This window comes from Panicum virgatum, chromosome 1K, assembly GCF_016808335.1.
Source record: "Panicum virgatum strain AP13 chromosome 1K, P.virgatum_v5, whole genome shotgun sequence".
Taxonomy (NCBI): Eukaryota; Viridiplantae; Streptophyta; class Magnoliopsida; order Poales; family Poaceae; genus Panicum; species Panicum virgatum.
Window position 1 is genome coordinate 33,990,144 of NC_053136.1, and position 139,027 is coordinate 34,129,170.

Consider the following 139,027-nt stretch of genomic DNA (forward strand, 5'->3'; position numbering starts at 1 on the left):
GTGTGTTAATAAGGCTGCTGACTAATACTAATCTGTTGATGATAGCAGGCTGACGTGGAGGTGAGCTTCGAGGTGTCGAGCCTGGACAGGGCGGAGCCCTTCGACGCCGCGTACGCCAACGACGCGCAGAAGCTGTGCGGCGTCAAGGGCGCCGACGCCAAGGGCGGGGTGGGGCCCTTCGGCCTGTGGGTGCTGGCCTCTGCCGACCTGCAGGAGAAGACGGCCGTCTTCTTCAGAGTCTTCAAGGACGGATACGGCAAGCCCAAGGTGCTCATGTGCACCGACCCCACAAAGTATGGCCGGCCGACTCAACTGCTGCTCCCTCTCCTCGCTCACACCATCATGCATGCATGATGCATCCTTCCCCCTTCTCACAAGAAAACACACTGCCCATGTGGCCAAACAACATTCATTACAGAATTGAACATGCATGTTTTTCTTCAAAAAAAAAAGAATTGAACATGCATGTCCTGGGCAGCTTAGAATAGATCACCCATGGCATTTTAGGCATTTTCTACCCATGGCATTTTAGGCATTTTTTCTTCTTCTCAACTTTCTTAAGTACACAATTTACTGATGACGTAATTTTTTTCTTCCTTCCTTCTTCTCGTGCCGACGGAGCAGGTCGTCTCTTAGTCCAGATCTGTACAAGCCGACCTTTGCGGGCTTCGTCGACACCGACATTTCGAGCGGGAAGATCACTCTCAGGAGCTTGGTATGTCCATGATGCCCTTCCTAACAAGCAACCTCACCTTTGACCCTCGCGTGCTCATAGCTTTATTGACAAACGTACACATCTACATGCACAGTGTGTGTTGATCCATCTCTTGTTTCCTTGTGGTGATGCAGATCGACCGATCCGTGGTGGAGAGCTTCGGAGCAGGAGGCCGGACTTGCATCCTCTCAAGAGTCTACCCCTCCATCGCTGTCGGCAAAGACGCTCACCTTTACGTCTTCAACAATGGGGAGGCGGACATCAAGGTGTCGCACCTGACTGCCTGGGAGATGAAGAAACCGCTCATGAACGGCGCCTGAGAAGTCACTGATGGGAACGGCGTCTGGGAGATGAAGAAACTACTGGTGATGAACGGCGCCTAAGAAACCATTGATGACCTTATTCGTTTTCTTTGACACGGCTGCTTCGCAGTTGATTGTCGTTGTTGACGTCCTTCATTATTGATCAAGAAGTGACAGTTTGGGTCGTTACTTCTGATAGATTCTTCTTCTTCTTATTTGTGTATGTGTACACGTGGGGGGGTTTTTTCGTGCTCAGCTGTTGAGGGAAAGGGAGAAATTGATTATGCTTCTTCTTGTACTATATGAGTTATCAGATGATGAATAACTTGTATGATGAATAAAAGCTGCTAATTTTACAGCTGCTAATCTATAATCTTATTATTTGATGAACAAACGGAGCCTCCACATTCGCTCTAAAGGCTTAAAAATTTCCACTTTAATCAGAGAAAATAAAAGAAATCTAAATTACCCACCACTATCATTATAATAAAATTAGTCAAAAAACCTCTTATCTAGAAAATAAGAGAAATTTAAATTACCCGCCATTGCCATTATAATAAAATTAGTCAAAAAACCTCTTATCTAGAAAATAAGAGAAAATTAAATTACCCACCACTGTCATTATAATAAAGTTAGTAAAAAATGTCCCTTATCTTATTAGGCAGGCTCACCGCAACCAATGTACGTAACGTGCGGCACATGAATAGGTTAATCACATATCTAAAGTTCTAAACAGAATCTATGCGAGGAAAACATGTTGACGTCATCATCGCGTTTTCATAAATGAGACAGATTTACCTTTTTAAAAAATCTAAATAGAACTCATATGTGGAGAACATGTTGACTTCATAAAATCAATATGTAGGACCTACCGCTAGAGTTCCACAACGTGGCTCGCCTCTGTGCACACTACAAAAAATATGTTGATCCATGATGTTTGGATTTCGTCACAGATCACTGAAAAACCGTCATAAAACAGTATCTATGATGATCTCAAATAATGTCATGTACTGAGCATCACAGATCACACCTCGTGACGTTCCTTAAATTTTCGTCATAGATTGCTCGATCCATGACGTTTTGAAATCGTCATGGTATGTCTCCGGGCCCCCGGAAACCCAGCCCAAGCCCGTTTTCTATGACGAAAATTAACATCACGAACAGTATAATTTTCGTCACAGATTCAATTGCCATGTCACACATTGATGACATGGAGAATGACGTGGCTGCTGACATGGTGATGACATAGATGGCAGTGATAACATGTAAATTGACGTGGCTGCGCAAATGTTTTTATATAATATCTAGCCGCGCAAATGCGCGGGTAGCTGAAACGAACATGACACCATTTATGCCATTTCGAGTGATTTTGGTGATCGAATGACAACACAACACTTGGACTAATATGATTGTTAAGATGACCATTCTCAGGCTTTTAGGTTCAAGTGATGACAAAGAGAGAGAAGATAGGCGTAGCTAGGCTGAAGGGCCGCCCCTATGGGGGTTCCGTTACACGGTTAGCGGAAGGGGGTCGAGGGGGAGCCGCCCCTCGTGGGTCTCAGGGAAGCGCCCTGAAAGCTCTTCGGTCGGTAGCACCGGAAGAACCGACGCATGAAGCATCGGTGCATCCGATGGTTGTCGGAAGAACCGACGTCATGGCAGAAGGGAATCGAAGCCAAGTCAGCTTATGGGCACCGGATGAACCGACGGGTCAAAAAGGGGCATCGGTGCATTGGGCGTACTATGCTCCAGAGACGATGTCAAGAGCCCAGGAGAAGATTCTTCAGCACCGGTTGAACCCGTGAAGCATCGGTGCATACCATCGGTGTAATGACGTCAGCAGAAGAGTTGAGTGCTGTGAGTGACCGGATGAACCGACGCTAGCCCAGCCAGAGGCATCGGTTCATCCAATGATACGCAGATTTTCTGCTGACCGTTGGAGCAACGGCTACAAGACTTGGTGGCCTATATATATGTCTCACCACGGTCATTTGAAGTTTGCTGGAGTTGCTGGACATCCCACACACACCCAAGAACATCTCCAAGCCATACAAGAGCATCAAGATCATATCCTTAGCCCTTAGCACACTTAGAGAGTGTTGTGTAAAGGATTAGCTCTTAGTGAGTGTGATTGCAAGGCCTTGAGCCTTTGTGCTGTGGTTCTCTAGTGAACCAAAACAAGAGCTTGGTGCGCCGGCACATTGGAGCTTTGAAACTCGCTGGCAACGTCATCGTCCCTCCGACTTGGTGTGGAGCGGCGACGACACTTTGTGCGGGGGACGTGGAGACCCCCCCATCCTTTGTGGAGAAGCTCCTTAGTGGAACCGGGGCCAAGGTGACCGTGATTGTGTTCACGGAAGAGACTTGGTGGCCGAGTAGCAATATTCTTAGTGAGTGCTACAACAATGTGGATGTAGGTGTGCCTTCGTGGCTAACCGAACCACGGGATAAACACCCGCGTCAAGAGTTTGCTATCTCCTATCCCGCTCATTAAGCTTCCGCATTTCATACTAGCAATTTGTATGCCTTCATTTTCATAGAGTAGTTTCTTGATAGGAAAGGCTATATGTTGCTAAACTCTTTTGGGATAGGGGTTTCACACTAGAACAACCATAGTTGCACATCTAGATAGCTTGTTTTAGTTTAAGTTTTGTGCGAACTAGTTGGAGCCTTTGGTCTAAGTTTTTAGAGTGCCTAATTCACCCCCTCCCCCTCTTAGGCTAGAGCACCCGATCACTTTCAGTAGCCCCACCTAGTTTTATATTAGTCTCTGTGTGTGTGGATTATTGACGAGCTAAGCAATGTATATCTAATTTTTATATTTTCCAATCATTTCCAAGAGAAATTAACTAACATGAAGTTCCATTTCCTTTTGATGCATCATCTTGACCGAGTATCGATATTATAGTCCTGTTTGGCATGGCTTCAGCTTCTCCTAAAACGGCTGGTGAAGCTGAAGCTATTTAGGAAAACGTTTGACGAAATAGCTTATTCCCGTTCTTCATAAATGGACAGAAGAGGTGAAGCTAGTATTTTTTAGCTCCCTCCCGCATAGTGTAAGTTGTTTCCGGCTTCACGAGGTATATGGTAACAATTTTACAATGAATTAATTACCCTTCCTCTCTAGATTATTGACTGGTCTAATAGGGAGTTTACGCGCTAAAAGGGCGTCGATCATGCAGATGTAGTGACGCAAATGATGGCGGGGCGGATTCTGAGGGCAAAAAAAAAATCATGGGAGGTGGCTGTGTTGGTAGCTAGTGAGATGAACACGTCAACGTACACGGAGGACGCGGTGCCCTTTGTCACTTGTCATATATATATATATAATAATAATTAATATGCAGGGAGATCGATCTCTTTTGGTTCCCAGAACAAAAAGAAAAGAAAAATATTCGTACGTTGCTATCTCCAGGTGGGAGAGAGGTGGCCAAGCAATGGTTAACCAAGCAATGGGCGGGTGAGATGTGGCCACGTCGGCAGTTGTTCCACTGTTTCTCCGACCGTTGCATGGTACAAGCTCCATTATATATATCCATGATAAAGATTTGCCCACGTGGAAATTGATGGAGGTTGTACTTGTATATCGCCGGGAACGGCTAGGCTATGCTAGCTGCAAATGGAAATAAAGGAACGAAACATAGAGAATTATGGATCATTACCACTAGACATGGGAGAGAAAGGTGAAGGAGGAGAATGAATAAGGATAGGAGGAAAAAATGGGAGAGGAAAAGAAAAGGAGAGGGAAAAAAGAAAATATAAGAAAATATAAGAAAGAGTAATTTAGATATTTTACTACTTCAATCCAACAGGTAAAGCAGTTTTGCCAAATATTTTTCAAAAACTTCAGATCCACCAAAGAAGCCGCTCCACTAGAGGAGTCGGAGCTGGAGCCATTTTTGGAGGAGCCGGAACCCTGCCAAACAAGTCTTAAAGTTCTTCTAGCTAGGTAACATCCTTAGGCATTGAAAACTCAAAACTAGGAAGAACAAAGGAATGAAGTGCCTTACCTACATGGTACATAGGAAAACAACACAGAAGACAGATTAGAGCATGCGCACGTGTAGTTGAATTCTTAAAACATGGAGTTTCAGCTCATATTAAAGAGGGTGGTACTTATAGTAGGTATTAATAATTGTGTATAGCTCATAGTAGACCATACTCGATTATTAGGATGTGGCAAGAAGACATACACCTTTTCCCTTGTACCTTGCAAGTTGTACGAACAAGCTAGCTAGCCGTCGCGTGTTTTAGGTGGTTGGTGACCAGTAGTGCGCGGGGCACTAGTCTAATCGTGAAAAGGCTTATGCGGGCTTGGATGATCATGTACACACTCGTTCAGTTGATCGCGCGTGCCTACCAATAGCGTGTGCAGCAAACACGCATGGGCACAAAATCACGTCTCGAAACCGTACGTACGAGTGGGACCAGATATCTATTATTTGTCGTTTTCCTTCAGCTACTAAAAGGTGGATGAACAATATGGGGTACTCTCAACGTTTAAAAGTGTAGGTCATTTTTAGCTTTTTTAGATTCATAGTATTTGCTATGTACATAGATATAATATATGTCTAGATATATAGTAAAATTTATAAATTTAGAAAAACTAAAACGATCTACATTTTAAAACGAGGGAGTAGGTCACATATGGACCTGAAAATCCACCTTTTTCTCACACATCTGGAGAAAGAAAGATTAAAACGCTAAAAATCACATGTGTGTGCTTCTTGTGCAAATAACTAGGCACTAGGATTGCGGAGCTCGATCACCAATCTTGGTTCTGTCGCTATTCCACTCTGCACAGCAGCAAAGGAAGGGGCTTGGCTCACTGATTCTACTCACACTTTGGCGCTTATGGAACGAGCGCAATAACAGAATTTTTAGACACGAGGAGGTTCCGGTCACTCGCTGTATTGCGGCTATCAAGGAGGACTCTCGTTTGTGGGTGTTTGCCGGAGCAAAGGATCTCGGCTCTCTAGTTGATCCAACCTCGCGTAAGTAGTACTGTAGTAGCTGTATGTGTTGGACCTTTCCAGCAACCTGACTGGGAAGGAAGTTGTAACAGACGCCGCTGGCGCCTTGTAAACTCTGTATCTCTGCTTATTAATGAATGCTAGACAAGTTGTTCGGGTCTTTCGAAAAAAAAACTAGGCACTAGGAATCCAGCCCTGCTGGTTTATAGTTGGCACAGATCGAGCAGAGGATCGGAGGATGAGCAGTGAAGGGACAAGGAGGGTGTGGCTGAGTGGATGACAGCAATAGTTGAATTATTTGCTCCAATGAAACAAAGAAAGAGGAGTCTGGTCTGTGACTTCCAGGACCAGTTTCTCGCACTACAAGAAATATGAGGAATGTTGAGTACTCTATTCTACTTGTGATGAGTGAATTGTCAACCGTGCGGTGTGATCGTGCGCTTGGTCTTTGGATTGCAGGTACACGGGCGTCGAGTGTCGACGGGGAGCTGCCGTGGAGGTGCTGTGGCCGATGGACCGTGCGGTGGACGGCGGTGAAGGGCAGCCGGGACCGGAGCTCGGACCGGGCGGCAGCTGTGGCATCCACTACTGGATCGAGGGCGCAAGCGGCGACGGAAGGCGGGTTTCTTGGTTTGCGCCACAAAACCAAGGAGGCGGACGGCGGTTGAAGACGCCAAGTCGTGGAGGTGACGGGCGTCGGTCTCGGGACTGACGGAGGCGACGGGCGTCGACGGCGTCTAGGGCCTCGCTGCGGGCGAGGAGGTGACGGGCGTCGGGCGGCGTCTAGGGCCGTCAGAAGGCCAAGGCGGGAACGGCGTCTAGGGCCACGGCGTGGAGGCGGGAATCTTCCCGCGCGTGAGGTTTTGGCGGTTTTCTCAAAACCGGCCATCTACCCGGGTTTCGCGGACCCTCCAAAACCGCGGACCAGATCTCCGTCGACGTGGCGGCATCGCAGCAAAGACTTCGAGTCAAAGAAAGAAGCTCCGCCGTCGATCGAGGCTGTACAGCGGGGTGCTGCTGCCCGACCGGTCTGACCGGTCCCCTGGACCGGTCTGACCGGCCTGACCGCAGCAGTCGGGTATAAATACCCCAACCAGCCCATGGCTGGGTGAGGCTTTTGAGTCCTTTTCGGTTTTTTCTTTCCCCTTCCTCCTGCTCAGGTTAGGGCCAAGGTCTCCAACGCAAAGAGGGTCTAGATTATAGCTAGTCTCTTCGTTTTAGAGGGTGAATGATGGGTGGAAGGCTCTAGCTGTTGTATAGGTGAATTCCTCGTGATTTAATGAATGAAATTTGGTTAAGATTCACTTGTGTGTGCTGAGCATCTCGTCCTCCCTTCCTCCTTTGCGTTTTGGATTCAATTCTCCTCTTTTGGTGTGATTCTTGTTTGGAGGAGAACAATCCTTGTCTCCGTGGTTTAATGAACTCTTTGCAATGATTCTTATGCATCTAGCCTAGTGCTACACCCCCTGGAATCATGAGTTCTCACGGATTGGCGATTTCGTGTTCTTGAGAAAACCCAATCCTCTTCGATTCTCCCTCGATTTCTCACGATCTGTTGATCCTTCGGGAGAGATCTTTTGGGGACATGTTCATGGGGTAGTTACGACGCTTTCCTCCAAGTTTGATGAGATTTGGACTTCGTTTGCTCAAGATTTGCGATTTGGAGTTTTTGTTCGCGGGCTGTCTGGGAGCAACCGGTCTGACCGGTCTGTGAAACCGGTCTGACCGGTCGGCATTTTCAAATCCCAGCCCGACCGGTCTGACCGGATCGGGCAAGCGGTCAGACCGGTCTGACTCAGCAGAGCCGCAGTTTGAGAAGTTTTCTTGCTTTGCTTCCGTTTTGGAACTTGGGTCTTTTGGCTTTGAGATAGCTTGTCCATAACTATTTTCATTGACCTAGGTTCGAGGGTTTGCGGTGTATTGGGATATAGGCCGACAGGTTCAAATTTCGAAAAAATTTTGATCGGCTCCCATTCACCCCCCTCTGGTCGCCGGCTTCGGTCCCACAAAATATGGTGATCTATGACCAAAATTTTATAATACTGTAAAATAGCGTCACAATTGCACACAATCCATGACAATTTTTAGATTTTCATCATTAATTTGAAGGTATGGGCCTTAGGTCCAAAACTTAGTGACGTTTTATTGAATTTGTAATAAATGAGCCCACAAAACACGACGTTTTAACATTAATGTCATAGAAATCGTCATAGTTATTTTAACTATATGTTTTGACATTCATCATTTTTATTCAAGTTTTTGCTTCTCTTATTTGATGCTTACGTAGCAGCCTAGTCAGCTAATGTTTCATGTGAGTTTTGGTTGTATCAATATTTTTTGTAAATAATCCTTGCAAGTTATTGTGTTTTCGTTTATGCGTTCTAAACACTTTCTTTCAAAAGTTTCATATGTTTTCCAATTCCCTATTTTGCCAAACCTATATCCTACATCGGGAGGCCAACACTTTCTTTCGAAAGTTTCATATGTTTTCCAATTCCTTATTTTGCCAAACGTATAACCTACATCGAGAGGCCTCTCGATTTAAGCAAAATCAAGAGCCCCTCCCCGTTACAGTAGGGAAACAAAGTGAAAGGAGAAGAAGGTAACAAATGGGAAGAAGAAGGTAACAAGACCATCGCCGGCGGGTTGTGGACGAAGCGACCGGTGGCGGGGGCCGCCAAGCGCGGGTGGTGGCGGAGGTTGGCGGACGTAGGGTTAGAGTTTGGGAATAGAAGGTTTGGGAGTGCCATGGTCGGCCTTAGAGGGATGGCTGTGAGCGGTGGCCGGCCCGGCAAAGGAGGCGGGGTGTAGGCGGTGAGGCCGAGCGTCGATGGCGCCGCCAACCGGTGGGCGATGCCGGTAGCAGGGCGGAGGCGCACAAGCATAGGAGGAAAAGAGGAAGTGGAAAGGGAGGGGGTGGAGGTGCGCGGGTGGTGGTGGAGGAGGAGGGGGGAGGAGAGGAAGAAGGTCGGCGGGGGTGGTATGTGGGCAGAGTGGTGCGGCGGCAAGGTCGCCACCGGCGGCGGGCGTGGAGGTGGGGGGCAACCGGTTTGGAGGAGGCAAGGAAGACATGGAGAAGAGAGGTGCGGGGGAAGAAGAGGTGGGGGAGAAGAAGATAGAAGGGGCCCACACAAAAATATGTGGAGGAGAGAGGCTCTCCACCTAGCACTAAATGGAGAGGCCTCTCCATGTAGTTGCCTCCTTTGTCAAAAATCACATACTCTATTTCTACATGTTTTTTCTATTTCTGCACTTGCATTCCTTTGTTGCAAAAATGACTATAGAAATTTTAGGAAGTTATGAAGAAATTCCCATATATAATGTATGTTGGCTTTTATGCTCTTTTTTATTGTTAGTCATAAATAGTGTTCCGGACATCAACATGACCTTCAAAATGCAATGCAATGCTATAGTTACTGTTACAATACATATTATGAATATAGTAAATTATTATTATTAGATATTTTCCTGCAAACTGAGATTGGCCTCGGTTCGTTAAGTTTTTTGTGGTGTAATATACAGATCTGAGTCTTTGACGCAACAAGAGTGCTCATATATATGGGTACGGTGTTGTGAAGTGAAAGTGAGTGTACATACGTGTAAGTGGGCTTCTTATTAGTCCTGTATTCTAAATAAAAAAATAACTTTTTTGACTACAGAATCTCTACTCTCATTTACTTTTATACTCTTGCAACTCAATTGTTTTTTTAAAAAAAGAGCAATGACTAAAGGGGCGCAACGATAACCGGGCACATAGTGGTAGGTGGGATTAATTTTCTGGAAAAGGAAAGATCGTTTCGAGTGGGTCGAAGTCTCTGCCCAACTTGCAGCTGCCCAATGAATGAGACCGATCAGGACATCATCACTTCATCAGCCGCAAGACTCCCGTGACGGTGACGGTCGCCGATCACATGTACACATGTGGTCCGGCACTCAAGCAACTGGATCTTTTGTTTGACCTCGATGTAACTTGACTATTCCTTGCACGGCTGTCCTAGCTGGCTAGTTCCTATTGCAGGTACCCGTTGGAAAAACCCTTTTCGCAAAAAGTGATAAGACAAACCTCCCTGCTATCAAGTATAGGGATTAATTAAAGCAATTATTAGAATATATCATTCCAAAAAAAAATAAAAAGGTGGCCTGGTATCACAGGTCATTGTTAGGTGCAAAATCTTTTTCGTATCTTTTATTGCAAAATTAATAGTATATTTGCGCACGGTCCCTGGCCGTGTGCGTTATTTGACCCTAACGAATCAATCAAGCAGCGTGGCCATCTTTGCAGTTGACTCTAGGGATAGCTTATACCCGGAAATGAGCACAAGAATACAGGTCGTATCCGGCACGGTCAGAATTGTGTAAAGCCCTATCTGATTTATTTAATGTTTAGCACTGACACCTATCAAATTTTAAAAACAAAAAACTAAGAGATAGAAGCTCAAGATAACAACCAGCAGCACACCGACGCAACGCTCACATTCATATTTACATTATTTGTACAATGTGGCAAGCTGTAGCGTAGTCTGAACCCATTACTGTAGCACAGTAGTCTGAACAGAAAAGTGAGCACGTACTACTGTAGTATGTACGCTAGCCCATCAACTCTTAGTACGGGCTAATAATTTTAGTAGACGTATTAAGTGTTGGAAGTTTTTGTGTGGACAAATAAAAGGCCCACGGGTAATTAGAATCGATCATCTTTGCTATCTCTCTATCTAGCACAATACTCATACGTACCGACACTAGTTTGAAATCTTTATGTAAGCATATGGTAAACTTTGGTTATCAATAATTATTCTATATCTTTTCTATCCTAATTAACAGTGTTTTCCCTTTGCATCCAGCCTTAATGTTTGTTTAACATGTGTCTGTTAACGCTTTATTTTAATCTATGTGTTCTGCAAAAACCAATAACCTCGTCGCTTACTGCAAACATGTGTACACAGTCCGCATTGTGACGCATATCAAGCGTGTACTCCCTCCATCCTGTTATACCGAGTATTCTAGTAATTTTGAGATTGATTAAGAAAAATAACAAAAGAAGCATGTACCCTCCGTGAGATCTTCGTTTATCAGTTATCCCTAAGATTAAGCCAGTTATCTCTAAGATTAAGCAGGGGAGGAAGGAATAGAAAAGGTAAGTATGGAGCTAACAGCCAAGAAAAATTAAATGATTTCTTTAATTACTTATTCAAAAGTCCTGGGATGCTTTATATATATTTGAGTATAAATTTTGAACCATTCTATATATGTCTTACATTTTAGGACGGATGGGGTATACAAAGTTTGAGTTAGTTTCTTTTCTATATATGGATAATTCCAAACACACATAAAAATATTTTGAACACTATTTATAGTAATTTTTATATTTTTAATAATTATTAATGTTGGTAATTTGGGTGAAAATTGAAGGAGTTATTTTAAAATTATCTTTTATAATGGTATACATAGATAATTCAGCTATAAATTTATAGAGTTGCTTCAAATATGTTTTATAATAGTAGAAATGGTAATGGAAAATAGAATAAAATTGATGGGTGGAGATCTCTAATTATATGAGAATTTATCTCAATCTCATAAAAATTGTCACGAAGACATCTCGTCTACTAGCACATCGTCTATATATTATTGAAAGAGTATTGCATTCATTCATTGAATCAGCCTCTGAAGAAGAAACAACTGGATGTTTTACGCCACCTCTAATAATCTTCATCATTCCACAGCCTGTGGTCAATTTAAAATGAGATCCTCTGTTCCCCTTTTACCTTGAGAACGTATCAGGTGCAAACCAATCTCTTCGTACAAGAAACTTCAATCTGAGTCATTGGATCAACATTCAAGGGGTACGGTGGATTGGGATCATGGAATCCTCTAACCCATTGGTTCCGATCGACGACACGGCTGCCGGGCTTCCCGGGAACGTGTCATCCGTTTTGCTCACAGAATGTGCAAAAGGTCCTGACGACGATCTCGGTAATTTTCTAGTGCCATTTCCCTATCAAAGGCTCTGCCAGTCTTACCTTACGCATGCAGTTATCCGGAAGCCACCCATGCGTGCCACTTTGAGTTCTGAAAGGAACGTTACATAGGCCGACGACGACAGACGCCCACAGTTCAGAGAAGTCAGAAGGCATGGCATGTTCTTCAAGCGTGGCACTTGTGCGAGTGGCGACGCACCACCAAAAAGCTGAAGCAAACCCTAGCTTAGCTAGCTAGCGGCGTCCTAGAAACTGCAGCGCGTCGCCGTTCGCCGAACAGAACGTATGAGAAGAGACGAGACGAGCCCACAGCTGGATCGGGGGAGAACTTCATGGCGTGCTTAGCTGACAAAGAAGACGACAGGACGTACACAGACACACACCAACATTTCAGTTCAGATCGAAGACATGGACTGCCACTTCCATCTCTCGTAGACACAGCGTAGCGAGGCCCCTCTCGATGCCTCCTCCATCACCGGCTTTCGCTTTTCCGACCGGCGATTCGGCAGCCGGCGACAGCGTAGGCAAGCAGGCACTATGCCATGGAGATCACTGGTCGCCGGACCATGTGGCGGTGCCCAACTTCTCGAGATCGCAGAGGCGGTGGAACAGTAGTGGGGGCGGCTTGTGGCCGCTACCAGATCGATCGAGGAAGACAGGTCTCGAGGTTGCATTGGCGCGTGCAGGGATCGGTCGATGTGACGCCCCTCTCGGCCGGTGAGCCGACGGATCATAGGATCGAAGTGGAGCACATAATGTGGTGTTGCAAGGCAACAACGATACGGCGCCTTATCATGGAGGGAGGATAGCTAGCGCGGATGTGTAGGTGATGAGGCCTTTCTGCACTTTCTGTAGAATTCTTTTCGATTCTTTTGATGAGTCAGATTGATCACTGGAGCAGGTAATAACTGGATCTGCCGGCACTGCCAAACTCAAACGTAGGGTGTGTTTAGTTCCCGGAGTGTAAAGTTTTTCAAGTATACGGACACACATTTGAAGTATTAAACGTATACTAATAACAAAAGAAAACAAACTACAGATTTCGCCTGTAAACTGCAAGACGAATTTATTAAGCATAATTAATCCATCATTAGCAAATATTTACTGTAGCACCATATTGTCAGATTATGGCGCAATTAGGCTCAAAAGATTCGTCTCGCAATTTACACGCGAACTGTGTAATTAGTTTTTTTTTTAAATTTAATACTCCATGCATATGTCCAAATATTTCATGTGACGGTTTTGGTCAAAAATTTTTGGAACTAAACAAGACGGCAGCTGCCGGATTCTATAAAATAGAATTATAGCTTCTGCAACATGGCGGTAGAGGTAGACAACAGACAACACTGAAGTAAACAATATCAAGACTGAAACTAGACCATATTTGTTTCACCACCAGATTATGTGATCCAACTTAAAATCTGTATGCTGAAACAAAAAAAAAACTATTATATACAATATCTAGTATACTGTCCATGTTTTTCCACCAAAGATTGAGAGGTTCCCAAAAACTCGTAGAACCCGATCAGGAAACAAAGAACACAAACAATACAATCACTTCAGTCACCATCCTGTGTCCAACTGGAATCGTTTCGCAAAGTCAATCTGACCCACTGCACCAACAACTACAAAACAAGTACCATGCATTTCGAAATTAGTATTTTGAGCCAAGGGGCTCATCACTCCGTTTTAATCTAATGGGCAGCTCTCCTGTCGGTTCGGTTCACAACAAAATTAGTGTTATCGATAATTCTAATGTATGTGTACGTAGAGTATATATAAAATGGTCAAATTCCTCTGCTAAGGCGCAAGAGTAGATGTCACTAAACTCTGTATATCTCTTCTAGAAGAACCTTCTTACCTTCCAAACCTTGAACAGTTGTACTCTATGTGGACTCCCGTCGAGGCCCAATACAATATCTATCGCATGACACCAATTACCTCTACTTCACATATATATGTACTTCATATAGGTCAACCTTCACCGCATGCATGCTTTGCATCGCGTCCACTTATTACATAGATGTACTAACTAGCTCAGGGAAAAAGTCTTAGCTGGTGAGAACACGGTAGGTAATTAACATATGTGCCTAGCATAGGAGTTCCCCAAGCCTCAAACATGGATAAATCAGCTGTTTCTTTTCTATTAAATTGCGCCCGCTAGAACTCAACTTAAGATATCCGGTCTGATACCAAGCTGAGCTACTCTTTACTGGCCTACTCGCAAAAAAAAAAATAGATCAAGAAATGGCACAAATTCACTTCTCCTTTAATTAACACCTAACCCTAGTACATCCCACACGAGAGAGATTACGCAAACAAAACCATATATACAACGGTTAGAGACTAGCACAAGCAGGGGCGGATCCAAAGCCCCCTCCCCCCCTCCCGTCTAATGCCCATGGATCACCCTAAGCCCCCGAGCAAATTTTTTACATGAACAAAGCAGAAGAGAGAGGAGGAAGGAAGAAAGAGAGAGACTGAGGTGGTCAAGCCCCCCTCCCCCCCCCCCCCCCCCCCCCCCCCCCCCCCCCCCCCCCCCCCCCCCCCCCCCCCCCCCCCCCCCCCCCCCCCCCCCCCCCCCCCCCCCCCCCCCCCCCTAATTTTCTAGCTACTCCTCTCTTCTTCCACCTCAAGTCAATCAGCCATCCATGGCCGACCTCCCTCCATCGAACCCCGACCTCAGACGTACTGACAAGTTGCTTTCCCCAGCGGCACCCATGCAGCCATCATTGAGCCCGGCGGCCAGAGCTTAGTGAGGGTAGGTCCATCACCTTTCGTGCCTTCATGCTGGAGGGCGCATTTGCCGCCCTACTCCGACTTCCTATTATCGGTGCTGCAGCATCGTCCTCCCACACCTCACACCCAATTCCATCACCCAACTTTCCATCTTCGCCTACATGTCCGACAAGTTCATTGGCATCAAATCGTGCCTTGAGTTGTTTCGTGCATTCTACCTCTGGTGGATGTGATCAGCGCTGACCCCCGGACGATGCAAACCGCCTTGACAATTACCAATAGGGCTGTGGCTACAACCGGCGTCGTTCCTGATGCCGCCCTGTTGCTGACAACGGAGGTGAAGCGGCGTGCCATGTACGGCGGAAGAGTGGGGAAGCGAGCGGGCGGCGGCGGAGCAGCGAGGCCGCGAGCAGGCGACGGCGGAGGATCGGGACCGTGAGTCGTGGTCGCAGATCATGCAGCTCACCTCATAGCTTTACGAGACCTACCTAGGAGCTTGCTCGCTCGGCTGGTGGACGAGGAGCTCGAGCGCGAGAGATCCCGAGCACGATACTGGGTGCCACGTCATCTATGACCCGCACGTCCTAGTAGAAAAGCAGTCCAATTGTTCTTCCCCTTTCCATCAGGCCATCGGCCTTGTCATCAGGGGCAGATCCAGCCCCCCCCCCCCCCCCCCCCCCCCCCCCCACCCCCCCCCCCCAACCCCACCCCCCCCCCCCCCCCCCCCCCCCCCCCCCCCCCCCCCCCCCCCCCCCCCCCCCCCCCCCGGCCCGCCACTGAGCACAAGCAAATCTCATAACTCAAGCTGTCTCGCCCGCTTAAAGCATGACGCCCTAATTCGATTTTGATGATTAATGGTATTCATCATGGCTAACTTGTGTTTTACAGTGGCAATTTAGAATTAGGTCATAATGATGATGGGCTTATTAAGTACTTTGGCTCCATATTTGGTTTTCTCAGTATTGATCATATGCTCTTAACTAAGAGATGGGGATTTCCTTTAAGATATGAGAAGATCAATCTCAGTTGTGTGCCTAATAAACTTAAGAATCATGTCCTTTTATGATTGATAGATAGTATAAATCACATTTTGATCCAAGTTAAAATTTCAATGTTCTCTTCTAGTAGTGAGAAAGGAAAAGGTTCAAATAGTGAGATGTTCTTGACTTCTCATGTCCGTTTAGGTGATATTTCTGTTTTCAGTTGACCCTAGATGTTGGCACTGTCATGGTGATGAATTCCAGGTTATTTTGCTTTGTTTGTCAAGATGATGCTGTAGAGTCTGTTGAACCGTACAAGTCAGGAAAAAAAGTGTAAAACTGTGAACACTGGAATTCCTTTTCATCTTAGTCAGGATTGGACAGGCCATGCGTAATCCTAATTGGAGGCAGGACAAGTGATGAAAAATGGTTTGATTTTAAAACTCGAAAACACATATCTTTTCTTTGATAAGCCACCTTTTATCAATTCATTTAAACCCTGATATTTTTCAGAGTATTAATACAACTCGTTGATTTAAGTCCCCCTAGTGGATCAACATTTCAAGATGTCAATTTTATTTCAACATTCCTGCTTCCATGTTTAGATCAAAATTGATTTTTCATCCTGGGCAGGCGATGTGGATGGCGAGGTCTCCTTGAATAGTAGGGACTTGGGCTTCATCAACGACAACAGTCTTCATCTTGGAGGTTGGATACTGGTCCTCTCCTAGTGATCAAATTAAGGTCGAGAGGACTTCTGAATTCAATATGCTAGAGTGCTTCATGCCGTTGGGTTGATGAAATTGTTGAGTCAATATTAGCCTCTGTTCTGGTTGAATCTATTGGTAAGCTCAATTTATGGCTGTGCAACCTCTGCATTTCTGATGTAAATTTGGATACACTGGCAGGAAGTAATGTGGTTGTGCAACATCCGTATTTCTGATGTATATTTGGCTACGCTAGCAGGAAGTAATGCGGTTGTGCAAATAATCCTCGACGGCCTGTAGCCTCATGGGTAATCAACCTCATCAACACAGAATTGCCACTTCCTTTTTCACCAATTATCCTCTTAGCATACAATTCAACATGAAGAAAACCACTGACAAGGCAGCCAGGGGCATTTCAGGAGAATATTAACTGAAATCACTTTTGAATCTATTTATCGAGCCAACAAGCAAATAAATTATCAGAAGTGGGAGCTTCTGTAACTGTGTCTTGCTTCGTTGAATGGCACATACTTCGTCAACAAGGATTAAACAAAACATGTCCACGAGTAGACACCTCAAAACTTCAATACATGTTGCAAAACTTGCGCAGTATATGAGATGAAAACAGTCTAGAACTGCTACATCTGGAAACACCAGCCAATATACTTGAAATTACAGCCTCCTTCCCCTTCTGCCACCCTTTCTGCGTGTGCTGTCGGTTGGGACTGGGGTGACATCCTCTGACGAAACAAAAGAATTTGTAAGGTAATAAATATTACTAGCAATCACGGCAAATTTTGATTTGTCGCATACCTTTAAAAAAGACAAAACTATGCATCATACATTCTAATTACATATGATCTAAATGCAGGGGATGTATTCAATGGCAATCACACTTAGTTATGCCGCAAATGTAACTGGAAACATACTGCACCATGTACGCGTGCAACTTGCATTAAGAGTTACATATCTTCCTGGTTGTCTCAATGATGCCACAGCCAGTTCAAGGACTACAGAATACTAAATAGATAATGTATTTGTTCATTGTCAAAGCTCATGTTTTGCCACTGCCAAGCAAGATATGTAATGTTGCCAGTAGTCCCAAACTATCACTGGCTCAATAAGTATATAGCAGCGCCCAGATGAATGGAAGATGCAATAAAGGGGGGTACAACATAGGCCAGTCTGCTTACCAATACGACCAATCTTCATGCCAGATCGAGCGAGAGCTCTAAGGGCAGACTGAGCACCAGGACCTGGAGATTTGGTCTTGTTTCCACCAGTAGCACGGAGCTTAATGTGCAGAGCAGTAATCCCAAGCTCCTGCAAAAGGGAAATAAGAAACTGCGCACCAGCAGACAAACAGAAGAGGCTTTGCCACAGTAGAAAAATACCTTGCATCTTTGAGCAACATCCTGTGAGGCAAGCATAGCAGCATAAGGTGATGACTCATCACGGTCAGCTTTAACCTTCATGCCACCTAGACAATACAACATTTGACAAGTTATTGCTGAATAGAACACATGCAACTAGATGATGATTCCTGAGTACCTAGAAAAATACTTGCATCTATTAAGAAACCACTACATGTAATTTTATCCAACTCAAAAGGTTGTTACTTAAGTAATGGCTATTCAAAAGATCCTAACACAACAGGCTACACATAAAATTGCAGCCAATAGGCCATGGGAACACTATGTGGTCAAAAGCTACTCTTGAACATGCATAAATTTCAAATCAGAGATGCATTAATTTGAATGCTAGAAGGGCCAGCTCAATATAGATAAGTAAGATAGGCATAGGAAAGCTGTCAAAACAAAGATTCCACACTCCATACTGATAGCCTGTGTTTCCAGCTTGTACTTGATGTTTGGCTCCGCACACCATGTTAAAGGAGCCTAAAATAGCTAATAAAAAGTGAAACTGAACTACAACAATACAAAAGAAGATAAACGATCAAAGAGTCACGTTCATGTTCACTTCCGTAATATAGGAGCCTCCATTCAATTTAGCAAATGGACCCAGCAGGAATGACTCAGCACAATCAGCGCACGAAAACAACTGACTGGCACCAAGTATACACCACAGGGTACAACAATAGCAAGATGAAGACACCTAAAACCAAAAACAGGAAGAGAGAGGGTTCAAAGAAAAACTCTCTGAACCCTCATTATCAATCTTGCACAGCTATGACTCAAAACGCTCCCACTTGAATGAAAGGGAGGCGATCTTAAGGGCCGTGCTTGACAAATATAAAACTAATTATTTCAGCTAAACACTGAGCATAACCATCTAATATTTCTTCTATCATTAATAAAACTTGATGCTAAAAATTCATAATCAGGGGGGGAGGATACAATTGAAGCAACCAAACCAAGTGGATTGCCAAGCTCAACTAGCCAAACTACACAGTACATTCAGAAACTACATCAACATCTCTTTACACTGAATAGAATTAGTTAACAGCACAAACAGACATGCAAAACTACCAAAGTCACTGCAATCAAACATTAATCCCAATACCATAGGACTTGCGAGAGAAAAATGAGAAGGCTATATACCAGTGATGCGGACGAGCGTTTCCCTCCCAGACAGATCCGTCACATGCTGCGACACCGCATAAAAGCACACATGTAAACATCCACTTTTCACTCATTTCTCTAGATCCTTCGCTGAAATAAACGAATCGGATGGAAATGGATTCGGGGAGATCGCTACGTCTTACGATGAAGGTGTCGTTGAAGGAGGCGAAGATGTGGGCGACGCCGAAGACGTACTCCCCCTCGCGGACGGCGGGGCCGAGCGTCACGTTCTCCTCCTTGGGCTCCCGAGTCTTCTTCCTCCCGGACTGCACAGCACCGGCGGCAACAATAAATACTCCACCGTCAACGATAAGGCGAGATGAGATCTCGAAGAGAACGGAGAGGGGGAGGTGGCACAGATACACACCATGGCGTCGGCGGCGTGCGAGGAAGAGGAACGATTAGGGTTCGCTAGGGAGGACGACGGCGGCAAGGTGGTAACGGCGGCGGCAAACCCTAGCTCCCAAGCGGCTGCGGCGAGGTTTTTGGGTGCCCTTATAAGTAGCGCTCGGTCATGCGTGGCTGTGGGCCTCGCTTGGGCAGGCCGTGCTCGTTGGGCCGGGCCTCCTTCAATCTTGTGAAGCAGCCCAATACTTCCAATCTTTAATCCGTTTTTTTTCCCTTCTTTTTGCTGTTGGAGAGCAACCGATACAAACTTTGTACCCTGCTGGCAAGTGGCAACGAAACCTTTGGCAACTCGCAAGTTATATCACCCGAAGAAATTCGTGACGGTGAAATTGTAACCCTATGAACGAAAGATCATATGCAGCTATCGAGAAATTTGATAGCCAAAAGGCGATACAATCATGCAAGCAAGATTGCTTGGAGACAACGGGAAACTTTGCAGCCCGCAAGTTAAATACCAACCAATGAAATTCGTGACGGGGTAAAAAAAACAATGAAGACTAACGGAGATTTCGATCTGAACCATATGAACTTGAGCTCTTGTGCAGGTATTGAAAATTTTGATACCCAAAAAGTCATAGTAACCTGATTGTTAGGGGATAGCGCGAATTAAGAAGGTGCAGCAAATTTTAGAGAAAAAAAAAAAGATAAAAACAAGTGACAGCTGTGGGATTTGAACCCACGCCCTTTCGGACCAGAGCCTAAATCTGGCGCCTTAGACCACTCGGCCAAACTGTCATTTGTGGATATGTTTCGAGCAAATATGTATATACTATATAACCGTGTGCCAACAGAGGCTTAGCAACAAATACATCTCGAGTAGAGGCTCTGATCCGTACATTGAGCGGTCAAGTAACACATGACACAGTTGCGGGTGTCCGGTGCTGTATTATTTGTTTATATATGATCTGATAACATGAAATCTTGCACAAACAGAGTACTAAACAGAAAGGAAAACCGGTGTACTCGCCATTTGCTCAACACTAATCAAAGGGGTCTATCCGTGGATCATGCTCGCTTGCCATCGCCATTCCTGTGCACAAGCATGTCGGGCACATCACCTGGCAAACAAAAATCAAGACAGTTTATACTTTATGGAAGCAATCATGTTATTTCTAGAAGATGACATGAAGTGCCCTATCTGTTCTCTTCTGCGACCAGGAACATTTTCATGCAAAACTGAATTTAAGCACCAAGTATCTGTCTAATCTGCATTATAACCTTGCAATTTAACCTAAAGAGAAGTGCATCAAGAATAATAACTGTTCCATTGTATCCAACTCAATCTTCTACACAGCATCAACATGACTACGGTGAGACATAACGGTGATAGACAACATACCTTTCCAGCCCCTGAACAATTCTGACACCTTCCATTTGTTGACCACATATTATTCCCTGTTAGTGAAAAGGGCTTTGTGCTCAATAACATTCCGCTAGCAGAACAGCGAGCACATGGCAAGTATCCTACATTGCAGAAGCAAGATCAGACAAGCTAACACAGAGCAGAAAAACATCATTTCAGATATCTTGGTCCACTCAAAAGAAAAGGTTTGTATTTGGACAATGAATCATTTGTTAGGAGTGGCTGAGATTATTCTTGGATCAGATAGTTCAAAAGGAAATTGTTTGTACCAGTTCCATGGCAATATGTGCATCTTTTCTTCTCTTGTTGCCTGACGTTTCTCACTTCAACCAACATTAAAGCTGAGATAACACCGACCGCGCCACCTGAAAAGGATGCCACTATGGGGTCTACCTGACTGAACAGAAGCCAACAAAAATGTATCAAATCACTTTACTAAACACTGCAACAGAATTCACTATCGAGATATAGGTTCTTCAAAGCACCTCAATTGAAGAGGCAAGTGCAAGGTCCGTATAAAATCTTCATAAGATGTACCACCAAGCCCTAATTTCAGTTCAAGCTGCATCCAAAGAAAGATGATAACCTTCTATATCACTGCTCATAATGAAAAAGGTTCTTGTAAAAAGAAAAAAAACAGGGAGGACAAACATAAATAAAGCTGGCACTTACTACTGGGGCTATCAAGCCTCCAAAAATGATTATCCCAGAAATGACAGAGAATGATGTCATATACAGTTGCTTCATTGTCTTTGCTGACTGTTTTGGGCAAACAAAAGAAAAAAGATGATAGAACTTAGAACAATTTCAGATGGAAATGTGATCATTTTTCAGAAGTTTGTTGAGAGTTGTTGGTCACCGCATGAGGCATAAATGGAATAGTCGATGGAATCTCAGGCATCTCATTTTCTTCACTGCTGTCACCTTTGCTTTCAGCAGTTCGGATTCGCTGCTGCACTCGCAATCGTCTAACCTGATAACATTTTTCATTAACAAAGTAATGTGTTGATGAGCTTCACCATATGGACCACCAAAAACTTGGCCAACTGATACACATAAGGCACAAAACAGAAACCTCTTCCATTAGAAGGAAAATTTTGTTGCGGCGGCTGTTGATGTTGTCTTGAATCTCTTGGGATTGCATCTTTACAAAGTCCTCGATTGTTTCCGGACCTTCAATTATGCAAAAGCTGTAGAGAAGAAGCATGATTAGCACACTTCTTGTTGGACCAAATTTCCAAAGAAATATATCGACGGCGCTGATTACTCTACAGGTTTACTTAGAATTCATAGCTTTTGCTTACTTTACTTCAGATCTATCGATATGATCTGGCATATAAACATCTTTCTTATGACATATCTGGGTGAATCATTGATTTGATTTCCACTCTAAGGCAGTGTTACAGTTTAACATTAAACACTCTTTTTTTTTGAAAGATCCTAAACCGCTTGCAGTTCGGCGTGTATTAATAATAAGAACAGAATTGAACATTAAACACTCTAATAGGCATTTCTTGGAACAGACCTTGCTGTTACCTAACTGTACCCTGTTTGGTTTTTGCTACGCTAGAACTGTAGCAACTTTGACCAATAATTAGGGGTACTAAATAATGACAGTTTACAAAATTAACTTCAGAATCCCTGTGCTAGGAACCTTGAAGAATCTAATGAGACCTATGACCGCGTAATTTGATTATGGTTACTGTAGCATCAATGTAGCCAATTATCGATTAATTACCGTCATTAGATTCGTCGTGAAAAGTTACACTCATCCCTGAAGAGGTTTTGCAAATAGACTTCATTTAATACTCTATGCATGAAAAAAAATTCGTGCTAGGAACTAGCACAGAGAAACCAAACGGGGCCTAAGTACTATACTTATTTCCAAGCAGCTTCCGCAGAAACCTCGAATTACACGAGCGACTGCTACCACCACCAATCAAGGAACCATCGTTCGTACCCGACTACCCGTAGCTCAAAAACAACCCCATCCTGGGACAGTTCCCCAGCAAATGAAAACGGGAAATTGCAAGGATGAGATGAAGTTAAGTAAGCGAAGCAACCTGGAGGGGGCGCCATCCCCGGCCACCATGGACTCGCCGACTGGGGAGCACCGCCGCAGAACCAGCTGCCGCCGGCTGCACCGGGCTCCTCCCCACGCCGCCCCACGCGCCGCGCAGTGCATCATTCCCCGGCCCCGAGGACGGGCGCGCGAGGGCGCCGCCGCTACGAGCAGGAGCACAGCCCTCTCCGCGGGCGGGACCGCCGCCGGCGCGGCGAGGCAGGACATGGCCGGCCAAAGCCAAACCCCCGGGAGCTCCAAAGCCAGAGCCAGCCAGCCAAGCCAACCGCGCGGCGTGGCCGTTGGTGGCGGGCGGACGTACGGAAGCGGCTGGTGACAGATTCGGATAGGGGCTCGCGGGCGCCGGCCGTGGCGGGTCCGCCGGGTTCACGGGCCATTACCGCGGTAGAGGACAAGGGTGGAGAGCCGCAGCATCTCGCTACAGCGGCATCGGAATTTCCTTCGTGCTTTGTACCCGTGGCCGTGACGATGGTCTTGGCGTGTCTAGAAGAGCCTGGGGAATGACGGTGAAAAGTCTTTGCGGCACAAGCATCACCATTCGCAGCGACTCCTAGTTATTTTCAAATGGAATTCGAATTGGATTTGGTCTACAAGAGTTTTTATCCATCCATATTTAATTTTAAGTATTTAATATTCATCACCAATCTATATCCAAATACTAAAAAATTGTATTTTTATGATGTTAATATCCATTACAATATTAACCGACAAAAACTAACACTATCCGTATTCGACTCCGTATTCGAATAAAAATATAAAAACAAATATGATATCAATAATATCCGTTCGTATTCGATCTATTTACATCCTTAGTTCCCTTTCTCTGTCCCTCCAGTAGGTGGAGGAGCGGGACCTGTTCTCTTCATAGATATAATATGTTAGTTTTCTTCTAGATTTGGTTCTCCAGCGACATCGACTGGGTGGTGGCGATGATGGTGCTATGGAATAAGGTCTAGTCCGGCGCCAGCGAAAGGACAGTGATAATTGGTTCTGCGAGATCTGAAGGTTCTTTCCAAATCTTTGCAGGGTGTGTCAATCAGGAGATGTAGTTGGCTGTCTTATGTTGTATCAACTTCGAACTCTTCTTTCGATTTGTGCTGCGACAAGATTCGATTTATTCAATCCTCTATTTTGGTGGTGAAGGATTGCAAGTCTACGTTGCTCGGGGTATTCTCCCAGCCGATGTTCTTTCAACGGTTGCTAGATTGCTAGATCTCGTTATAAGCAACTAGTGATTTTTGCGGTCTTCGAAGCCTTGTGTGGCGATAGTGTTTGCAAGTGTCCCTTTCTGTTGCTGCTTTTTTCCGGTGCATTATTCAAGCTTCAATGGACGACGAATAATTGTTTCAAGAAGACGACAAGAGAACTTTTCAATGCAATATCTTTATATCATTTTGTGTCAATTTGTCCTTCTTTTGTAACACAAATTATTTTTCTTGATATGAATAAGATACCAGACATCTATCTAGCTAGTGTCTTTCTAAAAAAATGTCTTTCCTGCAGCCAGCGGGATCATCTATTTCTCGCACAGTGCCACTGGGATCCATCCCATAGCAGTTACACCCCCTTCTTCTTCTTCCTCCTCCATCCCGCCCTTTGCTCTTCCCGTCCTCCACCACTGCGATGCTAACCAAGCTCGCCGCCGCCTTCATCTCACCCCGGCCGCCGACCACTGCCCACCCGTTGTCCGGCCCCGCCCGACCAGCAGTGCTACCGCGCCGCCACGCCCTTCGCTGCCTTGGCCCCTCCTCTAAGGCCGGTGGCCATGGACCCACTCCTCGGCAACCCTGGAATCTAATATCCGCCGCCTCGACCGCCAACCTGGCCGCCGTGCAACCTTACTGACGGCCACTCCACCCACCTCCCACCCCTTCCGCCCACCCCTCCTCCTCCCAAGCTAGCCGGCAACTGCTCCCCCTCTCCTGTCGCGGAGCATCGCCTCTACGATGGGATGGATCCCAATCACACCGTTCGATGAAGTGGCCCATGGAGAGCGGTTGTGCGAGAAGACAAGAAACAAGGGTTTGGACACGGACTAGGGGTGCAAGTGGATAACTCTTAGATGCACATCTAACCCTCTTTAGTTCAAAATGTGCTCCTAAGGTTCTCCCATGGACACTCCTAACACAGACGATGAGTGATCACGTGCACTTCCCTTAGCTTCCTATTCCTCTTAATTATTTTGTATTAATTGAATTTTATGATGTTGTAGCAGCTTTTCATGCCCCGATCCGGGTTGCAACAGGTAAATTGCTATGTTGCAACTAGTGATTTAGGATGTTGCCATGTTTTATTTTTTTTTTGTAGCCAGAAGTGAAATGTTACAAATGATTGTTTGAAGAATGTTGGAAGGAATAATTTGTGACGTCACGAGGAATTAAATGATCGTGAGTTTTTTCTTCCTCTCCCAATGGTATATTGCAATTCTTGTTTGAAGATGTTGCAGATTTGATTTATGAAAGTTACAGTGTGATATTTGAGTGTTGGAGATTCTCTTTGTCAACGTTGCATGAAATAGCACGATATGTTTCTGTGGATTTTTTTTCTGTCAAAATTGGTTGGATGCACCAACTAGTTTAAAATTATTTTGATGTACATTTAGATGTGATGTTTCCATGGTATATTACTCAAATTGCGATGAATAATAATATAAAGAGTGCTGTCAGTGGACCTTCCATCCGGGCCCAACTAAGCCCAAAAACAAATTTAAGATTAAAGTAGGCACATCCGATGCTAAAATGAATACTACATTTAATCTACATATTTATCTCTATTATTATTGAAGCAAGCAAGGATTTCTTGGTCCATCAATCAAATATTGATCGGACGTTTCAGTTATAATCGAAGTGTGTCTTAGGCCAGTCCCAACGCTGCCGAGTAGGATAGTTTCCATGTTTGCCACGCAAGCGAAATGCTGATATGGCAAGAGATTTAGCCGTATTTGGTAAAGTGTCTTTTCAAGATTTCACAAAAAACGAACTTCGGCATGAAGTACTAAATGTAGTCTATTTGCAAAATCTTTTCAGAGACGGATGTAACTTTTCGAGACGAATCTAATGACGGTAATTAATTAATGATTTGCTATAGTGATGCTACATTAACTATTCTCTAATCACGCGGTCAAAGACCTCATTAGATTCGTCTCGCGATTTACACGGGGGGTATGGAGGTAGTTTTGTAATTAGACTTCGTTTACTACTCTAAATTTTTGGTCAAAGATAAAAAAAATTCGCGAAATTTTTTTTCCGACCAAACCAAACACGGCCTTATTGAGGAGAGGGAGGAGCTGACGAGGAAACCGTTTCTCCTGCACCAAACGGTGTCGACGCTCCAAAGCACAAAGAAACGACCCCGCGCGCGTTGGGGGACTCCATGGTTTCCTCCCCACGCGTTTTCTGGGACCCGCAGTGCCCACCACGTACACCGGCGCGCGTGGCCTCCGCCGCTCCCTGGCCTCGCCGCCGCCGAGAGCTCGGCGCCGCGTCGAAGCCCCGGCCACGGCCGCTGCTCCCCGTTCAAGCTCGCCGCCGCTGCCGGCATCCCGTCGCGGCCCCCACCAGTTCGCACGCAGCCACGCCGGAGCTCGGCACCGTGAAGCGCTTCGCCGGCCGCCGCTCCGGGCCGGCTGGCATCAGCCGTGCGCCCCGCTGCCTCCGTCCGCTCGCTACCACGCGCGCAGCAAGCCGTGGATGCCATGCCGTGGCGGAGCGGCGGAGGACGTCAGTACCGTGCTTCCGGCCGCCACAATTCGCACGCAGCCAAGCCGGAGCTCGGCGCCGCGTCCCAGTCCCAGGCCGCCGCTGCCTGCTCGAGCTCTTCGCTGTTGCCGGCGTCCCGTCGCGGCCGCCACCTACATCGCCGCCGCCGCCGCCTATGGGCTACGGCCCCATGGCAAGCTACGCGAGCTCGCCGTCGCGGCCGCCACCTATGTGAGCTTGCTGCGCCATCCGCGTAGTCCTCCTCCCACGCCGCCGCGTGCTGCGCCTGGGACGGCGTGGTCTCCGACGCCGCCGGCCGCGTCACGTCCCTGCGACTCCCCGCCCGCCCTGTGGCCTCGCCCTGCTGAGTGCGTCCGCCGCCATGGCGGTGAGCAGACCTCCCGCGCGGCTGGCGTCGAGGGAACACCCACGCACCACCCGCAGCGCGCCCCTGCGTCGGCTCGACGCGGGCAGAGGCGCTCGCACGCGGTGCGGCCTCGCGCAGCTGCCGACGCTCCTCCGCACGCGTGCCTCGCCGCTGTCCAGCGTGGCGCCGTGGCCACCCGCACCCGCCGTCGTTGCTTCCGCTCAACGGTGCCCGTCGCTTCCGCTCACCTCGAGCGCACCGGCAGCCGCGACGGAGAGAGAAGGGGAGGATGGAGAGGGAAGATGACGGGAGAGAGGAGAAAAGAAGAAACCATGCGTTGGGCAGCTCAGTTTCGCCGTGGAGTTTCTCGCTTATCTGGCTGCTGTAGAAACTAGTCTGTGGTGTCCGGGTTGGGACTGGTCTTATACCATGTGTTTGGTTGGAGGGTTGGGGCGAACCCGGATGGGTCGGACCCGTTTTTTGGCTGTTTGGTTGAGGGTTGAGTGAGGGATGAGTCGAACCCCTAGGGAATATACCCCTAATATGCGGGTTGGCTCCGTCCGCCATATTTCGAGGGACGGAGCGGCTCCCATGGGTTCCGTCACGCGGCGTCATTTCCGTCTCTTCGCGAACGCAACGCGGACTCCGGCAGCGGCGAGCCCGGTGGTGGGTGGAGCTCTGCGGCGGCGGGGCGGAGCAGGGCGGCGATTCCGTCTCCTCAGCATGCGGCGGCGGCGGGGCAGAGCAGGGCGACGTTTCCGTCTCCTCTGCTTGCGGCGGCGGCGGGGCGGAGCAGGGCGGCGGCGGCTCGCGCCCAGGGCCTCTCCGGCGGCGGAGCTCGCGCCGGCTGCCCTGCGGTGGCCCACGGTGGCGCGAGCGGGGGCGGCTTCGGCGGGGGCCGCACAGGAGGGCGAAGGAGGCGGGGCCGGCCACGGCGGCAGCGGGCGGAGGAGGCCGGGCCGGCCACAGCGGCGGGAGGAGGAGGAGGTGGGGCAGGCCGCGGCGACGGCGGATGGAGGAGGCCGAGGCGGGCGGAGGCCATGGCGGGCAGAGGAGGCCGGGGCCGGCGAGCGCCGCAGGGCAAGGCGGAGGAGGCCGCGGCCGGCGGCCGGATCTGGTGAAGGCGGAGGAGACCGGGGTGGAGGCTTCGGCGGCGGGGGGCCGGGCGCAGGTCGTCGGGGGCGGCGCAGCGTGGCCGGTGGCGGAAGGCCAGCGGCGGGGGGGCGGGCGCAGCCGGGGGGGCGACGAGCTGCGCGGCAGGCCCCCCCTCCCGTCGGGCTGAGGAAGAAGATAAGGGAGAGAAAAAATAAAAAGAAAAAGAAAAAAAGTGAGAGGTTGACAGGTGGGGTTCATTGATCGCAAGTGGGACCCTCGTTAACAGTGTTATCATGCCATCCAACTCGTATTCCCAATTCCTTCAACCAAATATATAATGGGTTCACTTCGTCCCAAAATCAGAAGTACAACCAAACAATGGATGGGTCGGCTCCGTCCCCAAAATCCGGATTGGATCCAACCCAACCTATTGATCCCGCAACCAAACGCACGGATAGTTTCACTACGCCAAATTGAGACTCACCTTGGTATGTGCTCCTGCTACCCGAGGTTACCTTGGTATGTACGTACGGAACCGGTGAGATAGAAATGTACTTCAAAGCTGGTATACGAGGGCAAGTACAACAGTGCAGACAACTATTATTTTTTTAGCACAAACAGACAGCTTAATAGATAGTTTGTACAATGAACCGTCTATTTAGCTGTCTGCAGAATAATTAATTCATCATTTGACACAAAAAATTATGGTGATTTAGTGCATACTTGATTTTTTAGTCTTTTTATTGTATACAAGAAAGAATATAAAATACATTCAAATAATTTGTATGACTCATACAAATATATTTTTCTCTTCCTTTCCCTTTTCTTTTTCTTCTCTCTTTTCTTCTCAGCTCCCTTTCTTTTCCCCTTCCGGCTAGGGCTGTTAAAAAAGTTAAGAGGATCTTCTTCTTCCTAAGGGCTAGTTTGGGAGAACGGGGATAACTCGCCCAGGGAAGGTAATCCCCAACGGGATTTTCCCTATAACTCCGATTCCCTGGGTGTCATTCCCACCAGGGTTTGCAAACCCCTGCTGCTATTTGGGGAATGAGAGGGGTGAAAACCCATAATATCAAAAATGGTCTTAAAAAAATCAGGAAAATCATGGAAAATTCAATAAAAATAATAAAATGAGAATTTCATTACCCAATAATAAAATATGCAAGATAATTTATTGCAGGATCATCCGTATATCCATACTCACACCAATAAATACAAATGTCAACCTCACGTCCCTCAGTTTTTAGATATTTTTTACAGAAAAACTCATCTTAGTTCACTCGGTACTTGCATTCAACCAAACGTTAATGCATCTCAAGCCTTCGCACTACAGCTTTGACACTGGAAGCTAGTTCAACAACTGAATTGTGTAGGATCTTGTTTGCCACCTCATCACCTCTCAGTAGATTCCTACTACCACAACTGGAAGGTCAGCAATGCGAGTCCAGGATTGGTCTTCGTATGTCCATCTGTCATTGGAAGAATGAACAGGTAAGTACAAGTTCTTATTGACTTGCCCAAACCTAAGCCACTGAATCACCTCACTTGTTCATGAATATACTCCTTTACGTAAAGTCCAATAAGTAGTCAAAATAAATTAACCTATTAATTCATCTTTTGAAAATAACCCATAGGTAGATGATGTAATTCAGGCGGTGTTTAGGTTTGTTATCCAAACTATTGCATACTGCTTTAGTTTAAGTTGACCCATTTCAATTTACTGAACAAACTATGCTAGTGAAGTATGCTCTTTCCATATGAAGTGAAACTGATAAATCATAAACTACTAAGCCGAATTGGATTACCCTATCAATTCGTCTGGTGATGCCAGCCTAAGAAAAATCAAGGATGTTGTTTGTAAGCACCATTTCAGGACCCCTGCCATCATAACCTCTGATCACTACTGTCATTGCCTGTGCAGAAATTCCATACCCGCTGCATATGAAATGCCATGTAAACCATTTAAATAAATACACCAATAGCAGCCACACAGAGTAGATATGAATCAGCTTCCACAAACTTAGTTCTGTTGTATTACTATCATAAACATAAGAAAACGTAGTCCTCTTGACTAACCTGCCCCAGTCATCTAGAACCGGCCCAGCACCTGCTACTCAGGCTTCCCTGCCATCACTGGTGAACCCATAAGCTATCGTCCTTGTCCTTGCGATCAGCATGCACCCGTGGAGCTTGCCCATGGTTCCACTTGCTAATGCTGCCACCGCGTCATTCTCGATAAACAGCTTGCCATGGCTTGGCAAAATCTCCGTGGAAAAAAATTGTCTGGTCAAATTCAGTATCAGGGTTACTACTGAAGCAACATTGCAGTTTTCAGCTGACAACTGACTGAATTAGCTTTGTTAGATTGGACATAAATGCTGGAGCTGGACTGATTTGAGCCAAGCAGACGGCGCACAAGTTTGATTGTCTTCGGCATGCCTTGAGCAGCGCCTACGACATCACTCTCTCCAGGGTCTCCCTTGCTCTGTCCTCTGACCAATCGAAACAAGAAAAAGCATGATACAACAGAAACTAAAAAAATCTGTTATCGACACGTACTACCCATACAAGGAGCCAATGTAAAATCCTCAGCAACCAGAAGAACAAGAGATTATATCTGGGCCAACAATGTCGAGTGAAGTGATCCGAAGGTTGTGAATCTTGGAGATAATAGCCAATCAGACGAGAAATCAAGAAGGTCTATACAAGATCTAGGAATCAGGAGAGAGGAGATCAAACCCTAGGCAATATAGGAGATGAGAGGAAGAACTCACATATGACGAGGAGGAAGATGAAGTGGAGGCACCGTGGTGGCTGTGGAGATGGCGCCCGAGGTGGTGGCGTCGTCGCAGATCGGACGCCGAGGGGTGCAGAGGCGGAGGGGCATCACCAACGGGGAGCTGCAGGGGTAACGTCTGGACGGGGCTGACGGGCGGGGGCGGAGCGGCAGCGCCGAGCCAAGTCGAGGAGCGGAGGTGGAGCGGCGGCGCAGGGAAGCGGAGTAGGTACTGCAGGTGGCGCGGCGGCGGAGCACTCGCCTCGCGTCGCTCGGGAGCGGGCGGGGACGACGCGCCCGGACGCAAGAGGTGGGGACGAGCCTCCCCGGGGCAGGGTTTTATTTCCCAACCGGAAACCGGTTACCGCCGCCCTCCGGTACCGGTTTACCGGACCGGTTAGGCCGGTAACCGGTTGAATTCAAATTTAAATTCAAATAAATTCAAATTTTCCCGTGCAACCGGTTCCGACCGGTTTACCGGCCGGTTTGACCGGTTTACCGGCCGGTTTTACCGGTTTACCGGTCGGTTTGACCGGTTTGAAATTCAAACGCTCCCGTGCAACCGGTTTACCGGCCGGTTTTACCGGTTTGATCGGTGGGCCTTCATGGGCCGGCCCATTTTTTTTATTTTTCTTTTTTGATTTAACTTTAAATTCTCACAAACTGTACTAAATGAATGAATTTTTGAGAAAATTTGACACCATTAGATTCATCACACCTTGAAGTATTTTTAGGAATTTTTCATTTTTTGAATTCAAATTTAAAATTTGAATTTTGGCCGGTTGGGTACCGGCCGGAACCGGAACCGGAACCGGACCGGTTTGACCGGTAACCGGTCAAACCGGACCGGTTCCCACCGGTTAGGTTAACCTTGCCCCGGGGAAACCGCGAGGGTCGGGTCGCCCATCCCCCTCGGTGTGGGCTTCTAAACAGCGGAAAAGTTTAGCCCAGGTCCACTTTCCACGTGGGCCTCCTGCCCAGGGAAAACCGTGGATCCTATACATCTTCCGGAAGATTTTTTCTTCTTCATCTTCCACTTTTTGAGATTCGTGCAACCAATCACATCCATCCATATCTTCCCTCAACCCTAACCAAGCACCCGCACGCCCTTCTCCTGCCCCTTGCGCCGCCGCCGACACCAGAGGCCCTCGCCGCCGGCCCAGCGTTGCTTGCCCCGCGCCACCGCCGCCGCCCGTGCCCACACGCACCGCCGCCACCCGCACGCGTCCTCCCGGCCCTTGTGCGCTGCCGCCGCCGTCACCCACGGGCCGCCGCCGGTGGCCAAGCGCTGCTCGCCCCGCCCCGTGCCGCCACCGCCGCCACCCGCGCGCCCTGCTGCTCTCCGTGCCGCTGCCTGCGTTGCCCTGCTGTTGTGCCGCCGCCGCCCGCCGTCGGCCGCCGGCGCCGGAGAAGACGAGGAGAAAATGTTGATTCAACATTTCCAAAGTATTGATTCACCATTTTCAAAATGCCGGTTCAACATTATTCTAGAAATATTTGGTTCAATATTTTTTCATTAAATGGGTTTTAGTGGGCTTTATAGATGACTTGCTTAATCATCTTCCACGAGATGTATAGGAGCCCCCCGGGAAAACACCGGGATCCCGACGGGAATTTGGGCTCCCAAACTAGCCCTAATAGCACGCCAGCACCACACCACACCACTTCCTCCTTTCACTCTCTGTTTTAATTTATATATCTATACTATAAAGATTTATGACAAATGAAATATTCCTTATTAAATTTAGCCTTTATATCCACCTCATAAACGTTTTCTTTGAGATTCACATGTAAGCAAGGACGAATTGTTTGACAGGACGCGGGCAAACCGAAAACGCCGCCCACCTCCGTTCAATCCGTCGGGCGCGCCCCCTCCGTCATTTTTTTTTCACCACGGCATTCTCTACCCACCTCTGCGTACCCGCGATTCTATTGGTCCTCGAGCGTGATTTGCTGACATATCGCCGCGCCTGCCTTCCGTGATGGCGTTGCTCCCCTTCCTTATCCTCCTCTTTGCCTCGCTGCGCCGGCCCTCCTCGCTCCTCCTCCCCCACCGCACACCCCTCTTTCCTCCCCTGCTCGGTCCCCTGCGCGGAGCAGTGGCGGGGCCGGCGCGGAGCGGCGGCAGGGCCGACGCGGGCATGGGACGGCGGCGGGGGCTCGCTCCCTCCTTCCCTCCTCCTCCTCTCTCTCTCTAACGGCGGCGACATCTGCCCTCGCCCCTCTCGCTCGCCTAGCGGCGGCGTGACGTGGGGCCACGCGACGGCGGCGCCCGCACCAACGCGGCGGCGGAGGACCCCATGGCCGCAGGCCGCCGGCGAGACCTCTCCCATCTCAGCTCGGGCGTGGCGAGGCTGAGGCGCAACGGCCGGGCCTCGAGCTCCTCTCTGCTCTCTGCTGTCCTAGGCCATGGAGGTCGTGGTGGTGGTGTGGGCAGGCCTTGCGCTCGCAGCCGGCCTCCTTCCCCATCACCTGAGAGCGCGGCAGTCGCATCCCTCATGGCGGGGCCATGGCGGCGCCCGCGTCCCTCGCGACGGGGCTGAAAGGATCGGGTGCTCTAGCCTAAGAGGGGGAGGGGGTGAATTAGGCACTCTAAAAACTTAGACCTATGTCTCCAACTAGTTTGCACAAAACTTAAACTAAAACAAGCTATCTAGATGTGCAACTATGGTTGTTCTAGTGTGAAATCCCTATCCCAAAAAAATTTAGCAACCTATAGCATTTCCTATTCAAGAAACTACTCTATGAAAGTAAAGGCATACAAATTGCTAGTATGAAATGCAGAAGCTTAAAGAGCGGGATAGGAGATAGCAAACTCTTGACGCGGGTGTTTATCCCGTGGTTCGGTTAGCCACAAAGGCACACCTACATCCATGTTGTTGTAGCACTCACTAAGAGTATTGCTACTCGGCCACTAAGTCTCTTCCGTGAACACAATCACGGTTACCTTGGGCCCGGGTTCCACTAAGGAGCTTCTCCACAAAGGATGGGGTCTCCACGCCCCCCGCACAAAGATGTCGTCGCCGCTCCACACCAAGTCGGAGGGTCGATGACGTTGTCGGTGAGCTTCACGCTCCAAGGTGCCGGCGCACCAAGCTCTTGTTTTGGTTCACTAGAGAACCACAGCACAAAGGCTCAAGGCCTTGCAATCACACTCACTAAAAGCTAACCTTTACGCAACACTCTCAAAGTGTGCTAAGGGCTAAGGATATAATCTTGATGCTTTTGTATGGCTTGGAGGTGTTCTTGGGTGTGTGTGGGATGTCCAGCAACTCCAGCAATCTTCAAATGGCCGAGGTGAGGTGTATATATAGGCCACCAAGTCTTGTAGCCGTTGCTCCAACGGTCAGCAGAAAATCTGCGTATCACCGGAAGAACCGATGCCTCTGGCTGAGGTAGCGTCGGTTCTTCCGGTCACTCATAACCAAAAGTAGCCGTTGAACTCCTGACAGCTGACGTAGTGATCACCGGTTGAACCGATGCTTTGTACCGATGCATCACCGGTTCATCCAGTGATTAAGAATCTTCTCCTGGGCGCTGACGTCATTGAACCGACACAATACTCCGATGCACCGTCGGTTGAACCGGTGCTGAAGAATCTTCTCCTGGGCTCTTGACATCGTCTCTGGAACATAGGACGCCTAATGCACTGATGCCCCTTTTTGACCCATCGGTTCAACCGATGCCTATATGCTGATTTGGCTTCGATTCCCTTCTGCACCAGAATTCCATAGCGTCGGTTCTTCCGACTACTATCGGGCGTCGGTGCATCCGATAGTAGTCGGTTCTTCGGTTCTTCCGGTGCTTCAGGCCGAAGAGCTTTCAGGGCAGGCCTTGCTATGCCTATCTTTTCTTTTTCTTTGTCATTAATTGAATCTAAAAGTCTAAGAATGATCATCTTAACAATCATATTAGTCAAAGTATTGTGTTGTCATTCGATCACCAAAATCACTTGAAATGGCATAAATGGTGCCAGTTGTAAGCCACGGCGGCGGGCCGGATCTCTCGCGGCGGCGGCTGCTCCGTACCCTTCCTCTCCATGGCGGAGACATGCGCGGCACACGCGACTCCGGACGCTGCGCCGCGACTACAGCCATCCTCGCCGCTCCCGACGGTCCGCGCGTGGGGAATCCACGGCGGAGATGACATCGGTCGTCACGGAGGGGGCCTGCTGCGGCAGCCGCCGTCCCCTCCGCGGATACCCCATGCGCGGCGCACGCGACTCCGGATGCTGCGGCGGCTGCCGTCTCCTCCGCGGATCCCCCATGCGCGGCGCACGCGACTACCGCCATCCCCGCCGCTCCCGATAGCCCGTGCGCGACTCGCGCGGCGAGGGGCACGGGAGCAGCAGCGCAGGGACGACGGTGGAGCCGCGGTGGCGCGCCCTTCCCCGCCGCCACCCTTCCCCGCTGCGGAGGCGCTGAACTACCCATCCCCTCCCTCGCCTCCCCTCCTTTTCCCCACCCTGCCTTCGGCGCGACAGGTCGCTGCGTCAGCGTCGAGCAGCGGCGGCAGTGAGCGCCACACTTCCCCTCTCACGCCAGGCTCTCCCGACGGAGGGGCCGCGGCGGCAGGGTGACGCAGATATGCGGCTAGCCGGGCAGTGGCGTGAGAGGGGCCGTGCGGATTACATCAGGTCTCCAGGTGCTCGACCTCTCCTACAACCGCTATTATTCTGAATGATTTCTTGTATCGCATTGAAGATGGGCGGGGACGAAGCTAGGGCTGGCGAATTCACATGGTATGAGCTGTCATTTTCTGTTGCATTTACCTGCTACACAGTGTGCCCCTCAAATGTTCGTCAAAATGCCAAAACAAACAAGGGCACTGGACACACTTTGTTTGGTAGAATGCTGATCACACCCTTCTTTCAGTGCGGAAGCAAATGAGAAAAGATGGAGTTGTGCAAGAGCTAGGAAGCAATTTCAGGTTGATAGTGGTGAAAGAGGGCAGCAACCTCAAGGTAGGCGGCCAAGCGGCGACTCGGTCTCCATCTCGGTTGGTCGCCATAATTTTTTGTTGATATCTCCTCTCCGTTATTATTCCCTGTCCATGCCTCCCACTGGTAGCTCAGATGGCAGCTACCAGCGACGGTGGTGAGCTTGCCGACGCTTCGTGCCTGCCGCCGATCAAGCCACAAATTGTTTCATGTGCCCATCCACCTGTTACCTTGAAAATTATGTTATCTCTATTGCCTCTCTAGGATACGGAAGGGTGATTGCTTCCATTTTACCTGCAAAAATAGTTAATCATTCATTATTTTTTTCTTGAGCTTTATTGGAGAACTTGACTGATTGGTGGTGTCCAATAAGAGTACTTTTTGCTCAGATTAATGAAGTAAATTCCATTCAATTGCTGATTGTTCCTGTTGATAGTCTGCTGGCTATATTAGCAACTAACTATTCCATTTTAGTGACTCGTGCTTAAAATTATATTTTAACGAACTCCAGCAGCAGATGTTGGATAGTTAGCTTTCTTTGCTAGAATTTTTCAATGCACTATTTTATTTTTACTTCATGGATTCATGGATGTGGACTTATCTTAATGTGATCTAATAAGGATCTTGTCTCTAGGCTAAGGAAACTAGACATGAACAAAAAGGGCAGGTACTTTTTGGCTAAAACAATATTTCAGAAATGTTCATGCTTTGCAGTTTGAAAATGATGGCAATTTTGTTGTAAGATATTTATGCTCTTGTTCATGTCATAATAGCATCCATTACAGTGCAGTGGCACCAAAATGCTTAGCATGGTAGAGTTTTGGAAGCAGTAACATTGATAGTTAAAAGGTTCGGAGATTATTTTAGGAATCACTAGCATTGCTATATTAGAAAATTTGAACATATGAAATATGGATTTACCTTTTGTACAAGGTTACATGCTAGACGAGGAAGTGTATTAAGTGGAACATCTTGAATGCAAGAACCTTGCTTTGCATATTTCGAGTAGATTTCAATAGCATAAATACTCAGGTTTCTTACTTATGAAAGATTGCAGTGGTCCAGTTACAATGCAATGCGATGAACTATTTGTGGTTTGTTCTTAACTCGCAGATTCTCAATGGTGCTCTTGCTGCCCATGAATTAAAGCTACGTATTTTGCAGAGCAAGTTGTGCATTGTTCTCCGTCAATCCATCAAATTGGATAGATCAAATAGTTCAGTCCAATTTGGCAGCTTATACTTTTAGTTGATTAATTAATGTTGAGGTAAAAATTTTTGAATTTTCCTAATGAACTGTGCATGTCTTTCAAAGAATGTGGTTGATGTATTCCTTCTTCTGCTCGACAGCTTGAGACTGAGATCTCAATCTCAGGTAAGAAAATATGCACCGGGACAGCTACAAAGTTAGAGAGCTTGTATGCATTTCTCTCATTAGCTCAAGGTTAAACAATGTTTTTCTTTCATTTTAATTTTACATCCTTAATTCACAAAATAATTCTTTTTACAAAGTTTTTGTTGCTTCTCATTGATGACTTGTGATGTAGAACCCTAGGCCGTTCAAACTTTATTCAGGAGGACTGGCATGGAAGAAGCACGGGGGAGGAAAGATCATTGAGGTTGATAAAGCTGATATCACATCCGTGACATGGATGAGAATTCCTAAATCCTATCAGCTTAGTGTTGGGACAAGGGAAGGGCTCTGTTACAGGTTCTTTGGCTTCTGTGAACAGGTCATTTTCTCTCAATTGGTTTATCCGACAGACCTACTTTCTATTGCTAACTTGAAAACATGCTGAAAAATAAATTTGGCTCTAGATTTCTTATCATACACCTTATATCAGTTCCGGTGCCTATTTTTGTTTCAGATAATTGAAGCCGATGTATATTTTGATTCCAGTTTTATTTCACTACTATGTAGGATGTTAGCGTCCTGACTAACTTCATACTAAAGATCATGGGAATCACTCCATTAGTGGGCATAATTGGGGTGGAATTGCAATAAATGGTTAGCCAAGTTTTCTGTGGCATTTTTTGTGCTACATTGCCTTTTTGCAACCGCTGTTTTGGTTTGATTCCTTGTGCTGTTCTTTCCATTTTAGGGAATATGCTTTGCTTTAATGTCGGTTCAAAGGAAGCATTTCAAGTCTCTCTAGCAGATGTGTCGGCAGAGTCAGATGCAAGGGAAAACAGATGTCATCCTAGATTTCCATGTCAATGATACTACTGGGAATAATGAGGTATGGTTTACCAGAAAATGTGTTTCTCTTTATCCTGTCACCTATAGTTTTGTTAAATTTTATTGTTTCCTTTTCTGGGAGTAAATCAAGAAGTGGATTATTTAATCATTGATGGATACCATAATTGCCATATTATTTTATTTCATAGCATCTCTTATTTGTTTACAAATGATTTTTCGCTAATTGATGTTTCAGTTCATTAATGTTTCCCATGCTTAGTCATTAGATAGACTTTTCAAGTATTTGAATCCATTGACTTGCAGATCCATTGACACAGGCTTTAATTGTTACCTTTACAGCTGCTCAAGTCCTCACATTGTGATGCCCTAAAAAAAAAGTCCTCACATTGTGATTCAGGTGTTGTACTACCAGTCAATTTTCAACACTAAATTGGATCAAATGTTCATTCAATAGAAAATTAATCTCCTAATTGTATGAACAGTTTGAGACAGAGACAGTGGTTGAATGGAGTGCATACGTTCAACTTACTTTTATTACTGGCTATCTAACTTGTGCAAGCCTGGGTCCCAGCCTAGGTTGGCCAAACCCTCTGGGTCTTGTTTACCACTGTGTGGATCCTTATGTTATTTTCATCTGTCCCTACACTCCAGGTTTTTAATATGCTTATCCCTTACACTGCTTGCATGTATGTACTCGGTGCCTTCGTTAATCTCTGTGGGTTGAAAGTGTCAATCTTCCAATGCCAACATATATCCTTCAATATGATGCACCATTGAGCTTATTTTATTCATTTCATCAGTTCTTTTGGATCCAAAATGTATTTGTGTATGGTACCTTATTTACACTGACCCATTTCCTGTAGCAATTTCTTATTTATATGATGTACAGTCTGTGATCACCAGATTCTACATATTTACTTGGTGCGCTGCCATTCTGTTATTTTGTGCAGGACTCCTCCGCTAGGAGCTGATCCACCAGCACCAAGATGTGGACCGATGCCGGCAAAAAGGATCCAGTGGAGCATGACCCTCTTCCATCAAGTACCTACAGGTATGTATGACTCTCGCCCATCTCAGTTCTTGGCTGGTTCATCAAAAGGATGTTCTTATAACCTATCTTATGGAAAAAAATGTGCTTAATTTTGTCATGTTCCCTCTGGTGCTGAATCGCTTGGCTTGATGAGTATCTGGTGTTTTCAGGATGGGAATGAGGTTGCTAAGAAGTCATTTGTTACACCACCAAGGTTCTTTAGTGTTGACAAGGCGAGGTACTTTTTTTTTGGTCCCTTTTGTCACCTAATTTTTTCGTATTTCATTTTTTACTGCTATTTGCTAATACTAGAGTTACTCTTTTGTATTCAATTTAATTATAGATTATTTTATTAAAATTTACCTTAAGAACTGATGAGCTCCTCATAACCCAGAGAACGCTTGCCTTCAGTGAAAAGGATCTCTGTAAATATTTCAATCCTGGAGACCATGTAAAGGTCGTATCCGGAGTTCAAGAAGGCGCAACAGGCATGGTTGTTAATGTGGAAGGGCGTATTTTGATCATTTTATCAGACACACACTACCAAAGGACATGTGAGATATTCTTGCGTCAGATGTAATAGTACTTGATTGCTGCAAATTCTTTTTTTCTAACCTTTTACTGTCTCTGTGTGACTACAGATCCGCATGTTTGCAGATTATGTTGTGGAGAGTTCTGAGGTCACCATAGGGATTACAAGAATAGGTTTGTCCTTGGCCTTCTGTACTGTCGCATTTGCAAATAATTTTGCAATCCGAAGCTCTGGATTGGATCGAACGGGATCAATCTTCTTCTTGAAATGCTTGCAGGTGGAGAGGCTGGCAACTGGCTTTGGTCCTATCTACCAGATGTTTTGGTGAGCGTCTCCAGGGGAGGGGATGAGGTCAGAAGACGATAGAGACGAACTGATTTTCACTGCAATGAGCTAGAGTCGGTCAGGCCAAAGAAAAACGAGAAGCTCAAGATAATGAACGGGTCCATGCGTGGAGTCACGGGGAAACTAATTGGAGTTGATGGGTCTGTTGGCATCGTGAGAGTGGAATGTAGCTTAGACGTGAAAATAGTAGACATGGTTATTCTGGGCAAAGTGGCTGCTTGAGGTGCTGTACAGTCGATATTCTTAGTTGAATACCCAATCTAACTTATCTACTTATCGTACTTTAGGCGAGCAGCGGTGCAGACGGGGGAGGCATGGCCAGCGAGCGGTGGAAAACCATGCGGCAAGCCAGACATCGCTTGTCGAAGCCCCAGGGAAGAAGGCAACTTCGCTTCCTACTTGGCGAGAGCTTTGGATAGGCCCTCAGGTTTGGATCCAAAACTGGAAAACAGGTATCGCAGATAGGCCCTCAGGTTTTTGCATGCAGGACCCTAGAATTAAATTAATCTTTGCAATGTCACCCCTGGGCGCACCAGCCATGGTGGAGGCCGAAATCCGGCGAGGGAGCTCCCCAACGGCGAGGGGAAGGAGGTGGGGGAGCAAGAGGGAGGCGAGTGCTACCCATTACTGGCTTCGGTTGGGGCAGAGGCGACCGGAGGAGGTGGTGCAGCGTGGAGCAGCAACTCCGGTGAGGTGCGGTCGGGATTCCGGTGAACTCTAGCGAGGTGGGTGGCAGGGGCTGGGTCTAGGAGCATCAGTGGGTCGAGGGGAACCGATTCAGAGTCTTGGATCGGGTGGAGGATGGCCGGGAAAGGGTGCTCCACGGCGAGCTCGGCTTGACGTCCTCCTCCCTTTGGTCCCTCTGCTCGACGGCGGTGACACCAGCAGCAGCTCCAGGCCTCCTCGAGCTGGAGGCAGCCTCGCGGAGAAGGTGTGAAATGCAAATGAAATCCCACTCCGCGCGCAATTGATCCGAGCCGCCGCTGTCTCTCCGCAGCGCATTCTACAACGGCCTCCGAGTCGTCTCTCCGACCTGGGAGCACGAGCTCGGCTCGTCGTCTCGTTCGTCGACGATGCTGCCTTAACTCAGGTCGTGCGGGGGGCATTCTGCAAAAATACCTTGCATGCGTGACCCGTTGTACGTGCCCTGAGTAGTGAATAGCAACTGTGTTTGGTGAAACAAGTAAACTTTGAGAACGGATATCCCATAATTTACGCATGTGATATTTGCTAGTCTTAATCAAATCAAAAGCTCTTAGGTCATTTTCAGTGGGAGTATCATCGACACAGATACCAAGACAGTAAACTAGTTAATTGAGTTGGAGGAGTGCCATAGTGATGCCACTCCTCTCACATTTTATGACATTTTACCTTCTTTCTCTTTATAATGTTGCCATGTCAACAAAATTAATGTACATAACACTTTTATAATACTCCCACTGAGATTAGATTTAAACGTACAAGTTACGATGAAACACATCATTATGTTTTGTGTCCTCCCACGTGCCAGCCAACCCCATTGGGTCCCGATGTGGTACTCAAACCATCTCCCATGTCCTGCAGCCCCTACCGTGCTGGGTGCAAATTTGTCCATGGGCCCGTTACTTCAATGAACTTGCGGGCCTGGTTGGGATGCCTTCCGATGGCGGTTTATAGGTCTGAATCTCAGCTGCATTTTTAATATAAATAGTAAGAGCCCTTTTACAATCTATACTATAAAAATTCGGGTAAAGTCCATTTTTGGACCCTATACTTGTCATGGTTGTCTAATTTACGACCTACAACTACAAAACCGGACAAATAACACCTCTAATTGTGCAAAACCGGACATAACACAACCCTGAGTGGTTTTGGGATGGTTTTCGCTGACGTGGCACTGTGGGACCCACATGTCAGCACTGACAGGTGGTCCCACCCCTCCTCTTCTCCCGGCCCCCTCTCTCTCAACTTTCTCTCGCCACCGCCGTCGCTCTCTTCCAATCGAGCGCCGCCTCCGCCTCCTCTGCACCTCCTACGCCGCCGCCGCACCAATGCCGGCCACGGAGGCCACCTCCTCCTCCTCCGCCGATGTGGCACCAATGCCGGGCACGGAGGCAGCCTCCTCTTCCACCTCCTCCTCCGCTACCCCGACGCCGGCCACGGAGGCCACCTCCTCCGCCGCCGCTGTGGCACCGATGCCGGGCACGGAGGCCGCCTCGTCTTCCTCCTCCTCCGCCGCTACCCCGACGCCGTCCCTGGAGGCCGCCTCCTCCATCGCCGTCGATGTGATGCCAGCCACGGAGGTCACGTCACTGCCAACTCCGCCACCCCGACACCAGCCATGGTGGCCGCGTCGCTGCCAACTCCACCGCCCCGCCGTCGGCCATGGAGGCCTCCTTGCCTCCTCCGCCGCGACGCCATCCACGGAGGCTGCACCGCCAGCCATGGAGGCCCCCCTGCCTCCTTCACCGCCTCCGCCGCGATGCCATCCACGGAGGCCGCGCCGCCGCCTCCTCTTCCTCTGCGCGCGCCGCGGGCCGTGGAGGCCGCGCCGCCGCCTCCTCTTCCTCCGCGGGCTGTGGAGGCCGCGCCGCCACCTGCTCTTCTTCCACGCCGCCGCGGGCCATGGAGGCCGCGCCGCCGCCTCGTCTTCCTCCGCGCGTGCCACCGCCTCGTCTATCTCCGCGGGCCATGGAGGCCGTGCTGCCTCCTGCTCTTCCTCCGCGCCACCGCAGGCCATGGAGGCTGCGTCACCGCAGGCCATGGAGGCCACGCTGCTGCCTCCTCTTCCTCCGCGCATGCCGCCGCCTCGTCTTCCTCCGCGTCGCCGTGGGCAATGGAGGCCGCGCCGCCGCCTCGTCTTTCTCCGCGCGTGCCGCCGCCTCGTCTATCTCCGCGCGCGCCGTGGGCCATGGAGGTCGCGCCGCCTCCTGCTCTTCCTCCGCCCCGCCGCGGGCCATGGAGGCCACGCCGCTGCCTCCTCATCCTCCGCGCGTGCCGCCGCCTCGTCTTCCTCCGCTCGTGCCGCGGGCCATGGAGGCCGCTCCACACCTGCTCTTCCTCTGCGTCGCCGCAGGCCATGGAGGCCGCGCCGCCGCCTCCTCTTCCTCCGCGCGCGCCGTGAGCCATGGAGGCCACGCCGCCGCCTTCTCTTCCTCCGTGCCACCGCGGGTCATGAAGGCCGCGCCGCCACCTCATCTTCCTCCGCATCGCCGCGGGGTATGGAGGCCACGCCGCCTCCTCCTCGTCCTTCGTGCCGCTGTGGGCCATGGAGATCGTGTAGTGCCGCGCCGTCGTCTCCTCTTCCTCCGTGCTACCGCCGACGATGAGAGAGACATAGGAAAGAAAGAGTGTAGAGTGAACGGCCGAGAGAGAGGAGAGAAGGCTGATGTGGCCAAAACCAGGGTCCACGTGGCTAGAAACCGGGTCCACGTGGCCAGAAATCGGTATCAAATGGGCGTATGGTTGAATTTTAAACGGTTTCAATAGTTCACGTATGTGTTTTGTCTGGTTTTGGTGTTTTAGGTTGCAAATTAGACACCCATGACAAGTATAGGGTCCAAATATGGACTTTACCCTAAAAATTCATAGAAATTGAAACTCTTTTTACCAAGATTAGCCTACCCATACCTCTCATGGCGCTTTTATAATCTATCTATCTACATTATAAGGATCCATAGAAATTGAAATATTTTTTATTAAGATTAGCCTATGCATACCTCTCACGGCATCCCCACATGTCAGGCATCAACCAGGGTGGACCCATGGTGGACCTATGAAAATTGATAGATGCAAAATGAATCTCTCAAAAATAAAAAGTTTTTATCACCAGCACCTAGGTTACCCACCCGCATGTACCCATCTTCGTTTAAAATTTGAATGAGCACGCGGCCGGCATTCACGTGACGGCAATCACGTTCACGTTTCCTTCTTTAGCCCATGTTTCCTTCTATAGTCCATGTGAACGTCGATTTCCATTATCGCGCCTAGGTGCCATTGATAGCTTCCGATCCCTTGCCATTTTTCCTCCCTGATCGTACGACGTCGCCGGCGCGCGTCTGCCTGGGACTGACGGACACGGCCGAGCAGCGACGCCGAGCTCGGCGTCGTCATCCGCGCCAAGGCAACGTCGCCGGCGATTTGGGTCGAGCCGCCGCGGCCGTCGCAACCGCGTGCAGGACGGCAGCCGTCGCCGGCGATCCGGGTCGACGCGGCATCGTCGTCCGCGCCAAGGCAACGTCGCCGGCGATCTGGGTCGAGATGCCGCGGCCGTCGCAACCGCGCGCAGGACGGCAGCCGTCGCCGGCGATCCGGGTCGACGCGGCGTCCCCATCCGCACCAAGCCGGCGTCTTCGTCCGCGCCAAGGCAACGTCGTCGGCGATCCGGGTCGATCCGCCGCGTCCGTCGCAAACGCGCGCAGGACCACAGCCGGCACCGGCAATCCGGGTCGACGCGGCGTCATTATCCGCGCCAAGCCGACGTCTTCGTCCGTGCCAAGGTAACGTCGCCGGCGATACGGGTCCACGCGCCGCGACCATCGCAACCGTGTGCAGGACAGAAGCGAGCACGACGACGTGGCCGTGCCGGTGGGAGACACTGCACCTTCTGGTGCTTCGCCGCCCCCGGGCCCCCCTCCGCCCCCTCGTCGCTACTTGCCCCGTCAATCCGCTACGGCGGCACTGCGCCAAGCCCTAGCGGTATAGCGTGCCAGAGCTGCCGCGTCCGAGAGGCCATTGATCGTGCATGGAGCCGTGGACCTTAGTGCTTCTCTGGCATCATAGATGGACACAGGGGGCCGCCGCGGTAGTAAGCGACCAAGGCTACGTGAAGATTGTTCATCCCAAACAGTGGTCCCTAGGTATGTATATTCATCTTGATGCTTTCTTATATAATGTGATGTATATATATCACATACACGATTGATTCTTGTCCACCGGCGAATTTTTGCAGTCCCATGGAGCTGCGTCGTCCACTTTCCGATGTCACAAACACGTTTGAATCTTCTGCTGCAAAGAGATCTAGGACAACAGCAACAAACTCATCTGATGCAGGTTGTATTTAGACTAGATTGATTTCCGTAATTTTTTCGTAAGCAAAGGTAGTGCTCAGTGAGTTTTTTGTATTCAGGGCTTTCAGCGTTGGATCTAAAACGACAAAGGGACAGAGAAAGGTATGCAAAATTGACAGATGAGCAAAAGGCGCAGAGGAATGCAAAAAGAAGGGAGAATTACGCCCGCAAGAAGACTAAGCAAGTTCGAGTTGCGCGGGGTGATCCCAAAGATGATGAGGTTCGTGCTGTTTGTAACAAAAAATTATTCAGTCCGACGAACATGTTTCCATTAATATGATAGATTTATAATGATTTATTTGTCTTTTCGACAGGTTTGACACAACTTTTTCCCATATATGTACCCATCCATGAAGTGTCCCGCATGGTAGATACCGTTATTGTCAATGGAAACCCATTGTTAGGTAAGTACACTTGTGTCAATCTTGACCCATTATTTTCTCTCAAACAATCTTTGGTGCTCACACCTGGTAATATGGGAAACAATCTTCTGGTTCAGTGAACTGTCATGAACAAACACCACAGGCAATCTGTACTTTCAAAAATTTGTTGGAGGTCACACATGAATCTGTGGGAAATAATTTGAAAATAGGTAAATATAGCCTGATTATTTGGCTTTTCAATAGTTGTGAATTTTATATGGCTTCGTACTAATTTAGGTTATTATTTTGCATAGTGAACTATGAAGAACAAACACCTCAAACTATCTGTGCTTCCAATAATTTGTTCGGGATCACACCTGAATTTGTAATAGGTAAGCTGAAAAAATGTACATATAGCATTATTTTATGGCTTTTCAATAATTGGGATTTTTATATAGTTTTGTACTAATTTAGGTTAGTTTTTGTTTAGTGAACTTTGTAGAACAAACACCTCAGGCTATCTGTGCTTCCAATAATTTGTTCGGGATCACACCTAAATATATGGGAGGTAATTTGAAAAAATGTACATATAGCCTGATTATATGGCTTTTCAATAGTTGTGAATTTTATATGGCTTCATAATAATTTAGGTTATTTTTTTGTTTAGTGAACTATGAAGAACAAACACCTCAGGCTATTTGTGCTTCCAATAATTTGTTCGGGATCACACCTGAATCTGTGGGAGGTAAATTGAAAAAAGGTACATATAGAATTATTTTATGGATTTTCAATAATTGAGATTTTTATGTGTAAAAATGGTTATATGGATTTTGTAGAAATTGACTGACCCGTACAAAATATGATTACAATTTTTATTTGGGTAATGGTTATATGGCTCTGTAGTAATTTTAGTTATTTTCTTGTTCAGTGATATGTGGAGAACAAACGCCTCTAACCATCACTCGCAGTAATTATGAGAGAAACTTGGATGAAAATACACCAGCAGAAATTATGAGAGAAAGAAAAAAGAAACTTTATGCTGCCATGTCCGCAGTTGATAAACAAGAAAGAATTTGTAAACAGAAAATCAGACATGAAATTAACAGGCAAAAGAAAGAGTATGTGTGCCAAATGAGGTTGCAGAACCCTTGCTCGCAAAATCACGAGGCCAGCATTTCTAAACACCCTATCACTAGGAGTGCTACAAGAGGTTATTATTATTATTATTATTATTATTATTATTATTATTATTATTATAACAATCTGGGTTAAGTCATTCTGATCGGTTTGTGCTTTTCATACCAGGTGTGAACGGTGGAAAACCAGTATTTGACTCTGGTATTTGGGAACAAGATGATGAGATGTTAGCCGCACAAAAAGGTATCCAGTAATTACTTTTATGCATGAGAACACATTTATTTGATTCAGACGTAAAAACAATATATATTTAAATAATAAAAGAGTTTTTTAAGGAGGAAGATCTGGACTGCAGAGCGCTAGATGATAGTGTTTTGACTGTGACTTTCTCGTAGATGATGAAGCAAGAGTCTACCATAATAATGGTTTGTGCTCATTATTATTTCGATCATTTAGTGTTCTACTGTGCATCAATGAAATCTAAGTACATAACTAATGTATTGATGCAGACGTTGATTTTGAGACTACTCGGGATCCAGATGTGGTAATCTTGGACAATGATCGTTACGATCGAGTATACAAAGATTTGCCCGCTCACCATCTTGTATTGAGGAAGGTTCTGATATGCGAGTATTGCGGTGCTATAAGGTTTCCAAGTGAGGGACCAGGTTTTTGTTGCAGGCAAGGAAAGGTTAATATAGTTAACACACCAATTCTCGATGAATTGCGCCGACTTTTTATTAGTCAAACAGATAGAGATGCGCTGTATTTCAGAAAAAATATACGGTACTTCAATTCACATTTCTCTTTCACTAGCTTTGGAGCTATTGTGGATCAACAGGTCGCTACTGCCGCTGGTGATTATTTCTTGCCAATATTCTATTCATGATTATGTACATTGTAATTTACGTAAATTGATGATTTTGCATATCTTAACTTACTAATATAGTTGGCACTTGTATCTACTGAAAATTACTTAAATAGATGATTTTAATAATTATATATTTTTATATGATTTTACGTAAGTACTGGTATCTATACTTTCAAAGTGCATGGACAGATTTATCACAGATTGGACCAGTTTAAACCGGGGAAAGATGGTCTGTGTCATATGTAGTTGTATTTCTATGACACAGTTTAGACCCTATCACACAGAAGCAAAAGATCACCTCATCTTGATTCAAACTTGATTCGGACGATTCTTCGAATCCTCGAGAACAACCCGTATGTTCGTGTCTTCAGGAGTGTTGGACAAATGCAAAATTTGGACGAGTTGAAAATTGAATTGAACACCAGTATTTCGGTTGATCAAAGAAGATATAACGCAACTGCTATGGATCAAGTTGCGGCTATCTAGTAGGATGGCTCTGATGAACAAAATAAATTTAAACGGAGTATTATGGTTTATCCAAATTCTGGTCATCCAGAATTTATACGGGTGTACCATGGTTGTTACGATCTGTTAGTTTACCCTATCCTGTATCCCGGTGGTGAGACTGGCTGGAAAGACAAGAGTATATTGCTGGAGGAAACACCGACAATACATTTTTCTCGAAGTAAAAGAAAGTATACAAAGCGCAAAACTGATGGTATGACATCTACATATCCTAACTCGATTATTACTTGTTGGTTAATTTATTTTAAACATTTCTTAAGTAGATGGCAATGTCCTAATATATAGTATAACCATATTAACAGATAGTCATATAGCTTCATCAAAAAGGGCAAGAAGATCAGGTGTCAAGCAGAATCATCTACAACCAATCAGTTAGACGACGCATTCATGTTGCAATATTTAATGATTTTTAGCATTTACAATAGCACTTATTATGGTCTTATAAATTTATAGCTCCTTATATTCGTGAGGATGAGGAGGAAGATGACGGTGACAACAACCTGACTGAGGATGGTGATGGAGGTAAAGTTCATATCGACATGTTGTTCAATGTAAAATATGAATTTTCGTTTAGCGTAAATACAATGGTTAATTTTTTAATAGTGCTCTCATTCTGTTCTTATTATTTTAAAAAACAGATGGTGGGGGTTCGCGTTTGCATGTCAGTGCGAGGGAGTATTACCGCTATATTATGCAGATCCGCAATGATGTTTTTAATATATTCTTTCATGGTGGAAGGATTTTCCAGCAATGGATAGTTGATATGTATGTGAAAATTGAAAGTATGCGACTAGATTGGTACTCCAATCCAGACCACCAGAAAATTATTAGGGCAGACCTCTATCAGGTATAATAACTTATGTTGTTAGCATTTACCATTACACTGCCGTTTTTTTAATGTGTTGATTGATTCAAGTTGATCTGTTTTCAATGACAAGGTATAATGGACACCTTTCTTGCCAGTGAGCATAGGGGTTTGAAGACTGGTAAATTGGTTGTTTTATCTAAAATTTTTTCCGGAAGTGATAGAGATGTGCAGTGTAGGTTCATGGATGCAATGTCATTAGTTGCTAAACATAGAATGCCAGATTACTTTTAAATCATGACTTGCAACCCCTACTGGCCAGAGATCACAGAACTCTTGTTGCCTAGTCAGACACCTCAAGATAGACTTGATATTGTGGCGAGGGTTGACTATGCCAAACTCATTGATTTTCATGATGTTGTGATTAAGAAGGGTCACTTTGGAAAGGTGGCAGCATGGGCACATGTTACCGATTTTCAGAAAAGAGGTTTGCCGCACGAACATTTCTTGCTTATAATGGAAAGCAGTTCAAAGTTTAGTGGGCCAGATGATTTTGACAAATATATTTCAGCAGAACTACCGGATGAAAAGAAATATCCTCTTCTCCATGAACTTGTATGCAAACACATGATGCATGGTCCTTGTGGTGTTCTAAATAAAAGGTGTGGTTGCATGCAAGATGGTGCATGTCGTTTCAGGTACCCTAAACAATTCAGTGAGACCACAAAATAGGGAAAAGATGCATATCCTATATACAGAAGAAGAAATGATGGTCACAAAGTTTTTGTGCGTAAGAAATGGTTGGATAATAGATGAGTTGTACCATATAATCCAACACTCCTGATGAGATATAATTGTCACATCAATGTTGAAGTTTCCAGCAGTATTAAGTGTTGCAAGTATCTATATAAGTATGTATACAAGGGCATGGATTGTGCATCATTCTCAGTTGCAAATCATGATCAGAATGGAGAGATAGAGATCAATGAGATTAAACAGTACAGGAAGACACGATGTATTACGTCTATTGAAGCAGTATACCGGCTCTATAGGTTCTCGATGTTTTCTATGTATCCTTCTGTTTTGCAGATGCAAGTTCATCTTCCTGGTATGCACATGGTCCCATTCAAAGATGACGACAACCTTGAAGATGTGCTGGAACGAGCTAGGAATCAGAGATCGATGCTAACAGAATTCTTTAGAATGAATAGTGAAGATCCAAATGCGCGGAGATACTTATACAGGGAATTTCCAGAACATCATACATGAACAAGTCCAAGAAAAGTTGGTCTCCTAGGAAAAGACAGTTCCAGATTGGAAGGTTGGTGTATGCGTACCCGTCTGAGGGAGAAAGATTTTATCTTCGAGTTCTTCTAAATCATGTTCGAGGTCCAACATCATTCATATCAATCAGAACAGTCTATGGTGTCGTGAGTCCTACACTTAGAGAATGTTGTGAGAAACTTGGACTTGTTGAAACAGATAGTTCACTTGACAATGCACTTAGCAAAGCCGTAAATTTTCAAATGTCATGTGCTCTTAGAAGAATGTTTGCCACTATTATGGTTTATTGCGAGTACACAAACATTCGTGCCCTCTGGGACAAGCATTTTGAATCAATGGCTGAGGACTATCATAATGTTCATGGAATTTCTTCAAGTGTTGAGCAGTTTATCCTTCGAGACATCGCAGATATTCTCTCCTCGATGGGTAAAGACATTAGAAATTACGGACTGCCACTCGTGCAACAATCTGGTAAGACATTTTAAATTTTTTATTTTGGTGCGTTATATTATGATTTAATGTTGCATTTTGTAGTAAATTCATTTTGTACTTAACTTTCACTAATAATAAAAATTATGTTCAAACAGGGGAGACGAACAGAGACTATTATAGAGAACTAACTGAGGAGAAGAAAATTATTATATCTGATGAAGACATTAAACTAGCTGAGTCACTTAATGCTGAGCAAATGGAAGGTTTCAATGAAATTTTTGATCATGTTATCAGGAACAGAGGGAAAGTATTTTTTGTAGATGGTCCTGGTGGCACCGGAAAGACATATCTTTACAGGGCTCTTTTGGCCAAAGTGAGATCGACAGACCGCATCGCAATAGCCACAGCAACATCTGGAATTGCAGCATCCATCATGCCTGGAGGTCGGACAGCTCATTCGAGGTTCAAAATTCCCATAAAACTTGAAGATAATTCTGTGTGCAACTTTACCAAACAAAGTGGTACTGCTGAACTATTGCGTGAGGCATCTTTAATTATATGTGATGAGGTTGCGATGACACGAAGGCAGGCTGTAGAGACACTCGACAGATCTTTATAGGATATTATAGGATGTGATTTACCGTTTGGTGGTAAAGTAATGGTATTTGGAGGAGATTTCAGACAAGTTCTACCTGTTGTTCGTAGAGGTACTAGAGCACAAATTTATGATACTACTTTGCTTCAATCCTATATATGGGATGATATCAAGATAATACGGTTGAAGCAGAACATGAGGGCCTAGAATGATGTATGGTTCTCGCGGTTTCTATTAAGAATTGGTGATGAAACAGAAAAGACCTTCCCAAATGACTATGTAGATCTACCGGATGACATTATGCTTGAGTATAACGATGATTAGTCTATTGATACTCTCATCGACCATGTATTTCCGGATCTAGCTAAGAACTGCACCTCCGTCAGTTACATGCGCGAGCGTGCTATCTTGTCAACAAGAAATGAGTATGTTGATAGCCTCAACGCAACGATGATTGGAAAGTTTCCTGGAGACGAAAAGGTTTACTATAGTCATGATTCTGTAGATGATGACTCAACTAATAACTATCCTCTTGATTTTCTGAACTCAATTACTCCAAATGGTCTTCCTCCGCATGAGCTTAAAATTAAGAAGAACTGTCCTGTCATACTCCTTCGAAATCTAGATCCTCATCATGGACTGTGCAATGTAACTCGTCTTATAGTGAAGGCTTTTGAGGACAATGCAATTGATTGTGAAATTATAAATGGACAGCATGCTGGAAATTGAGTTTTTATACCAAGGATTCCCTTGTCTCCATCAGAGAATATTTCACTACCTTTCAAGTTCAAGAGGAAACAATTTCCAATAAGACTCAGCTTTGCAATGACTATAAATAAAGCTCAGGGTCAAACTATACCAAATGTTGGGATCTATCTTCCATAGCATGTTTTCTCTCATGGACAGCTGTATGTTGCCTTATCAAGAGGTGTTTCCCGTTCAACTACATAGATGCTGGCTAAACCGAACAAAGACCTTGATCCCACCGGCAGAAGAACAAAAAATATTATTTTCAGAGATATTCTACAGTCTTCAAAATAGAGCCATTTTATATTTTAATTAAGGTATCTCATATGTTGTATACCTTTTTTGTCTCAATTCTGTTGGTTATCACTAATACAACCAATCTGATTTGTTTTTCTACTTTTATCAATCTTTAATTGCTTGAAGTGACACCAGACTCCATCATCAATGGGATATGAGTTGAAAATCAAATTCATGCGGCATGGTGTGAAGATTCTGCAACATTTAATTTATATAATATAATATGTATGATATTTGTCGCATGTGAATTATCTGTAAACAAAAGATGTGCCAATCTAATTTTTTTATGGTACTTTGATTGTTTGCAGTCACACGGGAGTCCATCATCAAAGGGATATTAGTTGAAAGCCAATTTATTGCGACACAGACTGAAGCTTCTGCATAAATTGGATGTTAGACAGACGTGTCATGTATAAGTGAATTTTCTTCAAAAAAATGATGTGCTACAAGCAAAATATGACCTATGCAAATTCTGTATCTTCTTCGTAGCTCTTATAATATTAATATGGTTTGGTGAAGCTTTATATTAGGTTGCTTATGCGCAAATATATCATTGGATGATAGTTTATTTATACAAACATCAAACTGTATGATATAGATATCAAGTCTATGGTATAAATTAAAACAAAATTAAAACTAGACAAAAATATTTGCCTTGGGGGCATGCGCAAATATATCATTGGATGCTTATGTTTTAGAAGGGCCGGTTGGAGCCTGGCCGAGTAAATTGAACATATATGTGTCGAGGAAAGAAACGTATAGATGGATTGGCATTGGCCTCCCTAGATAATCTGTTCGAGATCCTAAGTATGATCATAAGATTATTGAAGTTCACGTCCCCTATCGAATTGCTCTACAGCGGGGAGTCATGCAGTCGTTTAATCGTGGAATATCTTATGCCCAATCTCAAGAATGCAGATGAATACAATTGCTTCACCAAAGGGGATTGGAACAAAGTGATTCCTGATAATCTTGAGTTGATCATCAGAGAGCGCTGCAGTGATATTCCTATCGATTGTGCTTGCAGGTGTGATGTTTCAATTGAACTCACTATTCAATTTGTGTACTGCGAGGTCACAACATTGCTGCAAGGTTGCCTCAAGGCCAAGTCTGCATGCTCAATTTGCCTAGACGAGTTTATTCCAGGAGGAGACGTTCTATACCTCCCGGAGTGTACTCATCCGTTTCACATAAACTGTATCCTAAAGTGGTTTAGGACATCGGTGATATGCCCATTGTGCCGTCACGATTATTCCAAATTTATTTCTCAAGACTACATGCTCTTGCGTGAGAGAATGTTGTCAGCTAATCATGGGAACGACGATCAGTAGATGAAACAACTTATTGCCCAATTCTCATTGTTTTTTTAATACAATATTACAAATTCGAATATTTTGTCAACTTCGCGTTGCTTGTTTTCACCATATAGATATAAAACTTTCTTAAAAGTGCTTGTTCCAACTAAATTTTATTGTGAATCATATTTTTGACAACATCGTTCTTGAAACACGTGCATGCCGTACGTGCACCCTACTAGTAATTGTAAAGTACGAAAGGGTACTTTCAGGTACTATTCCCTTAAATTTTTTCTGACCATTGATCTATGGAAATTAAATTAAATCAGTACTTGGTCCCACTATTTTTAGTACTTGGTCCCACATTTCAGAAGTATCAGGTACTTTACCCTAGGTACTTCTGGGTACTTCCTACCTTCACCATCGTAGAATTTTATCAGATGGACGGCTCCTATTTTTTTCAACATTGTAAAATTTCTCAAATAGTATAGTATGCATGTATTGCTACGGCTACTAAATAAATTTTACCGAGATCTACATAAGATCTATATTTTTTTACTCTTTCTCATGTACAAATTGTGACGTGACCGCAAGAGGTATTGATTGTTTGGGTTTCGATTGAGCTTCGAATTGATTTGTCTATATTCTGATTAGGATTCCGATTGATCCGGATTCCGATTGACGGATCAAGAAATTATTGCTTGCTTTAGAAATAAGTAGGGATACAGAAGAGATAGAGACAGAGATTGGTCAATTTTGTATAACTTTGTATTGGATATGTACATATGTCTGTATGCTAATTTGTAGGGATCTACACGAGACCACCAATTTTATGTACAAACCGTGTTGTAACCTACATAAGGCAAATACGTGTGTGCGCTACGGACAAAGTTGGCATAAGTATCGGATATGTATACGTTAATTTATAAATCTTGTCCGACTCGTATATGGGATGGACTAAGGTCCACATATCAATATCACAAGATGGACTAAACTAAAAACTAAATTAAGGTAGAAATTTTATTCGCTTTAGTAATAGGTATAGGTATAGAGGGAACATATTAGGTGCAAACCAGCCCCTTCGTGCAAACTGCGCAAACTTTAATCTGGCCCACGGATCAACATTCAAGGGACACGTGGGATTGGATAATTTTATAATTAACCACCCGCCTCTAATTAATCACAATTTTACAAATTCCCCCTCCACTCTCCCTGCACACCTCCTTGGATGCTGATGCTCAGATTGAAGTTTGCATGGTTTGTACGAAGAGAATGGTTTGCACCTAATATATTTTCTAGATTGGCTGCCGTTTTCGGAGCACCCACAGTCCCTGCTGCTCATAAAAATAAAGGGGAATTTTTCAAAAGAAAAAATAATAAAGGGAAGGAACTGGGAAGCATGCAACAGACTCATGAGTTATGACTCATGAGTTGGCCAGCTGGGGCGCAAGCGCCCGTGGAGAGGCTGACGAGTTCATTGCTTGGTTGGTGCCTGGCGGCCGGTATCAAAACCTGAGAAACACCATACTCGTGGATGAGATGAGCAATGGAGGTTGGTTGGTGATCGAGCGAAAATACAAAGTTTCTTCACTCTTCAGGCTGTTTTTCAAAAAAAAAAGTTTCTTCGGGGTCAAAACAAATGGACAAAGATTTTGGAAGGCATAATAGCCATTTTGGCCCCTCAACTTTACTGTAAGGGTCAAATTCGTCCATCAACTTTCAAATTTACCAATATAGTCTCTCAACTTTCATGTTATGGTCATATCCATTCTTATGTTGATATTATACTCCGTAATAATATGAGATAAATATAAAAAGTAGTTTTACCCTTGGCTTATTCTTCCCCTCCTTAATTACACTCTTCATGTGCCCGCGGTAGAATGCGATGCATGGATAAATAAAAATCCATGTTCAAAATTTAGCATTTGTGATGTTCAGCTCCTAAATGTGTTGATGCTCATCATGCCACTACACTAATTTGCTTGCATTAGCTAAAATTTTTAGTAATAATAAATTGTTGAGGAATTTAGAAGGGTACGGAGACAAGGGTAAGAGATGATTTTTTTTTCATAAATCTCATATTATTATGGAGTATAATATAATACAAGGATAAGTTTGACCTAAAAATAAAAGTTGAGGGACTATATTAGCCTATCTGAAATTTGAGCGATGAACTTGATCCTCAGATGAAGATGAAGGTCGAGGGACCCATACGCCTATTTTGCCATTTTGAACATGGATGGACGTCGTAGAGCAGCTGAGTTGCGAACAAAATAACCAATGCAAGGATGATGTACTAGCCGGGGCCCCTCGTTTTTTTGTCAGAAGCCTCCCATGGCCGTGGATCGTAGCCACCCGGGCACCCGCATGTAATAACCTCCTCGTACTACAAATACACACGAGCGGCGCCCGCGATACATGAACAGAGCTCGCAGTGGACTGAGGAGCACACTGCACACACACAGGTGACTGTGACTGGACTGCACACCCAAGCATCCGTCTACCCGGGGCGGCAGCCGGCAGCACATGGCTCCTCGCCGCGTCCTCCCCGAGCTCGTCGGGGCCCTCCTCCTCGTTCTCGCCGCGCGCGGCGAGGCCGGGGCGCCCCGCCTCCGCGGCTCCGTCGCCTGCCTCGACTGCTCCGCGGGGCACGACCTCTCTGGTACGCTACGCTACGTTACGTTACGCACGCACGCACGCACCGTTGGAGGAGGCAGCCTGTGACATGCTTTTGCGTGCGTTTCGTGCTCCGCGCGTGTCGTGTCGTGCTGCCAGGTGTGGTGGTCGCGGTGAGATGCGCCGGCGGCGCGGGCCTCCTCCGCGCGGCGCAGACGGACGCCCGCGGCGCGTTCGACGTGGCCATGCCGGCGGCGGCGGCGGTGCCGCCGTCGTCATCCAGCTCGGCCACGCCGTGCGCGGCGAGGGTCCTCGGCGCCGCCACGGAGCAGCTCTGCGCGCCGCGGGGGCTCGCGGTGGCGCGCGTCGTCCCGGGCCCCTCCTACGCGCTGGGCTCCCCCCTCGCCTTCTTCACGGCGAGGTGCCGTCCAGCTAGCGCTAGCGGCGGCTCGGCTGTCGCGCCGACGACCACGGACGCCGCCCCTGACCAGCAGCGGCAGCGGGTGCCGCCGCCGGCACAGCCCGCGCTCCCGGAGATGCAGGCCCCGGTGGGCGCTCCCCCGCGCGCCGGTGGCGACACCAGCCCGCCGCCGTTCGGCGTTGGAGGAGGGCTGCCTCTCATCTTCTTCTTCCCGTTCATCCCCATCATCGGCATCCCCTGAATGAGTGAAGCACTACTACTACACCAAGATTGTATGTTACTACTCTACGCGCGCGTGTAACAGCAACAAATAATGCGAAGCGACCATCAGTTCCAGAATCAACGTCCCTCTCCGGTGCAAATTTACTACGCAACCGTGCCGTTCTATCTTCGTTCAGAAAATTCGTTACAACAGTGTATACTAATCTAACGGAAGCAACAGAGATGGCATCGAAAGATACTTCGGGTGGTGGAGGGGAAGTGAAATTTTTACATGGCAAATAAGGCAAAGTGGCATACATGAAATTCTATCTTCCAAATATAGACAGTCAACAAACTCCCGCTCGTGGTCCAGGTTCCGCCTGCTCAAACAACCACACGAGCAGAGCTTCACCAACAACCAGGGTAATGGAACAAACACGACACAACAGATGCAGTGATCCGCAACAAGCGCCAGCATGTCTTGCTTTTTAAACGGTTAAGGGTTTGTTTGGGAGAACTCAACTTCAGGCTTTTTTAGCTCCACTCAAAAAAAAATGTCCAAACATATCTAACTGCTCTACTCCAAAAAGTAGCTCCCCTCCAATTTTGAATGGAAAAAGTCTAAATTACTCCTCTCAACTATAGCCAAAGTCCGGATAACCCACTAAACTATAACTTGGTCTAATTTACCCCCTGAACTATGACATTTAGTTCATTCTACCCCATAATACAATTTCTTCTTTTTATTTCTCCATACACAAGTTGAATTTTAACCTCAAATTTTGCAGGGTGGTAGTGGACATTAGGATGCATATTTTAGAAAATTTTTATAATTTTTCAAATTTATTTTTGATATAATTTTGAAATCCAATGTTTATTTTTTGTTAAATATTCTAACATATCACAATAATGATAAAAAATTATGATTTATTTTTTTAACATGTGTTATGATGTGTACTATCAACTTGTAAAATTTCAACTTAAAACTCCACCAATACATGGAGAAATGAAAAAGATAAATTATGTTAGGTGGTAATTTGAACCAAAGAACATAATTTGGGGGTAAAATAAACCAAACGATAGTTTTTTTTAGAGAACAGGGAGACTCCCTGGCTTTTATAGAAAGGGTACATGGGTTTTAGGGGGATGCCAGTTTTACATAAACGAATAGAAGCACAAAAAGCAAAAGGGCTAAAGCCAACACCAAAACGGGAAAAAACAGCCGAGCTAGAGAAAGTCTTCGTCTGGTGGTCGGCCCCTTAGCTGCAATAGGAACTCCTCGGTCCAGCTTCTGACTTGCCCCTCCAAATTCGCCAGTTTGGCTTGGTCTTCATTTCGCAGTCGCACCCTCCACCGCTGCAAAAACGCGTGAATTTTGAACAAGACGTCAGTAGGCGAGCGAGGGAACTTTCCTTCGATCGCTCTTTTGTTGCGAGTTGTCCACAGCCCCCAGAGAACAGATGCAAATAGGAACAATTTTAGATTATAATCACGACACCCTAACAGAATCCAAGTGTCCAAGAAATCATTCAGACTTCTTGGCGCCCTATCCCAAGCAAGAGCTTCTGTAAAACAAGCCCACACAAATCGGGCAACGCAACAAGTGAAAAGGATGTGGTCTGTGGTTTCTGGGCATCCACAAATCCCACAAAGATGGCTGTCTTTCCACTTCCTCTTTTTCAGTTCCACCCCTGTTTGTAGTCTGTTGTTGAAGGTCAACCACATAAAAACTTTGATTCTCATTGGCAGTCTGCTGTCCCAGACTCTCCTCATCCTCTTGTTCACCACGCCCCTGTGAGTCATCCATCTGTACATGGACTTGGTCGAGTACTGGTTTGACTTTTCAAACATCCATTTCGGGGTATCCTCAGCCTCATTCAGTCGAATGTTGGCCACTAGCTGTAGCAGGTTCTCCCAATTTTGCATGTCTACTGTGTTTAAAGTTCTTCTAAAGCTCATCTTCAATTCACCTTCCTCCACGCATTCATGAACTAAGCATGATTTCTTCTCGGCCTTTTCATAGAGCCCAAGAAAGGCTAGCCTTAGGGGAATATCCAAAATCCACACATCTTGCCAAAATCTGACACTCCTCCCGTTGTTAACTGAGAAAGTAACCCCCCTCCCTGCAGAGCATTATTGGTTTCCTTTGCAGGTATTTCGCTCTGAGTAATTGGCAGCACTTGTCATCTCTTGAGTTTTGCAGGAGTCTCCACACCCATTTGAGTAATAGTGATTCATTCATCACCCACGTGTTAATGATTCCTAGCCCACCAAAATCTTTTGGCAGGCAGACATTTTCCCACTTGATCATGTGATATTTATCTCTATCACTGTCCCCCCTCCAAAAGAAAGAGCTCCTAATTGTGTCCATTGCTTTGTGAGTCCCCTCATGTAGCAGGTAGATACCCATCAGGTATGTAGGAATACTGCTCAGAGAGGAGTTAGTGAGTATAAAGCGCCCCCCAGAAGACATATGCTTGTCTTTCCATGGTTGAAGTTTTTTCCTCATCTTGTCCACCATAGGTTTGAAAGCTGACACCCCCAAATTTTTTGCACTGATTGGGAAGCCAAGATATTTCAGCGGCATCTGACCAATCTTGCAGTTTAATGCATTAGCAATGTCTTGTGTCCTCTCCTCCGACATCCCAAATGCAATCATCTCACTCTTCTGATAGTTTATCTTTAATCCAGACATCCATTCAAAGCAATACAAGAGGAATTTCAAATTTTTGATCGATTCTCGATCATTATTAACCAAAATAATTGTGTCATCTGCGTATTGCAGGTGAGTAATGCCCCCTGAGACCAAATGTGCACCAATCCTTTGATCAAGCCAGAGTTTTTTTTGCCTTTTCTAGGATGTGGTCTAAAGCATCAACTGCTAGGTTAAAGAGTAGAGAGGACAATGGGTCCCCTTGTCTCAGCCCTCTGTGTGTCTTAAAGTAGGGACCATTCTGTCCATTGATGTTGATGCAGACCCGCCCTCCTCTGACAGAGCTCATGATCCAATCTCTCAGTTTCTGGTAGAAGTCTTTGCTGGTCATCATTTCCTCTACAAAATCCCAAACCAAACAATAGTTTATGGGATTATCCAGACTTTGGCTATAGTTGAGGGTAGTAATTTAGACTTTTTTCATTTTGAATTACCCATCATGTCACGTTTCCACATTTCCTTCTATCGGTCAACTGTCGGTCTTTTCTCCTGCAACCCTGCGTAACCCTCATCACCCCCGCAGCCCATGGCTCAGCCGCCGCTTCTCCGCCACCCAGCGCACCTGCCCATCGTAACAGATGGCGCAGGCCAGGGAGCACGGGAGCTGCTCAGGCGCAAGGGGAGCTAGTCCCGTGGTGCGGACGCCCCACTCCAGCGGCGGGCGGGGCACAAAGAGAAGACAAGCCCATATGTCAGATGGGGGCGGAGTAATACTCTAGCCAAACAAGATGAGAAAAAAATGGAGTGAAACTGGAAGGTGGACTGGATTTCCTCAAGTGGAGCACTTTTTATTTTGAGTGCTTCCAAACAGCCCCTTAACAAGAACATTCAGCTTCGAACTGATACAATTTCAATTCAAATCAAGTAGCGAAGAAATATGGTTTCAAGTTCAGGTCTAGAGTACAAGGAGCATCATGTAAAACTTCGGGACAATCACTCGAAGCTAATATGCAGCCCGTCCTCAAAGTTCTTGTCACACTTCCAAGTAAAACTCCCAAGTAACAGAAGCTGAGAAGCAAGATTGCCTCTTACATGCTAGGAGATATGACACGATAGCAGCAATAGGCATGGTGTGAATTCACACAGCATCTGCGTTATGCCAGCCCTTGGTGCATGGAGGTATCTCCATAAATTCATCAAACTCCTTGACATGAACATTGCAACATTTCCACTGCATTAAAAGATATAGAATTTAAGCATGGCAGAAGTTGAGAAATTTACTTAGCACTCAACATAAGAACAGATACTTACCCCTCTCATCCTGTCATGGAAAACTGCAGGACCTGGATGGTAATCACACGCAGAATCATGGTTATCCTTCTCCTTGTAGGATTTACCGCATCCTTTATTTTTACATGTTCGCGGTTCATTTATATCGATCCTTTTCTTGGGAGGTGGAACCAAGGATTTTTCAACAGGTTCCTTGCTTGTATCATCGTTAGCAGCTGGTTTTTGTACCTTTGGCTGTGATCCTGGAAAGGTACAGATTGCAGACTCCATTCAGTGGACATTTTCAATTTTGCAGTCTATGTTCACCATGATTCACCAAGTTAGTGTTAAAAGCTGTTCTTTTACTGAAGATATGTGTATGGTGGCAACTGTTAACATCCATAAATAGAAAGTACTAAGCTAAATCTAAACAATGCTACTGTAAACACAAACTCACCATGGTCAGAACAAAAGAAACCCTGACGGCACCTTGCGCAGGCATCGGCTCCTACAGTCTGCTTAGAAGACTGGACTGGTGTTGCCTTTGGACGGTTTGCAGAAACAGCTTTTGTGACTGGTTTTTCAGTCGTGTGCTTCCCTGTTGTGCATCTGCACCACGATAGGGCATATGTTCAGTTGCTTTTGGTTCTACCAAAATATATCAGGTGATTGAAGATTATATATTGGTTAGAATGAGAAAAGGCCATGATTAAAACCAGAACGAATAGCTTAAAAATACAAGTTCCTTGTGGATACAACAACAACAACAACATAGCCTTTTTTCCCAAGCAAATTGGGGTAGGCTAGAGATGAAACCCGAAAGAAATAAGTTCAAGGTTCAGGCACATTGATAGCTAGTCTCCAAGCGCTCCTATCCAAAACTATCTCTTTAGAGATATTCCAATCCTTAAGGTCTCTCTTAACCGACTCATCCCACGTCAGTTTAGGTCTACCTCTACCCCTCTTTACATTATCGACCCGCTCAAGAACCCCATTACGCACCGGCGCCTCAGGAGGCCTTCGTTGGACATGTCCAAACCATCTCAGCCGATGCTGGGTAAGTTTCTCCTCAATTGGTGCCACCCCGACCCTATCCCGAATAACTTCGTTCCGGACTCTATCCCTCCTTGTGTGCCCGCAAAACCACCGCAACATCCGCATCTCTGCTACACTCAGTTGCTGGACATGTCGCCTTTTTGTAGGCCAACATTCAGCACCGTATAACATCGCCGGATGAATTGCTGTCCTATAGAATTTGCCTTTTAGCTTTTGTGGCACCCTCTTGTCACAAAGGATGCCAGAAGCTTGCCGCCATTTCAACTAGCCAGCTGAAATTCTATGCCTAACATCTTCATCAATGTCGTCATCCTTTTGTAGCACCGATCCTAAATACCGAAAAGTATCCTTCTGGACCACCACTTGCCCATCTAGACTAACGTCTCTCCCCTCATGCCTAGTCGCGCTGAAATCGCACATCATGTACTTGGTCTTGGTCCTACTAAGTCTGAACCCTTTCGACTCTAACGTGCGTCTCCACAGCTCTAACTTCCTATTAACCCCTGCCCTACTCTCGTCAACTAGCACCACATCATCAGCAAAGAGCATACACCAAGGGATCTCACCTTGTATATCCCTTGTGACCTCATCCATCACTAAAGCAAATAAATAAGGGCTCAATGCTGACCCCTGGTGTAGGCCTCCGCCTATGCTGACTGGAAGACTCTCTCTCTCTTGAGTCGTCTCAGCATAGCCGGTCCCAAGCCCGGGTAAAGGAGGAGGGTTGCGTTAGGTTTTGGCAAACCAGCATAAAAAATAGCCACTCTATTAGGATTTGAAATCCTTGTGGATAGCGGGAAAAAAAAATCAGATCAGGCTCATTCACCAGTAAACTGGAGCCTGCCCATATTAATGGATTTACATGAAGAGTAGAATAACTTATTGAGATAACTAGATCTAGTTTGTTGTCTGCCCTTATTTCTATTATGATATTCTGCAGCTTAACCATCTTAAGTATTTTTGGTCAACTGTTGGTAACTTAAGTCACTTTATAATCTACAATGAAATATAACCAGCTGAAGTCAAGCACTTCATAAATCAGCACTCACAAGTAAGCTGTACATATCAGGTACTGCCATTTAACCATCTTTAACACTAATAGTCTAATGTTGCCTAACTCTTACTTCTGTTGTTCTAACTCAACTCACAGAGCCAATGGTGCTACTTAACCATTAACTCGTACTTATACTCAACAATTGACAACACCCCTTGCTGTTATGCTAGTTCTGTCTTAGGTTAATGCAGCCGACTGCAGTTTACGTGTTCAAGTCAGACACCACAAATTAGATCTGAGTAGATAATCTTGATTCCAAAGCCTGACTGTATATTTACTAATAATATGGCTAATTCACAAATGCCAAACTATTAGATATTTTTTAGTGCACGTAGTGATCTGCCCATATTTTTATGTTGGGTTGGTCAAGTAGTCAAAGCACTAACAAAGAGAGTTTGTGTAAACTTAGCAAATTTGTCCTGTTAATGCTAAATTATATTCAGAAGCATGACTTCATCTCTCGAGTAGCAGAATGATACTGCATTGACCAAAACAGGCATAAAAAAGAACAACGGTCTCAATTTAACATGAAATCCACCAACACAGACTTCTTGTGAACCCAAACAACTGCAAATAGGTTTTGCGCTTTTTAGGCAGTACTGCCTTAGAGGGGGGGAAAGACAGCATGTACTTACTTCGCTATCGTGTAAGAAACTCCTAATTTCCAGAACTACAAAAGAAAATGAGCAAAACCTAATTTCCAGAACTACAAAAGAAAATGAGCAAAACCTGTAGGAACAGTTGCTGCTCATTGATCAAACTATGTTTGCATGTCATCATATAGCAAAAATAGCATGCAAATATAACTTGTGATGCATCAGGATGTTTAAGTAATACAGAGACAATAACATTTGCTGACATAACCATATTTTTCTCACTTGTTTGGTTTAAGACCCCACCGATCATCAAAGCAAATTTACGGGTGAGGCTTAGTATGGTAACCATAGCGTCATTTAGACTATGGCCAACTTGCAGGCACACCTAATTTGGCTGAGTGTATCAGCGAACAAGCGATCTGATCTCCCAAGGATTGCCCAAAAACAATGTCAGATATTTGTTGGAGTTATCAAATTAGTGTTAACAAATTATGGAGTCAGACCAAAACCACAAGCAAATTTCCCTTGGCATTACCAGCTTTCTGGTTTACAGTGGCAGTCAACCAGAAAACGTTACTAAACATTGCCATTATACATCATACACACTATAAGAATGAAGCGGCAATATTTACAGTGCATGCCAGGAGAGAAAGAAACGGATCCTACCCTGGTATCGCCAAAAATAAGCTAAAATCATGGCTTCGTTGCTTGCAGCAGCTCCACTCTTTCATGCCATCATGAAATAAAGGCTGAAATAACATAGCTTAAGAAAATGGATGATGATTTATTAAACATCAATAGCTCTCAAGCAAGGGTGGAACTTACTGCCTGCAAGAAAACAAAAGGATGGAGAAAGCTGTCAGAACACCAGTATTGAAAAATAAGAAAAAAAAATGTTTCAACTGCCAGCAAAAGTGGAAGGAACTATTGAGCTAGTAACTATACTCCTCGCAAATGTGCTTCATCAAAACCTAATAGCAGGGTTCAATTTTGTCAGGTCTGAAAAGCAGGATGCATGCATAACAGTATGAGTTCCCAAATATATGATTAGCTATTTGCACGAGTTTTAACTGTGCCAAAACCTTATTGTCACTATACTCCATAGACACCTTCAATTGCAGCAGAAAGCAGTGTGATGAATGTGTAAACATCACACAAATACAGTGCCTGTGGTTGTCTGGTTGAGTATTTTAATCTGAACGAAGCAAGAAGAGGCAGTTCCTGCAGGAACAGGTAGCTATTCTTTTCCCAATCTTTCAGTCTTTTTTATTTACTTCTAACAAAGTAGAGCTATGTACAATAAACATTACAGCAGCCGTAAAAAAGGTGTTGCTGCTCTTTTTGTTCCATTTGAACATTTTACACAACTGGTGTGCAGCATTGCAATTAACCACAAGAAGGAAAAACAGGGATCCTGGTCAGCAGAAAAACTAAACAGTATAGTGAAGAAATTCCCTTACCCCTTTTACTCTATAATCAACATGTGGCCAATCATCCCCACCCATGGGCAGGCACAATGCTAAGGGCCTCATCAACAGACAACAACATGTAACTTCCTAAGTACCGCACCTCAATCGTGAAAACAGTATTTCCCAGCACCGTGCTTCCAACTAGCAAAACTCTTGTTAAATCACATCGACGAACCATTATTCACTGGAAGCTTCCCAGTTCCGCAAATAGCTACCGAACTCTTATCCTGATTCGTCCCGCCACAACCTAAACCTTAGCACACGAATCCCCTGCTCCCTGAGGCAAGACCGAAGAACCTAGCCCAGGGTACGGAAACTGCAGGGCCGGCCGCACGAGATCGGGAAGGTGCCTACCTCCATCGATTTGAGGTTCGAAACAGTGGGATTTTTTTTGACGAGCTTACGGGGGTTTGGGGGCGACGAGGGGAGAGCAGATGAGGCAGTGCTTACGGAGGGGTGGTACTGGCAGGAGCCTTCGGGGTTGTTGTCGTCGGTGAACATGGCTTCGCAGCCGATCCGCTGGCACCGCACGGGCGCGGCGGCGGCGCTCTTCGCCGCCTCGGTCGTCGTCGACATCGCCGGTGCCCCCTCCGCCCTCCCCGGCTCCCTCTGTGCTCGCTCTGGAAAAGTCGAAAGATCTCGCAGTCTTGCTCGCTCTAGACCCCCTGCGGCAGCGCCCGGCCCACGGAAGGAATAAAACGAGGGCGGCCTAGCAGGGTCGTCGGCCCGCAAACGGATCTGAATAGAAATATAGAATAGGAATACGAATTCAACGCTACACGATTTTGTACGACTCGAATCTGAGGTCCTGTTTAGTTTTCAAAAAGTTTTCTATAGTATACTCGTGACATAGAATGTTTTGACAGATGCATGAAGTATTAAATGCAGTTAAAAAAATAACTAATTACACAGTCTAACCGATTAGCACGAGATGAATTTTTAAGCCTAATTAGTCCATGATTGAACATTATTTGTCAAGTAACAATGAAATGTGCTACAGTATCAAAACCAACAATTTTTCATCAACTAAACAGGGCCTTCAGTTTAGCTTTTTTTTTAAAAAAAAATCTGAATTCAATTTGACTGAAGGAGGTGTTTCCATGGATATACCAGTAATCCATAAAATTATTGACATCCATGCCGAAAAATTATTGCTGATATTTAATCTGCCGTTTCTATTTGTATATACTTCATTGTTCACAAAACTTTAAAGTCTAATTTAACCCAAGTTGGTCCAAAAGCTACAATTAAAATTTTTTGTGAGATTAATTTCGTAGAACAAATTTAAGAAAATATATGAGTAACCATCATGAGTCAAGGAATTGAATCTGATAGAGTTGAAGCAGTTTGCAAGTTTCATTACTTAAAAGTTCTTTTCTCAACCCATGCTAAAAATAGTTATTTCCTATAATGGTCATATAGATTAGTGCACAACTATTACGTTCCAACTAAATTATTAAAATTTCATATTTTGATGATTCTTTATATTGATTTTCTATTCTCAATTAATGCCATGGACATAAGATATATATGTATATAAAGAACTTTTTTTTGGTACACATCTACTCTAAGAATATTTTGAGCTGGTTCATGAACTCCTAAAATCTGTGGAGGGATTAATTAGTTGTGTTTTCTTTTAAATTTCGGATTAACATAGAAGTTAAATAAATTTTCATGTATCATACAAACTTTAAATCCTACATGAATCTTGAAGCTTAAGGTCCGCTAAACATAATGTTTTCTTTATGTGTCCGCCTTCAACTTGAGAGCATGTTTGTGTGCTAAAATTCCATCACAGAATTTGTGAGCAACTCCTTATTGTAATTCATGTGCCGAGGTCAATGTTACATCATTCATCACCTTGGTGCTAACTAGGTAGTCACTTTTGCACATCAGGTCGTGTAACTTAAAAAATTCCAATTTACTCGTTTAAACATTTGTGACGTGTACTCATTCATCATTCATGGATCTTATGATGTTGTAATTTTTATGCATCTAGGTCATAGACATAGAATTTAAGGATTGATCATTTTACTTACTCATCATGAACACATTTATATTGTGTGCTCCATCGAAATTTGGCATTTACTATTGGGAAGAAAATGTAATATTTGGTAACCATTTGTGGTAATAAATATGCCATGTTATACATAATCAATTTTTAAAATAATCTATTCTCTTTATTTTTCTCAATTCCAGGAAATCTTTTCTTCTTTATTCTCTACTCAGTTATCTCGTTAGCATTTCTCTAGTTTGTATTCTTCTAACCAATTTACCACATACTATAATCAATTTTTTCTTCTTTATTTTTCTCAATTCCAACAATCCTTTCTTCTTTATTCCCTGCTCAGTTATCTCGTTAGCATTTCTCTACTTTGTATTCTTCAAACCAATTTACCACATACTATATGGTCAAACCACTAGTGCCATTAGTCAACATTCAAGCATCGACATGACCATACCCACTAACTAATGATGGTGCCAACTGCCAACGAACAATAGAAAGAAATCACAACATTTTGCGAGAGTTGAAGAACACAATCTAATGATAAGATGGTAGATTTTTTTAGATTATGGATAAAAGTCCGTTCTCAGCTACAATGCTAGATGGTACATGGTTTAAGCTATCCTCAATGATAAATTTCATTCGCTATTTGAAATGGTGCCATATTATCTAGAGCATCATTATTTGATGAATGAGATAACCCCTCTCAATGCAAGGTTTCATTTTCATTATTTTGTTCATAGTATTTAATTCATGCATGCCACGAAATTATTTATTTGGATTCGAGATCGAATGAAAATAAACTCTAGATCTCAGTGGACATGTGGAAAAGTTCTAATTGTGTAAACCGTGTGAAATGGGTTTCATATACTTTCATCTAGATGAAACTTATATTCCCCTCTCGCTCTCTCCTCATAAGCTCTTTCCATGCCATCAATTTTAAATAAAATGAAATCCCACTGAGAAGAGCTTTAACTTTAATGATGGGAACACATTTGGACCTGGAATGAAAAACACAAGAAAAGAGGAAAACACAAAGAAATAGAATGCAGCGATGAAAAACTACATGATTTATTTGAAAAAAACATAAGAATGAAAGAAGTGTGTTGTTTGGATCAAAGGAAAAATGATACTAGAAATAATAGTACTTTATTTGCTCTGTCAGGACTAATAGGAGAGCAACACTGAGGAATTGTGTTATTGATAGGAGTAACTAAGAAAAAAATTATTTCCTTTAGCTTTCACTTGATGATTTTTCCCTTTGAAACAACTCTATTCTGCTGGCTGCTTCTCCAGCCAACCAACAATATTTTTCTTTCACACCAAACCAGCACCAGCCACCAGCCTCCAGCCAGTCAGTAGTAATTCTCTCTCACAATAAACCAGCACTAGCCACCAGCCGCAGCCAGCAGAATAGAGAAAGTCTTTCCTGAGGAATGGAAACAACTATTCCTTCAATCCAAACATCATCGTTGCAAAACTTTATATATGAGTCGAAAACTGTATTTTTTTAGTTTTCCTTTGATCAACAGGAACCTTTTTTTTTGTGGGTTGATCAACAGGAACCTTGAATAGTTTTAGGGTCACAAGAAGTTCAAAAGACGAAGAACGAATATTAAATTGACAGAAGAGTTAAGAAGCATCACTAAATTTTCCCCCTCTTCTAAAAAATTAAAACTTTTAAACTCAACTTGATGGAAATTTGGAATTTCCATTCGGTGGAAGCCAAAGCTTCTCTTACATCTTGCAGTGCAAGAAAGCAAGGGAGCCACACTGCCGCTGTGCATCACCACGTGCGAGAGGAGAGGGCCTGGAACACGAGAGAGCCACAAACACACGCAGGCACGCCGCCTTCTGGAGGCCGGTTGGAGTTCAGAGCTTCCAGACACAGAAACCTCCAACTCCAACCCCCCCTGCATCGCATCCAATCCATTCCAACCCTCCGGCCTCCCCGCGAATTCTTCCCTCCCCTCCCGCCGCGCCAATCCAACCGCCCCGCAAAACCCTAGGCCGATGCGGCCGATCCGGCTGCCCGAGCCGCCGGGCGTCGACGGCATGAAGACGCCCGAGATCTTCTCCGGCGGCTTCGGCGGCGCCGCCACCGTCGTCCGCCGCGCCGTCCTCATCGGCAACGGCTCCCCCGGCGCCGAGAACCAGTGCCTCGGCCTCGCCCGCGCCCTCGGCCTCGCCGACAACCTCACCCTCTACGTCAGTTCCCCTCCCGTCCCCTCTCGTTTACTCCTCTCCCAGTACCTACCATTTCCGCCCCGCGCATTTCTCTCTTCTGTTGTTGCAACATGTCTATGTTTCGATTGCTAGTGTAGCCGCGTTGGGCCGCTGCAAAATCTAGTACTTATTTTTTGTGTGTTAATTTTGCTCTTGGGGCTTGCTTGGCTTGCAGCGTGTCACGAGGCCGAGGGGAGGGATCAACGAGTGGCTGCACTTTCTCCCCATTTCCCTGCACAAGTTTGTAGACCAAGTGCTCAGGCAGTTCTTCCGCAACACGAGGTTCGCGATAGTGGTTCAGGGGAGGAAGCCCTATCGTGTCCCGAATGCCGGTTCAGTTGGCTTGTCCACTGTTCTGGAAGCTGACGTCAAGAAGATTGTGACCGTGGCTCGTGATACATATGAGAAGTAAGTCCCAATTGCTGTTGTATCTTTGGTCCATTACTTCCTTCTATGAACTTGTACTGCAGGCAGTCTATCTTCTTTAAACAGCTGCTCGCATTAAGGGTCACTGAAATAATTGACGAATTCATGAGTTTTTGCCCTATTGGAATTAGTATGATGACCAATTAGATGCTACAACAAACTGGAATCCCAGAAATTACCTTATTTGTTGCATTACAATGTCATTTTTGGCATATCGACTTATTTGTCGCTTTGGAGTTGCTGATGGATTGTGATCTTTGGTTCCTTGACATATATGTAATGCACACACGTTTTGTCCATAAATAAGTATGTGCATTTTGCTTCAAGAAAGGACATGCCATATGAGGAAATCTTGATTATGATCATTTTAATGACATTCATTTGGTTGATCAATTTTGTTGTCACAAACAACCTAATTGTATAACTCAATGTTCATATTCTCCATGGCTGGGACTCATATCCCTGGCAGTGTGAGCCCCATAGAAAATTTAAGTTCTTGCCTAAACATGTTCCTTGCTTGTGGGTCGGTTTGTCAAGTTTTGTAATGTTCTCAGAATTAGGCATTCCTACTGGCTTCCAAACATCATGATAAGATGTGAACATGACATTATGACAATTAATTCTTATTCCAGGGAAGGTCCAACATTAGTTGTTGCATGTGGCTGGGACACCATATCATATTCAAGCTTGATAAAGAAAGTAGCTTCAGATAATGTGTTTGTCATTCAGGTAGTATTCAAATCTAATAATCTGACTTTCACCGTTATATGTTAATTCAGTAGATCCACAGTATAAATCTAGTCTGTCTTGAAAATTTTGATCTAATTCTTGTATTATGCTGCTTCGGTATCAGATCCAGCACCCCAGATCTCGCCTTGATAGGTTCGATTTGGTGGTGACTCCTCGCCATGATTACTATGTTTTAACTGCTAGTGGACAACAACAAGTTCCACGTCTATTCCGGAGATGGATTACTCCGCAGGAACCACCCGGGAGCAATGTGGTATGCTGTTTTCTCCTTACTTGCAGGGCTAAAATAGCTTGCACATTGGTGGCGTGCTAATTCTGAACTTTGAATGTTCAGGTGCTTACTGTTGGTGCACTACACCAAGCTGATTCTGCTGCGCTACGGCTTGCTGCTATAGCCTGGCATAATGAACTTGCCCCTTTGCCTAAGCCTTTGCTTGTTGTCAACATCGGTGGACCCACAAGTAACACTCTGTCTCCTGCAAATGTTTTAACATAGATTAGTCCTGTTTTGACAGCTGCAGAGTAAATCTAGACGTGATGCCAGTTGTTGCACTCAAATAGTCAAATAGGGATACCGTTGGTTGTGGCCTGCCTAATGCATATCTGCATATTATGAGTGACTTTGTTATTTCCTTTACTTGTCAGAGGTCTTTTTCTTCATTTTGTGATCATATATGATACGGTTGTTCTGTATTCTGATGATCCTAATAAAGATTTGATCTCTTGACTCCTAGTGTAGTACTATGCTAAATGATTATTAGACTGGCAACAAATAAGGGTGCATATATGAAAGATGATCCTTTTGGGTTGCAACATTAATGTAATGTTAAGTTCATTGATTCAAATATTCCATACATTCATGCTACTGGACTTCATTTTACAAAAACTTGAAAGATTAATGTGACAAAGTTCATTGATTCAGATATTCCATACATTCATGTTACTGGACTTCATTTCACACAAAAAAAAATTTGAGATCCCACATGTTTGTTCTATATCCAATTCACTCAATAAACCCATTGCCCCTCATCCAAATAGTTCTTTTCCAGTGATAAAAGGGCTTAACAAGTTGCTCCAATTTGAGGTAGGTCAGTCTATTCACCGCATCTGATGGAATTAATAGCAGAAACAAGAATAGGGCTTTCACTAGCTGAAAGAAAATTTCTCTTAATATTGTTTCATTGATTACATAAACCATTACGGTTCAGGGTCTTCGCACACCACTTTTCCTCCCAGATTCCATAGCCAACTCAGGCCAATAAATCCAGGGCATAGTTTCCGCTGTAGTGAATCTGGCAGCTAGAATAGAAAATAATGCATTGCCATTTTCTGCGCATATGTCTATGTTGGAGGAGTTCAATGTCAACTATCTCGGAGGAGTTTTCCCTTTTCCAATTTGCATACCTATTGGCCTTCAACCATTTCATTTTTTTTCTCATCTAGTTCTTTGGATTTAGTTTCCAAATGATTTATTGGTTGCTTTTCATACTCAGATGCACGATAATCTTTTTAATGTGTTCTGTCTTTCAATGTTCAGGGAATTGCAAATATGGTGTAGACCTTGCCAAACAGCTCATAAGTTCTCTGTATAATGTGCTAGACAGCTGTGGGAGTGTCAGAATTTCATTCTCTAGGAGAACACCGTGGAAGGTAGGATATTTGGCAGTTTTTTTTGGATATCTGGCAGTTTTATTATAGTATAGGTGGGTAAGCTTGACACTTAAATTGTCTCCCGGCAGGTCACTGATATTGTATGTAAAGAATTTGCTGGACATCCGAAGGTGTATATTTGGGATGGTGAAGGTATACCCAGAAGACTAGCACTAAGCTGTTCAGCGTTTATACTTTTTGCTCAAATTGTTAAACTTGTGACTCTCTCTCACTCTCTTTGTGCAGAACCTAACCCTCACATGGGACATCTTGCATGGGCTGATGCTTTTGTTATAACAGCAGACTCGATAAGTATGTTAAGTGAGGCATGCAGCACAGGGTAAGCTGTCTATATATTTGAACAACTTGCAAGTTGTAACCCTTTTGTGAAGTTTCATGAGTGTGACAAGCTTCAAATCATAATTACTACAGGAAACCTGTTTATGTTATTGGGGCCGAGCATTGTAAATGGAAGTTTTCAGCATTTCACAAGACTCTGCGGGAGCGAGGGGTTGTCCGCCCATTCACTGGATTGGAAGATGTAAGTTTGTTAATATTGTTACAAATGAAAAATGATAATCTGTCTTGTGTGCCCACTTGATAATGTAAGTAGATTCTGTTTGATTATTACCATTTCTTTTACCAATTTCGATACCAACTACAAAATGCTGAACATTGTTTTGCACTTAATACATATGCCTAAATTGCATCTCAGCTATCTGCACAACATAGGTCCTGTTATGATTTCATCAAAATACATCAGAACTATCTAGAACTCTTTAGTCAGTGCATAAATTGTGCTGGACGGGAATTACGAATTCTACAGCACATTAGTACCTGTTTGTTTTTCATCCTGTAGCTTGCACCGCCATATAGAAGATCTTAGTAGATATACCTATGCTGGTAGAAAGATCAAATTCAACAAAAGCTATTCTGTTTTATGAAGTGCCAACCTGACTACCTATGACAGCTTGGAGTTCATTTATATTATTTAGTCTCGAAGCTCAAATGGTTGTACTTGCTCAGCTATATCACTGATCTTTTTCCCTTGCAGATTTCAAATAGCTGGAGCTACGCTCCCCTAAATGATGCCATTGAAGTAGCTACTCGTGTGCGTGAAGTGATTGCAGAACGAGGGTGGACAGTGTGATGATAGTGATCACAAGTAGCACTGTATTATTCTGTCAACTTCTCTTCAGCCTCTGGATATAGGGACCCTGGATATATATAGGGTAAATTATACAGTTTGGTTAACATCACATGGATTCGCTTTATGTCGTGGAGGAAGAATAATATAGCCAGGGAATGGCCTGTACAAAAGCTGACCTCTTTTGGTGGTATACCCCAATTTTTGGAAGAGTGCACAGCTTCCGGGAGATGTTTTTGGTTTGGCAACTGGCAACTGTTGCCTCATGTAAATCTGACGATGCTGGAAAGAATTGAAGTAGAGTTGGGAATGTGAAAACTTGAACTTGCCGCAGCGTGTTTGATTCTTATGACTTTGCCCTGTTTGGTTGATTTTATTTTAAGAGTAAAGTCTATTTTTGACCATCCAACTATCGACTGAGTCCGGATTTGGCAATGCAACTCTAAAACCGGACATCCGCAGCCATCCAACTCTTAAAACCGTTCATGTTTGGCCATCGAGCTGTTTTGCTGGGTAGTTTTGCTGAGTTGGACGCCACGTGGCGGTGGGACCCACCTGTCAGTCCTCCTCTCTCCTCTTTCTCTCTCCCTCTACCTCTCCTCTCTCCTGTCCCCGTCGGCACGCGCGCCATCCACGGCGACAGAGGCCCCTTCCCTCCCTTCCCCTTCCCCTGCTCCCCTCCACGGCGACGGAGGCCCCTTCCCCTCCTTCCCTCCCGCGGCGGTGCAGGGCGGAGCGGTGGCCGCCGGCCTCCCCTGCTCCCTCCGCGCCGGGCCGGCGGGCGAGGAGCTGCGGCGGCCTCCCCTGCACCAGGCCGAGGAGCTACGGCGGCTGGCGCGGCGAGGCTCCCTGGGGCCCTCCCCTCCCGCACCCCTCCGCCACGAGCTCCGGTGGCCTGCACGAGGCGGAGCCGGCGCGCGGCGGGATCGGCCAGGCATCCCGCGCGCGGGCGGACGGCGCGGCGCGGAGCCTCGCGCGGGTGGCGGCGACACCTTCATGCTCCAGCCGCCGCGGGAGGAAGGAGCTGCCGCGGAGCGCGCGCGGCCGGAGCAGGGGGCGGAGCGCCGGCGAGCAGGGCAGGGTGCGCGTGGCGGACGCGCCCTTGAGGCCGGCAAGCGTGCGGCGAACGCGCGCGGCATGGCGAGCAGGGCGGGGTGCGCGCGGCGGCCGCGTCCGCGACCCCTGCTCCCCATCCTCCTCTGGCGCCGGGCACCGCGGAGGCCAGCCCACGAAGGCGAGCAGGGCGGCGGCCCTCAAGGTCCGGAGCCGGCCGGATCCGGGAGCACCTCCTCCTCCTCCCTCCCATGGCAGATCGGGGCCGGACGGCGGCAAACGGGCCAGGGCACGCGCGGGCCTCCGGCGACGGCGGTGGCCCTGGCCGGCTCCCTCGACACGGTGGCGTCGGTCGGCGAGGCGAGCAGGGGCCGCCGGCGGCCGCGCCGTCTCCCGCCCTTGCTCCTTCCTCCTTCCTCTCCCTCTCTCCGGCTCCTCCTCCGCCGCCGCCTCAGGTCCTCCGCTTGTCTCGGCTCCGGTGTGCCCCGCCCCTCTCGCGCGCTCGCCGGCCTGGGCGGCGGAGCTCGAGCTCATGCGCGCGTGCCGACGGGGATGGCGGAGCTCCGGCCGCCTACCTGGCCGACGGGGATGGCGGAGCTCAGGCGCGCGTGCCGACGGGGACAGGAGAGAGGAGAGGTAGAGGGAGAGAGAAAGAGGAGAGAGGAGGACTGACAGGTGGGTCCCATCGCCACGTGGCATCCAACTCAGCAAAACTACCCAGCAAAACAGCCCGATGGCCCAACATGAACGGTTTTAAGAGTTGGATGGCTGCGGATGTCCGGTTTTAGAGTTGCATTGCCAAATCCGGACTCAGTCGATAGTTGGATGGTTAAAAATAGACTTTACTCTTATTTTAATCATGAAGCATGCAGACCCTGTACATGGCCCGGCTTACACGGTCTATGGGCAAAACCCAACCCAACCCGCAAGAGGCGCTGTGCAGCGGGTTGGTTTCCATAGGTTTCCTGGTTTCCACGGGTTCCGAGAAGCTATTGCTGCCGGCACCTTGCACGAGCGCTGAAAACAGAAGTGGAGGGCGCGAGAGATGAAGCTGGCGCGGTGCGGGCACGAAATTGAACGGCGCGAGAGATGAAGCTGGCGCGGTGTGGGCACGAAATTGAACTTGGAATTGATTTGGAGCATCGGAGTCCCAGGCAGGTTGCTGGACATCAATGGAGGCAGCATGCAACGACCGGCACGTCTTCCCCGGACCCAACACGGTTTGTGCTGATGACGAGGATGAGCTGACGGGTTGCGTGGTTTAGAACCGGATGAATCCAACCCGGGCCCGACTTGTCATCAGGTTAACCATTTCGTTTTTCGGTGAAATCCCGGTAGTTGCCGGAAACAAAATTTCGGCCGAAATTTCGCCGAATTTCGCTATTTCCGAACGGAGAGGGAATTTGAATTCAAAAAACAAAATTCCGATGTATACCGGAGAAATTTCGGTGATTTCGGCCGAAATTTGGTGTCCAGATGGCGAAATTCGCTGTTTGTGAGCCGGAAAATCTTGTTTTGAGAGGGAATAACAGAAAAAATTGAAAATTTTGACATGTTGCGCATACCACAGTTCAGAGTGCATATTATATGTTTCACACACAATATATCCAACACAAAACCATATAAGCATGTCCACATAGCATCCACAACACTCCAAAGGTGTTAAATAACTTTTAAACCGATGTAGGTATGCATATGAAATTGAATAGGTACCTCACCAACATCATGATAAACCAAAGTCTAGTTGAAGTCGAGGGGAGAAAACAAATTTTTGCATATGAAATGACGAGTCATTCAAATTACGGTTTCAAATGTTAATTTTAGCCTAGCAAATGATCTTAGATTTGAGTGTGTTCTAGTCCTATTTGCTTAGAAAAACACCTAGTTTTTTATCATATTTTTTTTCAATTTTTTAGAATTTTTTTTTTGAATTTTCCAAATTCAAAACGGAAAATACCGAAATATACCGAAATTTCTTTTCCCGGTAACTAGCGGAAACGAAAAATTTCCCGAAATATTCCGCTGGAGGAGGAATTGGCGCGGGTTGCCGATGAGCGGGACGCCCAGAAGGCGGCAGCGGAGCAGAAGGCCCGGGAGGCCGAGGCACAAGCTGCCGAGCTGCAACGCCTTCGGACGGCGCTCGAGGAGAGAGCTCGCGAGGCTGAGGTGCAGAGCGCTGAGCTGCAGCGCCTCAGCACAATGCTCGAGCAGCAGAAGGCCGAGCTCCTCCACAAAGAGGTGGCCGTGGTTGCGCTCACCGGGACCCTCCGGGAAAAGGGCGATGCCCTCGAGGGGAAGTAGGTGGCTCTCCAGAACATGGGGGCCGCCCTTAGGGAGAAGGAAGCCTCCTTGTCCTTGCTCGAAGAGGCCGCCCGGACCCAGAGGGAGGAGGCGCAGAAGAACATCACGGGTGAGTACCTTCGATTTTTCGTCGATTTGTTTCTTTTCGTAGCTGACGTTGATTTCCTTTGCTCAGAGCTGAGGCAGAAGCTGGCGGACGAGACCGCGGCGAAGGAAGCGGTCCACACCGCGCTCACGGCGGCACAGATGGAGTTTGCTGAGCTGGAGCAGACCGTCGTGAGCGTGTGTCAAGAGCTCGAGGGGGAGGGTGCCATCTCGGGCAGTTCGGTGATCAGCCGCCTGCGCACGCTAGGCGGCCGGATTGCCGAACACGTCAAGAGCACCTTCCGTCTCGGTGTCCCGCGGGCTCTCGCCGTGGCCTCGATGCATTACCTCATGGATCTCCAGAGGGTATCGTCGGCGTACGTCATTCCCGATGATGCTGATGCGGACGCCGCGTCGGCCATCATGGATGAAGCCGACGCAGCCGCGGAGGAGTTCGCCACCGTCCTTGCCAAGAAGCTCGAAGCAGACATCCCTCCCATCGCCGAATTCGATGTCCCTGAGGGCCCGCAAGGGGGGATGGTAGCCTGTAGGAGAACTGGGCCTCGAAACCCTATGTAATAGATTAGTGATTATTGTAGTCGCACGTTGCAATCGTACTTTTTGAGTATAAGAGATTTTATTTCGTTGAATTGACTGCGTGGCCCATCGAGGCCTTTGTGCGTTCGAGCCTATGTTTCTTTACTTTATTTCCGTGTTCTTCGTATGCGACTTAGATAAACATCTGCGGGGAAGTTCGCGTTCATAAGCAACGTAGGCGTAGGGTGGTGAGGGGGGTGCCGTATCCCGGAGGTGTAGGCGGCCCCACGACTCGGCCGGCCCCGTACTGTAGTTACTTATGCCTCGCGTCCATTTTTTCCAAGGATACGAGAAGTTTAGGGTCGAGACGGAAATATTTCGAAAAAACATTGACGATTTTTGGGACGTTCGGGGGTTCCCCCGTAGTAGCCCCCCGAGGGAGGCTTGGCTTTGCCGAGGGTAAGGCCAAGCGTACCTCAGTGTTCGTGTGCATCTGAGCCCTCGAGGATCCGGAAGGTTCCCAAAAATAAACAAGCAAAGCGTACTTCTTTATTATTTCGGGAAATTGAAAATGCGGGCACAAACAATGTACAAAAAGCTTGAAATTCTAGGGATAGAAGCGACGTAGCTGTTGTATGTTCCAAGCGTTGGTGAGGACTTCGCCTTTTTCGTTTGCCAGCTTGTACGTGCCGGGTTTGAGCACCTCGGCGATTATGTACGGTCCTTCCCATGGAGGTGAGAGCTTGCGGCGGCCCCTGTTGTCCTGTCGAAGCCTCAGCACCAAGTCCCCTTCGTTGAGGTCTCGGCGCCGGACCCTCTACGCTTGATACCTTCGCAAGGATTGCTGGTAGCGCGCAGAGTGTAGGAGTGCCACGTCTCGAGCCTCTTCTACTTGATCCAGCGAGTCTTCGCGAGCTCGCTGGTTTTGTTGTTCTTTGTATGCCTTGAGCCTTGGCGACCTGTACTCCAAGTCAGTGGGGAGAATGGCCTCGGCGCCATAGACGAGGAAGAACGGGCAAAAGCCCGTGGCTCTGCTTGGGGTCGTCCTCAGGCTCCAAATGACCGAGGGTAGCTCCGTGAGCCATCTTCGGCCAAACTTGTTCAGCTTGTTGAAGATTCTTGGCTTTAGTCCTTGGAGGATCATGCCATTGGCACGCTCCACTTGCCCGTTCGTTTGTGGGTGTGCCACAGCCGACCAGTCCACACGTATGTGGAAACTGTCGCAGAACGCCAAGAACTTCTTGCCTGTGAACTGGGTGCCGTTGTCGGTGATGATCGAGTTCGGGACCCCGAACCTGAAGACGATGTCGGTGAAGAATAGAACTGCTTGCTTGGATTTGATCTTGCCGATGGGTCGAGCCTCGATCCACTTGGAGAACTTGTCGACCGCCACCAGCAAGTGGGTGAAGCCCCTGGGCGCCTTCTTCAGCGGACCGATGGGGTCTAGTCCCCACACGGCGAACGGCCACGTGATGGGGATGGTCTGCAGAGCATGGGCCGGGAGATGTGTTTTTCGCGCATAAAACTGGCAACCCTCGCAGGTCCGCACAACGTCGGTGGCGTCGGCGACCGCGGTGGGCCAGTAAAAACCTTGCCGAAACGCGTTACCCACGAGGGTGCGCGGCGCGGCGTGATGGCCGCAGACGCCGGCATGGATGTCGCGGATCAGCTCCTTGCCCTCGGGGATGGGGATGCATTGTTGCAGGACACCCGAGGGACTGCGCTTGTGTAGCTCGTTGTCGATTAGAACGAAGGACTTGGCCCGCCTGGCGAGGCGTCGCGCCTGAGCACGGTTCGAGGGTAGGATCCCTCGAATCATCCAGTCGAGGTACTGGACGCGCCAATCTTGCGAAGTGGGGGCCTCGTCAACTTCCATTGCCTCGGCCTCGTCCGCGGAGGTGGTCCCGATGTCAATGTCCATGGGCTCGACCTCGTCCGCCAGGGGGTTCCCGCCGGAGGGCCCAGCGGACAAGGGGCCTGACTCCATCGGGTCCTTGAACTCGACGGAGGGCTTGGTGATGTCTCGAGCGAAGATGTTCGAGGGGACGGTGGTCCACCCCGACGCGATCTTGGCTAATTCGTCGGCGTCCTCGTTGTACTTGCGCGGGACATGATTGAGCTCTAGGCCGTCGAAATTGTCTTCGAGGCGGCGCACTGCATTGCAGTACGCCTCCATCTTCGGGTCGTGACAGCTAGACTCCTTCATTACTTGATCGACGACGAGTTGAGAATCACCGCGTACGTCAAGGCATTTGACGCCGAGCTCGATGGCGACGTGGAGGCCACTGAGGAGGGCCTCATACTCCGCCATGTTGTTTGACGCAGGGAAGTGTAGGCGTATCACGTATCGCATATGTTCTCCGAGGGGTGAGATGAAAAGGAGGCCGGCACCGGCGCCGGTTTTCATCACTGACCCGTCGAAGTACATAGTCCAGCATTCGCCCTGGATTTACGATGGGGTAGCTGAGTGTCCGTCCACTCAGCCACGAAGTCAGCCAAGATTTGGGACTTGATCGCCTTGCGGGAGGCGTAGGTGAGTGTCTCTCCCATCAGCTCCACAGACCATTTGGCAATTCTACCCTCGGCTTCCCGGTTGCGGGCTATCTCTCCCAAAGGAAAAGACGAGACCACGGTGACGGGATGGGCCTCGAAGTAGTGGCGCAGCTTGCGCCGAGCCAGAACCACTGCGTAGAGCAGCTTCTGAATCTGCGGATAGCGTGTCTTAGTTTCAGACAACACCTCGCTGATGTAGTACACCGGCCGCTGGACGGGCAATGCATGGCCCTCCTCTTGTCTTTCGACTACGATCACCGCGCTGACCACTTGGGTCGTCGCAGCTACGTATAGGAAGAGGGGCTCGCCGTCCATGGGTGGTGTGAGAATGGGGGCACGAGTGAGTGATGCCTTCAGCCTTTCGAGGGCTTCTTGAGCTTCGGGGGTCCACGTGAAGTGCTCGGTTTTTCTCAAGAGTCGATACAGGGGTAAGCCTTTCTCGCCGAGACACGAGATGAACCGGCTGAAGGACGCTAGGCATCCCATGACCCTCTGTACCCCCTTTAGGTCTCGGATCGGTCCCATCCGAGTGATGGCCGAGACTTTATCAGGGTTGGGTTCGATGCCCCGCTGGGAGACAATGAAGCCCAAGAGCATGCCTCGAGGCACCCCGAACACGCACTTCTCGGGGTTAAGTTTTACCCCTTTGGCCCGTAGGCAATCGAATGCGATCCTGAGATCAGCAACAAGGTCGTCCGCCTTCCTGGATTTTACAACGATGTCATCGACATATGCCTCTACGCTGCGCCCGAGATGGTCTCCGAAAACGTGGAGCATACACCGCTGGTATGTGGCTCCGGCGTTTCTGAGGCCAAAGGGCATCGTAACGTAGCAGTACATGCCGAAGGGTGTGATAAAAGAAGTCGCGAGCTGGTCAGACTCTTTCATCTTGATTTGGTGGTAACCGGAATAAGCATCAAGAAAGGATAGGAGTTCACATCCCGCAGTAGTATCTACAATCTGATCAATTCGTGGCAAAGGAAAGGGAACCTTCGGACATGTCTTATTTAAACTAGTGTAATCTACACACATCCTCCAGTTTCCACTCTTTTTCTTCACTAATACTGGATTAGCTAGCCACTCGGGATGGAATACCTCTTTGATGAATCCGGCCGCCAGAAGTTTCTGCAACTCCTCGCCGATCGCCCGGCGCTTGAGCTCGTCGAAGCGTCTTAGGCGCTGCTTCACCGGCTTGGAGTTGGGTCGGACATCAAGGGAGTGCTCGGCGACCTCCCTCGGTATGCCTGGCATGTCCGAGGGGCTCCACGCAAAGATGTTTGCGTTGGCGCGGAGGAAATCGACGAGCACCACTTCCTATTTGCCGTCGAGGTTGGCGCTGATCTGCAACGCCTTGTCGTTGGGGTGGCTCGGGTCAAGGGGCACCTTCTTGATACCCTCGGCGGGTTCGAAGCTCCCGGCGTGTCGGTGCGTGGAGTCCAAGGCCTCGCTTGCCATTTTGTCGAGGGTGGCTGCAAGGGCCTCGTCCTCCGCTTGAGCTTCCGCGTGCTCAACGCACTCAACATCGCACTCATAGGCGTGCTCGAACGAAGAGCCAATGGTGATGACGCCCTTTGGACCCGGCATTTTGAGCTTGAGGTAGGTGTAGTTGGGTACGGCCATGAACTTGGTGTAGCAAGGACGACCTAGGATGGCATGGTAGGATCCTCGAAACCCCACCACCTCAAAAGTGAGTACCTCCTTGTGGAAGTTAGCTGCCGTGCCGAAGTAGACAGGCAGATCGATCTGGCCGAGGGGTTGGACTCGCTTCCCCGGCGCAACGCCACAGAATGGCGACTTGCTGGGGCGGAGCTTGTCCAATCCGATCCCCATGAGCTCCAAGGTGTGGGCGTACATGATGTTGAGGCTGCTGCCTCCGCCATGAGCACCTTGGAGAAGCGTGTGTTGCCTACGATGGGATCGACAACGAGCGGATACCGTCCCGGATGCGGGACGTAGTCGGGGTGGTCCTCGCGGCCAAAGGAGATGGTATCCTTCGACCAATCGAGGTAGGATGGCGTGGCCTTGGTGACGGAGAAAACTTCCCGGCGCTCGCGCTTGCGCTGCCGAGAAGTCATGTTTGTCGTTGCTCCTCCAAAGATGAAGAAGGCATTCTCCACTGGGGGGAACTCGTCATCTCCACCTTTGTCGCCGGCATCCTTCTTCTTGTCTTCGTCGCGATGCGCGACGCGGTTTGTAGTATTTCTTGAGCATTTCGCACTGCTCGAGGGTATGATTGACCGGGCCCTTGTGGTAAGGGCACGACTTCTTAAGCATGTCGTCGAATTGGCCACCACCACCTCGAGGGGGGCCTCGAGGCCCTTTGCGGTCTGGGGCGGCAGCGAAGGCCTCCTCGGAGTCCTCTGCCTGCCCCGACCCACGCTGGTTCGATGGGACCGGCTTCTTTCCCTTCCTCCCCCGCTTCAGTTTCTTGGCGGGGGCATTGGACTTGACGTTGCTGCCCTCCGCGGGCGCATCGTCCTTGCGCTTGCTTGATTTGTCGTCGAAGATGGCACCAACAGCCTCCTCGCCGGCGGCGTAGTTGGTGGCAGCGTCGAACAACTCATTGGTGCTGACGGGTCGGCTTCTCGCGAGCTCATGCACCAGGTTTCTGCACGTCGTACCCTCGAGGAAAGCATTAATGACCTCGACGTGGGTGACGCTGGGGAGCTCGGTGCACTGCTTGGAGAAGCGTCGCACGTAGTCACGCAGGGACTCGCAGGGCTTCTGGCGACACCCTTTGAGGTCCCAGGAGTTCCCTGGGAGCACGTACGTGCCCTGGAAATTGCCCACGAAGATATGGACCAAGTCGGCCCAGTTGTGGATCTGATCCGCAGGCAGGTGCTCGAGCCACGTTCGTGTGGCGTCAGCGAGATGAAGAGGAAGGTTGCGGATGATGACCGCGTCCTCCGTCGCACCGCCTAGCTGGCACGCTAGGTGGTAGTCGTTGAGCCAGAGTGCAGGATCAGTCTCGCCCGAGTACTTGACGAGGGTGTTGGGTTGTCGAAAGCGCGGGGGAAAAGATGCTGTTCGAATCTCCCGGCTGAACACCCGGGTGCCCGGAGGCTCCGGTGACTCACCCCTGTCGTGCTCGGGGTCGAAGCGTCCACCCCGTCGAGGGGTGTACCTCCTGCCGTCGATGACGTTGCGGGCGTCGCCGTCGCCAGCGTGCCCGCGAGTGTCACGGATTCGCTCCCTTACGGGAACTCTTCCGATGCGCTCGTGCACCGAGGGTGCCTTCGCGCCGGGCGCTACGGCTGCCTTGCCCTTCCCTACTGGTGGTGTGTGCACAGAAACCTCGCGGTCCTGGTGCGCAGTCCCACCAGGCTGCTCCGGGGCCTTCGAGCGCATACGAGACGCAGAACTCTCGGCCTGCTGCACGGCAGCTTGCTCGATGAGCTCCTGTGCCTCACGGCGCAGGTTGCGGCCCGAAGGCGTCGATGGCTCGGGCATAGCTTGAAGTAGATAGGCCGCAGCGACGAGTTTTTCGCCGGCCTTTTGCAGTTCCGGAGATTTGTCGACGTTGTCGTCGGCCAGGATGCGCTCCCGGGCAACACGTCCCGCCGCCTGGGCGTGTGCCCCACGCGCGGTACGCTGCTGCTCGAGTGCGGCGCGCAGCTCCTGGGTTTGTTGACGCTGCTCGTCGAGCTTGGCTTGAAGCTCATTGAGCTGCGCCAGCTGAGCTTGTCGCGCCGCCGAGCTTGACGAGGAAGGGGCTGCAGGCGGGACCACCGGTTGCTTTGCCTGCGCGTCCGCCCCGCCATCCCCGTCGTTGCTTGGGGCGTTGTCGTTCTGCTCGTCCGCAAGGTCCGCCATGAAGCACTCCCGGGAAGGATCGAAATCCCCCTCGCTGGAGTCTTCGGAGCAGGTGAGGCAGTAAGCCGTCGCCAGCTGGAACGAGTGAAGAGCGTCGGGGTCGCGAACCCCGGAGTAGTCCTCGGCCTCCTCAGCCGTGAAGTTGTTCATGAAGAAGTTGACGTCATCGGCGATCGAGCTCGCCGTCTCGGGGTAGGATTCGTCAGGGGGACGACACGATGAGGCTGCGAATCGACAGGAGATGATGACCCGGCAGATCCTTATGCTCGATGAAGTTAGCGCTGGTTGACGAGGTGTGGGCGGCAGCGTTGCGCATCCCGAAGGGGAAGGGCGACGCCGAAGTCGAGCCCCCCCTGGGAGGCACTAGTACTGCTACAGGTGATGGTGCCGGCGCAGATGACGCCGAGGCACGTGATGACGAAACGGTGGCCCCGTTGGCCGTGATGCTGAGTTGCAACATGCCAGCCTCGACCCACGTGGGGGAGCTGTGGCGTGCCGCGCGACGCCGCTCTGCGCGTGCTTGTCGCGAGCGCTGACCCGAGCGCCTGTCGTGCCAGGCCGGTAAAGTCGGGTTGATGGGGTTGCGTCTGGGCGAGAGGAACCGCATGAGGTAACTATTGCCGGTCGCTCTGAACTCGAGACTCCCGAACCAGATCACAAATCCCGCTGGGAGCGGATCCGGAACACCCATAGGGTATGGGTTGGATCTGCTCGCCATCCCTCGAGATCAAATGGGAAGAAGAGAGAAAATGTCACGCAGCCGCCCCTACCTGGCGCGCCAACTGTCAGTGTCCCGACCCGGGGGGCCGGATCCCAACTAGTAAATGCTGCGTGTTTCCTCGTCCCAGATGATGATGCAAGAGGCAACACAGTAACACACGGTTTATCCTGGTTCTGGCCGCGGGGCCGTCCGTCCAGCAAAGGGGGTGTGCGAGGGCACTGTATTATCTTGCACCCGGAGTGCTTGTAGTAGGGGATACAAGCGAGGTGAGAGAGGGAGGGAAGCTCCCCAGTCTTTGCTAGAAGAGGGGTTGAACGTGGCGAATAGGGGTGCCGGAGCGTAAGTGATGACGGATCACGTCGGGAGGCGTCTGAGCGTCCTCAGAGTGAGAGAAAAACCAGACCGAGCTAAAGGAAGCCCGCCTCCTCCTTTTATAGTTACAAGGAGGGGCGGTGCACATGAGTGGGGACGTGGAAGTCGTCGTCCTCCCCTGAGTCGCGTGGGTACAGTGGTCGGACACTGTAGGAAGTACACTGTAGGAAGTACACTGTGGGAAGGCGGCGTGCATCGCAGTCGTCCTGGATATCGTCCTTGGTCCTGCGAAGATCGCGCCGGTCGTCCTGCAGTGTCCCTGCAGGCGGTGTGGTCGTGGCTGATGTATGATCTTCTATATACGGCACGGTGGCGTTCGGTGGGCCCTGCGGACTAGGGTCCTGCATGCACCAGCGGCAGTGGGGCGCGCGGCGGCCCCGGACCCCCTGGTCGGAGTGCGGGCGTGCACACTAGGAGGTCCGGGGGACGCGTGGAGGTCCGGGCCTCCGTCCGTGCGTGCTAAGCGCCCCTCTCGGAAGGACACGTGACGTCGCCGGACCCCTTCCCCAGTGGGAGGCGAGTCCGGATGGTTGGTGTCGGCAAAACAGTAACGAGAGCAGTGCCGAGCATGTCTTGTCCCGCATCGCATGTCCCACAGTGCTGCTACAGCCTCCGGGATGGCGGAGCGGTGACCGAAGTCAGCGGATGGGACCCCGGTCACATCCACTGTGGGAGTGGCGGCCTGACGCCGCCTGTCCTGGGCGCCGTGGCGGAGTGGCTGGCTTTTAATGCCTTCATACGGTGAGTGGTTGGGCGGCAGGGCTGTTTGTCCCTTGTGCCGAGGGGTGGCCTCGAGCGAGGCGGAGATTGTCCAGCGGGCCCGAGAGGGACCTTCGAGCGAGGCGGAGATCGTTCCGTGGGTTCGAGGGGGATGTGAATGGGCCGCACGCTGGGCTTCTTTGAGTCTTTTCCTTTCCTCCGAATGGGAAGCAGGCCGTGGGCCTTCGTGGGCCTGATTGCCTTAACATGCGTTTGCGTTTTAACGCGATCTTAGTACCCCGATTAGGGTGTCCCTAATCGTGGTACCCGACATTTAGCAAGCTATAGTCATGGCTGTCAACAATTGTAGTCAAAGTTTCCCTCTTTCTATATGTCTTTGGACCCCATCTGGCATGCTCCAATGTGCCCGAACCATAACAACAAGTTTTATACCAGTTGTCCTACAAAGCAGAGCATGTTCCTTAAGCTAGTTCATCCTAAAGATCTAATCAAACAACCTGATTTGTCTACTGCAGAAATGATGAAGTTGAAGAAATTTACCCAAATTGTTCCAGAGTTGTCGGGTCGCATCCCTCGTCGCTGCCGCAGCGCTGAGCAACCTGAGCCGCCATGGTTCCACCCGCCTCTGCCGCACCGAGCAGTCCGAGCCACGTCGGTCGCCTCCGCTCCGGTCCCCACCCGCCTCTGCGTCGGCCTGCCTCCGCTTCAATCCCCGCCTACCGCCGCGCCGGTCCTGGCTGGGCACCGCCTCGCCGAGCAGCCTGCCTCCGCACGAGTCACCGCCCGCCTGCGCCGCGCCGAGGGGCCCGAGCCGCCGCGCGCGCTCCCTGCCTGCCTCCGCAGCGCCGCACGACGCTGGGCCCGCCGGGCGCTGGGTCCGGCCGCCGTTCGCCGGCAGCCACTAGCACGACGCCGTCGGCCACCAGAAACCCTAGCGCTAGTGGGCGTTTGGGTCACGAACCAGAGGAGATTGGGGGATGGGAGCAATGTGTTTTGGATAAGAGTAGTATAGTCTTTTCCTCTTTTTTTCATTTTTGCAAAAAAAAATTTGGGCTAATTATTGAGGTCCAGCTAACAGTGTTGACAAAAAGGGGCAAACGGTGCCTTCGATTTTGAAAACCAGAGGCAAACTTGCAAAGTTTAAAAAATAAAGGCAATTGTGCAATGACAGCTAAAATAAGGGCAGTTATGCAATTGTTTCTTTTTTTTACCATGGGCTTGGTAGTGTGTATATGTTGCGAATAGTTTGATCTAATTTTTGGAGATACGCGACGCGAAGTGTCCCGTTTGAAATTTACGACGGTGCTTGAACAGTGCTAGGCCGACAGCTCTTTTTTTTTTGTTTGAGCAACTGACAGCTCAAATGCATGGCTCCAAGTCACAGGTCGCACAGACACAGGCGCACAGCAAGGCAAACTAGCTAGCGACAAGCGGGAGCGCGATGCATGGCGATTATCTGTGGCGGCGCAGCGATTATTTGTGGCGGCGCAGCGGCCCTTCGCGAAGGCGACGACGTGGCAGTGTGACGGGCCGAGAGAGAGCAAGGCAAATGATCATGCCCGTGCTTGTGCTACGTAGGAATATTTGTAGGGTGGATAAAACATATTTTTAGTCTTTTTAGTTGTATAGTTTCATTTTAGTTTTCTAGTTGTATAGTTGTTATCATGTATCTAGATATATATTATGTCTGGATGCACTACTAAAAAATATTTTTAGGCTAGATAAAACATATTTTTATTGGCGATGCGATATCCGTCTCTAGTTCTTGCAGTTAAAAATCGATTTGTAAGGACAGTAACATGCATGCCCCTACAAACGTCTCTACAAACTGAATTGTAGGGACGGCCGCCCCACAAACGTCCCTACAAATCGATCCCGCCTCTATAAATTGTTTTCCAAACATGAGAATTTTTTTTAAAAAAAACTCAAAAACAGCAAAAGGAAAATTAAAAAATATCACTGCTAACCGCCCTCCCATCGAGGTACAATTCTTTTGACAAGATATGCACACTTGCTTAAACCGGGATTCGAGCCTCCAGCATACCTTTCTTACCACCACACTACACAATCACTTGTGTCTCTATATGGTATGCTATTATTTTATATTAATTGTAAAATTGATTTGCTGGGGCATCACCCGCCCCTACAAATCCATTTGTAGGCACGAGCAATGCCACCACCCGCCCCTAAAAATATTTTCTATTTTGTCCAAAAGTTCACTATGGTTATTGTGTACTATACAAACAACAAGATATGCCAAGTATATTTTAGTGTATATAAAGGTTAAAATTATGGAGACCTCAAAGTATGACTTGAGTTATATATATGGGATACTTGGGATACTATATAGTTATAGCTATTAGAGAAATTATAATATTTTTTGCACCATTAAATGATCTTAAATAAAAAAGTTATCAACTACAAAATTTTACGTCTCATCATTCTCTATAATTTTGATATAAAGTTTGACTTCATCCGAGATTATATGAAAAAAATTATAACTTTTGTTTGCATGAGACCATTTGCATGGGCGGGCCATGCCATCACCAGCCCGTAAAAATGAATTTTTAGGGATAGGTGAGGCTATCATCCGCCCCTGAAAATGCCAATATTTTTAGGGGCGGGTGGGTTCATTTGTAGGGGCGGGTGATGTTGTCACCTACACCTAGAAATGTATTTTTAGAGGTGGATTAAAAATTACAATAACTCCGCTCCATTTGTAGCAACGGGTTACATTTTGACCCACCTATGAAAAAATTGGAACGTTGCTACAAATCGTTTTTTAGTAGAGGTGCATAATAAAATTATGTATCTAGAAAAGTTAAAAGCGACTAATAATTCGGACGGGGAGTAGTATAGTACTGAGGACGTCGGCAATTAGTAGCTAATTACAACAATTATATATTGAGGACGTCGGCAACCACATGCTCAGCTAGTCCCATCATAGCAGCAGACTGGTTCCAATTTAAAAAGTATGAAAAAGAGCTTAAAACGACGCTTAAATAGAAAGCTACCTTAGAGATAGGTTAAAAGAATGGGGGCGGTTGAAAAACAGCAAGCATCATTGTGCCCACATCACATTGACAAAGTTGCAGCTTGACTTCAGAGTAGGTGCTTATGTGAGTGTCATCCGCTCGATGATTGAGCTACTGTCCCTGTCACTATGATGTGCGAAATGGTGAGACAGCATGATGGACGGCTGCTGCCGCCCGAGCTTATTCTGACATCAGTGATAGCCCTTATCTAACTAGCACCCCTGCCGCCCCATCTCCTTTCTTATGTCATTCTTGTTCTTACATGTCCCCTAAGGTTTGGCTTCAAGTGCTGATCTCGATCTGACTTTAGATTGACGGATATCATCACCGTATACGAAGTTGGATACGGCACTACACTGATTATACGTACGTCATGGTTAGTATTTGTTATACAAAATTACAAACACATGGAGGCGAACACGAAGGGTCAAAGGTCGTCACCAGCTAACGAGAAAAAGCTTACGAACTCCATAGGCCAGAAGCCCAGAAATGCTAATTCCATGACTGCCTGGCTACAAGCAGTGTGAAGCACAGAGTAGGTGAGCTCGTGTGTATGTGGATCACATTCAGCGACGCAATCTTCATTCTCATAAATTGGGATGAAGAGGAAAACATTATTATCATAAAGGGAGAAAGAAAAACAATGGGACTGTCTCAATCTTTTGACCACAACAATTGCAGTACCTGTTACAATAAGCTCCTTAAAAAAACCGTTTGGTTTCTGTTCTTAAATTAATAATGTATCCTTTGGGCAATAGAAAACACAATCACTACGTAGTTTAGTTGACTAGATTCATAATTTCAAATAAGTGAGTGAGTATGCGTGTGTATGTAAAACGCCTCTGCATCTGTGTTGTACATGTTTTGAAAATAAAATCGCGATAATGGTTGACGGCTTGACGTTTGTAGTACCAGTAAAAAACTGCGCAGGCTACTGACCATCTCGAACGCCGTGGGATGCTGGGATATCACTTACTTAGTACTTCTTGTTGACTCATCAGGGCACGGGCAGCGAACGTGTGATTCAGGAATCAGGATTGGCTGACCGATCTTATTCTTCCTTCCTGCCACGGATGGTCATCTGTCAGACATCAGGGTTGAAGTGTGGGTGTGGCACCGTGAAGTGACTTTCAGGTCTCAAACTTATTTTCAGATTTTAAGGCACCCTCTTTGGAACAAATATTGATCGAGATTTCATAGGAATTTTACAGAAATCTCACAGGAATCAATTTAGTTCCGTGAGAGTCATGTGTCTTTCTCTCTCTTTTTCTTCACTTAAAAATTTCCCATATAAAACTCTAAAAAATTTCCCATACATGTATCATGTATGACTTACTTTAGTGCCTAGTACTAAATTATAGCCAAATGGAAAGAAAATGAACTCTTGCACTATACTCTCCCAGATGTATGCAGCATGTACATCTTAAGGACTCGTCGATGCTGATCGATGAGATGATGATGGATCGGCCGGAACAGGGGCTCTACGACTACCGGAGCACGACGGCGGCGATGAAGCTGAGAACGGCGACGGCGCTGACGGCGGAGCAGCAGAGGTCGACGAGCACCTCCTTCCTGGCCTTGGACTCCTTCCTGCCCCTCTTGCTCCTCACGAACTCCTCGTACCCCCGCTTGGCCGCCTCCTCCTGGTCCTCCCCTCCCTTCCTGGGCCCCGCCATCGCCGCCGCGAGGAGCCGCAGGGCGCCCTCGCCGCTGAGGGCCGCGCCGTCGGCGTCCTCGGCCGCCAGGCTGATCTCCCTGATGCTCCCGGCGTCCTCGGCGCAGGTGACGGTGGCCTCGAGCTTGCAGCCGCCAAGCACCACCGCGTAGCGCACCAGCGCCTCGCCCGTGTACCAGTGCCTGTCGACGGCCACGGGGCGGCGGCTGGACACGTTGACCGCGCGGCCGGCGCGGGGGTCGACCACGACCCAGCTGAGCTCGAGCTCCGCGGGGGGCACGCCGCGGGCGCCGCCGGCGGGCGCGGCGGGGCTCCTCCCGCACTCCACGGCGTCGACGCGGAACGGCGAGCTGAGGAACCAGGACGACGACGCGGGGGTCTCCACGGCGCGGGAGAGCAGCGCCGCGCCGCGGTGGTAGACGTCCACGGCCGAGACGAGCTCGGCGGGGAGCCGCCGCTGGAGCGCGTCACCAGGCGCCTCGGCTCCCGCGAGGTTGTCCGCCAGTAGGGAGGGGAACGGGAAGGCGTCGGCGAAGAGGCGCTGCGAGTCGAGGAGGAGGCCGAGGCGGGCTTGCAGCTGCAGCAGGGAGGACCAGCGCGCGAGGCAGAGCGCGCGCCACGTGTCCGGGTCGGCGGCGAGCGCCCGGAGCCCCGCGGTGGCGCAGCTGGCGGCGGCCAGGGAGCGGCCGTCGAGGCGGCGCAGCGCGCAGGCCAGCACGTCGGCGGGGAGGTCCTCCAAGGTGGTGGTGGCGGCGGCGGCGGCGGCGGCGGTCGTCATCGCCATGCCCGGGCCTGCGCTAGCTTAATTCTACGGTGGACGGCTCGGCGACGGGGTCGAGCGCTCGAGTGGCTCCAAGGCACAACAAGGTCAGCAGGCAACGCGCCGAGCTAGTGACAAGCTTGGGACGGGATGATGGCGATGTGGCAGCGGGGCGACAGCTTCCTCCGTCCTCTTATAGGCGGCCGCGGGCCGCGGGGGCGCATGGCGTCTGGCCTCTGGCGTATGGCAGGCTACCGCGCGGCAGCGTCGCGCCGTGCCGTGCCGTTCCTATCGCGGGGCGTGCGAAGGCGACGGCGTGTGACAGCCTGAGGACGCGCGCCGGGTCCGCCCGCCCAGCGTGAGGCAGGCGCGCGGATAGAAAATTAGCAGCAGCAGCAGCAGCACAAGGCTCGCCAAATGGAGTTCGCCTCGTGTCGGGGCGGGGCCGGCCGGGGAACGCTGGCAGTGGCAGCTAGCGCGCGTTGAGAGGAAACGGCAGTCGGCAGGGTTGTGATCGAGTCCTCGTGCCCGCGTGGGTACGAGGCGCCGTGCGCGTCGAGTAGGGCCGGCTCGCGTGCGCCCGGCTCTCGCGGCGCGCCGGGCCATGCCGCCGCTCCCACGTTTTCTGCCTGATCTCGCAATTGCGACGCCCCCGGCCGGGACGGAAACGACCGGCAACGTAGCGGCAGCGCGCGCACCGGGCTGTTTCGGGACTGCGCCATGTTCTTTGGTCAACTGCTTAGAGTAATTATCGCACGTCGCCACGTTCCAGAACACAAACATCATATATATATATATATATATATATATATATATATATATATATATATATATATATATATATATATATCAAGAAGGAAAATATCGCTTCCTCGATCGAGCACAAAGATCGTGCACGCGGTTGTCTCGTCCCCGGCTGTATTCTCGAGTATTTTACACTCCATACGACGAAATACAGCTGCATTATTGGTCAAATTGCAGACGCATCCATCTTCTTGTTTGGTTTTTTAAGTTGCTATCACATCACATATTCGGAAATCAATTCGAATATTCAGATGCCAATTTAATATAAAACCAATTGCATAAGTTGCAATTAGGTCTCTAGACGAATCTATTAAATATAATTAATGCAAGATTAGTAAATAGTTATTGTAGCAATTAGTGGTCAAATTATGAACTAATTAGGTTTATTATATTTTTTGTGATTAAGTCACGACTTATGAACTTAGTTTTGTAATAAGTCTATATTTAGTACTTCTAATTGGTGTATAAACGCGCGATGTGGCGAGATTTATGACTTACATTGAAAAAAAATCAAACGGGACCTAAAATAGCAACAGCTCCTGCAAGCTAATTAAGCCTGCAGGGCCGTGTCACGTCATGAGCTGATCGGTCGATCGATCGACAGCGGAACCGATCCATTAGTCCAACTCGCGATCGGGATTGATTAGTTGCACAGATTAATTAACTGGGCATGGCCTCGCCTCGCTCGCTGCATCAATAAAGTAAGTGTATATCCAGTGGGGTTGGTTTCTGCTGACGCGCGCGCGGGGTGGCCGGGACAGGCGACGGCGACGTGCCTATCTTATCTAGTCGAGCTAACTCGGCCGCCGCTCACCTGAGATGTATGGTCCCTGGGGCCTTTGCCGGCAACCTCCTGCGATCCTGTCCGAGGCCTGAGGGGGGAGTGGGCGCCGAACCCTTACGTGAGCGCATGTGGCCTGGTACCTGGTGGCATTCCGGTCGGACCCATCCTCTCCCGGCCGGGCTTTTTTTTCCACGATCTTTGCATAGTTTTAGATCGCGGCCAGGGCTTTGTCATCTTGCCGTCGGCTGCACATTTCTTTAGTTGCGATCAAACGTCTTGTCTTACTCAGGTTCAGTGACCGATCGAATGGAAGCTCGTGCATGCATCCAACACCGGACCAGGAGCGTCCGATCACCAAGTGCATGCACGCACGCACGCGGATGCATGGGGCTGCGTCTTTTCTCGGACCCGCGCGAGCAATTATGTTGCTGTTTAATTTAGGACATACCACGACTACAGTGTGAGATTCGGTTTGGATCGTCATCTGGAACTAGAACTAAAAGTTAAATGACTAAGTTTTAGTCAATACCTATTTGGATCCATGGTTAGGTGGAACATATATAAAAATATATAAAAATATTTTTCACCTTGGGTATACCGTTGTTGTTCGTACATGCGTATGGTTAGGGATAGTTTGGTCTTTTCGCAGTTTGCAGGTTGATTTAGTCCAAATTAGATGGATTTTTAAGAACCAACTAGTGGAGATATACATGTCACAGTCATATATTTAATTTTCTTTCCATCAAGGATAGATGTCATTTATTTTCTTTTTAAAAATAATACACGCCTTTTTTTTCTTTCATAAAATAATGATGTCAAATATTATCCTTCCAATTAAAATAATAATGTGAATTATAGGTCTTTTCATAAAACAATGATGTCAATTATTATGGGTGAATAATGCACATGCAAGAAAAGTAAAGCATGTGCCAAAAGGAAAGTAATATGTGGATACAAGAGGTGGGTAGATGAATGCTTGATGTAAAAAGAATTAGGATTTTGGTAGAAATATTTTTCTTCTATTAATTTCGTGGGTTACATCCATTTTCTTCAGATATTTGGCTTGACAAGTGGAACCTTCGTGAGGAGTACGGTGGGCCTAATATTGGTGAAAAAAGTTTCAATTGTTTTCACTTTTATTTATAGTATAGATAGATAGATAGATAGACATACAGACTAAACTCTGGTTAGGGTGGAACTAAACTTTAGTCTATCCGGCTATTTGAATAACCTAATCAACTAAATTTTAGACTTAAAGTTTAGTTCATGGATCCAAACAAAATCTTATTAGCGTGCTGATGATCACGGTACGCGTGTATACTTTCTACAGTACGTACTCGCAAGGAGACACGTACGTACTAATGGAGACGTCGGCAGCCTCGTGTGGTCGCGCGTGTACGTTGGCCTTGGCATTCCAAATTCTCAATTAGTGTTGGTATCTTTGCTTCTTAGATGTCCAGATAGGGAACATGAACAATAAGAAAGATGATAATGTAATTAGGCGTCGAACTCTCCAATAATGATTAGAAAATTCAACCCTTTACACTGTGGAGAGGGGGGCTATTTATACCCCTAGCCCTTGGCCAGATTTTCCTAAATTGCCCCCTCCCAACTCATTTACAGCTCACTCTTAGCCGGCTCCGGGGTAAAATTACAACGTGAGAGGTTTACAAATCCGACCTTCTCACGTATTCGAAAGGTGTACAAATCCGATCTTCTCACATATTCACGTTTTACTCATATGTCTACAAACGACGAATGTTACAACAACCTTCGGGGACCTCCGGGAGTTAGAGCCATGAAGATTCCATCAACGAGCAATCAGCTGCCACTTTCGTTCCCGAGGTTGATCACCTGACCCGAAGGTCCTGGTCTTCGGACTTGTGCATCTGTGCAACTCTTCGTTACTTTCGGCACGACGGAAGTGGTATCCTTCGTACCGAGGGTTTTTGTGTTTGTGCTTGCGCTTCTGGGCAGCCATCCGTTACCTTCGGCCTGCAGAAGATGATATCCTTCGGTTCGAATGTCATGGTCTTTAAGCTTGCGTTTCTTAGTGTTCATCCGATACCTTTGTGTATACTTGGCTCCATCTCGTTGTGACCCTGCAAACAGATTAGGGAGCATTTCTGAGGGTGTGGGACTGACCCGAAGGTCCAGTCCCCAACAATTAGAAATGCCGACGCCGAGTTTTCAAATAAACAAATAATGGGCGCAGTTGGTACTAGCTAATAATAACAGGCTACGAAACATATGTCAGCGGCACGAATCACGCTGATAGATACAGGGGCTGATTGATTGCTGGCACTCATCGGCCGCCCAGGTTTGCTGAATCCAGGTTCATCCTGTTTGGCTACCTGCTTGGGCACCATAGCCAGGCTCCGCGGATGCAGAAAGGTGCTGCTGCTGCTGCTACCTCATGCGGAACGAAACAACAACTGAGGAATGAGCAGTATTCACTACTGGCTATGATAAGTGGATTGTCAATCGTGCGATGTGATTGTGTGATTGGTCTTTAGTTGTAGGTACACAGGCATCGAGTGTCGACAATGAGCTATCGTGGAGGTGCTGTGACCGATGGACCGTGCAGTGGACGGCGGTGAAGGGCAGCCGGGACCGGAGCTCGGGCCGGGCGGCAGTTGTGGCATCTACTCCTGGATCGAGGGCGCAAGTACCGGTGGATGACGGGTTTCTTGATTTGCGCCACAAAGCCAAGCTGGCGGACGGCGGTTGAAGACGCAAAGTCATGGAGGCACGGGCGTCGGTCTCGGGACTGGTGGAGGTGACGGGCGTCGACGGCGTCTAGGGCCTCGCTGCGGACGAGGAGGTGACGGGCGTCGGACGGCGTATAGGGCTGTCAGAAGGCCGGGGCGGGAACGGCGTCCAGGGCCACGGCGTGGAGGCGGTAATCTTCCCGCGCATGGAGTTTTGGCGGTTTTCACAAAACCGGCCACCTCACCGGGTTTCGCGGACCCCTCAAAACCGCGATCAGAACTGCATCGATGTGGCGGCATCGCGGAGAAGGCTTCGAGTCGAAGAAAGAAACTCCACCGTCGGATGAGATATTGTATCCTTTCCGGTTTTGCCCCTACGGGCGTTTTTAGTGTACGAGTCAGGGTGGAGGTCATTTCTGTGAAGGGACCTGACCGGTCGCCCCCGAGGTCGTATAAATACATCTCATCTGCCCCCTTGGATAGGTGAGCCTCCAAGCCACGAGTCCTTTTCTGTTTTTTTTTTTGCTCCTCTCTCTGTTCTAGGGTTAGGCCGAGGTCTCCATGGAAAACGTGGTCTAGATTATATCTAGGTCCACAAAATTTGAGAGGGTGGATGAATGGGTGGAGGTCTAGCTCTTGTATAGGTGAATTACTCTGTAAATCACGATGAATTTGAATGAAATCGAGGACCCTTTTGAGCAGCTCTCTTGTGTTCCCGTTCATCTTTTGTTCATGGATTGATTTTCTCTCTTTTGGTGGTTTTTTGAGATTAAAGATTTCTCTTGGTGGGTTTAGGGACTCCGTGATTTGTTTTTCGACCATCTAGCCTAGAGCTAAACCCCCGAGAATCACGAGTCCCTCGGATTGAGGTTTTTGGAGTTTTTGGAAAACCCTCTTTTACCTCTTTCCCCCACGAAATTCTTGTGATCCTTTGCATTTTGGTTTGATTTCTTTTGTGGAGAGGTTCGTCTCTATCCCAGAAACCTCCCTACAAATTTTGAGACCATTTGGTGATGATTTGAACGAGTAATCTTGAAATCACCTCGAGTTCGCGAGCTGGAATTCTATTCTGAGCAGAAGCAGTCAGACCGGTCGGAGCAACCGGTCTGACCGGTCTAGAATTTCAAATCCAGCCCGACCGGTCTGACCGTCCAGAGCAAGCAGTCTGACCGGTCCCTGACTGCTAGATCTGTAGTTTTTTCTCGATCGCTTCCGTGCTTTCTCTCGCTCGTTCTTATGGGTGATTTGTGTTGGTTTAGCTCTTCTATAGCTACTCCACACCTCATCTAGAATTTGAGAGTTTGTGGTGATTTTCAGAATATAGACCGACGGATTCGATTTCAAAAAAAAATTGATCGGCTCCTATCCACCTGTTCGTCAGTTTCGGTCTCTCGACAACTTTGCTCTGGTTACTCCTCGTCTCCTTCTCCGTCCTCGATCCGATCCCGATGTGCGACGTGTGGGACAGACCTTGCTTTGACTTTTGCGCGAGCCGGTGTGCCGACTTGCCCCAAGTGGCAATCGGGCGGTAACCAGACAAGCACAGTGATTCGACCTTGGAGAGAGAGAGAGAGGAGCACGGCTGCACACGGGGACCGGAGAGGAATTTCGGATCTGGGTCGTCGACTCGTCGGGCCGACCTCTCGCTTCCAGCGTGTGTGTGGTTTTAGAGCAAGTATATGGTAATGTCAATTAGGTAGGCGGGCACGTCAGAAAAAATCTTCACTGGCGAAAAGAGAATAGAAGAGAGAGTATGAGACGGGCGATTTGCAAATCGCCGGCTCAAAGCGGCCGTAGAGCAGTATGTTGGGCCGTAAAAGAGAGAGTATGTTGGGCTCTAACCGGTAACAAGTTCAAATCGAGCGAACCTTTAGGCCACGTGCAATTAGGGAAATTAGGGATGCAAGTGGGTACCCATTGATGTTTTTGGGTTTTTTATTCTAGTTTATTTGTTCTCCTAAATTAATTACATAACATGTCATTCTAGTTCATTTTATCAAGTTTTAGGTCGACCCAATAACGCATCGCAAGCAGGCCACTGTTAGGCCGTCTTGCCTCTCCTGATTTGCAGTGGCCTACTGCAATTCGAACGGGATTTCACGTGGGCCTTTAGCCCGATTTCTCGTGCTCTCGTCGCCTTTATTGGATTTCTCATGCTGGGCCGGATATGCATGCGATATCAACATCCGCCGCGGGCCGTCCTTTTTGTTGCGTGGACTTATAAACCAATAGTTGTAGCATCCAACTGCTTGGTTCAGGCTTCCGTTTCGGGCTAGGATGCAAGGAGTTGGATCGATCATGGAGGCGATGCGATGCACAGTACATTATCAAAGGAGAACATGACACACGAGTAGCATTGACTCAATGGGCAATATGGATGGTACGCGCCCAGGAAGGTCAGGGAAACACAGCCGAGCTTTCAAGCAGCAGAGATTGTTCATGACGGGAGGGCGTCCAACAAAGAGGCACACAACCTGGTGAGAAGCTCCATCTACGACACCCGAGGTGGGCGGCGTTTGGCTCGTCTCACCTCTTGAAGGAGTTTGTAATAATTCCCTCACGTCTGCACCCGAGCAGAGTGATGGCTTCTAGAAAAACAGTTCCATTAAAATTTCATGAAATATGCCGCACTGGTGCATTTATTTGGTAATTTTAGATGTTAAAATATTTTTTTAGATTTACTTAAATATGCCACCAGTTGAGAAGCTGGATCATTGTACAAGTATGTGGGTGAACATACAGGCACTTTATGCTGTTACCTCCTCATTTTATATATACAGTAACCGCCTACATCATGTTTGGTTCGCTGTTCTGTAACGTAATCGCATTACACGGCGTTGATCAATACCATTATAGCTCTTTGTTTCGATGTCGCCTGCAATCTGTTAGCGTGTAATTTGATAGCGGGCAGTTCAGGGTCCATTCCGCACCTTCCTGTTAGGTATCGAATCGATATCGCTCCTCTCGTCTCTGTTGGTGCTCCGATCTCATACAGCGCCGCCGCCCCTCGTCGTCTTCCCTGCACAAGTTGCTCAACCTCACGAGCTTCCTCCTCTAGATTTGAAATCCTTGTTCCAACCCTAGACCTCTTCTTCCTTTAAGGCAGCAAGGGAGGATGAGGGCGACCAATGGATCTACAGGATAAGAGGGGAATGGCGGTGAAAGAATATAGAAGGGTGGAGGTGTGCGCCTCTAATTCCTATCGCCATGGAGATCGCAAAGGCATTGCCGGATTCACAAATTTTGGCGCATGATTTAGGGCATTTACTAAATTCTTGCTAGAGTTTGGGACCAAATGCTTGTTCTGAGAGCATTTCAACTTGATTTAATATCTCGAGGAGCTCGAATTGGTAATAGAAGTTTGAATTGAGCTAGATTTAATGGTGATGATGCTCTACTGGTGTTTGGAGCAGAGAGGAATAATCTTGTACGTTGTCGTTGCCAACCTTCTTCCTATGGATCAAATTCCTTTCTGATAAGTGATATAGTTTTTTTTAGAATATGAAAAGTTCCGACCTTGACCATTCACAAGCGAATGACTACGGCCAACAAGATATAATACAGCACGCAGGCTGTCAAAGCATAGCTAAGAAACAATCCAAAAGAGCTTAACTGGTCTGAGCCAGGACACTACATAACCAAGGCAGGAAACAAACACGTAAGAAGCTATCCTCCTTCAGCCACTTCTGGCACACAACTCCACCACCGATCCCGCTGTAATTTGATCGCGTTCTCATTTACATTACCGTTCCTTGAACCAAACTCCACCACCATAGTTTACTAGTAGAGTGCCCGTGCGTTGCTACGGGTCCTTTGTTACGGTGCGATATATGTAAAAAGTCGTTATTTGTTGACATGCGGTATAGACATATTGCGATAACATTAAGACAAAGATAATTAGTATTGTCACCAGTTCAAGAAATTAACAGGACAATGGAAAACACAAACATTCGTTGCTAATAATTACAAATAAAAAAACTAAACATGGATGTAAACGTTCCAAAGATCTAGGAAGTGAGCACTTCTTTGTAGACGATATTCTTGGTAAGTGTGCCATCTAATTCGCTAATCACATCATTAGTCGTTGCAGCGAGAACTTTGAGTCTGCTTCTGGCTGTAGCTCGTGACATAGCGACATATAACTGTCTGTGTGAGAACACCGGGTTAGGGAGGTAGACTCCAACGTGAGGGATCGTTTGCCCCTGAGCTTTATTGATAGTCATTGCAAAGCTCACTCTAACAGGGAACTGTTTCCTCTTGAACCTAAATGGGAACATTTCATCATCCGAAGGACATAAAGGTATGCGTGGGAGGAAGACTCGCTTTCCCGTGTGTTGACCCAGCACTATCTCTGCATCGACAAAGGGTCGGGCGAGCCCGACCCCCTGTGTCCAAATTGTGCGTGCAACGGGGGGGGGGCGGGGGGACGACGGGGCGTTCTCCCGACCCCTGTAGAGGGGGTCGGACTCGCCCGACCCCTGCGACAAAGGGTCCGGCTCGCCCGACCCCTGCAGAGGGGGTCCGGCTCGCCCGACCCCTATGGAGGGGTCGGCCTGGCCCGACATCTGCGAAGAGGGTCCGGCTCGCCCGACCCCTGCAGGGGGGTCGGACTCGCCCGACCTCCACATGAGATGTCAGTCTGAGGACTGTTTTGCAAAATGACCGAGAAAGCACGATCTGGGCCGTCCGCCCGGCCGATCGGACGGCCGGGAACGACCGATTTTGTGGCCACGCTGGGAGGCCTTCTTTTGGTGCGGAAATCGTATATAGAGATAAGCTGCAAAATTCTGTAATATGCTCCATTCGATTTAGGTTAAAAATATTTTGCAGTATAATACTTTTGCTATGCAGTTCGTGCCATAGTTCAAGTGCATGGATGAATTTTGAAATTAAGCTCTAGCTTTATATTCTGAATAGTGTGTTACAAATGCCTTACTTGTTAGGTCTAGAGGCTACAATGTCGGGAGATCCGAACCACCCAAGAAGAAATGGAAAAGAAAGTATGAATTTGTAACTTGTTAGTTAAATTTTCTTTTAATTTTGATTACAAAATTCAATCAATGGATGTATACATGTAAGGTGTTCATTTCATTTATTTTTTTATTTATACAAGTTATGAATATACAAATGAAGCGAAAGAGAGTTGAAAGTATGCGGACACGTCAAGTCTCTACCGGGCTTTCTATTCGAGATCCATCATGTGCCACGCAAGAAAGTTCATCAGAAGATGATGACCATCCATGTGGACTACCTCCCTCAGTTTTGAGCCCTTTCCAAAGTACCCTCACATCTACACATGTTCAACAAGGCGAAAGCTCTACGGGTACTTCATATAATTAATTAAAATAAGTGGCTGATTTGTAAACAATAGTCGTATGAAACATATAATCATTACTCCAATTCTTTTTACTTTTCAGCACGTACTACCCTTATGGAGCAGCAAAATCCATCACGAATATCTCGAGCAAGCACTCGTGGTAGAGCAACATACCGTGCAGAGACAAGAAGGGAACGTGAAAGAGCACGTCGTGCAAGCATGACACCTGAACAAGTTGCAAGCAGACGCGCGCGCTAGAGAACGGTATGGAAATGAGAGACCAGAACAAAAGCTAGCGAGACAAGTTCGAAGATACCCAAGAGCGGCGGCTAGATGCACCACACATGTTCCTAACTTTTCTGTTGTAACAAATTTGATCAGATAGAGGTATATTTGATCAGGAATTACTGTGTGTAGAGTTTCGTCGCAGCATAGTGGCAATTATAATTTCCTTTTCATCTCTAGCTTTGTACCATCATTGAAAATTCCGGCAGAAGAGGTCACTCCAAATCCCAACAATAATAAGGTGCCACCTAGAAATTTAGCATATTAATTAAAACCCTTTAGTGGTGAGGTGTGAATATATAACATATTGTTGTAGTATCGATTTGAATGCATACCTTGCATCCATTAACACAACCTCTCTATATAGCCTATTGCCCACATGCTCCAATGGCTCCATATGGACAACTATTCCCATAACATCTGAACCATTTAGTAATTTATCAACTTAAAGACTATGGATATTAAGATATTTGTAGAGCCATTACAACAAAGTAGGTTAGGAGCAGTACCTACAAATGTCTTGTTGGGTTGTCGGATCACTTCATGAAATGGCATAAGATGCTTTGGGCAGGGAGAGAACTGAAGTCGGAAGGTGTATGGCTCAACACGAGTTTTTCTGGTCAATGTCACCTCAAACCGATGCCCAATATTTCTGAATTCAAGGTCCCCCCAGTTTGGCCCAAAAACTACATCTTTCAAAATGTACTTGCATCCTTGCTGAAGTAGTGTGTCAAATCGATGGACGTTATTGCCATATGAAATTGCTTCAATTTTGGAACCCTATAGAGTTACCCAGTACAGGAGAAGTGAGCGAGATAACTATGCCTAAAACGACTTAATGATACAATTTATTTTTAGCCTTTGTAGTGACTTACAGTGGTGTCGACAAGGATGAAGTGTTGCTTATCATGATACCTAGGCTCCATAGGGAATTTAACATCTATCCTTACAATTATAGTCCAAGTCTGAGGTAGACCTCGAGAATCGTCAACATCATCGAACAACTTTAAGCTGTAAGCGACACACGTTTTAGGTTGCTATATATATGTGTGTATCTTAGGTGTTCTGATTAGTGTAACTAAACTCACCAATCCATTGCTGGATTTGGCTCTGCATACTCCGCATATGTCCTCTTACTTCCACCAAGGTGAAGTGGTGCCATTAAACTAAATATAAAATGGGGTGAAGCAGGTGTTTCACCGATTTTGGTATATTGTATGACATTAGGTGTGAACTAACCTTAAACATACACTACATGCAGCTAGTTCATTGCAGGTCGAAAAACGGAACTAATGCTGGCATTTAACATCAAGAATCATGCATTTCACACAGTTAATATTGGACAAAGCATTCAGGCAATATGCAAGCAGAGAAACTGAGCTTATTGCAGTCACGTATTACTGACTACCCAATTAACACCAGGATCAATTAAGCAAGCAAGCAGAGAAACTGAGCTTTTGTATACATCATAGCATGCACACAGGATCAATTAAGCAAGGAAGCAGAGAAACTGGGCACCTGGATGTTAGGTTCTCAACGCAGCAGGCAATCACAAGAGGACACACCGATGAACGAAGCACCACACTATCAAGAATCAACAGAGAACAAAGCATTAGCTGCCGCCACCATGGGAGAGGGAACCAGAACAGAAGCGACAGGGAAACTGGGGCACCTGGATGTAACATTCTCAACGCAGCAGGCAATCCCAAGAGGGCAGGCGACACACCGATGAACGACTATCAAGAATAAACAGGAACAAAGCATTAGCTGCCGCCACCATGGGAGGGGGAACGAGAACAGAAGCAAGAGAGGAACTGCACCTTTCGTGTGTGCGACGGAGGAGCATGGCAACACTGAGTAGAGCCGCGGCTTGTCGCGGCTCGCGGGTGCGCTCGGTCGTGGCTCACGGCCAAGGCGGTTGCCAACAACGTGGGGGGCGACGTGTGGTGGGGGAGCTGTAACTGGCGCGGGAGCGGGAGCTGGCGCGGGAGCTGGCGCTGGCAGCCTCCTCGTGCCGGATCCGTGCCATGGTGGTCGAATCCCGGCCGGCGAGGGACGGCGAGCCGCTGCGCGGTGGGCGAGGTACGGTGGGGCGCGGGAGTGGTAAGGCGTCGGCGAGCGCGAGGAGCGGTTCAGATCCGAGGCGAGAGAAGGCGAGGGGCGGCGCGGCGGGCGAGGGGCGAGGCGGCGGCGCGGCACAGCGAGGGACGGTGAGGGGCGGCGTGGCAGGCGAGGGGCGACCGGGCGAGGTGTCAGCGCGAGGGAGAGCGAGAAGCGGGGGGGGGAGGGGGGCGACAGCCGAGGAGGCGAGCGACCGGCTGTGTGGACCGAGAGTGGGCTGCGTTCGGCCCACGCGGCGGGGTGCGGGGAGGAGGCGCCGCACGAACTACTGCTGCGACAGGAGTAGAGATATGAGTTCCGTAAAACAAAGTTAATTCCAGATCAGAAAGTTCTCCACGTCCCGGCTGAGATTTGACCACTCACCAACCTCCATGGCGGCGGGGTGCACGGCTGGTGGTGCGATGTGGAGCACGGCTGCCGTCCGATCGAAACAAACTCTCGGGTCCCGCGTCCTGACGTCGCATCGGGCAAACCTGCTGTGGGTCCCCCGGCCGCGCTCCTCGCCCCAATTCCTCGCAATTTCTTCACGTTTTCTCCTTCCTCTCCTCACTCCTCTCAAGCAACCGCTTCTCGCCGGCCGGGCCGCCGTCTCGCGCCCTCGCCGTGCTAGCCCTTCTAGAGGTCTTCCGCGGTCGCCGGGGGAGGCGTCGCCCGCTGCTTCCTCGTCCGATGAGACGCTGCCCTGTGAGCTATCCTATCCCCTCCCCTTCGACCTTCGTTCGTCCCCTCTCCTTCCCCCCACCCGCTCCTCCCGCCCGTGCAGTTCGCCACTTCAGTCCCTGCGCCGGTGATCGTACTGAAACTTAGCGGATTCTAATCCAGCAGAGTGCTCCCTGTATGATAGCGTCTCGTAATTGCTCGTGTAGCATCCGGTGGCCCCCAAACTTTCCTCGAGTTTTTCCCCCCTCCTTTTAGCGGATTTTAGGTCTCTTCCTTTAATCGAGCGCGGTTTTGGTTTTCTTTTTTCGGTATCGTGCCCCTGCGTGATCCTAAAATTGGATTTCACGGCGATTTGCTAATCACGCGAAGCCTGAATTTGAACTGGTCCTGAAATTTGCTCCGTGGTTAACGCCGACCTAGGCTGCCAGTGTTGATATGGCTTATTGAGTTGCTTACTGCAGCTGTTAATCGTCAGTCTTAGCAATTGCTTGAACAGTTCTTGTCATGACCATGGAGCATACATTTCCACTTCAGTGGCTTGCGGAGTTGGGATAGGGAACCCTTTCGATAACTGAACGGCTGTTAAAACTTTGGGATGGGATTAGTTTACTGGTTCAGATAGCTTCTAAGTGACTTATCTCTTCCAAACTGCGTGAGGAACAAAGTGAACAGCCTTCTGGCTGCCTTTCATTTTTTATCCTTTTGTAGCTCCTATCATTGATTCGAAAATTAGAAATTCATTCGGTATTGGCACTTAGTGAGGCGAGTTAGAATGGGTGAGAGTTGGGGAAACTTGTTAAAGTCTGGTACCCCTCCCTCTCCCTCTCCCTCTCCCTCTCTAGCATCCCCATCAGTCGGTCATTGTAATATGCTCTATTACACTTTCTAATAAAGCTGGACAAGTTACCTTTGGTTGAAAAAGGTGGCTTATCACATATGTAGCTATTTGGGAAAAGAAAAGGAGAAATCATGATTTTGACTTGCGACTTTTCTGTTTTCTGTTTACTTTTTTAGATTTATTTTAAAAGTGCTTTGCAATATCCAGATGAATGATGATGTCTGAGGAGTAATATGTTCATTTGTGCACATGTTTTAGGTTTCCTCTCGTACAATACAATGGTGTCGAGGCCTGTAATTCTTGTCTTTCTGTTGGTTATTCTCATAGTTACGTCCCAGTTTGAATGGAAGCAACAGCTTGTCAATGAGTTGGAATCTACGACTCGCAACCAGAAACATATTTCAAGTAGAGAGGAGTTTGTCAAGGATAAGGTGACTCACTTTATGTAACTGAGTGCTTTTTAAGCGAGACTTTTTCGAGTTTTAGATAGCGAATTTCCCCCCCTCAAAAGTTGATCTGAGATCAATTGGAACTACTTAAATAGCAGGGCTCTAAGCCTATGACAACATGCTGCTTATATGCTATGGCTTATTTTTATGTTATATACCACCATGGAGAGATGAGCTCATTAACATTATATTACATTATATTACATTATATTATATTATATTATATTATATTATATTATATTATATTATATTATATTATATTATATTATATTATATTATATTATATTATATTATAGATTTTTATGTTGTTGTCCCTGCACAGAGCAAAGATTATTGTTTTACTTAGAAAGAACATTATTTTATATAAGACAGTGGGCAATTTTACTGGCGCCCATAGGAATGTCGCTTGAGGTTCTTGCAGCCGCCTGTACAAATTTGGCTATAACCTTATACTTATTTCAGATAATCTTATCTCAAGAAAAGATGATTCAGAAATTGAATGACTTCATCCAGAATCTTCAGCAACAGTTGCTGCAATGCCGTGAAAATAATAAGACAGTCAATTCTTCTCGGACTTCTTTGACATCTTATATTAGTGAGATCCAGAGGCAACAGATGATGGATGATTGATAATGTCGCGAGCTATATGGATTAAAAAAAGGGATATTAAAAGAATCATGCTGGTAGAGAATTTCTCCCAGTAAAAGCAGTTATAATGTAGTATTAGTCTGCACAGAATAGCATTAGATCAATTGCAAAGCGAAAAAGAATGCTGATTCTTCGAGAATCTGTGTAATTGTATTTTCCCTTACCTCAGAAAAACTTTATAGTATCCTTTTTGTTATGTTTGACAGCTACATATATTCATAACATAAACTTTATGTCCCATCCTTCATAAATGTTCCATTTGAGAGTGTTTCTTAAAGTGTACTAAATTGCTATTTAATGTGTCCTCTGGTATTAGCTCTGAATCAGTGTTAGTAGTGATGTGGCAGGACAGAGCTCATTAATAGGAGAGGACTCTGGCTTGGTATGTTACATGATATGTTTCTCCCCATTTCACAGCATGCCGCTACTTTCTTTTTTTACAATATCGAACCCTGTAGTAATGTCAACAAACTTTCATGGTACGATTTTCACATATATGCACCTTCAATCTTTCAGCACTAGTATTTCATTGTTTTAATTTCAGCAGAATTTCTAGCATATGCTGTTTTTCATGAGATTCTTATTGTAGTAGTGTTTCTTGACATGGAGGGTCAGGGCTGATAGATGAAATCTACAGACACCGTGGGCATAATGTGGAGGTTATAATCTATTTCATTGCCATAGTAAAGGATCCATTGCCACATTTTTCTGGTAATAACTTATCAACATATCAATAACAGTATCTGGATACGATCGCTAATGTTGAATACTGTGCCAATACTTCTCTTGTCAGTCCTGGGGTTATGACATATGTTTGCCTTGTATATTTTAACTGAAGAAGTAAGAAGGGTGCTGATTACTAGTAGATTCTATTTGGACTTCATTTGGCTGATACTACACAATGATTGTTTCTGTGCTTTGAGGTTATCTGATAACTTTTGTGGCATTCATCTATGTCTTATATCACTTGAGGGTAAATACGTTGAGGGTAAGTTTTATTTAGTTCATGGATATAACTCTCAGTGCTGAGCTGAAATGTGCCAATGCCCTTTACTTGGTCCCCATCTCTTGCTTAGCCACTTTCCTTTTGCTGAGCAGCAATGTTTGAAAAGTAGATGTTGGCATCATGGCATGCCACTCTTAAGTGGTGGGCCATAACTGTAAACCCTAACTGCCTTATTCTTAGCTTTTGAGCATCCGAGCGTGAATAATCCTCTTCATGATGCTCACTTGGGGACATTTGCTTCGATTTTTGCTAGTATTAATCTGTTGCTGTTGAAGAAGGTTTTACTATTAAGGCATTCATGTTGATTCATGCAGCCATGCAGGTGGCGTTGAAGGGCTGGAATGCTATCCTTGGAGGAAATGAAGGTAATAACACTGTTGACGAATTTGTAGCATCAAGCTACTTCTTAAGTTTGACACTTAGACTCGAGCAATGATTACGTTACACTTAATCAGTGATATTGATGTCTGCATGGTGCTTGAATTAATCTGTTTACGAGGTTTACCTGCACATTTATCTTAGCTCATATGTGCGGTCATGTATCCTCTCTTTTATAGCTCGTGTGGAATTGACTGGGAATCATTTGCTGTTTTTCACAGTTTTTTTACAAGGCTATCTGCTAGAATTTTTGCACACTGGTATGTAACAGCACCCATGTTGCAGTCTTTCAGATGTGCGGTGTGGGTAAATTCCGGGGTCATGCATATCTGCCTAGGATAAACAAGGTAAATCTGGAGTAATCTGTTTCTGTATGGCTGGAAGCCGATTAGGCAATGCTCGTGACACTTCATCATGGAAGAGTTGCCCAGTTTCCATCAACGATCTGTAGCTCTGCTCCTGGTTTTGCTAGAGCAGGTGTTTTGCAGGCGTCCCTGTCTGGGGAACCTCTGTCACGGAGTAATTATCTGCAGAAAGACGAGGCCAAGTGCAGCGCAGCACGGCCGGTGGCCAGTGGCAGCGATCAATCTTGTTTAATGCTCACGGGCCATGACCTGATCTGACATGGCATAAACCTAAATCTGACCTGACCTGCTTATGACATGGCCATGACCAGACCTGACCTGTATATGAGATGGCATAGATGCTTCTGTGGTCCATTATGTTGATTTGGATCTGAGATACAGGAGTCCCTATCTCCCTGCAGTAGCTTGATGCCTCTGCCCTGTTTGCCGTTACCGTGTAATATTAGTATCTCGCGTCAGCTAAGCTGCGGTGTCAACTAGGACATGTTTTTGATTCAAAAAAAAAATTAGGACATGTTTAAATGAGTTAAGGGCATGCGCAATGGTTGGACGGTTGCTGTCTGTATGTGTCTAAAATACCGCTCGCAGATAATAGAGCAGACAATCTGTACAATGGTATGGTTGTCTGCAAACTATTTAAACATGGCTAGACACATGAAACGTGGTGATCAAACATGTGAAATGGATCTTTGTGTATTATTTTGTGGCATACATGAAAGAATCATTTGTGGATGCAAATAATCACATGGTTATTTTAAGAAATGATAGTATATTTATATGCAAATAAATCATCTGCGCCGGAAAGAATCATGTATATTTATATCAAAAAATAGAATACATGATAGTATTTGAATATAGTTCAATTGCACCATGAGAACTAATTTTTCTTATTTCCTTTGCACTGCCATATGTGCTCCACTAAATTTGCAGGTCCCCTAGAAAGGAAATGAAAAGCGTTGTTCAGATTTGACTCAAAGATTAGAATTTTATTTTAAATTTGAGTATAGAAACCTCGTATTATCAAGAGAGATTTTGATCTGCAGGTTTTTTATTTGGAACTAGTGCTCCAAAGAATCTGTACAAATCCTTGTGAGCCACAGAAACCACTCAAAAACATTTTCTTGGAAGTGTATCTACCAAATCCGGAGTCTCCGGGTCAACGTCCGGAATGTCCGAACACTATGTCTGGAGTATCCTGGCTTATACTCGGAGTATCCGGGTCGAGGACCGGATGTCCGAACGGTTGTCCGGAGTATCCGGACATATGCCCGGAGTCTCCGGGCTTCTCTGTGTCTGGGCTAGTTTTTCTTGTCGTGCTGCACCTGTGAATGTCCGTTCTTTTGGGTTCTCCTACGGCGAGCTCGCCGTCAGCGAAGGAGATCACATACCAGTTTAGGGCGATAAGGATAACTCGGTGACGCACTTTGCGAGGGTAGGCGACAGCCGGAGTCCACCAGGCACCAGCGACAAACTGGGCAGCGACATCCATGGCGTCGTGGCAGCGACACTCGCGTTCTCGGCTATCTAGAGAACACAGGGAGTTAGGGGGAGCATACGCATCCTTGAGTTATGGAGATCTCATTTTCGAGGTTAATTCGAAGGAATAGAAATCGAAAGGTGGACTTCAGCTATCCACTAGCCATGGTAGTCGGGGGTGGCTTTGGGCTCGCTGGCCATGAAGTTCTAGGGCACGGCGGCCGGAATCGCGCACGCCTGGGCAAAATTCATGGGCGGGAGCACAGGATCGATTCTGTCGTCGCTGGGTCGCCATCGCCCCGTAAACGGCCGACGAGCCGTCTTCACGTGCTCTATCCCGTGCCGTCGTCTCGCGAGACCACTGCATCGGCCATTTCGGCGTTATTGCTCTTTGGTAATCGGAATAAACCCCAAATAGATGAGATACTAATTGCCATTGTACATGCCCTAATTAGGGCTAATTCCTGATGGAGCGCGCTAACGCGCGACCAGTCGCGGGGAAGGTAAACCGCGTGACCTGGTCTGTATGCATGCATGGGAGAGTTATCCATTTTGAAGTTTACTTTAAAATTCTATAACTTTTGAATGGAGTGTATGTTTAGAATTTTGTTTATACCTTTGTGTTGTACATGAAAATACGAACAAAACTAGACCTCATATGTATATATTTTGAATATTTTTTATATTAGTAGTAACTTATATGTAACACTATGATTAGATATTATTAAAGGAGTTGCTACTATGTATATATTAAAATTGCTACATAGGCGCTTCAACAGCAGCAGCGGCAATTTAGGTGTTCAATAACACAATAGTAGAAGCAGCGGCAAATTGGGTGCTTCAACAACAACAACAACAACAATTTAGGTGCTCAGCAACACAACAGCAGCAACAACTTGGTGCTTGAGTAATACAACAACAACTTAGGTGCTCAGCAACATAACAGCAGCAGCAACTTGGGGGTGCTTCAATGGCAAAATAAAAAATACATTTCCGAAATATTTGTATTATACATCTTGTTTTATAGATATAATCATAAAAAAATAATGGTGCAAATGGAATTAAAAATGGACACTTCAACAAAGTTATAGCATTTTAAAGATGTGATAAAAGAAAAAAAAGTGCGCGGGCCGCAGTGGCCCACCATCCTCTCGCCAACAGGCCAACCAGATCGTGCGGGGGCGCGACAGTCCGCGCGTTAGATTTTTCCATGCCTAATAGATGGCAATATATCAAAATACTCTCCCCAAACATTATCCGGAGGTATAAGGAACCTAGTACTAACTCTTGAAAGAAAATGAGTTCGATCAGCAACACACCCAGGTATCCAAACATGAGGCAACTAAAGTTTAGATGCAGCTAAATTTTTATTTTAGCCCATCCAATCAGGCCCCTGCTCATCAAGTTCTTCCGGTGGTAAAAGGCTGTAAGCTAAGCAGAGTCAGCTTGTGTTGTTAAGCCATGCTACTGTATGCACCAGACTCTGCTCTTCCGAGTCAAGTAGCTGTATACGCTTTGATCAAATAGTTTTAGTATCTGTATCTCACACATCAACAGCACTACTAGCCTAGAGCCCCCGACATGACGACAACGTTACAAGGTGGTGCTGATCTAGTGATCTGATTCCCCGATGGCGATGGTTCCACTACAATCATATCCGTTCAGCGGGATGCGCGGCGCAGGCAGCCGCGCTCGTGCGAGACCACTCGTGCGCACGAGTGCTTGGATTGCAAAGTTCGGACGCGGCATGTCGCCGCACATGTCCAACACCACCCACGCACGCACGCTGGGGGATTTCGCACGCAACTCCAGCCGATCGAGAAAAGTAAACGAGATTGATTGGGTATTTAGCGTAGGAGTTGACAATTAGGCTTGTGTACCAGTAATGACGCATTAGACGTAGTACTGGCCGCAATAAGGTGTATGGACTTAACCTCTACAAAGTTTAATTGTGGTGTCTGCGCATTGAGGCCACCATCTCTTAAGATTAATGCGCTGTCTGCGCCCCCATGCATTGGCGAGCATTCCAGTCCACAATCTTTGATGAAGCAAGACTAGAAACAAAGCTATATACTGTGTAGGGCGGATTAAGACGCGGACTCCATCGCAGTCCTTGAAATATAGTTAACAATCCCTAACCACGTTCTTAGACCGAAAGACATATATGTATGTGCACAGACTAGTGCTTGAATTAGTTTTTCTTGAACAGACCCACGTCCTGTCTACGTGAATCCTAGGGGCGGCTCGGGCGGAACCTGCCCCCCACCCACCCTCGAGTGGCCGTCGGCGGCGGCGGGGCTCCACCTTCCCTCATTCTCTCCTCCTCCCCCACCCCCACCTTTCTTTCTTTCTCTCGCATGGACCTTAGCTCTTGTCCTTGGCCAGGTCTTCCCTGTAGGATGTGACGGGTGAAAACTGAACCTATTTTCGGTTGGCTTCGACGACGTCTTCGGCTTAATGATCTTGTTGAAGGTGCTGTCAGGAAATTCCGGCATTGAGGCTTCGTTCTGCGATGGCTGATTCCAAAAGGGTGATTTTCTCTTTTTTTCTTTTTTTTTAGAAAAAAAAATGCGTGTTGTGGGTTCCAAAAGAGTGCTTTTCTCTCTTTTCTCTTTTTTTTCAGAAAAAATACAGCCCGTGTTGTGGGTTGTGGTGGCTCGTGTTGACATCCCAATCCGATCGGGCAGAGTTCGCCAAGGCATGGGTCGATGTTCCAATTCAATCGGGCAGAGTTTTTTTACTGAGGCTTGTGTCGATGTCCCAGTCCAACCTACCAATATTGTGAGAGTCCCGGTTGATAATCCAACTTACCATTTGTTGTGTGCTCGAGTGGAGTTGGTGTGGTACCACGCGGGTTGATATTCCAATCCAACCGGCCGGTGTCGCTAGTTTTAGTTTGTAGTAGTAGTTTTAATTTGTACCGTTTTCGGATCCGGATTACCTATAAATAGGGTCAACTCTCTTCTTCTTATTAATATGCGCGAAACTGCAAGATTCAGAATCTTAAAAAAAGATTTTCTTGGCAAACTAGAATTACATCCTCTCCCCCGGCCAAAATATACGTTGGAGTATTATTCGCTAAGCCTAATTTATGCATACGGCCTGACACGTGAGTTTATAAAAAACTTATCACAACATCGCGACTACCTTAGATTTCCCCCTTTTTTATTTATAAAAAACTTAGTATACAGACGTAAAACGTTTACTATGGGAACATGAGTTTTAATGAAAATAAAACTTGGCCCCGTGTTCTCAGGCTAAAGAATAGGACAAACTAGGGTTTATCTAGCACTAACCTCCAACACTCACTTATCACGATTAGACCACTCTCAGTGGGGGTGTCATTAACACAGTTACCAAGACAACAATCTTAAAAACTGTGCCAGTAGAGTGTCATGGTGATTCTCTCTCCTCTCTTCTCGTACTATTGATACATATTAACACATTTAATGTCTATGACACTTCTATAACAGCAAGTATTATAGCAGGCTATATGTAGACTGAATCTTATATGGAGACGAGAGAATAGAGGAGAGAGAAAAAAGTGGGCGACTTGCTTGCCGCCGGCTGAAGCGAGCGGTCTGACCTCTGCTTGTGGGCCTCGGTAGATTTAGTCGCTGGCTTTCAGCTTGCCGCGGGCGCAGAGGTGGGCGGACGGCCGCGCATGCAGCCAGCCCTCCAGCTGGATTATTAGCTCTGCCCTAACACTTACATTGAAATTGGCCTTAAGTTAGGTGTCTTCAACTATGTGACCTTGTTTCAATGTCAGTAGCTGACAAGCCCCGTAAAATCATGGATAATTGTGACAAAATTACCTGCATGCTTACTCGATCCCGAGGCATATAGCATAGGCGTCCCCTTGTGCCGTGACTATTGGGATCCTAAAACTTCTTTTGGCAGGAACATAGTACTTATTTTTTTTAAAAAAAACTCAAACAACACATTCATAATTGCTTTCGGTGTGCCTTAGCCCTTGCGTGAATCAGCCAAGCAAATAAAAAGTCGGTTTCTAGCTAGGGATTGTTAAAAACTGAGAATTGTTTGTACCTCTAGATTTTGGAGGCAACGATAAGAAGGAATATTGTTGGTAGAGCCATAAAGGCATCAGCTAGAAATACATGGGCGCACACAATTAGTAATGTTTACTACTTAGCTCAGGGGCGGATGAGGTCTCAAACTAGCTAGAAGGCTTATTTTTTTTTTCTTTTTCCTTCCTCCTCCTTTTCTTCTCTCTAGGGGTTGCTTCAACCCCCCAGCCCACACCCCACCACACACACAGAATTGACCTTGATTTAGAGCAAGTATTATATTGGGCGGATAGCCGGCTCATATCTACGTGGAGGATAGAGAAATAGAGAGAGAAGAGAACGGACGTCTAGCTACGTGCTAGTTGCAGTGGGCGAAAACACGCCACGTGTGATGCGATTGGATGGGCAGGAAAACACGCCACAAAATTATTAAACATGCTCTTAGGTAGCAGCCTGATATGAGATGACTTAATAGTTGGTTTGTTTAGGTCAGTTATAGATGATGGAATCCTATTTCCTCGAACACTAGACCAACCCGAGGTTTGAGCTATAGGAGAATACGATTGTACCCATCAAGGTTGAGTTTTGGTATCCATATGGTACACACGCGGGAATAGCAAAAAAACGCAAGACAGTGGGCCGATGATTTTTTTAGTTTTCAGAGACAAGTTTGGTGTGTACGTGCGCGCATATTCCTCCTAACCGTGAAAATTAATAATATCCGGAGGAAACTTGGGGTGTAGAATACACGGGAGATGCAGAAGAAAATCCCGTTGATAGCTGCTGACAAGTACTCCCTCTGTCCCGTTTTATCAGTCGCTAGGAATCCGTGCTTGTGAGGGGGGCACAACTCCCAAACGACGATTATAAAGGGACGGAGGGAGTAGAGTTTATTTAGAACATGTAATCTGCAGTCAAGGAACTGTCAGCGTTTAACAAGATCCACACGTGTTCGGCATTCTCCTGTTCTGAGACTAGTTGAGAGCACGGGACCAAACAGTGCCCAAACCCAGGTCCACGTGGAAGATGATTACAGGGGACCTATTGGGAGACTGTAAACGAGCCATCCAATCGAGCCCGTGTCAAAAACTGAATTGGGTATCATCTCCTACTCGTATAATTTCCCGAGCAAACGAGGTAGAAGTAAAAAATGTTGCATGAAGATTCTGAACATTTGTGTTCAAACCAAAGTAGAGAGTTTCCATTAGATTTTTGCATTGAAATGAACCAAAGGATTCGTTGACCATGGCCGAAACTTCTCACGAGAACCGAGGCACCTTTAAAGTGCCTTGTGTGCCATGGTCATCTCTCTTCTTTATGTTGAGAGTTGAGACTGTCAAGCAAGCAATCCTTTTATTTTATGGTCGGGCATCGCATGGAAAAAGTCAAGGCTCCAGACTCAAGAGCCCTGTGAACCAAACCCTTGCCCATCTCCCTTGTTCTCTTAAATGTGTTGAGGTTAGGCGGGCACATGCGTGCCGGACGCAACGTCTGCTACGGCTACTCCTGCAGAAAAGATGTAACAAGTCAACCATGGAATTCAATGGCTGGTGCGAAGCATTGATAAGCATCGCCAATGCAAGCTGGAAAAAGGAAGGGGAGAGATTAGACGGGGGCTTAATCAAGAAGTGACACTGCTCTTAATGTGCGTCGCAACGAAGACGCATCACTGTGTACGCATGCCACTTGTCGTGAAATAGGGAGAAAAATGTCGGTACGAGTCATGGAGTACTGCTAATTTTTTTTAAGTGGGTAGTTTGTGTGACTGTGTGTAGATGGGATGTTATTCCACTAGTCCATCAATATGTATCGAATGCCGGTTGATAGAGTATCGCTATCAGTTCTTGAGGAAAACAGGCACAAGTATGAAGTATTCATCACTCATGAAAAAGCCCTGATCTAATAAGAACTTATTACTGTCCTCTTAGCTTTCCTCAAATATAAATACTTGTTTAGGGGCAATATGCAACACATGCCGAACCTGCCCCCAATCTCTCTCTCTCTCTCTCTCATCGTCATTTCTTCTCTTCCTTCCCTCTCTCCATATATAGAGGGACGTGAGATTCATGGAGGCAACACCCATGACAATGATCCATGAAGCAAGATCCACGGTAGGACAATACTGGGATTAGTGATTGTGCTGGGAGAATAGCCTGTCCCCCACCACAGCGGCGACCAACAATCCTTTCTTCGTTGTTCTTGTTCAATGTTCGTAACACCTTGAGCGTTTGATTGAGCTACCACCCTCCTTCCAAGCTTTTCTATCCCTCAATGGTTGCAATGGGCCCACTAAATCTGTTATCCCTAAGTCTCAATTATGCCTCCTCTTCACCATCTACCTTGGTCACTATCAACTCCTCTTCACTCCTCATGTGGCGTGACTATATCATTATTAGTGAAGAAACCACCACTACGGCCTAAAGTATTATTCAAAAAGAAAGATGAAATGTGACAGAATCGAGTCACGGTCTTAGAATTTTCAAAACAAGGGCACGCTTTTGGTTTGACATCAAAGGTTATGGTTACCAAAATCCGGTAACCAATTTAGTCGCCCACGGTTCGGCAAACTTTTGCAAGAAAATTTATGAAGTAGCAGTAGCATTGACAGAAGAGAAACATTATTCCCTCAATTAAGATAAACATAAGAAAAGATTGGCTGGGTTATCAACCAAAAACACTCTAAAACCGTTGTTTGGATCGGAGCAAAGCTGAAACTAACACAGCATGTAGCAAATAGCATCAGGTCTTGTACCATACTAGGTTGCGGACTTGCGGTGCACGATCACGCAGGCTTTGTGTCGCGCCATTTATATATAAAAAAACTGCACCGCATCCGCATGAACGAGAATTCAATCGGAGAGGAGAGCTACTGCTAACAGGGTTTCATTTACCGACCGGACCGGCCAAACCGCCGGGGTCTGGTACCGGTATACCGGTCCGGTTTGGCCGGAAACCGGTCGGTACCGGTCGAATTCAAATTTGAATTCAAAAAACTCAGTTCAACCGGTTCGTACCGGTATACCGGCCGGTTAGATCAGTTTACTGGCCGGTTTGACCGGTTTGAATTCAAATCTAAATTTAAAATCGCATGTGTAACCGGTTTGGAACGGTATACCGGCCGGTTTGACCAGTTTACCAAGTGGGCCTTAATGGGCTGTCTCATTTTTTTCCTTTTCTTTTTTGGTTTAACTTTAAATGCCCGAAAAGTATGTTAAACGAACGAATTTTTAAAAAATTTAACACCATTAGATTCGTCGCACCTTGAAATATTTTTTAAAATTTTTTAGAATTTAAATTTAAATTTTGAATTTGAGCCGGTTTGGTATCGGCCTAAACCGGAACCGGTAACCGGTCGAACCGGACCGGTTCCCACCGGTTTTGTATACCCTGACTACTACTTAGGTGCTACTAGGCCATCCCATCCTCCCTCCGTGGCGCAATTGACAGTAGCTCCGTCGACCATTCAAGTACATTTACTCTGGTGCTTTGGGGAACACTGTAGCCCATAAATCCCATTGATGGCCCTCATTCAAGTTGTGGAAGCGATCGAAGCAAGCCAGGCCCTGCTTTGAAGCCATCAAAAGCAGAGCGGGCGGAGTCGTATCAGCAACCACTGGTATTACTCCGTGATTTAACAAAAAAAATAATGATGACCATCCCATTAGTTTGAGACTTTGAGAAGCTCTTCGCTCTAATCACGTGCTCCTCCGTTCTACTGTAAATTGTAGACCATTTCAGTAACTCTACTGGATGTATAGTTTTTGCTACATAATGTCTAGATATATATGAGTATATGTCTAGGTACATGACAAAAATTATGTATCTAAATTTGCTAAAACGATCGAAACTTTGGAAAAAACTTTGAAATAGAGGGAGTACTGCTATCTAACGCATTCCGTTCTTCGAAATTCAAACATGACATGAAGAAGTTGGGTCGGAAGGTAAGGGAAGATAATCCAGTTTTATCCTACTCCCCGAACAACTATAGTACTGACCAGCCCAAAAGAGCCGTACGTCCCGTCGCTGCACCTGGGGCACCTGGCTTCCAACCTGAGACAGATCACGGTTCTCCGCCACGACTGCAACAGCCCATCGCCGGCGACCAACCTACCTGTGTCCGTCCCTCTCATGGCCGCCGCCGCCGCCGCCACCTTCCTCCGGTCGTTTTCCACCACCAATCCCCCATCACCGCCGATCGCTCATTGCTTCTTGGATCGGCGTCGCCTCTGCCACTGCGGCACTGCCAGGCTGCCCGCCACCACCACCACCACCTCTGACCTCTCCGCCCCATAAAACAGAAACATGAATGTGGGCAATGAAGTGACGAGTGAGTGTGTTTAGGGTGGAGTATAATATGGCCGATTAGCCAAGATGCAAGTACTCCTCAACAGTGCGGCATTTAAGAAAACCAATTGACCTCCATGGCTTGGGCTTGGCTATAAATACTTGCTGCCAAGCTCTTCTTCTTCCCCACACCAAGAGCCCTCCTCACTCCTCAGAGGAAGCAGAGGAGCACACCTGCGGCTGCAGACCATCGCAAAACAGTAAGCTGCTGTAAGCCCTCTCTTATTAGTACTATCATTAGCAGTAGTATGCCATCGATCAGTGATGATTAACCTTGCTCATGTGTGCTTGGTGGATATGATTGCAGGCAGCAGCGATGAGCCGGGGCGCCCTGGACCTGAAGCTGCACCTGTCGCCCCCGGCGCCGGCGGCGCGGGGAGGGGCGGAGAGGAGGGCGTCGCCGCTGTCCTCGTCGGACGAGGAGTGGTCGTCGTCGTCGCCGAGCTCGTGCCTGTCGTCGGAGGGCGAGCGGGAGCCGCCGCCGCCGCCGCCGCATCGCCAGGGCCACGGGCTGCAGTGGTCCGACAGCCCGGAGGCGACGTCCATGGTGCTGGCGGCCTGCCCGCGCTGCCTCATGTACGTGATGCTCTCCGAGGCCGACCCGCGCTGCCCGCGCTGCCGCAGCCCCGTCCTCCTCGACTTCTTGCACCGCGCCGCCGCCGGCCGGGAGGGCGACGGCCACAGCCGCAATGGCACCCGCAGCGGCGGCGGCGGCAGGAACAGGAGGGCATGATCGTCCGCTCGCGGAGCCGCGTCAAGAAACCAGAAGTTTCCCCCCAAAATTAGCCCGAGTATTAGCAGTATTAATTAGCACCAGTAGCGCTCCCATGAATCGGTCGCAAGAAAACAAGAACTGCTCGCTCCAGTGTAACCATGATATGTCATCTCCGGCGCCGGCGAGGTGGTAACCGTGGTATATCACGGATACACTGGAGAGGAATGGAACAAGAGATCTTCCCACGTTTTCTCTTGTTTGATTTTTACTTTTGTTTGCTCTTCCCCGCCACCCGGGACAGCATAAAAATTGAAGCAAAAAAAGAAGCAGCTTTCCATGGCGATCGATGCGACAAACTCTAGTACTCCCTCCTTCCCCGTTTATAAGGCATGGTGGAATATGACACGGTCTTCTAAACAACACTTTGACCATTTATTTATCATATATTATATCACTTTTGATTATAAACTTATAATCATTGTAAAATATATTTGATTATGAATCCAATCATATGAAATTTGCATTATAAAAATAAAAATTTAATAGTCAAATTATTGGTCAAAGATGACAAGGTTTGAATCTTGATATACGTGTATGCCTTATAAACAGGGAAGGAGGGAGTAGCATAGTAGTAATCATCATTCGAGCTCGGAATCAAACGACTCAAGCAGAACATGGAAGGGAAGGGCGAAGAACAGTAGAGCCGTGTGCTGCTGCATCATCTCGCAGCCTCTGAATTCAAGCTCGTGCGACCGAGTTTTCACGTCAGATTAAAGGGGCGATGGGGGAAGCGGGGGGCAGTTGAGCCGGACGGAGGAGGAAGAAGAGGCATCGCATCGCATCGCATGACGCGACGCAATGAATACGCCAATTAAAGCCCCCCCGTCGTCAGGCAGGCTGCTCCATGAACCAACGCGGCACGGCTTTCCCTTCCCCTCCTCCCTCCCATCTGAAATTCTGGCCGTGTTCGGTAAAATCAGCGCAAGTTTCCGAAAAAAAAATCTCGTATGCATGGAGTACTAAATGAAGTCTATTTGTAAAATTTTTTAGAGATAAGTGTAACTTTTCGAGACGAATCTAATGACGATAATTAATTAATGATTTACTACAGTAATGTTACAGTAACCATCCTCTAATCGCGCGGTCAAAGACCTCATTAGATTCGTCTCGCGATTTACACGGGGGGCCGTGGAGGTGGTTTTATAATTAGACTTCATTTACTACTCTAAATTAGTGGTCAAAATAAAGTGAAAATTTTTTCCCTACAACCAAACACGGCCACAGATGAAATCCCGCGTGCGCGCGTGCATCGCGACGCGGCGACCTTTAATTGCCGCGGCACCTTGGTCAACTTCGCCGCCACCGCCACCACCACCGCGCCCCAGCTATTCAGATCCCCATCACCGGCGATTCAGACGGGATGCGCCTCACGTCTCCCGCCTTGTCCTCTCGTCTACCACTACTACAATTACGGACTAATCACGCCATCTTTGACGTGGTAGCAGCTAGTACAAACATCAAGCTGCAGCTGGAGAAGAACTTTACTGTCAAGACCTTATTGCAAAAAAAAAAAGTGAGCCAAACTTTTCTTGATCTGGCAGACGGCTTCACTCCTTGCTCAAGTGCCGGACACTGATTCTGTGCTTGCTTCTTCAGTTCTGGTTGCAGTAGCACGCTTAGGGAAGGCTGCCAATGCCATAGCTTTTGGAGCCGGCAAGAAGGAGAACGGAACCTTGTACGGCCGGGCCAAACCATCAACCTGAAGCGACAAATCCACACGATGCAACATCTACCAACCTGATGCCACCCGCCATTGATGAGTGCGCGCGTTCAGGGTCGGCGTCCTCTGATGCAAGATCGGGAAAATCCTTGTGCGTTCTCTCCAGCGCTGTCGCGTGACCAAAACTCAGATGGCAGGAGCGCCGTTCACAGAGATGCAGACAAGAGGGGCGCACGACGACGAGCTGCTGGCAGGGCGTCACCACTCGCAATGGACCCAAAAAGGCAGCGTCAACATTGCACGCACGGCCGCCCGTCGGGCTGATGCGGCCAGCAGCGCGTGATTTGTAAGAGCATACTAGATGAGTTCATCAACGCCCCAAAAAGAATAAAGCTTAGCAGAAATAATCCTCGCAGTAACACAAAGGTTAGCAGCAAGAGGCAGAACAAAAGCTTACTAGATGGCAGAGAACCATTAAGGCAAAAAACAGGGAAAGCAATCCAGTTATTAACAAAGAAGTTGCAAACTCTCTCTGCGTACCTTTGTAACAGGACCTCACTGACCTTCCAAACTCCAAAAAGGAACAAGGAAATGAGCAAATGTATAGTTGGACCTATCCAAATGTTGTGTAATGTGGGGGAAGAACTCCCTGCATATCAATGAAATGCATCACCCTGAGTAGCACCCGCTGGTAATGCAGCAAGAAGCCAGTAGATCACAAGCTGCTAACTATACAGAGAATACCATAGGTGGAGTTCCTTGCTGGTGCAGATTGTACCGAACAATGATCATTCTCAATCTCAACCCACAGGACGCACCAAACAGCAACATTTCCACACTAACAACTCAATACTAGCTAACAATCACAAATAGAGAAGCCACATGAAGAAGAAAGAAAGCCTCAGGAAGGACCATATCTCTCTCATTAATGTGCTCTTGATGACAAATGTAAGCCTAATGTCATACATAAAGCCAAGGTAACCGCTTACAAATATTACTTGTGATATAATATCCTTACATATCTAGACCTTGATGGAGAGACAAGTTTTTCATCTTCATCATGGATTTGCTAGACACGAGGCTGTTCCTTGATGTCTGTTGCCCATCAAAATGATCCTACTGGGATCGAACCTTCAAGCATCGCGACTCAAAAGACACATGAGATGGACAAATGATACCAACATCTACATGTGCTGTGATGATTGTATAACACTGACAAAAGAGTGCAGTGCCATTTCCAACATGAAGCCTTTAGGCATAAACTTTACCCATAAGAATCATAGCAATGAAAAGACCTATCACTTTTGGTTCTAGTTTTAATGGCTCTATTCATGTAGGCTACGGAAACACCTATTACTTGTGGTTCACAGAACACTAATACTGGGAATGAAAATTTCATGTTTGTTTGGTAGGTTTCACACTTGATCCTCTCAGGTTGGCAGGAAAATTAGATTATTTTCCCTCCAAGTCTGAAGGGATTGGGTCTAATCCTCACATTCAAACATGCCCTAAAACAAGCCAGAATGAAACCTAGAAAGAGCACACAAACCTCGTCATCCTCAAAATGCATCATGAGCACAAAGGACATATTCATGTAAAGCCTTGGAACCAAGTAGACACCTGACACTTCAATCGCACTCCCACCAACCACTGCTGCTTCTGACATACTGATCCACAATACCGAATTCTTTGTTCTGCTCAAGTCGCTTAGCATAATTCTCTGTAGATATTGGACCTTTCTTACGCCTGCGATAGTAAATGATTTCCCAAGGCCACAGGCGTGCAGCACCAAAGTACTTCTCCACAGGTTGATCTGATGAATCCTCTTGTGCCTCCACCCCATAGTGCTTCAGAGCTGTGATCACTTCATTAGTTGTTAGCTTTAATGACTTGTTTCTCCCATTTTTGACCACAACATCCTGCTTTGACTTCATTGATGAAGAGTCATCAAAGTTGGCATTCTGGCTTTGCATTCCATTGGTAGCATTATCATCAATCAAGTTCTTATCAAAGTTAACCCCTGTGCAACCAGCAGCATTAGCATCCTTATCAGGAGCAAGCGCTTTCCCATTCAGGACCATGCTGTTCAGTACTGAACCGTTTCCTTGTTGCTTGTTATCATCCATATCTTTTACTTCAGATCTTGTCCTGAACTCCAAATTGTCCTCCAAGGGAGAATTTGTCAGGCCATCTAGATTTTTGTTCTCTACATCAGATGATGACTTATGCTGTGGTGAAGCAGATACTGAAAATGGAACAGGATGATTGATATTTGATCTTGATCCTTCCTGCTCAGTTGGTTGAGCTGATTTTGCACTAGAATGTGCAGAATATGATGGAGAATGTGCTCTGAATCGAGACCGGGATCGCGACCTAGATCTTGAATCTGAGGAAGAACTGTTGGAATGAGATCCCTTAACATTATCATGGTGAGAGTTCCTTGAAGGTTCAGAAGAGCCTGATCCACGTGACCTTTCAGATCTGCTTCTCTTGTGTGCTTCCTTATTGGTTTGTGGCATGTCTTCACTGCAGTGGGCATGTCTTCTGCTGTCTCTGGGCGCAGTACTCAACCCAGGCACTCTCATATTCCTATCAGAAAATGGTTTCCTACCATCTTGAACTCTATAATTTGTTTGATCCAAAGGATCAACATGAAATTCTGGTCGCCTCCTTGAGGGAGACCCAAACCTTCTCTGCCTCAGCTGCCATTTCTCCCTGAAGTTCAATCCATCTCTCCTTGCTTTGAAGTTATCATCTATTCCCTGAGGGCAATTATGTGCAACATGGCCAGTAATGCCACAACTGTAACAGGTTGGAGGAAATCTTGATTTATCATGGCTGATGTCAACACGCCTATCCGAGTGCTCTTGCCACTTGTCTGAAGAATGCATGTGTTCACGAGAATCATAAGAGCTTCCTTTAGTCACATTTTCTGTTTCTTCTTGCCTATCATATCCATGATAAGGCTCATAGCGATCAAAATCATCACCATCTCCACCAGGGGTGCCTTTTCCAGTCTCAGCCCATCTGTCATGTTCAATTGCATTTGCATAATCTTTTCCACCTTCGTCCGCCTTCACTTCCCCTGGATCTTCATCAATTGTACCACCTTCATCCCTCTTTACCTCCTCTAGATCACCACCATCATTTTCTTCAGCATCATTGACAACCTCCGCAAACTTATCAGATTCCTTTTCTGGCACAGCATCAGGATTATGACCATGATCATGATCTGCTGGGTGATTCTTCCGAGCTACAGAATCCCTGAACCTAACATTGTTCCGAGCATCTCTAAAGTTCCTTCCACGAAATGATTCAACGAATCTTGAACTCCTCCTGAAACCCTGAGAAAATCTGGGCTGCTGTTTTGACCAATTGACAGTGATGCGCTCCCCACAAACATATTTCCCATGCAGGGCCCGTAGGGCCCGAGTTGCATCATCATCAGAATCATACACTGCAAACCCATATCCATCTTTCAGGTTCAGAGTGCAACGGCCAAACCTCCGGAAAAGATGTTCCAGATAACTTTGCCGCACATCTTGGGAAAGCCGACCAATATGTAATGACATCTATGACAGAAAAATATTCCATGAGAATTCCACTCAGTAATTTAATATGAAACAATTAAAGAGAGCATGCCATGACAATAGCAGTGCTAAACTAAATTCTTAACCTATGGTACCCCGATACGGCAAGGTAGTGGCGTATCCCGTATCGGATACGTATCCGATACAGATACGCCACGGATACACCGTCGATACGTATCCACGAAGTATCCGAGAAAAAATAAAAAAGAAAAAAATCGGATACACCGTCAGATACGTATCTGGCATCCCGATATGGCCAGAGCGGCGGTCTGCAGTCGGCTTGCAGAGCTAGCGCCGCCATCCCCCGGCCCAAAGATCGAGTCCGAGAAGGCAGCGCGAGCGCACAGCGCCACCCGTTGCGGCAGCGACGGGCCGAAAGGACCTCGCCACCGCTGCGCCGGTCCTAGCCCCTGCCCCGAGCGGCAGGCGCTAGCTTAGGGAGCTCTTCATTTGCGTCGACCTCGACGGCCATGGGAGCCTCAACAAGCTGGAGAGTGGAGAGAATGATGGTCGCGGGGGACCGGCGGAGAGAGAGAGAGGTCACATGCATTTGGGGAAGAAGACGATCGGTAGAGGAACAGGAGACTAGCGGTAGCCGTTCATCTAACAGATAAGGATGGGCTCTTTTGCGTTTTGCCCCTTATCTTTTTTAATAAGTAAAGAACATATGAATAACTAAAGTTGTGATGTATTTTAGTCCATGGAATTTCTATTTTCTCACAGTCTAGTCTCTCTAGCTTCTATTTTCTCACATTCTAGTCCCTAAAACTTCTATTCTCTCACATTTTAGTTCCTGTAATTTCTATTTTCTCATAAATATACATATGAATATATGACTTTTCAACGTGCACATTGTTTATTTTATTTTAAAAAATATAAAACGTATCCACGTATCGGTTTTTTTGAAAAAAGGACGTATCCGCGTATCCGTATCGGCCCGATACCGATACGCGTATCCGTATCCGTGCTGCATAGTTCTTAACAACTACTCATGCTGACATGAGTACAACTTTATAGCCATCCAAGGGTACATAACAGAAATGAACTCCAGCGATTGGCACCTACTTCTTTCGCAAAACCAACACTACTAAATTGATCAAACTCCAAGTCGTATTACTGAAGTGATGCATGGATCATTATAGTAAATTAATGAAATTAGCGCATACTTCACCCTCTTACTAGTACCAATGGAATCAGTAAAACTATTCTCTCAAAAATCACAACCAGATAGAACAAAGAAGCTTCAAGGAAAAGAGCAAGATAAAAAATCTAATAGAGCCGACATCATTAGGTAAATTCAAGTTGATCTTGAGCTGACCCAAGCCTGCATAAATGTATGGTTTTACACTACGTTTCACCGATATGCGATACGGGTACGCCGATACGGCAAATCTCCAAAAACCAGGATACGCCGATACATCTAATATATATAAATAAATCATTTTTTTCTATTTTTCTCAATAAACATAACAAAATATTCAAGACAGGGAAGACAAACTATAGCAAGTAGTCCTGAACAGGCAAGATAAATAAACAGGCACGGTCGTAGCAATTATTTCAAGTTGGAGAGGCAAACAGCCAAACACAAGGACACAGTGCATTACATAACATAGAGATTCAAGGCACAAGGCCAAATTATAGGTTTATGCAGACCATCTCCTGATTAGGCGATGGAGAAGGTAAACTTCCACTAGGCATGCTTGTTACGTGTTACGTATCTACAACGAAATGCAAGGGCATGGAAACATCCTAAATCCATTTATCATCTACCTCTCGCACAGGGAGTTCAGATGGCAAGTTACCTGGGATTCCCGTGTGCGGCGGGCGGTGGCTGTAGATCCAGGCGGAGGTGCTCTCCCGCAGCCGCCAGCGAAAGGGCCGGAGGCCGGAGGCGCTTGCTCCCAGCCGCCGGCGAAAGGGGCGGCGGCGCAGGGCAGGAGTCCACGAGAGAGAGAGAGAGAGAGAGAGAGAGAAGTGGTGTGCTGCGTGACAGCGTGAGATCGAGACCGGTTGACTGTGACATCTCATTTGGAAGCCCAGTTGAAGCTGAAGCCCAACAAAACCGACCCATGTCACAGTGAAATGTACCGGAAGGACGCATCGCTAAGTATCGGACGCGTATTGAATTAAATTATTATTTTTAAATCAAATTAATCCGATATGTTTGTCTGGGCGTATCTCGACGTATCGGACCGTGTCAGATCCGGGTATATCGAGTTTCCAATCGTAACGGTGATTCGTAGGCTTTACAGAACATGCTATAGTGTAACTGGGGTGTGATTGGTTTCCTGCATGCTCCAATATGTCCCGCACTAGGTGAACCAGGCGCCTGCAACTAGACCCAACTCGGTGTCTAGCGTACAAAGTGGCGTACTCCCACATCGGGTGAATTGTAATGGCACTAACACAGTTACATGAGAAGTAGTGTCGTGGTTCAAATATAGGAGAATTATAATTGCACAAATTCAATTAACTCTTTTTTTTAAAAAAAATAGAACTTCGGTTGCTAAACTTTAGCAGAGGTTATTTGAATCCTTAGGCTAAACCCTTCTAAATAACCATGATATCCTTCATTTATTACTGCCAACTCCCACCGCTGGAGTGAATGTGAGGGTATTTTAGATTTTGTTCACTTTTAGCAAGTTTTAGCAATTCTTGGCTGGCTAATGACTAAAGCTCCTTTTTGAGATCCAACTAAAGTTTAGCAACATTTTAGCTGGATCCGTTTGGATCTAAAGTTGCTAAATTTAGCCAACTAAACTTTAGTAAGGGGATCCAGATATGGCCTAAATGAGAGAGTGGATAGAGAGAGAGGGAGAAACCGGGTCTCATGCAAGATCCAGTGTCAACACGAAAATCTAAGCGCTAGACGCATCAGGAGTGAAGTGATGTCTTCGTAATAAATATATAGAGACCAAATATGATAAGTGGAGAAGAGATAATGAGATTAATAGAAAACCACACCAAGACATCATGGGTTGTGGAGTGTAATTTTTAAAGATGGTGTCTTGATGTCATAGCAACATAGATACTACATATGGACACTACAAGATTGCTCTAAGTGTAGTGGCGGATCCATAGGGGCTAGGGGAACTCAAGCCTCCTATCTCTCCATGATCAATGGATACTCTAAACATCCATTCGAAAGGAGGTGGAGGAAGAAGAGAAGACTGATGAGCACCCTATTTATTTGTTGGCTGAATTCTGTACAGCGACATTCTCAACGTGCATGATTTATATATGGAAAAAGTTCGTTTTTGACCATTCAACTATCACCCGAGTTCGATTTTGGCCATCAAACTTCAAAACCGGGTATTTTTGACCATCAAACTATCAAAACCGTTTATATTTGGTCATCTGGCTGTTTTGAAGGGTAGTTTTACTGATGTGGATGACACATGACGGTGGGGCCCACATGTCAGCTTCTTTTTCTCTCCTCTTTCCTCTTTGTCTCCCTTTCTCTGCTCTGGCGCTCTCGGCCGCCGACAGCTCTTCTTCAGCGGGCGGCGACAAGCTGACATATGGGCCCCACTACCACGTGTCGTCCACATCAACAAAACTATCCTTCAAAACAGCCAAATGATTAAATATAAACAGTTTTGATAGTTTGATAGTCAAGAATACCCAGTTTTGGAGTTTGATGGCCAAAATCGAACTCAGGTGATAGTTGAATGGTCAAAAATGGAGTTTTTCCTTTATATATTGGAAGATCTGTTTTATATATTTCTAAATGCTAATGCCATGGTTGTGGATTTCAGCCAACACATGTCCCAAAGGCCATAGGCACTCACCATGGAGTGAGCAAGTGCTAAACCAACACACACTTCGCGTGCTGTGCTTGTGACGAAAGGCATCTTGGCGAAGAATGACAAAAGGCTTTGCCGCACAAATATACTTTTGTATCAATACTTATATTTGCATGGGAAAATAAAACTTTCCACAAGCGGTTGTCCTGCATTAACAGAATTTTGTAGTCACAGCGAAGTAATTTTTCGCGAAAAGAAAACGTTGCAGCAAAATATTTAGACATCGAATATTATCATATCAGATCGGAATTCATGTCTTCATCCTGCTCAGACACCAACCGGGATTAGTAGTCAATCAGTTTGAGCAGTGATGTGATTTTCTTGCAAGAGGGCTTATCAAAACATTAATGGATGATTGTAGGCATGTAGCCGAGGATTTATCAGAGCAGATCAGAAGCACAAGCATAAAAGTGACTGCGGTAACATGCGGTTAACTCCTATGCAGCAGATAATCAACTTCCTTAAAACAACACAGTTAGCCTCACATTTGGTACTTGAAGATCCCATGCCTTAAGTGCACTTCAAAGGTGTCCCCGCAGAGCAACAAATGCGCATCAGACAACAGTCACACAACAAAATCCGCAATGCGGTACGCAATGACAGGAGCTAAATACTGAGATGTCATTCAAAATCTTCAAGGTATTCCAATTGAGAATCTGCTACATACATCAATGGCATTCTAATAGCCCAACGGGAATGCAAACTCCAATCATGCAATGTTGCTAACGCTGAAGCCTGGAGGCTTATGGTACAAACCAGCCAAATAAAAGGTTCAGATGATACATCGGCTGAAACACCACACGTCAACAAAACGGGGTTGCTGTTAAACTTCATCTAAAATGGTCGACCACCATTCAAGAAACCAGTCAAAACTTGGCTCTAGGTAAATGCAAACTACTGCTTTAGGAACCCCAGTCAGACAACTATGCTGTTCATGTCCGGCATATCATCTAAGGCTCTGCCGAATCAATTGCTTTTCCTTGTCCAAACCCCTTGATCTTCCTCAGAAGGGGGCCCTCATAGAGTGCTTTGTACAGTAGCCTTTTGCTTCCAAAGTTCCACCAGAAGGGCCCTGGCACTCCTGAATGCTTCCTTTTCTTGCTAGCTATACATACAAAATAAAGAATTATATCAGAACTTTTCTAATCAAGATATACTTGTAATGAGTAAAACAAGCATACAGAAAAAATAATAGATGCTCAGATAGTTCATAGCCTCCGATCTCCATGACATACTCAGAAATGAACTAACCAAGAGAGCCAAATCAATATTCAGCATCTTTTATGTAGCTTAAATGCTCAACATTAAGGAGCAATTTAAGAAATATTCAGTGAATGCTTTTCCTTGACGCTTGAAGCTCTTGTGTTAAACACTTGAACTAAATATTTAAATATTTTGTTTTGCAATCTAATGTGTTCCCAAATCTCACTTGGATTTCTTCCAATCATGTCATCCATTCAGATCATCACTTCTTATTAAACAATTGATATAATTGATTATAGAGCATCAACATAGCAAAGCCGCAGCACAGCTCTTATATATCAGCGTCAAAGGTAACTGGCCAAGTTGGCCTTGGTATGAGGTTCCATGGTGTTTATGTAATTCAATCATCCATGATGCTAGCTGTGCGTTTTGGTTACTCACTAGATTTGGAAAAAAACGACCCCTGATGTGCCTGCAGCGATGCATAGGTTGGACCTAAAATTGGCCAAAATTGTTGCTGAATCTTCAGTACTTGTAAAACAGTCTCCAAGCCCTCTTTTGATGGTGCAGTTGCAACATCAAAACTTGAACCGTCCCCAACTAAGACCTGCATTTGTCACAAAAGCAAATAATGACCCCACGGCTATAACGGATGACAGCATTGAAAGCTAAATTATCTGCAATCACAATTTGTACAATGTGGTCAGGTGCACATTTTCAAATGTCTATGACTAAATAATTGCACAGCCCTGTTACGTCTTAGCATTACTGTCTTGCCAAATGCTAAAAGCAAGCAATGAAATGAATTCCAGGAAATTTGGCCTTTGAATTATGATGTCCATAGGAACATAAAGTATTGCTTTTGTTCTTTGGACAATTCACAAGTACCTGATTCAAATTAAGCATAAATTACTTATTGTCATATTTACACATCCCATTCTCACGTGACTGCTGTTATCAGAAATGATACAGACCTTAACAACTTCAGTAGCTGATGAGGATATAGACCGAAGATTGTATCTGCACGGTATGACAACAAACACAATTTGTGAGTACTGTTGGGGGGCTTCTCAAATAGATATGCTTACCACCAGAACACTTATTAGAGTAAGATGATTTTTTTTATTTAAAAGAAGGGCATCATTTCCTAGAAATTATAGCTCTACGGATATCAATGCATTCAAGTTTCCACATGGAGAGGCCAATGCTAGTACAACAGCATCCAGGCAATCATTCCTTTGGATCTGATGCAGCAACTTGGCATTCACAACGCAGCCAACCATTTTTAGCATAACAATCAATACCTAAATTCCTTTTTCAAATTTTGTTTCAACTTTCTTAAATTAAGAAAAGAATCGGGTACATACCCTCCCTCAAGTATCACCAACAATCTTCCCCCTGAGCAAGCAGTTAACAAGGATGTCATTATAGAGTATCCCATCGGAGTAACCTGTCATAGAAGGAAGGTTGTAAAAAATACCGTGAATTGACACGATCTGTCTGCTGCATGTAATTGCACAACCTATAAAGTCAATGCAACTAAATCATTACAAAGAAGCACCTGAAAGCCTACAGGAACAACCAAGTGACCAACTAGAACACATGCACGACTAATGTCAATCAAGGGATGCACTGAAAGTAAAGTATCACTTCGAATATCTCCAATGGGGAGCTTCGCTGAACTTAATTGTCTTATCTTTGACAGCGCCATCGACCTACCGCCACATACAATAAAAAAGGAACCAGATAGTGATGCTTCTCGCAACCATACCGTGGTAACAAGTTCTAGATCATCCCTAGACCCAAGTTTGAATGGTACATGAGGTTGTACCCTTGACAGAATCTAAGTTTCAAAGCAGATCTCAAGTACAAGTAGGGTGACTCTAGTTGCAAATCTACCAAAGATTCTCTCAGCGTAAGTTGGGCTCCGAGCATCAATGAAACCCCATTGCTGCCCTGTGTTTGAACTACATAAACATCATGTGGTAACCACATCTTGAGGGATGCCTTTCCCTCTAGTTAAGTTTTTTTAGTTGCAAACCTAGCTTCTACAAGTGGGGAGGCCCAAATAAACAAAATTGTCTGTACGACGGAAGAAAATGAAGGTCAGCCTAACTTCCAAGAGGAGGAAATCAACCATTTCCCAGTAGAAACAAAGTAGAAATGCATAAACACCGAAAGAGTGTGGCGGCGGCAGCGGCGGCGCCATTTTAGAATTTAGCAATCAAAATTAAAAGGAATCTTACATCACAACAACCCAGAGGGTCACCTCTAGCTGCATCGAATCCTGCCGATATTATTGTGATGTCTGGGGCAAATTCTGCAGCTGCGCAAACACGAGATTGACAACAATAAAAATTGCAGTAAGGAAGCAGTTGGACAATATTCCAAAAAGATGTCCATGAGGGATTCAAAAAAAGAAAAAATGATGTCCATGAGGGCATGAACATTAAACGGTTTAAGTACTATATAAGCAGGCATACTACCTCCCCACAGGAAACCAAAAAGACCCGCAGTATGGAAACAAGCATTCTGATGTGGTAAAGATACATTACTTCTGTGTCTTTCTAATAAGGATTAAAATGCCAGGTCTACTTAGAAGACAAAGCACATATGAACAACGAATGAATTGAGAATAGTATAGACTTCTACAAATTACATACTACTTTCACTAGTAACTTTCGAGAATAGCACACATCTCAATGTTCTTATGCCAATTACCTATTGGAAGCACCACAGTCTTAAAAGCAAAGATGTAGTCATTGTCTCCAACACCGCCACGGCTCCAAGGTATATTAACTGAGAAACCTTGACCATCAAGAATTCCAACCTAAGGTGATATTCATGCAAGAAATTAAATTTACACATTGAATGACTTCGGAATACAAAGTTTCCATAGCTTTCTGGATAAAACATTGATGAAAGGTGGTATGCCAATTGCAAAAAGAAATGACAACCATTCTGGTTCAGAAGATGTGCCTAGGTCCAACTTGATGTATACAATAGTAGCAGTGCGTGCTACATCACTCTAAACGTGATATATATAATTCAGACTTGGGTCATAATGCTCTATTGTATAAGGTTGTCAGATTTAGCCAGATATGGGTATCTCACTTAACGATGATTTTGTTGTCAGATTTAGCCAGATATGGGTATCTCACTTAATGATGATTTTGGCTATCAATCAATTGGTTAACTCTAAAACGTCCAAGTACTGTTGATAAGTAAAACAGAGCTATCCATCATGCATGTTATTCCTACATCATATCATATCAAATTTAATATTCAAATATACAGTCTGAACAAATACTCTAATATTGCAAAGGTGTTAATGAGAGTCACCTCATGTGCTGCTCCAGTTCCAGGGTAGAAGTTTCCATACTCATGACGATGTAATGATACGTACAAGACCTGAATTAAGAATAGGGAAACAAATATTCCATATAAGAACTACAAATTTGGACAGCTAGCAAGCTCAAGAAATACAGTGTACAGAATAGTGCACATAAGAAATACAATGTACAAAAAGATTCACAACACATGGGCATAATAAAATTAAGGTTTTGAACTCCATGTCCTAGGATAGCATTCCAACGGTTGTGATAGACAAATAGAATTTAGCCCTAGAAGAGAGATATAGCTACACATCCTTGTTCTAATATGTCTATAAAAAAAGACATGGTGGGCATAATTTTGAAATGCAACGGGGTAAATATTTCCTGCTCTAATTAGGAGTTTGGTAAAAATTCCTGCAATACATTGAAGCGGAACATTATTTAACCTACCACTGCTATTAACTGTTCCAAGCGATCCTTAATCAAAAAGGAAATAGATGGTAAATTTGGGAAAAACAAACATATAGCAGGGAAAAGATTAAAAAGGAATAGGCTACTATAAAGCGAATGTCATGAGGATGAGACAAAGTCAATGCTAGGTTTCAGTTTTGCTATTCTGACATAAAAACAAAAGAAAAGCCACAAACATAAAAGGAAAGGAGTCAACTCACAGATTTGTCCCCTTCGAATATCTCTTGTGTGCCATTTCCATGGTGCACATCCTGCAACAATAATTGAGAATAGTACTGATGAGACCATTAACATGAGTTTGCATTATTTGCTATAAAACAGGTTTAGAACAGACGAAATTATGCAAGACCATTACCCAGTCAACTATGAGGACTTTCTTGGCACCTGCTCTTTTTGCAGCTAACGCAGCCACTGCTGCATTGTTGTGAAGACAAAAACCCATTGCTTGCTTCACCCCTGCATGATGTCCAGGAGGTCTCACCTGTCTTCCAGTAGTCACGATAAGTATTGTTCAATTTGCGTCTCAGTGCACTGTGCAGAATGAAAAAACAGAAGATACAAGAATATCAGCACAATACCATTGCAAAGCCATTTTGAACACGCCCAGATACTATCAAACTAGCAAGATCAGCACAGAGTCCTGCTGCAAGTTTGGCGGCACATGCTGAGTGTCCATTTGCATAAGTATCCGAAGTGAAGTAACTGCAAATTGAGTGATTAAACCCATAGTGATTCTTTTACACAAAAATGCCAAGATATGCTAAGAATGCATTAACTATAATCAAAACAGTTAAGAGCTAAACTAAAACAGTTAAGTAAAACTAATCAAATAGTACCTGTAAAGCATGTTCTTTGTCTGCTCAACACTTTCAATGTGGTCTGAAGTATGAACCTAGAAATTATCAAAATCTGATTTATCAGGGAAAATCTATATTGGAGGAATAAGACCTGCAAACCTCTTACTTACCATTAGAAGTTCCTCCTTGGTAATTTCCCGAGGGGGTACCAAAGCACATTTTGAGGGAAAGATTCCTGAAGTATATAAGAATGAGTGTGTACTATTGACAACAAGAATAGAAAGAATGCTCATCAAACCAATTTGTTGACATGAAATCATGTTTTTTGTAACTACTACAAGATCACAGTTGTTATCTAAATATCAACTATATTTTTTTCTAAAATAGAAAGTGCATGATATAATCAGATTGTACATATCCGGATTTCTAGTAACTTTTATTAACATGTTACAAAAAATATTGCAACGGAATTTTCTTGAAGTAGATTTCCCCAAGTCCACAAAACAATACCATTATACTAAACTAACACAGTAACACATAATTGCAGAACTGAAACCCCATATTTGACAGTGTAAAATACATCAGAGGCTACACAAATTCAATCAAATAACTAGATTAATAGAGGCAAATGATTGTATGCACCTGCAGCAGAAAGACTGGCAGCAATTGCACGAAGGCGGTCCGGTCTTTCTGGATGTGGATTTGGTTTAACTTCTAGCTGATAGCATGAAAAAATGTGATACTTCAGTTCAACAGTAATCAGGAAACAATCTAGAATAGCATGAAAAATATAATACATCAGTTCAACAGTATAATCAGGAAACAATATAGAAAACATCAGTGAAAGGATATGGATAACCCTATGTTGAAACAGGTTTTTTTTTACTTTCTTTTGATGCGTAGCATGAGAGAAAAAAGGAATTCGCGATGCTCAAATAATCTTTTAGAAAACAGCACAATGGAGAACTCATGGTATCACATTTGAATAAATAAAGTAGGTATTTTAAATGCAAGCACCAATTAAGTTCTGATTTTACTCTTTAATATGGTACCGAACAGGCTTATATCAGACACAACATGCAATCAAACAAAAAAGGTCACCAAAGTGAACAGCAATTAAGATCTATACAGAATATCCTTCCAGTTCATAAACTTATTATAGCTACCATCATTGATGTAAGAGCTCAAACCAAACATTATATCGTCATATCTGCTAGCTCCAATTACAGAAGTCATTATTTACCTCACTGTGGAGCAGCATTCTTTCATCAAAACCAATCGCTGTAGACACCTCCGACAATTCTGTATAGAATAGTGTGAGCAGATCAGAAAGTTGAAACAGACACTAGGCGATGAAAAATTAATGAGTAGCAAGAATTCAGTTTCTTCAAACTATTGTGTGATGGTGAACATGCATTATCTCATTCAGTGTGAGACCATTTTATTTCTCTGCCATTTCATGCAAATAAGACATTTTTAGTCACATGATTAACTGGACTAAATCACCAATTCATAGAAGAAGTAATGTAAACAACAAAAGTGACTTTTATCCAGCTCAGTAAGGAACATGGAGCAGGCAAACTGACCACATAGTTGGGAACATGGGGCAGTGCTAATGTGTATGTCTGTTTGTGGCTCTGTGTTGGACCATATATCTCTGATCCAATATTACATGTATATTACATGTATGCATATTACATGTATGGATCAAAGGATACCTACTTGAAAAGATTCTCTGAGAGAATTATTTTTTAGTATATTACCAATTTCAGTAGCATCCTCATGTGGCCACTCTCAATCCACACAATTAACCAGTATTAGCTACTTAGTCTGAAACTTTGCTAGGTCAATTAAGTGATTAACTTAGTTCACCCCAAGCTTCTCATGTTTCTATCTCTCTTCCTTTTTTTCAATATAATCATTCACTACCAATCTTGATCTATATCCAAAGTAAGGAACAAGCAATAAAATTTAAAATGAATATCTGACACTTGATAATGAAAAGTAATGACAAAACATAGCAAAGAATGCAAACAACACCTGTGTCAGGAGATACCAAAGCTGCCTCTGCAATTTGAGTTTTGAAAGCATCATATCCATCTACACCTGATCCCTTAAGCTCATGGCAATTCTAAAATATGAGGACAAGATAACAAGCAAGAAGACGAGTCAAAACAATAATATTGGAAGAACTGTGATACGATTTAGTTCCAATGCTTTCCTGACTACCAAAAAAATAATCTTACCAGGCAATACATAACCGCGTCCACATTTGGCAATGTGCAATTCAAGCAAAACCACCTATTCATAACAAGGCTACTAGCAGGGTCCCAGTCACTGTCATCTTCCTCTTCATCGTTAGAGAAAATCAGATCCTCTAGTGTAGCCCCAGCTTGTTCTCTCTCAAACTCCTGTGTTAGCTCATCAATAGCCATGCAACTTCCATTTGTGGCAATCAAACAGCCATCAGGATCAGCGCAATCACAGGTCTCTTTTGAAGCCTTCCCATCAGTATGACTACCAAACGACAAGGAAATTCCATTCACTTCAGCACAAGATGGTTTTACATCGCTATCACAGCTTTGGCATTTGCCATGACATGTATGATCAGAAACTCCACAGTTCTCCACAGCACGGGTGGGTATCTCATGGCCACTAAGTGGTTGCATATCAGATGCCATAAGGAAGTATCCAGTGTGATCTCAAATCTGCATATAAATAAGATCAGCATATGAAAAAAACCCTCAAGAAACACACTTAAAAAAGCACAAACAATTATTAATCTCACTAATCATTACAGCGCGCCACATCTCACTATGCGCCAGCAGAACTACTTGCATTCCACATGATGTAGTGGTCATAATGACCACAGCCATAACAGAACAGTTGTTTCAGCGTTACTAAATACATATTAGACATCAACGGCTGAGCGCTGCGACAACAGTCGTTAGTATACACTTGCAAAGTTACTTTCCAAAAATAGTCTTGTTTCAAATGGATATAGATGCTCATCTAGTCATCTACCAACTTTTGCCACGCAAAATTTATTAAACCCTTCCAAAACCTCGCATGCCCAAAAATAAATTGAGAATATGACATAAGGTTCTCTCAAAAATAAATTGAGAATATGACATAAGGTTCAGCTCATAGCTCACCTTAAAATATGGATCCCACCTTGGGTTTCCTTCTATGTGAGGTGGAGTGTCCAATGAAGGGGGCCTAATATAATCCTCTCGTAGCTCACCAATAGCATGAAGTACTATGTTAAAATAACGACTGACCATTTCTCCGGATCTACCAAAATTGGTTGCAATTACTCTATTCCTAACATTATGTCCAACAGTATGTAGAAACATTGCCACTTGCTGCTCAACACACATATGAACGGTATCTTCAAGTAAAGCATGATCTCTAAACAACTGACAAAACCGAAAGAAACGTGCTTTGTTCATTCTCAGCATGTCTACACAAGTAGTGTCATTCCTCCAAATTTTGTCATTCAGGTAGTCAATCCTCTTCCTATCCCTTTCAAACATTGGGGCATAAGTAATCCCTTCCCTTCTTGCAACTCGTTTTCTTTTTCTAGACCGACCAATAATTGATATGACCGACAAGAACCAATATGAAGCAGCAGCACAAATGAATACCTTGGTCCTCTTATCCATCTACATACCACAGATTAAAATTGTGACTACAAATGACCTAGCAAAAATACCATCTAGGATTTCCATGTAACAAATCCAGCATGGATCTACATCAAATATCTTTGACACACGAACAAGGATGAACAATCCAGCATGGATCTACGGGAAATAGCAGTGGATTTACCTTGAGCAATGGAGGGGACCGGTGGAGGGAGGGGAACGGTGGGGCGGCGCCGACGGCCTGGCGGCACAGGAGCCTGGCGGGGGTTGGGACACCGGCGGGCGGAGCTTCTGGGCAGGGGACCGACGGGCGGGCGGGCGCGGCCGCCGGCCAGGAGAGCGGCTTCCAGGCGGGTCCGGCGCGCGGGCGGGGCGGCCGGGAAAGGAGACCGCGGGCGGGGTCGGCGGCGTGCGGGCCCGGCTGGCGGCGCCGGCGGTCCTGGCCGGCGGCCGGGCGGGCGGGCGGTGGTGGCCGGCGGCCGGGCGTGCGGTCGTGGCGTTCGACCCTGGCGGCGGCTCTGGGTGAGATGCGAGTGGAGGGTGAGAGAGTACCGTGAGGGATAAGGCTGAGGGTGGCCTGATACTTCAAACCCGAGCGCAGCGGGTCCGTCCGCCAGATTTCGACGGACCAATCTAACCTGTATCTTGAGATATATTCTTCTGGGTTCGTTTCATCCCTCTCCCAACCCCTATCCAAACAAAAAAAACGTAAAGTCTACTAGACAACCCGTCGCGTCAGCGACGGAGTGCGCGACTCCTGCGGTCCAGCAGGCCAACATGGGCCTAGGTAGCCTCCGACCTGCGCGACTACAAACCGTCCATGTACCTCCTCTGTTTTTTCCATTTGAAGCATAACCTTCGGCCTCCTACGGCAATGCGGCGGAGACGAATTGGGGAGTCGATTTTCGCTCGCCGAAAGAGCAATGGAGCGAGTAGCGGCGAGAAGCGTGTGCGGCGACCAGCGGGTGGATCCCCGCGATCCTCCGCGGTTCAATGTGAGTCCTCGTCCCCCCTACAGTTACCGCCGCCCCTCACCATGGTGCTGCATTGTTTCAGCTCTGGCAACGCAGCGCGCGATGGGGATCTGTGCGGCGAAGGGCGCGAGGAGGGGGGTGCGTTCATGCGGTACTTGTCGACGGCATCGGTGCGTTCCAGGTGCAGCTCATACCTTGGGGAAGATGACTAGGTCCCTCGCGGCAATCTCCGCGAACTCATCTCCCGTGGCCCTTCAGGTACACTTTCCCTTTCCCCTGTAGCAGTTAGCATGTCTCCTTGGCTGAGTAGGTCCACGTGAACTTGCTCTTCTCGAAATCCATTCGTCCATTCACAAGCAAACCACTAGCAAGGGGCGCAGACACAGTGTAGAGCGGGGAACGGGGATAAGAGATCGAGATGCCAAGGGGCGTGTTCGGGTGGGCAGCAGCTTACTTGGGGCATTAACGGACACCGAGCTCGGAGAGGTGGCCCAGCTTCTCGGCGGTCATCGCCTCCACTGACGTCCTCACTGCCGTGAATCGCTGTCTAGATGCTGCGCTGGGGGAGGGGGAGGAGAAGCTGAGGGGGGCGGTGCCGGTGCGAAGCTGGACCAGTGTGACAAGTTGTGTGAACTTTTTTCCATGTAAATAGTGTCAGAGCTATAGATGCACATTTTTTGCGTAAACTCTGTCAAAACATTAGATCAAGATCACTATCAAATTACAATATAAAGTGTCAACATAGATATTGGCTAGCGGTCAGTAAACCTCGATGGAAGATTCGACATGTTTGCTTCATGGATCCCCAACATTTTGTGCTGATCGGAAGCCACGCGGCTCATCCATGGATTCCCTGCTCAGTGCTCACGTTCGCTAGACTTTATGTAGCAGGCTGGTAGTAATCAGATTAGCCCTATTTTGTTTTCAGCTGCCAGTGGAACCATTTTTTGTATTGGGCTGATGACATTAGAGTCTATGCACATATTCCGCTTTTGTTTGGCAATTTTTTGTTCTTGTCAGCAAACCGAATTTCTTTTTTAAGGATTACATTTGGTAGCTGTGGATTTTAGGATTACCTTCGTTGGAATTTTTCTCCTAGGAATGCTGCTAGAGAGGACCAATAATTACATGACAAGGTTTTTCAAAATAGCTTTGAAACAATGAGGTCTAAGTTTTTTTGTGTGCCTTTTTAGACAACAAATGAGACATATCGAAGTTTTATGGTACACATGTATCAACTTACGAAACTCGTAATATCAAGTTAGTTGTATGAGGTATCAAGTTATATTTTGTTGTCACATATAATTATTGTACGCCTGTATCAACTTATGCAATTTTTAATCTCAAGTTAAGTTATATGAGGTATCAAGTTATTCTTTTTTTTCTTCTTGTAGTTATGGTACACCTAGGTTCTGTGCTTTTTTAGACTGGAATTGAGATCTCGGAGTTACGGCACACCTGTATCAACTTAATCATTTTTGTAATCTCAATTTAACTTGTCTAAGGTATCAAATTTTATACGTCATGTGTCAACTTATGTCAAATATGTCACACCCTTTTGTTTTACCAAAATCTGCATGTCTTTTTTTTCTATAACCTATTTCTGGTATATTTACTAGTTTTTTTGTTACAGCATGGCAAGAAAGCGAGAATTTAAAATGCCGAATCTGCCCCCTCTCCGAGGAGGAAGACGAGAGCAATGTCAGAGATGGGAGAAGTTAAACTATGTTACTGTAGATAACTTGCCAATATTTACTTCATAAGTTGATACACTGTCTCTATATAATTTGTTACATTATAATTTTATAATTGGTGACAAATAGAAGTTGTAACATTTTTCTCTACATTACTCGTGCAATGACCATTGTTTTATGCTTATTTAGTATTTCTCCTTTTAAGTACTGATCATTCTATGCCACTTATCTCTCTTTTTTCTGTGCAAATTATACCTTGATTCGGTTGGTGTCGATGATCTTATACATGACCCCACAATGCAATTTATACATATAGAAGTAGTAACTTATATTTGATATTTGTTAGTATAAATCTCTAGTTAAGTTTGATCCCTAGATATACAACATAGTTGATATATTGTGTCTACATATAAGTTGCTACAAGATCTTGTACATAAATTTGATACCAGATATATAACAAAAGTTCACACATCTTCTCTACATGATTAGTTCAAAAGT

General features: G+C 46.3%; 13 protein-coding genes, 1 long non-coding RNA gene, 1 other non-coding gene and 1 pseudogene across 50 annotated transcripts in view; 6 read left to right on the top strand and 10 right to left on the bottom strand.

Moving 5' to 3' along the window:
* Positions 1-1,383, top strand: part of LOC120703652 (beta-fructofuranosidase, cell wall isozyme-like) — a 4,281-nt gene extending 2,898 nt beyond the window's left edge. The window contains exons 5-7 of the mRNA XM_039987803.1: positions 49-293; positions 625-715; positions 850-1,383. Coding sequence (XP_039843737.1) covers positions 49-293; positions 625-715; positions 850-1,035 — 522 coding nt within the window. The 3' untranslated portion in view covers positions 1,036-1,383. The remainder of the gene's footprint in view (positions 1-48; positions 294-624; positions 716-849) is intronic.
* Positions 1,384-16,817: 15,434 nt separating this feature from the next.
* On the bottom strand, positions 16,818-19,481 carry LOC120703663 (40S ribosomal protein S14-like). Its single transcript, XM_039987814.1, has 6 exons — positions 19,341-19,481; positions 19,117-19,239; positions 18,953-18,998; positions 17,786-17,871; positions 17,585-17,714; positions 16,818-17,131 (listed from the first exon to the last, which is right to left on the bottom strand). Exons 1-6 carry the CDS (start codon positions 19,341-19,343, stop codon positions 17,064-17,066), a joined length of 456 nt encoding a protein of 151 aa, XP_039843748.1. The 5' UTR covers positions 19,344-19,481; the 3' UTR covers positions 16,818-17,063.
* Positions 19,482-20,036: 555 nt separating this feature from the next.
* Positions 20,037-20,116, bottom strand: TRNAL-UAG. Its single transcript has one exon. It is a non-coding gene; the product is annotated as a tRNA-Leu (tRNA).
* LOC120703669 (protein ORANGE-LIKE, chloroplastic-like) lies at positions 20,087-23,274 on the bottom strand. The gene is made up of 8 exons (XM_039987820.1): positions 22,808-23,274; positions 21,820-21,934; positions 21,604-21,717; positions 21,417-21,503; positions 21,230-21,306; positions 21,014-21,141; positions 20,721-20,845; positions 20,087-20,439 (listed from the first exon to the last, which is right to left on the bottom strand). Exons 1-8 carry the CDS (start codon positions 23,032-23,034, stop codon positions 20,362-20,364), a joined length of 951 nt encoding a protein of 316 aa, XP_039843754.1. The 5' UTR covers positions 23,035-23,274; the 3' UTR covers positions 20,087-20,361.
* A 5,827-nt stretch (positions 23,275-29,101) lies between these two features.
* Positions 29,102-30,335, bottom strand: LOC120654651 (annotated as a pseudogene).
* Positions 30,336-34,748: 4,413 nt separating this feature from the next.
* On the top strand, positions 34,749-40,212 carry LOC120703677. Of its 30 annotated transcripts, none has more exons than XR_005687174.1 (13): positions 34,749-35,501; positions 35,635-35,758; positions 36,864-36,966; positions 37,049-37,142; positions 37,246-37,431; positions 37,620-37,706; positions 37,801-37,938; positions 38,238-38,474; positions 38,849-38,949; positions 39,099-39,166; positions 39,323-39,482; positions 39,570-39,633; positions 39,738-40,077. XR_005687174.1 is itself a non-coding variant. In XM_039987836.1 (6 exons), exons 2-6 carry the CDS (start codon positions 38,885-38,887, stop codon positions 39,824-39,826), a joined length of 408 nt encoding a protein of 135 aa, XP_039843770.1. In that variant the 5' UTR covers positions 38,481-38,729; positions 38,849-38,884; the 3' UTR covers positions 39,827-40,077. The 30 variants fall into 30 exon arrangements, 2 of the variants coding, with proteins under 2 accessions (XP_039843770.1, XP_039843764.1); XR_005687213.1 differs by having other exon boundaries at positions 35,635-35,723; positions 36,813-36,966; positions 37,049-37,073; XR_005687171.1 differs by having other exon boundaries at positions 34,750-35,501; positions 35,635-35,723; positions 36,813-36,966; positions 38,238-38,295.
* A 15,495-nt stretch (positions 40,213-55,707) lies between these two features.
* On the top strand, positions 55,708-56,559 carry LOC120656719 (atherin-like). The gene is made up of 2 exons (XM_039934909.1): positions 55,708-55,865; positions 55,979-56,559. The coding sequence occupies exons 1-2, from the start codon at positions 55,730-55,732 to the stop codon at positions 56,479-56,481; spliced, it is 639 nt and encodes a 212-aa protein (XP_039790843.1). The 5' UTR covers positions 55,708-55,729; the 3' UTR covers positions 56,482-56,559.
* Positions 56,560-59,917: 3,358 nt separating this feature from the next.
* On the bottom strand, positions 59,918-65,214 carry LOC120703752 (cysteine and histidine-rich domain-containing protein RAR1-like). 2 transcript variants are annotated; one of them, XM_039987918.1, is made up of 6 exons: positions 64,989-65,214; positions 63,895-63,897; positions 63,736-63,818; positions 60,821-60,972; positions 60,406-60,626; positions 59,918-60,325 (listed from the first exon to the last, which is right to left on the bottom strand). In XM_039987918.1, exons 1-6 carry the CDS (start codon positions 65,112-65,114, stop codon positions 60,233-60,235), a joined length of 678 nt encoding a protein of 225 aa, XP_039843852.1. In that variant the 5' UTR covers positions 65,115-65,214; the 3' UTR covers positions 59,918-60,232. The 2 variants fall into 2 exon arrangements, with proteins under 2 accessions (XP_039843852.1, XP_039843861.1); XM_039987927.1 differs by lacking the exon at positions 63,895-63,897 and having other exon boundaries at positions 64,989-65,202.
* Positions 65,215-68,363: 3,149 nt separating this feature from the next.
* LOC120703763 (mitochondrial fission protein ELM1-like) lies at positions 68,364-73,091 on the top strand. Of its 2 annotated transcripts, XM_039987941.1 has the most exons (10): positions 68,364-68,751; positions 68,945-69,177; positions 69,828-69,924; positions 70,049-70,198; positions 70,280-70,406; positions 71,483-71,595; positions 71,685-71,748; positions 71,842-71,935; positions 72,028-72,136; positions 72,650-73,091. In XM_039987941.1, the coding sequence occupies exons 1-10, from the start codon at positions 68,557-68,559 to the stop codon at positions 72,743-72,745; spliced, it is 1,278 nt and encodes a 425-aa protein (XP_039843875.1). In that variant the 5' UTR covers positions 68,364-68,556; the 3' UTR covers positions 72,746-73,091. The 2 variants fall into 2 exon arrangements, with proteins under 2 accessions (XP_039843875.1, XP_039843871.1); XM_039987937.1 differs by having other exon boundaries at positions 68,367-68,751; positions 71,685-71,935.
* A 16,009-nt stretch (positions 73,092-89,100) lies between these two features.
* On the bottom strand, positions 89,101-90,543 carry LOC120703772 (probable F-box protein At2g36090). The gene has a single exon (XM_039987947.1). It carries the CDS (start codon positions 90,388-90,390, stop codon positions 89,419-89,421), a length of 972 nt encoding a protein of 323 aa, XP_039843881.1. The 5' UTR covers positions 90,391-90,543; the 3' UTR covers positions 89,101-89,418.
* A 9,914-nt stretch (positions 90,544-100,457) lies between these two features.
* LOC120654659 lies at positions 100,458-101,322 on the bottom strand. The gene is made up of 4 exons (XM_039932280.1): positions 101,143-101,322; positions 100,777-101,047; positions 100,603-100,687; positions 100,458-100,515 (listed from the first exon to the last, which is right to left on the bottom strand). Exons 1-4 carry the CDS (start codon positions 101,191-101,193, stop codon positions 100,458-100,460), a joined length of 465 nt encoding a protein of 154 aa, XP_039788214.1. The 5' UTR covers positions 101,194-101,322.
* Positions 101,323-102,759: 1,437 nt separating this feature from the next.
* On the top strand, positions 102,760-107,431 carry LOC120654668. The gene is made up of 4 exons (XM_039932292.1): positions 102,760-103,072; positions 106,304-106,354; positions 106,653-106,714; positions 106,840-107,431. The coding sequence occupies exons 1-4, from the start codon at positions 102,760-102,762 to the stop codon at positions 106,888-106,890; spliced, it is 477 nt and encodes a 158-aa protein (XP_039788226.1). The 3' UTR covers positions 106,891-107,431.
* A 9,112-nt stretch (positions 107,432-116,543) lies between these two features.
* On the bottom strand, positions 116,544-116,982 carry LOC120703809. Its single transcript, XR_005687265.1, has 2 exons — positions 116,854-116,982; positions 116,544-116,760 (listed from the first exon to the last, which is right to left on the bottom strand). It is a non-coding gene; the product is annotated as an uncharacterized LOC120703809 (long non-coding RNA).
* On the top strand, positions 116,653-117,540 carry LOC120703796 (protein GL2-INTERACTING REPRESSOR 1-like). Of its 2 annotated transcripts, none has more exons than XM_039987968.1 (2): positions 116,653-116,780; positions 116,888-117,540. In XM_039987968.1, exon 2 carries the CDS (start codon positions 116,897-116,899, stop codon positions 117,311-117,313), a length of 417 nt encoding a protein of 138 aa, XP_039843902.1. In that variant the 5' UTR covers positions 116,653-116,780; positions 116,888-116,896; the 3' UTR covers positions 117,314-117,540. The 2 variants fall into 2 exon arrangements, with proteins under 2 accessions (XP_039843902.1, XP_039843910.1); XM_039987976.1 differs by having other exon boundaries at positions 116,697-116,790.
* A 1,902-nt stretch (positions 117,541-119,442) lies between these two features.
* Positions 119,443-124,613, bottom strand: LOC120703782 (serine/arginine-rich splicing factor 6-like). 2 transcript variants are annotated; one of them, XR_005687258.1, is made up of 3 exons: positions 124,408-124,613; positions 120,565-122,587; positions 119,443-119,664 (listed from the first exon to the last, which is right to left on the bottom strand). XR_005687258.1 is itself a non-coding variant. In XM_039987956.1 (2 exons), exon 2 carries the CDS (start codon positions 122,585-122,587, stop codon positions 120,644-120,646), a length of 1,944 nt encoding a protein of 647 aa, XP_039843890.1. In that variant the 5' UTR covers positions 124,408-124,612; the 3' UTR covers positions 119,788-120,643. The 2 variants fall into 2 exon arrangements, 1 of the variants encoding a protein (XP_039843890.1); XM_039987956.1 differs by lacking the exon at positions 119,443-119,664 and having other exon boundaries at positions 119,788-122,587; positions 124,408-124,612.
* Positions 124,614-127,013: 2,400 nt separating this feature from the next.
* On the bottom strand, positions 127,014-136,231 carry LOC120703816 (histone deacetylase 15-like). Of its 3 annotated transcripts, none has more exons than XM_039988010.1 (18): positions 136,046-136,231; positions 134,464-134,925; positions 134,258-134,348; positions 133,461-133,519; positions 132,860-132,935; positions 132,388-132,452; positions 132,257-132,312; positions 131,999-132,122; positions 131,776-131,901; positions 131,621-131,671; positions 130,957-131,025; positions 130,336-130,444; positions 129,884-129,940; positions 129,095-129,136; positions 128,982-129,012; positions 128,589-128,634; positions 128,056-128,221; positions 127,014-127,516 (listed from the first exon to the last, which is right to left on the bottom strand). In XM_039988010.1, exons 2-18 carry the CDS (start codon positions 134,896-134,898, stop codon positions 127,362-127,364), a joined length of 1,758 nt encoding a protein of 585 aa, XP_039843944.1. In that variant the 5' UTR covers positions 134,899-134,925; positions 136,046-136,231; the 3' UTR covers positions 127,014-127,361. The 3 variants fall into 3 exon arrangements, with proteins under 3 accessions (XP_039843944.1, XP_039843937.1, XP_039843929.1); XM_039988003.1 differs by lacking the exon at positions 129,095-129,136 and adding an exon at positions 135,373-135,882 and having other exon boundaries at positions 128,982-129,064; positions 129,861-129,940; positions 136,046-136,228; XM_039987995.1 differs by lacking the exon at positions 129,095-129,136 and having other exon boundaries at positions 128,982-129,064; positions 129,861-129,940; positions 136,046-136,227.
* Between the last annotated feature and the right edge of the window lie 2,796 nt (positions 136,232-139,027).

What these genes read in the sequence shown, in the direction of transcription:
- LOC120703663 (XM_039987814.1), bottom strand. An exon ending in AACGCTCGTCCGCATCACTG is followed by an intron (nt 17,872 to 18,952) that starts GTATATAGCCTT and finishes TGTATTGTCTAG; the next exon opens with GTGGCATGAAGGTTAAAGCT. An exon ending in ATGTTGCTCAAAGATGCAAG is followed by an intron (nt 17,715 to 17,785) that starts GTATTTTTCTAC and finishes TCCCTTTTGCAG; the next exon opens with GAGCTTGGGATTACTGCTCT.
- LOC120703669 (XM_039987820.1), bottom strand. Translation starts at nt 23,034, where the DNA reads ATGTCCTGCCTCGCCGCGCCGGCGGCGGTCCCGCCCGCGGAGAGGGCT. An exon ending in GAGGCTTGATAGCCCCAGTA is followed by an intron (nt 21,307 to 21,416) that starts GTAAGTGCCAGC and finishes CTTTGGATGCAG; the next exon opens with CTTGAACTGAAATTAGGGCT. An exon ending in CACTTGCCTCTTCAATTGAG is followed by an intron (nt 21,142 to 21,229) that starts GTGCTTTGAAGA and finishes GCTTCTGTTCAG; the next exon opens with TCAGGTAGACCCCATAGTGG.
- LOC120703677 (XM_039987836.1), top strand. Translation starts at nt 38,885, where the DNA reads ATGTGGACCGATGCCGGCAAAAAGGATCCAGTGGAGCATGACCCTCTT. An exon ending in GGTTCTTTAGTGTTGACAAG is followed by an intron (nt 39,162 to 39,339) that starts GCGAGGTACTTT and finishes GCTTGCCTTCAG; the next exon opens with TGAAAAGGATCTCTGTAAAT. An exon ending in CATAGGGATTACAAGAATAG is followed by an intron (nt 39,634 to 39,737) that starts GTTTGTCCTTGG and finishes AAATGCTTGCAG; the next exon opens with GTGGAGAGGCTGGCAACTGG.
- LOC120656719 (XM_039934909.1), top strand. Translation starts at nt 55,730, where the DNA reads ATGGCTCCTCGCCGCGTCCTCCCCGAGCTCGTCGGGGCCCTCCTCCTC. An exon ending in CGCGGGGCACGACCTCTCTG is followed by an intron (nt 55,866 to 55,978) that starts GTACGCTACGCT and finishes TCGTGCTGCCAG; the next exon opens with GTGTGGTGGTCGCGGTGAGA.
- LOC120703752 (XM_039987918.1), bottom strand. Translation starts at nt 65,114, where the DNA reads ATGTCGACGACGACCGAGGCGGCGAAGAGCGCCGCCGCCGCGCCCGTG. An exon ending in TTTCTTTTGTTCTGACCATG is followed by an intron (nt 60,627 to 60,820) that starts GTGAGTTTGTGT and finishes GTACCTTTCCAG; the next exon opens with GATCACAGCCAAAGGTACAA. An exon ending in TCCATGACAGGATGAGAGGG is followed by an intron (nt 60,326 to 60,405) that starts GTAAGTATCTGT and finishes CTTTTAATGCAG; the next exon opens with TGGAAATGTTGCAATGTTCA.
- LOC120703763 (XM_039987937.1), top strand. Translation starts at nt 68,557, where the DNA reads ATGCGGCCGATCCGGCTGCCCGAGCCGCCGGGCGTCGACGGCATGAAG. An exon ending in CAACATCGGTGGACCCACAA is followed by an intron (nt 70,407 to 71,482) that starts GTAACACTCTGT and finishes TTCAATGTTCAG; the next exon opens with GGAATTGCAAATATGGTGTA. An exon ending in CTAGGAGAACACCGTGGAAG is followed by an intron (nt 71,596 to 71,684) that starts GTAGGATATTTG and finishes GTCTCCCGGCAG; the next exon opens with GTCACTGATATTGTATGTAA.
- LOC120703772 (XM_039987947.1), bottom strand. Translation starts at nt 90,390, where the DNA reads ATGGCGATGACGACCGCCGCCGCCGCCGCCGCCGCCACCACCACCTTG.
- LOC120654659 (XM_039932280.1), bottom strand. Translation starts at nt 101,193, where the DNA reads ATGGAGCCTAGGTATCATGATAAGCAACACTTCATCCTTGTCGACACC. An exon ending in TCATCCTTGTCGACACCACT is followed by an intron (nt 101,048 to 101,142) that starts GTAAGTCACTAC and finishes GTAACTCTATAG; the next exon opens with GGTTCCAAAATTGAAGCAAT. An exon ending in ACCCAACAAGACATTTGTAG is followed by an intron (nt 100,688 to 100,776) that starts GTACTGCTCCTA and finishes TAAATGGTTCAG; the next exon opens with ATGTTATGGGAATAGTTGTC.
- LOC120654668 (XM_039932292.1), top strand. Translation starts at nt 102,760, where the DNA reads ATGGCGGCGGGGTGCACGGCTGGTGGTGCGATGTGGAGCACGGCTGCC. An exon ending in TATCCTTGGAGGAAATGAAG is followed by an intron (nt 106,355 to 106,652) that starts GTAATAACACTG and finishes CCCATGTTGCAG; the next exon opens with TCTTTCAGATGTGCGGTGTG. An exon ending in ATCTGCCTAGGATAAACAAG is followed by an intron (nt 106,715 to 106,839) that starts GTAAATCTGGAG and finishes TGGTTTTGCTAG; the next exon opens with AGCAGGTGTTTTGCAGGCGT.
- LOC120703796 (XM_039987968.1), top strand. Translation starts at nt 116,897, where the DNA reads ATGAGCCGGGGCGCCCTGGACCTGAAGCTGCACCTGTCGCCCCCGGCG.
- LOC120703782 (XM_039987956.1), bottom strand. Translation starts at nt 122,587, where the DNA reads ATGTCATTACATATTGGTCGGCTTTCCCAAGATGTGCGGCAAAGTTAT.
- LOC120703816 (XM_039988003.1), bottom strand. Translation starts at nt 134,898, where the DNA reads ATGGCATCTGATATGCAACCACTTAGTGGCCATGAGATACCCACCCGT. An exon ending in GAATGCTGCTCCACAGTGAG is followed by an intron (nt 132,936 to 133,460) that starts GTAAATAATGAC and finishes TCATGCTATCAG; the next exon opens with CTAGAAGTTAAACCAAATCC. An exon ending in CCAAGGAGGAACTTCTAATG is followed by an intron (nt 132,313 to 132,387) that starts GTAAGTAAGAGG and finishes GATAATTTCTAG; the next exon opens with GTTCATACTTCAGACCACAT.